The sequence below is a fragment of the Pholis gunnellus genome, assembly GCF_910591455.1.
Source record: "Pholis gunnellus genome assembly, chromosome: 2".
NCBI lineage: Eukaryota > Metazoa > Chordata > Actinopteri > Perciformes > Pholidae > Pholis > Pholis gunnellus.
Window position 1 is genome coordinate 6017754 of NC_136536.1, and position 111517 is coordinate 6129270.

Here is a 111517-nt window from a genome sequence, read left to right on the forward strand (position 1 = left end):
CCCGTTACCGATTGATTGTAAAGTATCAATCATCGTCGTACAGCTAAATTGTACGACTGCGCTCGCTGCCTATCCGAGCTCACCCACACAGAGAGGGAGAGATAATACCCGTATATTTGAAACTCTTTTGATGACACAGAACTGGGCCGGGCATGCTGAAACCCCGGCACGCTCGGCGGTGGCTCCGCGCCACTTTGTCTCCACTAATCCTCTATGATCAACTCATATGTGGAGAAAGGGACGGGTCTTTTCGGCGGCCTCTTTCAGACAGACACCGTGTAAGTAGGTAAGTACAGAACAGGACCGGGACAGGCGGGGGAAGTCCCATGAGATCACCGTCTAGCCTGATAGTGCAGCAGCTACGCCTACTGTACCTGCTCCCGACTCCAGGGAGTGTCTCCGGGGAGATTTGTGGAAGTTCAGCTTGCGTGTGTAAAAAAAAGAAAAAACGCCAAATATTACTAAGCCTTTCAAGATTCTGGCAATATTTTCAGATCTCATTCAAACCATCTCAGGCAGTCTAAGCTTTCCCACGAGTGACGTTAAGGGTCATTGTGACACTATGATGAGTATGACTACCGGTAAATCGCCCACATTCTTTGCTAATGACCTGAATCATTTCCTCTGGAAAGAACAAAACAAGACTTTGAATCTTTGATTGGAAAGAACTGTTAAAAAAAGACATTCTTTATCCCTGACTAAAGGAATAAAGGTCTGTAAAGAAAATCAAAAAACATCAAATGCTAAAGGTCCTGTTTCTCCCACAAAGGCCTGTTTTATAAACTTTTCATGGTTCAACAGCTGAACCAAACACATTTTAATCAGTGAAGCAATTTCCCTATTGTGGAGGCAAAATACCTAATTCTTCCCACATTTTGAGTAACTGAGCTTCAAAAAGGCAAATAAAAAAGGCAAATAAAATGGAAATTGAGTTAAAGTCATTGACTCAGGTTCTTTTTGTTGCAGTCAAATGTTGCAAACTTATTCCCTTTGGGACAAATTAAAAGCAAAAGCTGTTGTTACACTTTTCCCCTGAAGTAAGAGATTGATAATACAATTATTATGTCAAAGTTTAATTTGATTTAGTGGATGCAAAGCAAATCTACAACAAACGATCTGACCTCATGTGATACACAAACGAGGGTAATAAAAGATCTTTACAGTTTAACAATGAATCATTTTTTAAACATTTTAACTCATGAAGAAAAGATGAAGAGTATGCAAACAAAAGACATATGTTAGTTACAGCACTAAATGTGCCACGCTTCCACTACTTTTGGATCCATGTAATGTGTGATATGCGGAAGTGGAATTTGTTTTCTCTGTGTTAAGGGTTGTTGAGGCTGTTTGCAGCGAATTCATGAGCATGTGATGTGAAAAATACTTTGTGTCTGAATGCACATTATTGAAGTCTGCCCATCATATTAACCCCTCGACCACAGTGGGGAAGTCAGGTTATTCTGGTAGGTTGTCCTGGGACACACACACATGCATCTAGACTGCCCTCTAGTGGTTTCTGTAGAATAGGGGTTTTCAACACAGGACACTACCAAATACTATCTGTAGTCCTATATGAATGAGATTGTGTAACGTAACGCCTATTATTATTCTTTGTCTCGCTACAATACAATAGTCTCTGCATTTTCAATTAGGTATATTGTTGGCAGGGAGTCAGTTAATTAGCTAGCTGTCTGCTACAACTTAAGCACTATATATTTAAGCAGTCATCTGTTTTTTTAAATTTTGGCAATAATTGGCAGCCTTCAAATATTCCGAATTGTCCATAAGAAGTTCCTGTTTACAATGCACCCACGCATGTAGAGACAACCTTAACTAGATTGCTTTGATACTGAAGAAAACTCAACGTGATGATTCTCAGTTCTGGACTTTTTTTTTTTAATGGGACTTTTATTAGCGATTGTAAGGTGTAGGTCCATCATGTCTGTGTGTTCAGCTTTATTTGAGTTATGACAACCAGAAGGTACCTTGATCTGCCTCCACGGCCTGTGTGTCGCATCCACTGCCTACTGCTTCGACTGCCGCTCGTGTTGATCAGCCGGACAAACTGCAGCTGACTTCCTGCTGTTTTTAGCAAACACGTGTGTCGAAGTGAGTTCCGCTCTTCGGGTAACGTCTCCCTCCGCGGTTCGGGTTAGGGCTTAGGTTGTGTTTTAGTGTAGGAAGTAGCAGAGATAACCGGCTGAGGTTAGAGGAACATATCGACAGCAGCATGCGCCTGTCTCTGTCACCCCCCCCCCCCCTGAAGGCTCACCTCAGTAAACACCTGCTGTACAATGATTAACAGGTGTTGACACTGCAGGTTTAGAAACCCACTCAAACTGTAGGATCTACATTTTTGGGAAAACAAGCACAGTTCTACCCTACTTAATAAACCCATTCGTTTTGCAGCCTCCTTGCTATAATATTTAATTGTTTTAACATTTGATTATTAAAAGAATAAAAGTACATTTCTTTCCAGATCCCATCTCATGTCTTTGTAACTTCTTCACACTGAGAATGCAGGTATGCAGACTGACACAGTATGTCATTCATAGCAGCTGATCCATCATGCCGAGGTGGGTAACACTAGTGAAAGTGACAGGTACTGTCACTGAGTCCCTCTCAGTCAATCGTGCTGGCAGCGGGTCAACAGACAGACCAGGTGGAAAGGGAACATGGCTCACATGGCAACATGCCACAGAGCAGCACAAAGCAGCCTGTGTTGGTTTGACAGCACGTTGCTGCTTCCTCTTCTTTTGGCTTTATGGTGAAAGAGGATATTCACTAAATGTATAATACTGCAACACCTCAATGATAAGTTACTTACAACAACCGTCTGGTGTCTTCAACGTACAGTGAATAGTGTCTAATTCATCTTTACTGCAAAATATCTTTAAAATATTCAAAACAATATTCAAATCCTTTCTTTCACTTGGCTCCTGTGCGTTTCCGCTTACAGCACAGGAATTCACTTCCTTGGGAAAGCTGTATTAAGATATACATAGAAAGATACGAAAGTATTATTTGTATAGTTCATGCTAATTAATTAAAATGCATGCTGAGCAGAAACCCAGGGTGTGATCAAGACAACAAAAAGTGTGCGCTGATGCAGTCTTCCAGAGACGACACGCCTATATGTGTGGAGCAGATCTCACTGCACAATGAAAAGATAAGAGTAATCGTTATCAGTTTGGACACACTACACTGCTCCACCAGCAAGATACTGGTAATGTTTGGATGTGGCAGGCCTCCAAAATGATCTAGAAAGTCTGTGTTCTAGTCCAAAACACTTTTCCTGAAGGGTGCAACAATCTGTTGTTATTACCTATTCAGAGAAATGTCTTTCAAATTGAGCTTAATTTTCACAGCAGCAGGTATAAACTCAACGGTGAATTACAAGGAAAGAACAAATCTATTTGTCTCTTAAAAGCCTGCAGCAGTGGGAAACTGTTTTTTCAGACGGGCCGTCTGCTCGTAAATGTGCCACATAAATGCTGCATCCTGGAGGTGAGGAAACAGGTTGCACCAGTTCTCTCGCAACCGCATCAGATAAAAGGTGCTGAGGCTGAGCCCGAAAACCGGTGCCTCACTTTCGGATTTGACACGACACACGCGGGCCAACGCCTCACATGCCACCAGAGGAAAATATGACGTAGTCCAAGGGCACGTAAAAGATATTTATGTTTGATCAAATTATAATAGTGCGTGTGAAAAAAGTTGGAAGCTCCGCTCATGTACAACTGACAGACTCACAGTGGCAGCACATAGAGCTGCGCTGTAATAAACTCATCCGTTTTGACATGTGCGTCACTATGCAACCATGGGAACTGCATGTTTCAGATTCCTAACACCTATGGTCACTGACTTTGTGCTTTGAGTTACAGTAAGTTATGTTCTAGATATACAGGGAATGCTTTCTACAAATTAATTAATTTAACCAACACTCTTGGACTATGACCCTTTTGTTTTGACAAAGTGCACTGAGCTGTGCAGCTTCAATGCTGTTGAGGACACAAATCAACAAAGCTTAAAAGGGAAAGTGACATTTGAAAGTATCTAAAAAGGAGAACTGGTCTCACAGTGGTGTCACTGTAACAAAAAATCACTTGTGAAAGCAGACTGACATTCAAAAAGGTTTATACCTGTAGATCACACGAAACATATTACAATTACAAAACTCATTGCCTCTTAAAAGTAACATAGTATAATTAATTTAAAAACCACAGCCACAGTGAGAGAGCGTCAGTGAATATCAAAGAAGTTCTTGATTGACAGTTTTATGAGAAAGAAACCCACTGTACATTTGGCTGCACAATATGAGGAACAAGTAGATGCAAGTGTGGGTATAAAAGTCAATGCAGTTTCATGCCCAATGCAGTAAAAAACGAAAATGCAGAAATATGTGGTTAAGCTGCTTCCCTAAAGTGTTGTGTTGCCTTCATCAATCCTGTATCAATCTCTGTTGTGTTCCTTTAAATATAGATTCTAAAGGGAGTCCGTGGCACTTAAATGAGGTGTAAGATCGACGCCTCAGTCCCTGAGCAGCCCCAGTTTCTTCAGGGCCTCGCGGCGGCCTCCTCCGTCTTCTGCACGAGGGCAGATCAGTACACTGATTCCTTGCGATCGAGGCAGCTTCTGAGAGTCTCCGGAGTGCTGAATTACATTGTGGGCAGGCAGGGACCTCCGTATCTCAGGCTCTTTGCTGGTGGCTCGGCCCACTGGTGAACCCTCTCTCCCTGCACTTGCAAAATCTTTCTGACTCCCCAGAGAAGCCTGGCGCGCCCTATTTTTATGTGGCTGGCTGGCAGGGCCGGCCTCGGTGGAGTCTTGCCCAGCCAAATAGCTGCTTAGACCCAGACCAGAGCGCTCCAGGGTGGCCGATTTGACACCTACAACCCTGGGTGGGGTTAGCTGCTTGACCAGGGCAGGAGGGGTATGAGGGGGCGTGGACACTTGTGCATTAACTGTGGCCTCTGAAGCATCTTCGACAGACGGTTCGTTATCTGACAGTGGAGGTCTGACGGAGTCACTGAAAGCAGTGGGTGCTGGCAGAACCTCAGCAGGCTGGACCGCGGGAGCTGTGGAGGGAGCTGATGGTGACGCAGCAGCGGGGGACTGGAGAGGAACGCAGGCAGGAGGGGAACGGTTTACAGAGGTGTACGAGGGCGTGACGGGTGGTGTGTGTGGAGGTCTTGGGCTGATTGGAGAAAGAGGAGCTGCCCATGAATTTCTAGATTTGGGAGAAAAGCTGGGGCTCAGGGCGGAGCCTGAATCTGCCTCTGCAGGCAGCAGGCCAAGCTTTCTGAGGGCCTCAATGTGGACCCTCTGGGGGTTCAGCAAGAGCCGGTCACTGCTAGTGGGCACTGAATGTTCCGAGTTGTCATCAGAGACGGCCACTGCCGCCTTGTGTGACTTCAGAATAATGTTGGCAGGGAGCTTCTTGGGCTTAGGGGCCACAGCAGGTGGACTTCTGGGCTCAGCCGCTTCAGGAGGAGGACTCATTAGGAGACCAGGGCTGAGGGCTGGTAGACTCAGTTTTGGGGGCTGGTTTGGAGGATCCTGGGTCACTGAAGTTTTCTCTGAAAAGGCTCTCTGGCGTAGCTGCTCCAAGTCCACAGTTGCTCCTGGCTTGTCATGGGATATTGTTGCAGACGGAGGAAGGTCTTCTACGTTCTGTGTCTGTGGAGGAAGGCCTGGCTCATCCATGAAGTCTGAGGGAGGAGGGATCACATCCGCATCCATCTCAGAGGCCTCGTTGGACTGATCGGGGCAAAGACTGCCAATTGGGACAATCTGAAGATGGCCATCTTCATCCTTGGTTACACACAACTGAGAAGATGATGGGCTGATGTTGCCATCAGCAGCTGATTCAGTGACTGGAGGTTGGGGTGGAATCATGAGGTTCATTGATGTTTCTGGATCTTTCATGTTGGCTGCAGGAGCCGTAGAGGACTGTGGTTCTGAGGTCTGATTTAGAGCGTGATGCTCAGCTCGGTCTTCGATGGAGAACACTCCGGATCCAGACTTTAAACTGGGAACGCCTAAGAAAGAAAATCACAATTGCTGCGATTAGTATTGCCGTTACTTTAGTGAACAATGTGCAAGTATACATATATATACACGTAATCGACTCAGCAAAACTGAATATTTCATGACATGAACATACCATTTACTCCCGTGCCTGCCTGGAATGCAGGATCTGGTTCATCATTGGAAAATCCGCTGTCCTCTTGCACCTCCAGCGCTTCAATTGTCTCCTCAAAATACATGAGGCACGCCCTTTCTTCTGGAGATAAGTGCTCCATACTGTCTTGACTCTGCAGACAAAAATAAGAGACCGTGAAATGCATTTAAACTCTGCACAGTTTCTCAACTCGTCAACAATCTCGGTCCTCCATTTCACCCTTAACTAGTCACGACAGGGACAATGGGTCAAAGTGATTTAGTGTTCAAACAGCTGCAAAGGAATGACTTATTATACCAGTCCTGTTCTGTTCTTATCTATCTTTCATTCTTTATTGGCCTGTCAGAAGAATGTATTTCAGGTGACTGCAGGTGCATGTGAACAGCGGGAGATCCTCTCCCCTCTGGTCAACTTTAAAGGAACCCTTTAACGGCCTCTCTCTGAACGGTGAGTGTATTTCACCTCAAACTGGTTCACTTCCCCCCCCCATCTTCTCTCATGTTTACAGTAAACGCCCACGCAGACGTCATTACAGCCTGATGCGCATATCTCGGTTCTTTATTTCAACTTTCCAACAAAAGACAGAAGCACTGTTAAAAGTAGCGTTTGTTCAGATAGGCCAGAGGAGAAGTCAATGTGTTATACAACAGAAGGACAGAAGGCTGGGATGAGATCTGCTGCAGCACTCACGTAGCCAGAGTTCATGCTGATTACACTGTCGCAGCTCCCGGCACTGTCCAAATTGCTCGAGGATTCCATGGCAACGCCGCCTGGCCACGTGTCACTCTTCGGCATTGCACAAGGAAGAGGATGAGGGCAGGACCTGGGCCTCGTGGTCCTCTGCTGGTTGTGTTAAGTTCGCCAAGAATGTAGTCTGAGGAAGAAATCTGGAAAAGGTCAAGAAGAAAATGTGAGAATGGGATAAAAAATGACCAAATTAGAATCAGATTAAATTAGTGTGGCACTCCCTGGATTAGCATAACAAGGAAGATTGTCTTTGGCTCTGGCATATACAACACACACCATATACAACAACACACGACAATGATACATCCTTAAGTCCCAGAGTTTCTCAGTTTATTTCTGGTTGCAGTGTTTGTGAAGGACATCAGCTAACAGGAAGTAAACATGGACCCAAGCTGTTGCTATTGAAATACAGGTTTATTCAGACCGATCGTATGAGAAACATAAGTATGAAGCACATGAACCTGGAAATGAGCAAAATATGTCTCCTTCAAAGTCTTAAAGTGACCAAGTGGAAGTAATAACAATATTGCTGAGTGGCTTGTTGAGAGGAGTGTGCGGGTGGAGGGGGCTGACCAGTTCCAAGTGGGCCTGTTTAAACAATCTCCTCTTGAGAACGGTCACAGCTGATGGAATAAAGGATTTCTTGTAATTGTGCTTCCTGGCCATTGGGACATTCAATCTGCAGCCTGATGGCAGCAACCGACAAGCTGGGTTGAGAGGATGGATGGGGTCATTGTAGATCTGGATTGCCTTTTTGGGCTGTGGATTGAGAGGATAAATCCTGGAGTTGGAGTTGTTTGTCTCCATTGATCCCGCCGAGCTGATTGACGACCTGTGTCAGTGTGTTCTTCTGTTTTACTGAGAGGCTTCCATACCATACAAGACAACAAGCTGACACACGAGCCTTAATAGTCACAGCAACAACTATTAATGTCAAATCATTCCATTAATGTGATGAATAAATGCCATGAATTACAGCCGATAGCTAAATGATCCTCATAATGTAATAGCTCTCCTATTCAAGATGTCAAATGAGCTGTCACTGACATATTAAACATAACCAGCAAATTGAGTCATTATGTAAATTAACTGGGGAATTATAATTAGTCAGGTGCCTTATGGACATTTAAACTGCTTTTACTCGCTGTTGTCATTCATGTTTATACAGGCCAGTAAAACATAATGTCCTAATGTGCTTTCAGTGTAAGTGATGGTTGATAGAATCCACAGTCCTCGTTTTGTGCAAAAATGTATTCATATATGTGAAGTTGATATGAAGCTTTAACTGTCAGTGTTAGACAAACAGAGTAGATATCTTCCAAAGTTACAGCCTTTTTAGTATAAAATTCTCTCTTTGTGTTTTAAAACTGTGTTTCCCTGTTGAGCTGCAGTGAACACTAACAAAAGAAGGGAACGTTGTAACTAAAAAGGCTGTAACTTTGGAAGATATCCACTTAATCAGTCAGACAGTTGAAGAGTTATATCAGCTTCAGATAAATAAAACGGTGTATAACTGTTAAAAGAAGAAATAAAACATTCATGGGCTGATTACCGCAGAGTAATCAGCTAAAAGATCATTCTATTAGTTGCAGCACAAATATATTGTGCTTACAGAATTGTGACTTCAACAAATGTCCCTTCTCACTGATGTAAGTTTAATCACTTATTGCATTTACAACTGCCGCAAGATCTGCTTCCTAAATAATTGCAGCAGCAGATAGCAGGAAGAGGATCGCTCTTGCATCGCAGCGCTCAGGTTGCGACGTGGAAATAACTAGAAGTCATCATTAATTGGTATTCCTGTCACTATGAAGTGAGGAATGCTCATCTCTGTTTGTGAAGCGTGACCTACTCCACGTCATGCGTTGTGTGAAGATAGATGATATGTCGTGTCACGTTGCAGCATCTGTTTCCTGCCTATTATACCAGTGCATTTCATAAGGAGGCAAGCATGCCAGCCAAAAAACTAAAAGGTGTTTCATGATGACCCTGATGACGGCCACAAGCTGAAACGTGTTGGTCTTACAGTAAATGTCTCTTTAGACTGTTACCCTTCATGCATCTGGGGAGTAGGTGAAGCTGTGCTGAAGGACATATACAGCTGATTTAGCAACAAAAAGGCAGTAAATGAATTCATGAGAACATAAAGAGAAGACCACTCAAAGCTAAGTTCTTACCTCCTTGCTTTCCCTTTTAAGTGCCAAAAGCAAATACCACCAACAATGACCAGTGATTGAGTCATGAAGGGATAATATTTGATCAACTCGGGTTAAGACTTCGTAGTTGGATTTTGACTAAATAGGTCACACAAATGCAACATGCTGCATCCCGAGACAAAAGCTTTACAACCTGTTCTAGAGCTTATTTATCACGCCGCCACAGCTGCACAATCAGGTTCAGGTGTGTTCGTGGGAGCAGAGCGAAGCCGGCCTCATTGTTCTCTTATCTCAAGAGAACATTTGATTAAACATATAAAAGAGCAACGGAATTAAGGTTTCCCGTTATGAGTCAGAGTGACTGTGTGTCTGCTAATTAAAATCCAAAATGACACGAGGTCTCTCAGTCTGATATTGCATGAGGGCCGAGAGTTATCGCAGTAATTACTGGGGCGTGAGGCTCCTCTGAAGACGAGACACAGACACTCCTTCGCCATAAATAATAAAATATCTGCTCTGCCAGACTGTTCTTATTTCAATTATGTTGGACATGTTTCTAGGAACATTGAAACATTTCTTGTAATACACTGCGTTTTATGGCAGCAGCTTAAACAGGGTGAAAGATCAATCGGTGACTACAGCGTCCATCGAGGACAGTGAGATCATGTACTCTGTATTTTTTTAATGGTAATTTGGAGGCGTTAGTTAGCCGGGCTTTTCCATTGCCACAATTAAAGAAATGAACACATTTTAGAGGCTGAGTCAAGTATTATTACACTCAATATATTTATAAGTCTACTTATATGCCTAAGAGATTTTGTTTCTGGATCAAAACTTTCTGAATCCCCAGGATTTGGACCTCAGTATTTCTAAAATCCTTGTTATGACCTAGACTTTAGTATTTTATCTTTTTATCTTTTCACCTTTCACCACCTGAGCTCTTTTGCTTTTGAGATCTCGAGCAGTAGCTCTTAAACTTTTGGGGTCCTGGCCTTAAAACGAAGAGTACTTGCGAGTTATGAGCAGTTTTCCTTCTCAGAGGCCTGAAGCAGTACAACAAAAATCCTATATTTGCATTAAATACGACCAACTTCAATGTCGAAGTGATCTGCATCTGAAGGTACAGTGCAGTGAACATTTTAAACTATATCCAACAGAAATGAACTTGTTTCACAACTTCTTTTTCATAAGGAGTGGCTGTGTTTTAAAATAAGAAACAAGAAGGCGGGATGCTGCCCTGGAATTTTATCACTTGCTTTAAGAAAATAAGGGTTTGAAGATTCAAGTAAGTTACAAGACAAACGAAAAAAAAAAGACAAAGTGAGAAGAATATTTTGCAAGTGCTTTATACCTGTGGATTATATATCCCCATGTCTACAGCGCTGGCAAAGAGCAATGACATCTTTGTCTTGTTGACATGACATAGCAAAGACAGTTGGGGAAAAACCTGATCACCAACACCCACATTCCCTCATGTGTTCTGGCTACAAAGGCTGGTTGACAAAGCACCCACTGAAAACTTTAATAGCTGCTTATTACTGTCCCTCCCATCTAGTTCAGCAGAGTGAGCAACAAATGTCCAAGCTTGAGCAGCCAACACCTCGATTTCTCAGTAAACTCAACCAGGCAACATACCTGTAGGGCTGCAGTGGAAGAGCTCACTGCACCCACAGCTGAGTCAGGATTTAATAGTGACAGGAATGTCACTTTGCTTGCTTCCACGTCTTACAGACGACTCTTAAAAATAAAGCAGAGCGCTCTGATGTGCCCGGGTGTTCCACTTGAATTACAACTCAGCAGATAGAACACTTTAAAAAGGGGCAGGATCAGCTCCAAGTCAAGAAGAGAACAGCTGCACAGTTATCCAAAGAATTGATCAATTATAGTGTGATTGTTAAAAAAAAGAAAAGAAAAAAGGTGGTCCAAATATGTGAAGTATGCATTCAAGGGCAGCCATAGAGCTAGTTTAATGATTAACAGTAAACAAAAGTTGCAGGTTGCACAACAGAACAGAACTATTTCATTAATGTTTAGCTTGGCACCTTGTCCCACTAAAATCAGTATTATTGACATTCAAGTGCAAATATTTGTACTTTCCCTGACTCAACCTCTAAGCCACCAGATAGTCAGGGATTAAGTGATCAATGTGTAATCTTTGTGAAGAAATGTGGGCTTCTATAGAGCATGAAAAGTGAGTAATGCTGGTCATGTGTGGGATTATGTCTTTTTCTAAGTATTTCACCCACTACTACTACACCAAGCTGCTAACTGACAGAGGATGACACTCAGTCACTCTCCTAAAACATCTGCAGCTACAGAAAGTTACAAAATAAAAGCCTTTAATAATTTAATTTAAAGTACTTTGTTCCCTGCAAATGTGTCACACACACACACACACACACACACACACACATACACACACACAAGTCTAAACGAAGGTGATTGCACTGATAAACTGAAATACTTTTTCACCATAAATCCTTCGTATCCATGAATAAAGCAGAGAAAAACAATCACTTCAAACAGGAGGATTTCATGAAAACTCACCGGAGATGTCTTGCAGAGTGCGTATTAAAAATAAAAGAGCTGTTATTCAGAAGTCAGTCCATAGCGGCGGATCACCTCCCTCCCAATCCGACTGCAGCGCTGTGCCTGGAAGTGAAACTACACGAAGAGAAGTCACGGAACAGGTGGGAAATCATTGCGGCCAGGTGAGCCAGTCAGCTTCCGGACAGGTCGGCGTGTGTGGCCAATCAGTGAACGTCTGATCGAGACGTTTCCATGGAGCAGCCAATGGAACGAGAGCAGCCAAGTAAGCGCAACACAGATGAAATAAAACGACACAACTGTCAGAATATGACTTGTTAAATACTGAAAATATAGGGTATAGTGTGTGTAAACAAGAGAGGCTTTTACTTTTGTTTGCATTTTGAAAGTTGACTTATTTATTTACTTATCTTTTCAACAAGACGTGGTGCTTTTGAGCTGAATATTAACATCAGCATGCTGACATGCTCACAATGATAATGCTTGCATGTTGGGCAGGTATAAGACAAGTTAAGGGATTAACCAAATCATGACAATTCAGATCCTATCGGGAACATGAATCTGCGTATCAAATTTCACAGTAATCCATCCAATATTTATCGAGATATTTCAATAAAACTCCAAAACGTCAACCTTATAATGGCATGGTCAGGGGATCACCAAAGTCTGTAGTATACATCATCTGGAAACCATGACTGTCTGAACACTTTGACCTGATGGTTGTGAAAGAGAAAACGTGGTTAGAGTTCATCCTCTTGGGACCTTGAATATCTGTAGCAAATGTCATTGCAATCCATCCAAGAGTTGTTTAGATATTTCAGTCTGGACCAAAGTGGTGGACTGCTGTTTATCGTCCTCCAGAATGACACTCATTTAGTCTTTTTAGGTTTGTAATTGGGCTAATCAATTAATTGGGATTACCCAATTATTTGTTATTACAGATTAATATCTTATTTAGAACAAGAAGCCATGACTATTCTTTAAGGAATTGACTACATCTATAACTGTGTTATTACCAAACATAAAGGATGAGCACCAGCCAGAGGAATTTCAACAATTTGGTAATCCTGAACCTGTTTTTTTATAATGGCTCTAACTATAAAGCTCATTGTTAATATTTGTAAACTACATATTAATACATTAGTGCCCTAGAAAGTGACACCATACAATTGTGTCCTGTGTGTATCCTAAAAAGCCCAAATACCACATTGCTTGTTTTATGAGCTGTTCACATTGTTTACAGACTGCATGCGGTGAAGAGCTTGTGTCAGTTTGTTTGCTGAGTTTGTGAACAAAGCAGGCCTGTCTGCAAATGTCAGCCTCACAACGAGCATGCGACAAGCCGGTCTGTTTTCCAGGAACAGCTGCATACATCTGTGACATCTGTTGCACATCTATGGAAATGAGCAGACGTGCAAATTCATATTCATATCTGCCCCAGAAATCATCATCTGTTGTTCTGTTGATGACGCAGCATTAGAACGGTACTTCTTTATTTATTTACATACCAGCACTCACATCATTGTATCAAAGATATGATGCAGCTTTAGTGTGGGTGATCAATAAAGGTAATGTTAGATTATAAAGAAAGACTTTCCAGTATAAACACAGTATAACAGCTTCCTGTTTTCCAAAACAAAAGGTGTCAGACGGCATAAAGGCTCCATCACTGCAAAACTATCAGAAGATTGAACAAAATAACACACAACATATAACATATAACACACAACATATAACACAATCATTTATTTACCTGTTTTGTTATCTGTGTGCTTTTGCAAATCCAGCATTAGGATTTAGATTCAACCAAAAACAAAGCTGATGGATGAAGTTTGGTTCTCTAGAATGAGACAACACGAGGAAACTATAAAAATAAAAAGTAATAGATAATACAAATTATTTTGAGGCAACAATTAAATGAGTTATTATTGTTGACATATTGTTGGCATTTGAATTATAGCTGTAGTAATTGTCTTCTGTTGACAAGAAATCATGCACAACCTGGAGCTGGGTCAATCTGAAATAAATGTACCAGATAATTATTTTAATTAATCTGAGCTAATATAAATAAACTAGGACACAAAATACTTTCAAAATAAAGTTACAGACCCGTAAAGTTTTAAATAAAACAGTATCAAAGGATCTACATTCGGATAAAAGAAGTCAAGGACAAAACGTTGACATAAATGGACAGTATTGAGCTGTGATAACTGCAGCAGAACTGCAGGTTGTCAAAATATTGAAAGAAAAAATGCAATAACTCCCTTAACAACATTGAAGGAACAGTGTGCAGCATTTAGGGGGATCTATTGTCAGAAATGGAATATAACATTACTGAGGTAGTTTTCTGTGGTGTATAATCACATGGAAATAAGAATCGTTGTGTTTTCGTTATCTTGGAATGAGTGGTTTATATCTACATATGGAGCGGATCCTCTTCACAGAGCCGGCCGCTATGTTTTTCTACAGTGGTCCAGAACAGGCAAACCAAAACCTGGCTCTAGATACAACCGGTCGCGTTTCCGTGTCGGCCCCCCGTAGTTCTCCTACGTGCTTTAATAAACATGGGAGAAGTTTCAGTTGGTTGTTGTCTGACACCTCACCGCTAAGCTGACGCCAAACACACACTTCACCTCTAAACAAGATCAGCTAATGGACAAATAAAGAGTCGAGAATCAGCATTTCTATTTGCGCCATTTATTAGTTGTACAATTATGAAAAATAATCATAAAAAAAGACTGGAAGCCCAAGATTATTTACAATCTTTTTTTCTGAAGTGAGGTCCCTTGTCTGAGTCATCGTTTTCTCAGCCTTTTTTTTTTTTTTTTTTTTTTTAAATCACAGGGTATTTTATTCACGATATGTTTAACTTTATAAGACATAGTCCTTTTCTCTCTTTTGACAAACGTCAAAAATTACATACGTACATACATACATATACATATATATAGATATCTATAAAAGCAAAAATCATTCAAGTATGAAAATACAGACCGCTAGATTCATGTACAATATCATTCTCATCATTGCTCGTCATCAGATTAGTCCCTAAATATCTCTCCTGATCCTTAATGTGCAAAAGCAGAACGGGACCAGGCTGATGGCCCGAAGGTGCCGACACCAGCGAGCTGAAGACAGTGTACCATAGAGTTATCGTATACTGGCCTGACAACGTACCACATACACAACAGTTAAATCAAAACGACCCGACTATGTACCCATAAACACATTGGCTGACCAAAAAGTACCATTAACAGTCAACACACTGGGAGTGAGCTGGGAGAAACATGCTGTGCCCCCATTGTTCTGTTCTGCAGCTAAAATCAGACCCGCCTGCATGGCAGGTTTGGAGAACGATCTCGTCCATATTAACGGAACAAAAAGGAGCAGAGAAGGAGAGAGGGAGCTGCAGTGAGAGACACCTGATCCAGTTCCAGCATTAGGACACATTACTGTCCAATAAAACAATTAAAACATACAGAAAAAAAAACGTTCAAATCAAATAAAAACCACCCCCTGTTATATTATTTTAAAACAGTCTTTGTAGTGTCAGTTCCTCTGCCCTTTGAGTTTGGTTATAGAGTTCCCCCCCCCCTGCGCAAGATCACATTGTTTATCACAGTTATATGTTGTGAAAGACGAGCTGATGGTCGTCAAGAGACGCTACATTGTGTGGAAACAGGACAAATCATCCAGGAAGGACTGTGTACCTACAGTGTGAGGTCTCTGTCGGATAGTTTGTACCTTTGTATTATAACAACAACAACAAAATATGTTCCTCATGCCAGCTACTTCCCCTTTAGCTACAAGTTCCTCACTGTGACATCGTACCAGCTGTTAGGAGGCAACGGAAATGTATAAAGCACAACAAACACATCTGACCCTGGGACAGATGTCTCGTTCTGATGAACAGGAAGCTAAATGGAGTGTGTGCATATGTGTGTGTGCATATGTGTGTGTGTGTGTGCGTGTGTGTGTGTGTGTGTGTGTGTGTGGGGGGGTGAGATGATCTGATGGACTGCGCTGTGTTGACAGCGTTCCGTCGGTTTGTCTCCCGGACCGCCTGTTACTCTGGTGAGCTTGATCCAACTGGTGATGCGATTCTGCTGCACGGGAAGCGGGTCACTTTTCCAACTAAACAACCTACCCACCATGCAACAGGGCTCATTCCCGTCCATTCTTACTGGCTGGGAGTGGCCACAGTGTTCAGCTATATAGGGAAGGGACACAGACACACGCACACACAGCAGTGAGGTTAAAATAAAGTAAAAAAATAACACAGATCTAACGGACACAAACAGCATGATGGTGACGGATCACCCCCCCCCCTCCTTACAATGATTAACTCTTTTCACTTGCAGCCGTGAAATATTAACCTAGTGGTGATTGGCAAAACAAAAGGCAATACTGACAGGATGAACATAGAAGGCATTTGTTGTGAAGAGAAGAAAAAAAAGACAGAACAGAGGAAGATGCACTTATTCTCTGACACACTTGGGGATTTGTTAAAAGTGCTTAGTTATAGTGAGTTCACTCCAGAAGAAGCACCAGGTTTAAATCCTGGTGCTCTGATTGATAGACAGAGGAGGGCATGCCGGTCTTAAGACAGTTTGGGCTGTCTACTTTCTGCAGCAGCATGGACGGCTAACATGCGGGTCCATATCAGCCTTTATGCCTTATTCTGTTCCCCCCCCACTAGAAAATGCTTACATTATTAGACCTTATCACAGTGCTAGGACCTCCTTTGGCTTCGAGCTGACCGCTGACAGTGAGAAATATCCCCCAGTGAAACCTCAATAACACCACAAACTCCACTGAACAGAAACAGTCGGCTTAAGTCCAACTGACACACAGAACTACAGGACCAGTTTGTCAGTTTCCTCAGGAAACATGTCCATGTCCAGGTACAGGATGTGTGCAGTGGGTCACTCTTGGCTGTCAGGACGAGGAGTCAGGAGTTGAAAGATCAGAGTGAAAAGTCTCAGAGTGGCCGTCGCCTAATAGAGCAGGAAAAGCACCAAGAAAAGAAGAGCTGATCACCAAGAGTCAATAGCGGGACGTTGATAGGGGAGAAAGAGAGGAAGCATTGCACACAGAGTTCAGGAAGTATACGAGGTAAATAGAGAGGAGAATAACAGCAAAGGTGAGTGGCAAGCTGGAAGCGGAAGTGATACCAGCTAGAGGAGGGTTGATGAAGCGGAAGGGTTGCACTAATAATCAACAGTGCAGAGGTGGTGGTGGTGGGTTACTAAGAGGAAGGAGCAAAGCACTCGCACACTGTGTCGTTGTCAGACGAGGACTAGAGTGACGGCTGAAGGGAGACGGAGGAGGGCAGGGGTCCGGCCCACAGAGGGAGAGGCAGAGTCACAGTGAAAGGCACACAGAGGGAGGGAGAGGAAGAGAGGGGGGGGGGGGGAGACCAGGCCCAGAGGTCAGAGGTCTGAAGGAAGAGGGGTCCACTCAGAATATGGTGGTCTCGTACTTAGTGCTGATAGTGCGCTTGGATTCCTTGGGGTCCACGAGCCACGTGGCGCTGCCCCCGGACTGAGAATCCCCCTCCTGCTCCACAATGTCGCCCTGTGAACACAAACAGAGGGCATCAAACCCTCTGCTTCTTAACAGCTGTGGAAGGAATTAAAGACAGACACTACGGGCAAAAACGTTGTCTTTTCATGCACTGGTCAATTTTGAGATTTTGGACTATTTTGCCTTCATAACACGACGTCTATTAGACTAATGGGAAGACACATCTAAACTACACATCGAGGCGTCTGTAGATTTCTCCTGATTTCACCAAAACTTAACATTAGATAGTAGCTAATTTGCATATTTAAACATAATAATTGAAAATAATAATTGTCTTAATCCAACTTTATCCAATGTTGATATTTCTGTAAATTGCAAATTGGCACATATTTAATAAGGTACTGCCTCATTTGCATATTTAAGCAGGGTAATAAAAAAAATATGTCTGAATGTAAGTTATCAGCTGGGGGACTTTCACACTATTCATCTGTACGGTCTCCCCTCAACTCATTTAAAAGTCACTCTATAAACTTTTCTCTCAGTGTATTTTAAAGGGCTTACTTTACACTTTCATACAAGTATGTTTACTTGAACAAAACATCAGTAAAGTAGTGGTACTTGTACCCATTCAGGGCCTCTCTGTGAATGTAAGCCTGTGTTACTACCACAATGCCACAAGGGGGCGCCTGAGTCAAAAGTAATTTTCAAAGCATTCACCAGTCCACATGCAGCAAAGTATAGGAAAAGTGGAGCTCATGTATATTTCAACAAACAACAGTAGAACACACAATGACAGCCATATAAATATAAAGAAAAAAAATGGGTTCAAGACACAAATGGAGGATTGTGGGATTTTATAGGCAAATAAAAACAGGAAGGCAGAAAAAGGAGGAAAGAGCGAGAGGATGGAGATGCAAAGGCAGCACCTGGGCAGCAGGGCTGGCAGAGTGCAGCGGTAGGAAGGAGGGACGATGGGTGGTGCAGGTGTAACAGTAACAGCAACGACTGTCGAGAGGAGGAGAGTCCTGGGAGAGATGAACACCGCCAGGAGGAGAGAGGAGAGGAAGACACGGAGAGAGAGAGAGAGATACGAAGAGGAAGAGGGAAAATAGCACAAGTGGCACAAACAGGAGGAGGGGTTGAGAGAGAATAAAAGGGAGAGAAATTAACATAGATTTGAGAAGCGTGAGACAGCAGCAGTGAGATCTTATACTGGCCAGCTTACAGGTGTGGGCGTGTGTAACTGTGGGAGTGTGAGGCAAAAGTGCATGAGATTAAAATAAAAGGTTGAAAAAGTAAACATCAAAATACAACAAGGTGAGGGGAAACGCAGAAGAAGGGACAGTAAACACCACATTCTTAAAATGATTCTGTGGAGTTCATTAAGCAGCAGCGGGAGACGTGCGACTGGTCCCTGAGGTGTAGTTACCTCATTGATATTCAGCACGAGGCTCACTTCTTAATGGTTCAATGCTAATGGCCAGACAAACATCCGCACAGTGCAATCATAACGATGTGAAAAGCTGTAGATACAAATGTTCTGAGACTTGCATAATGTGTTTTGAGGGTTTCATTTGCTGGAATGATGTTTCTGGCACAATTTAACCTACTTTTAACAGTGCAGTGGAATAAAATCTAATCAAGTCAAAGCTCTAACAACATTTGAAGTAAACTATAAAGTTGTTCTTTATACTTTAATACCGCAGGTGTTGCTGGAGGTTTGACTGCTTCCTGCTTCAGTTTTAACGCTAGAAGACATTTCGTAATAGCAGCTGTCAATTTCTTTTAAAATGCTGGTTATTGAATTTTGCAGATATCTGGCCCTTTGTTGCAAGGTCAGCGGTTTTCAAAAATCCCTCACCTCTCCTCCCACAATTGCACCATGTGTGCTACACAGAGCATAAAATCAATGACAAATAAACAGGAAAGGTTCATTTCAGGGTCAGGGAACTACACTTGTACTTGCTCCTCTATTAAAACTCTTCCATACAATGTTCATGTTGGGGTCTTGCACTACAGCATGTTCGATGTACAACTCACCGACGACTTCCGCACGCTGCCTCGTGGTTTGGGCACGGGTCGGCTGGACTTGGTCTCAATGACGTCTGAACCGGGTACCAGTGGGAGGTTCTGGTGCTGTTTGGTCCTCTGGGCCTGCAGAGCCAGCTGATAGGCTACCTCAAACGCCTGGCCGAGCGTCAGGATAATCTCATAGGTCAGATTCTACACAGAGAGGGAGAGAGAGGAAGAGCGGGCACTGAGCATTGTTAGGCTGACTTTAGTCTGGAACGACCCTGGTGGCATTATGAGGCAGATTAGCAGGATAATCATCGGATCTCAAGGGAGGGGGGGGGGGGGGGGGGGCAGAGACGGTAATGGAGGGCTAGCTATCACGGCCAGAGCAGCACTGCGTCTACGAGGAGGCAATCAGCCCCAACTGAAGCGTGACACCTTGAGGAGATAGGGCAGTCTAGAGATAACGGTGTTGATGATGCAGGCTGTCAGACCTCCTCATTGCAAGTACGGGAGATGATGTCGGAGGAATTCAAATTTAGCGGGGAGGAAAGTTTTCAACGCTCACTAGAAATACTCCTTCTAGTATTTTCCCCTCGTTTATGTTAAGCTGACACAAAACGCTCGTCACATGACGGGACCGTGAGAGCATCCTTACCACGTCTACTGTGCTGAACACGTGGCAGTAGTGGTGGCTGGTCTGCAGGTCCTTGGTGATGTAGGCAAACGTGCACAAGTCCTCGGGGTCCTGGGCTGCACACGAAATGTTACGGATCTCGTGCTCTGCGATGATGTTCTGCACCGAGAAGAGAGGCAGCATAAGACTCAGTCTATACAGACTATAAATAACATCAACACGCGTCACACAGAATGCTACAAGTGATAAAGCATTATGAAAAAATATGATTGATAAAAATGACAAGAGGCAGTCAATAAAGAGGAGACATTGGGGCATAAATCATGCTTGAGTCATTGGAAGGGAGTGAAGCAAGACAGTAGTAGCTGGCTGAGCAAGGCAACCTTTCAATGTCTCTTTTTTTTTTATGAATGTCAAATAAATGTCAATATGCGCAGACTTGCTGCCTGTCAAACATGAACAAATCCGCCATAAACTTGCAGAAATGGCTTTTGCAATGACAGAAAAGAAGCAGCGTGAAGCTAACCTTATTGGCTGCATCGATGAACTTCACACCCTTGTAGGTGATGGAAAGGACGATAGTAGGGACTTTTCTCATTTGTTCCGTCGACTTCTGGAGGAAAAAAGGACACAGGCAGAAAGGACATTAAGGTGTATTACCATTCACTCATACTATATGTATTATGTCCTGTGTTTGTCCCCTGAGATCGGAGAGGAAACTTGCAGCATACCCGCATTTTGGCACAGGCGTCCTGCGTGGAATCGGTGCCCCGTAGTTCCTTAATGAGCATGGAACCGAGGTACTACAAAGGGGGAGAGAGAGAGAGAGAGAGAGAGTGTGTTGGTGTATATGATAAACGACAACTGCATCACATACAGTATGAGTGAGAAAGGCGTGGACGTACACTGGCTTCGTAGGCGCAGGATTCAAAGATGAGCTTCTCAGGTTGATGATGCCAGTTCTGGACCGGGGCGTACTGTGTGGCCAGACTCGGCGGCCGCAGGGTCAGACGGGGCTCTCGATGCCGTTCTTCATACCGTTCCTGGGGGGGGGTGGGGGGGAAAGTATTATTCTAAGACTAACAGAGGCCCACTGTAATCACCACATCGCATGAAGGTAGTGGAGGACGGAATGTACTGCTGCAGCGACCTAAACGTACATGTGATCTGTGTTGTTCACTGCGATATCTTTGGGTAACGTCGTAGTCGTTATCCGGCACTTTTTTCCTCCCTGGCTCTCCCACTGGCAGCAGAGGGTCCATCGAGCGTCCGGTGTAGGACTCCATGTGACTCAGCGGGGACGAGGTCTGGGATCCAGGCAGGTCTTGACACTGGAGAGACAAAGTCGGACACGGTTAGCTGTCCCACGATGAACGATGAAGTGGCCGTCCTTCATCTTTCACAAAAAAAAAAACATGCCTTCCAAAATGTGTGGACTAAAATCAAACCAAGCCTGAGAGGAAGGAAAACCACCAAACTGTCATTCATTCTTTAGACAGTTGTTGGTAAAAAACAGTCTGTAGGTCCTCACCCTGATCTGAGACAAACGAGGAGGCTTGACTGGAGGTTCCTCGTAGGGCCTCTCCGCTAAGGAAGCAATGATGCGTTTCCTGTGACCAAGTAGGGAGATCTTTAGCACCTGGAGGAAAGAGGAAATGATCTGGTGAACATGTGGAGCAGCACACGAGGAAGCAGAGGTGTTGGAAAGTTGGAAGCTTGCCAGGAAAGATCACACTGCTACTTAACATGTCATAACAGCTTACTCTTCAGACTGCACGCCTCTAAATCAGACCCTGAATGTCTTATTTTTGAATAACTCTTACTAAAGCATCTTTGGTTTGTTGGAGGAGCAGGTGTACAAACAAGTGACTGAGCTCAGTCTCTCAAAGGTGAGATATTGACTTTTTCAATTACTGGTTTGTTTCCTTGTTACCGTTAAACCTTGAACCAATCGGAAGCACTGGAAACTACCTCCCTGATATTCACCACCAACGTTCTGTGCATTTCCCTGCAGAGTTTTTCTTGAACACTTCGTAAAACTAATTTCACCCTCTGGTACTCCTCATGGTCCGTGCGTACGTCACAGCGACTCACGTTGACAATCTCCAGCTCCCACAGGTTTTTGACACAGTCCAGAGTGCGGTAGCCGCTGGTCAGGAAGTTGTGCAAGTACTCGTGCAGGCCCAGATTCTCCAGCCAAGAGGAGAGGGAGCTGCTGCCGTCACAGCCCATCGCTTTCACCTGTAGGAGAGGACTTAATCAAACACTGGTGCTTGGCTTCGGAACAAATGTACTGAGATATATATATATATATATATATACACACACATCATATTTGTGTGATATTTGTACCTCAAATAACAAATGTAGTTATTTCAATGAAACAATCTGAAAAGCTTAGAGGTGAAAGCCCTTTTTTGTGAAACTGTGACACATGGCCCCAACTAGATCATGTTTTTAGTAATGCAAAAGAGAATGATGAGAATGATTGCATGATCTATAAGCTCATCATATAGTCACCAGTCATTACATCTATTAGATAAATACAATGGAGCAACAAATAGAATATCTCCTCCTGAAATGTAGTGAAGTAAAAGTATGACCTAGCATAGAAATAAAAACACTTAAATAAAGTGTCTCGAAATGGTTCGTAAGTACAGTAGTTGGGTGAATGTTACCTTCCACCACTGCACTGCTGCCTTGGTATTAAGGGGAGACTAGCAACGCACGATGCTGAAATAAGTGTTGAAGAACTAATCAATGATTTGTCACCTTGGGTAGCGAGCGCGACGCATGCAGGATCTTCTTTCTGTGGCTTGGGTCCGTGATCCCAATCTCCCTCAAGTCCTGGTCCTCCATTACATTGTTCCCCTGTAGAAAAAAACAAAAACAAAGAGCACAAGATTGCGGTTAAATCATATAATGTTGCAGCATTATGTCAACAGTCATATACAGTAAATAAATCGATATATATATATATATATATATATACGCTATGTTCAAATCTAAAAACACAGACACCGACAACTGCCTTCAGGAGAAGAGCCAATGCTGCAGGGTAAGTATTGATCACAAGTAATGCTTCCACTGCAGGAAAAAAAGCTCAATTACTCTCCAGCGAGATCGTCAAATTCCTCCCTGGGACCCAACCTACTGACTGTAGAGGGGGGGGGGGGGGGGGGGGGCACGTCAATAACCCCTTAAATGAGATGTGACTGTGTGTGTGTGGGGGAGGGGACCGACAGGGTCGTGTGTGTTTGAATGATGGTCAAACCCATCTTTGGTTACACACCGCATCGCCTTCGGGACCGGGTGGCAGGTAACGGATAACGGAGAAAGGAGCGATAAGTCAATGTCAGAACTGCAGAATGGTCAGCGATTTGAGATGGAGGGGGGGGAATGCCTGAGCATCGGTAGTTGACTGTAACTGATGGCTGCAGGGAAGACCCCCCCCCCCCCCCCCCCCCAAAAAAAACACATCCTGACCAGTGAGAAGTCAGTCAGAGCTCCAAGTCCATCTTGTTGACTGTGTTACTTCAGAAGAAGGTTAGCAGCTAAATCTATGTGCGACATGTCTCCGACTCCTCAATATGAACCTCAAGTTAATCCTATGGTGCTCACACACACACACACACACACACACACACACACACACACACACACACACACACACACACACACACGCACACACACAGGATAGAAGCCATCTGTAGGTCAAACCTGACAGCCTGTTTTTCATGCAGACGCTGTAGATGCAAACAAGGGGGTGGAAAGGTGAGGAGAGGGGAGGAGGGAGCCTGTCAGTGAGGGTAAAAACTGCAACGTAATCGTTGTAATGCAGCTTGTAAAATCACAATGCTAATTGTTAATTTGCCATTGATGTACAGTACAGTGATGCAACTGTCTTTCTTTCCTACAGAGACGGACAGAAAGAAAAATAGAAAGGACAGCGAGACAAAGATAAAGAAATAGGAAGACAAAGAAAGAAAACAGACAGAGAGAAAGAAAGGAAGTTATGTCGGCCATGTACGGTGAGGCGCGGCCCTCGTTACAGTACGAGCTCATATTGAGCACAAGACATCGTGACGCATCTCTTTTGCTTTCTTAATACCTCGCACTAAACTGACAACTTAAAGCCCATTATCTCTGAGCAGCAACACGCCGATCGCTGCCTCTCCAGCTGCGGATTGAAACTATTCGGGGAGCTGGATGGATAATAGCACTTTCACGTTGCATGGATCATTGCATTACTGTCCCGCTGGAGATTAACTGATAAATGACTCTGTGGAGGAAATACAGCTCTAACAGACTGACTCTACAGTCTTTGCTCCCATTCCCTGGGCTGTGTTGTGCTCTCTCTCCTGTAAAGTAGAAGCGTTTTAATGTGTTCTTATGTTCCGCTTTAGGCTTTGTTGGACCCAAAGTGCTTTTAAGAAGCAGTTTATGATGTCCATCACTGAGGTAAGCACAGGAGGGAACACATTTTCAATGAAAATATTAAAGGTTGTCAAAATGTTGTGTGGAAAAGCCAATTATGTCATCAGAACAAAACATGAAAAAGGCCTTTCATGCCATTTGGTTGGCTGGCATTAATGCTGAATTGTTCATTCATTAATCAACTAGTGGATTCTCAAACAATCAATCAACTATTTAAATAATTGATTTACTGTTTAAGGCTTTTGTAAAGCAAAACAATGAAAACATTTGCCAACTGCCGTCATTTTCTCTGTTTTGTATATTTGTATACTAAATGTTTTGACTGTTGGTCACCTTGGGTTCAGGGAAATTATCCTGCTACATTTTCTAGACATAACAAATAATCGTTTCATCAAAACAACAATAATTGACAAATGAATCTTTGGCGGCAGCCCTAACAAACATTCAGTGTTGGAAGTTAAGCTGATTTGTAGGATCTCAATCCACATTAGGACTGAAAAGATTAGTCGATAAATCTAAACTACTTGATCGACAGCGACATCTGCAAATATGTTTCTATCAGCATCTTTTCAAGCAACAATATCCGACGTCATCCAGTGTCAGCTCCTACAATGTGAGAATGTGTTGTTTTTCTTTAAGTCTTGGTAGTAAACTGAATATCCTTTGGTTTTGGACTGTTGGCCGGTCAAGACAAAACGGATAAAAAAATACATTTTGCTCCCTGAACTAAGTCTCTGAATTTAAACCCTCATAAGGCGAAAGACACTTGAAAGGGATCTTCTCGCCTTTCCAAGGTCGCAGAGACTCACACAACATAAATATTACATTCCCCTCGGCTTTATCTCGATCAGCCATTCATCCCCACACAGAGACTCTGAGAACACAAACGGCGTGACTTGAGAGACGCGGTGCGGTGACAACTCCGTGGGGAGAATTCTGACTAATGTGGTTCCACTTTATCTCAGCAGGTGTAAGCTGACTTCAGCACAACTTGGGGGAAATAATAGATGTGGAGTAATGTAAGCTAGTTTTGTGTCTGTGCTGGTTTCGGGCCCATACATCTCTGCTTTCCCCCCCTTTCCTCTCATTAAAATGCTGCTCTCTCCTCGGCCCATCCGGAGAGCAGCCACTGCGGTCCCTCCGGTTTTGAAAGCACTCGGAATTCAGGCCAGGGCCTCGAGGGCACGGATCACTCATTCTGTCCGTCTAAAGGACGGCTAACCAACAGCACTAAAGTCACAGTTTGTCGTCCTTAACGCACGGGCCGTGGTTTAAAATTAGCCGCGTACTCCATCCAATTCCTGCACAAATGTTTTTCAAACGGGCAACAATTCATCACCGTCATTACCCCAAACAGCAAAATCAATGAATCCATCCCCAATCCCTGAGCCTCTAATGCATGAAGCCATTACAGAATTTCCAATTTGTCTGCAGGCTTTGGTGGCGTTGACTCTCTCTGACAAAAGCGTTTGGCTTTTATTCAATGGCAGAAAACGACAATGGAGGACAGAGAGAAGGGAGGAGACCCAGATGAATTGAGCTTACACAGAATGCAGCACAGAAATGCAAACAGATGTTTTGTCTTCTGATGTTTCTCTCAGCATTGTGCAACTTTTAGATAAAACCAAGGTCTTTCTTAAGAAGTTTTTGTCCCCGGTACGCGCCGAGTCACTTCCATTAACTTGAAGCGTAAAGTAAATTTGTTCTTCTCGAGGCGTCGCATTGAATGTTTGCTTCAAACAAAGTGAATTCCCTCCAGGAGTGCAGCGGTGACACAGCTGCCTCGAATTGCAAACTAACTTGGAGCTGTCTGCTGGCTGACCCTGTCACACAGCTGAAGACACCAGAAGCTCAGAAGGAGAGAAAAAAGGAGCCGATTCGTCTCAACGGGCATCGCTCGTCAGGAGCACCGAGGGTTGGAGAGCAGCACGGCCGCGCAGGGCTCGTCTCATCGCTGCATTCGCTCCATCGAGTCCATAAAAAGCATCTAATTGCTTTCAGAAGATGCTTTCGGTGCTCGAACACAATACAATCACCGCTGTTATTGATCCACTTCTGGAGCGATCCTGCAGGATAGACAGAGATCACAGGGAACCGACTGGCAGAGTAAACACTGTTCAATTAGTGATCTCACTGCACGGCGGACGAGACGTTTCTCAACCACTGCTTTTCAACAGCGTTCATACCCGTGGGAAGATTAAAAGAAGCCTACAGAGAGTCTGGCACAGTGTGCTGCTCACTTGAGCCTCATTTTTTTCCATTTTGAAGAATGAAAAATATATTTCTGCCTGCACATGAATTTGTCTACTGTAACAGCTCAACTACGGAGGAGATATCGTGGCAGTATCATACTCCTAAACTCGCTTTATTCAGCCATGACTTTGTAGAAATGGTGTACATCTGTAATATCTAATGTATCCGTATCAGTTTGTGTGTTTAGAGCTGATGCACCAGATCAGTTTGGTAATTACTAAAAATAGATTTGTTCCACATGAATGCAGACTGGTGTCAATAATGATGCCTCAAGGTGCTCGATGGTAAATAAATCAATATCTATACACAAACGAAGCAATAAGTTGTGTTAATTGTTTTTAAGTTATTGAAACTTAACCTCATTGTTATGAAATGTTATCAATATAGTACAAAATATGACGAAATAGAAAAAGAACTCGTCGAAATGATATTTATTAATAATGCGTTATAATCTTCTTCAATTACTTTACAAATAATTGGTTCATTTATATACTTTACACTATTTATTAATGCAAATCCTTATTTATTTATGTAAAATTGAACATTGTTGTGCTCCATGAATCTGTGCCTCACGGTAATACGAATAAAACGAGACCAAACTTCTGTCTGGTAACCTGATCCTGTTCTTTCCCCTCGAATGCACCAGAGCACATTTAACACAGGAAGAGTTTAGCAAAGACAAGGTGACTCATTTCCAAATGAGATCAATTTGTGATTCTTAAAAAAAGGTCAACATTCACTGAGAGAAGGACACGCTGAACGAAGCCTACGGCTTTTATTCTAAATCCTCGAGCGATTTCAGAAAGCCAGGTGGTCTGAAAGCTGTGTTTAAAGATAGCAAAATTGCCGTCTCTCCTCTTTGAAAAATAAAAAAAAAGGAGTGCTAAGAGCCGAGGGCGGTGTGAGCGTGAAAGACTAAAAGACAGTAGGAAGATTAAAGCTACAGACTAACTTCAGAGGCTTCAGCACAGAATTAAACATGCTGTTGATGACACCGGGTGAGGAGGAGAGAGGCTCTACTCTCAGGTTATGTAAAACATTTGAAATATTATTCATGCAAATATCAGTAAATACGGAAATTATACAGACACAGCTGAGTCCTACAGCTGGAGGATAAGTCCAAGAGCAAAAAAACATTCACATTCATTTTTGTATTTAAAGTTATATTAAAGTTTCTAGCTTAATAATGACAACCATTAAACTAGTAAAAGGGTTAGTGAGACAAAGTCTGCTCTCTGGAGACCAAGAAGTTCTAATTTACAATATTTAAAAGTCTAATTTCACCTAATATCAAAAAACAACCATCAACACTGACCGTCATTTGGCAGAACATAAACAGGAAAAGACCAAACACTGATCTAGATATACAGGAGGAGGCCAAAGCAATGGAAACACCAGTGACTCCGTCACTACTGGAATCACTGGCTCATATTAGGCTGCATGAGGTATAGCGCCCCACTGCACTCTAATGTATTCTATTCATTTCACTGTGGCTTGGGTTCAGCTTGTGTCTGCTGTTGTCGTGATTCACGAGTTAGCTGCCCCTGATTTAATAAATCCGTAGTCTGTGGAAATATGGGATTTGAGCACTGGCTTCACCTCAGGCAAACACTTTATCTTCCCAGGTAAACAGAAAACATCTGTCGGATCATGAAAGCACCTTTGAAGAACCAACATGCTGCTCGTCAACAGGTTTTCCTCCTCCTCATATTTGCGTAGGTTAACGGTGTGCGAGCGAATCGAGGAGTAACATACGGAGGGCTACGGTTAAAAATGCTTTGTTTGACATGAAAGCATTCAAATGTAACGGGTAACTCCTTAAAGTGAGTGTTAATTAGCGGTTACAAAACACTGAAATACACACATTTTGTAAAACTTAGTCAGTACAGAGTTGAATTCTGGGATTGCTGTGTAATCATCTCCCTGTAGGTGCAACACAAATAGAGCTTTGTGGCTCACGTATCATCGTATCTTTCCTATATTTATTAAGATTGTACATTTTGTATTGTACAAACTGAGATCATTTTCATAAAATGGTTGAACAAAAGTATTCCTGCGTGCAGGTTAAGTTTAGGTTAGTTTACTTTATCTCAAATTCCTGAAAAAGAAAGCAAGATGGAGTTTTTTGTGTATGGTTCCTGCATGACATGCAGCACTCTGCAGCACAGTGGTGGTGTCCTGTAAGCACATCTGGGCTGGAGATAGAATAAGTCGCATAAGACAATAACAAAAAAACGTTCATACAGTTGTACATGTGAATCCACACGTGAGTGCTGAGACTCGCCGTCTGCCTTCACGTGATCAGTGACATGAAGCGTGGTGTTTGGATGGGATAAGAAAACACATGTATGATGCATGAGAGGCCTGATGGAGGAGGAAAGAGGTTTCACCTTAACGCTCCAAGACGGCCGTCTCATTTCCAACATGCCCAGCGGCTCAGCCTACCAGCTGGGTCCCTCATTCTCTCCCCATCAGTCCTCATTATGGACACAGGCAACAGGGCAGACTCATAGCGCCCGTCGCACACTGTGGGCTCTATAAAACCTGTCAGCTTGGCAAACAGCATCCCATCGCTCACCGAGACGCTCCTCCATTCTGGCCGGTCATCGGCTTCCTTCTCAGGCAGCCGGCCCACTGACTGTAAGTGAGAGGCCACGGCAGCGGCCTCCTGAGATGGAGACAGACTGTCTGAGAGCCTCAGAGTGCAGCGCAAACCTGATTCAACGCGCGGCCCGGGCGTAATGGCATCGAAGTTCCCGTAAACAAAATAGTTGACAGCGCAGAGCAAACTGCTTATTATCTGGTTGGATGGGCGTGTAAATATGGCGAACGTCAATAAACGCCTGCGAGCTGAGAGGGAAAGTTCTGTCGTCAAATTATATTCTGAATATTGTGATGTAATGTGAGTGTATTGAATTATGTGCTGAATAAACAGTTCCTATATTACAATCGTGCAGCTGCTGGTAAAAAAAAAGAAAGTCAGACGGGAGGGGTCGTTACAGGATTTCAGCTAATTGAACTCCAGACGAAGCTAATGGGATCATCTCATCTCACAGCAACGGTAATGGAGGGTGGCGTCAATTGGATTAATGCACACAGACACGTGGAGTTAAGTAGGAGGAAGCGGTGAAAGACAAGAGGAAAAAAAAAAAAACCCGTAAAAGTGAGGAGGATCATGAAGGAAGTAAGTGAACGCAACAGTCAAGAGCATTGAGGTCAATTCGGGGAACAGAACACAAGAGAAGTGGGGAGCTCACCATGTAGTGCAGGTCGTCGAACCCATTCAGGAGGAGTTTGCTCTCGTACTGCGGCAGCCCCACGTGCTCCAGCCAGTCTCCCACGGGCTGGTCCAGCAGCCGGCCCGCGGCACCTGCTGACAGGGGAAAGCGCTTCAGGAGGGAGAAACCTTTCAGCCGGTAGCAGCGGCACTCCGAGGACGAGACGTGACATTGCCACATCATTCTCGGCCAGCAGAGCCGAGCGCACCAGCAGCAGGAAGGCGGGGGAGACAGTGTCCTCTGAGGACAGGGCGTCGGCTCCCGCAGGGCAGCGGGGGCCGAACCACAGTCGCCCAAGATGGCTTAAAGTGGCCCCTGATCTCAGGGGGGGCGAAGGAGATGATGAAGGGCTATGAGCTGGTGGACTACCAGCTAATAACACAGCTATGACAGTCAGTCAGGAACGTGATAAAAAAAACATTTAGAGTCAACCAGACGCTGCCTCATTTCACTGCTGCAAACGTAACGATAAAGTTCATCTTCAACTCGGAGAAAAGTCTTAAGTTTCTCTTTGTAATGAAGAGAAACTCAGAGGGAGGTAAACACCTGACTCAAGGGGGAAGGTGAAGTTTTTCAGCCGCATGGAAAGTTTCTTTTGGAAACTTGTCGTCAAGAAGCAGACAGTTAATTAACCAAACAGGCTCTCCCTCTGATTCACCGGCCCAACCTGCTCAGCATGTAATCCAGCACGCACGGTCCCGACAGGAACCGACCTGAGAACGTGCAAGTGTTCACGTGGAAAGCAGCGGAATCGACAGAACCCTGCGTTTGTCTGTCTGTCACGAGCTTGAGATTGATTGAGGAAAAAAGCTACACTGACGGCTGTCGGCAGCTCGAGCAGAGAGGAGCCTAAACTGATGACTGCCTCTTCTCATCTACGATTTCACTCACTTTCAAAGCAAAAAACACATTTTCCATGAATGAATACACACTTAAATTCCCTTAAGTCTTAACTTCTTAATCTCAACCACAGCTAAAAGTTAACATCATTTCCCTGCTGATAGAAAAGAGATGCGTCCTACCTCGTGCAGGACAACACATTAACAGAGCTGACAACTTACAATTAAATGTGCAAAATGCACATTTTAAAGCTTCTGTCAGTGCTCTCATCATCTATTCAACCTGGTGCAAAAGCAATCCTGTTTCAGAGGAGATTCCCACGTCATAAATCCCATTCTGGTCACACCAGAATCATGGAAATGTGTCAAAAAAAAGGGGGAAGAAAATCCAATCAAGGATCCAATCAGCTATACTTCAAATAGCACTTAAGTAACGGCTCATCCCCCCCTTCCCACCCCAAGAATGAACCAAGAGAGTGCTAAAACTGTCTCTCCTCAGTCTGGCACAGTCTTTTGAGATGCGGTCAAGTCCACTTCTGGTAAAAAAAAAAGACAACCTCTGTAGTCCTCTCTGGGCCGAGGAGCGGAGAGGACCACCTAATCCTACAGATGCCGAGGTGGCGTCCTATTGTCCTGGCTGTTCACAATTCTCCTGCCTGCAATTCCTCTCTCCTCCCTTACTCCCTCCCTCTCTCTCTCTCTCTCTCCCCTCATGGCATACGCTTCCCAACCCCTCCCTCCCTCCCTCCCTCCCTCTCTCTCTCTCTCTCTCTCTCTCTCTCAAACACTGCAGGTGGCTGCTCTGTGTTAGTGCAAGCTATCGCTACAGACCCCCCCCCCCCCACACACACACCCCTCATTACTTGCAGTGGCTCTTGCACATCAGTCCCTTTCTTATTCTCACACTCGTTAGGTTTCCTTCGCCCTCCTCCGCCATCTCTTTCTCTCTGATGTAGAAGTAAATCAGTAAAGAGCAGAAAAGTACAAGAGTCTGCAGGGCACCGAGACAATCAGCGAGAGACGTCGCTGCTCTCCAGTCAACACAGAGACGAGACAAACACTGGGCTGAATCCCAGTGTGTGTGTGTGTGTGTGTGTGTGTGTGTGGGGGGGGGGGGGGATGCATCAAACAACAGCTCGTCCCCTGATGGCCTCGTGACAGCAGCTTCAGCGAGACGGAGCTGTGGGACATGGCACCTCTCAGATTGAGGCTCGCATGTATGCAGAGGAGTGAATCCAGACCAGACGGATACCAGCGAGTGACGGGGCGCCAACTACTTCACACTGCAGTGGTCTCAGCTTTCCTCATCGCTACAAAGCAAAACGAGCACGTCCCCTGACATGCGTACTGGTTAATATTTAAACAGCTCACTCCAGTGCAGGGCATAACAAACAGGAGGGCTACAATGAGAGAGACACATACGTTTGTGTTGAAATATATTAAAATGTGGCCGAGGCAAAGTTTGAACTTGAGGTGAATGATGGAGACGGCGACGTGAAAGCTGAAAGGAAAAAGTCAATTGTTTGGGTTTACGGCCGCAGTCTCTGGGCAACCATCCGTCAAACCTGACGACAGGCTTTTGAAAAGCCTAAAGAGTAACAGGTACAGAATCCTGAACACGAAGGTATTTCTTTGCAGGATGAAAAGCTAGATCAAATGAAGTGTCTCTCAGGCACTTTTAGGGCTAAAAAGCAAACTGGTTTGTGTCACACGCATGAGAGCGACTACCGCCTCGAAATAATAACACGCAAAAGCAGATCCAGTTGGTTGTCCTCTCTATTCTCTGCACCGTTAGACGGGAAAAGCTTCTCCAACGTGTTTTCTTACCTTTCTCTGAGGCTGCTCATGTCGATTCACATCTGCTCTATCAAAACAGACCAACTGTCTCCCGCCATTATCCTATTCTACACAATTCTCTGACCGCTAACTGAATCGCAATTTGTTTTCGAATGCCTCCTTCATTGATCGTGTGTCCCAGGCACCTGATTTCCCTTGAGGGCACAGCTACGGATGAAATGTCTTGGGAGGATGATTTTAAAGGAAATCCAAGCGGGTATAGTACAACACATGCTAACTATTGTCAAAAAACTTCCCGTGACAATAAACCCATGAGCCTCACACACTTAGAGACAGGCAAAGAAATACATGCCCACTATTGTTCTCCTCAAACGTTCAGCTCTCATCTGTGATTCATTTTTGAATTTGAAGAAAAAACAAACTTCTAGGTGTTGAACTCTAATTCACATTTTACAGCATGACAAAAGGCAATGATGATCACACTCTACCTGGTGTCGCATACTGCTGATCTCTGGAGAAATCGATGCCGGCACCGATCAGCGTCATGATCTTCTCGATCTGAGGACAGGAGCAGAAGAGGGAGACACAGTAAGGAGCCGGAGGAGCCATCGTGAGTTTAGCCTCCACCTCTCACCAGCAAACACACAGAGAAAGACTCCCCAAGCATGAAACAACTCAACCACCAATTGTTCACCCTGCAAAACGGAGATGACAGAGTTACGGGAAACCTTAAGCGAGAGAGGAGTCAGTCACAGTGGTTTTATGGAGACACATAAATAAAGATTTCGAAGGGCATCTTAAGCAACTGCGCCATGGTTGATTGCCTTTATATCTCATTTACGGCCTCGGTCATGTGTATTGGCTCTAGACTGGAGGTATCCGCGTCTCATCAGCTGCCTGCGGCCAAAACTGATTTGCAGAAACAATCTGCTGTAAATGATCACAAAGCAAAAGTTTGGCGGGCAATCGAGCAAAGAGAGAAAAAGGTGTGCGAGGAGAAGAAACAGTATCAGGCGACTCATGCTTGTCATCAGTTCATTAAGCTCCGAAAAGAATATTTAATTAAACTATCTGTGTCATAATGTTTGCTCCAATCCAGTGATACAGAAGGAGTTAAAAACAAAGAGAGCTTGAGATGAAAGAGAAGCAAAGACGTTTTCTAGCAATAATTTCATGCATTTTGTATCGAATGGTGAGCGTTGCAAAAGTTGCAGCTCCATGAGTGAATGTAACAGTCTGAACATGGCTGGACTTGACCTGAGGACAGGTTGAGCGTTACCGAGGCGTTTTGTCCCGAGTGTAGCCACTGATACATGGACACACACACAGTCAGGAAATATCCTTCAAATGCATTCACGAGGGCACTGAGCTGCAATATTACACCTGTCACAGGCTCCCCCTTTCAACCGATCCACATTGGGAGTGCAGAGAATGAAAAAGGGTGGAGACCGACGGCGCTGCCCGTCACACCTGTCAGGTGTTTTTATAAAAACGGAGTGAATAGCTATCTTTATTATGACTTTTTTGGGAAATTGTCCTGGTAGCCGCTTTAAAAGCCCCGAGACAGATTTTATGTCCCCATTAGTATAATTACATAAAGCAATAACGTGCCATCGGGAGACTAAAGTCTACATTTGTCAGGTTCTCATCATCAATCTGGACGTGGATGTTTGGCAGTGAAATGACATCTAATTGGAGGAGAAAGGTCAAGAGACAGAAATCTAACTTTGAAGAATGATGCGTTATTTAAATGAGCTGCTGTCAGACTGGAGAGTAAATTAGAGCTTCTAGACTCAGAAGAAGAAATGAATAATCACTGCGATTATATCATTCCAAAAGGGTTCACAAAGCCTGGAAAAGGATCCCATCCACCTCTACAAAGAATGCCCCAGAAGAGGACAGAGACAAACCACCCCCCCCAGGAGATATCTACGTGAAGGATGGACATCTTACGCTGTCAACGGAATTAGATCTTCGTTGTTTTGTGGTGGGAGAAGTCGTCGGTTTCTGCTAAGAGAGAACTCAGGGTTTTGTTTTGCCTTTTCGTCCGTGCACACACATACCTTCACTGTGCCAGCTGTTTGAACCACCCCGTTTCATACCAAAATACCATCAAACCGAATGTAACAGGAGCATACTTTCAAATTCAATACTGTACATGTTTGGTGCATGAGCAATGAGCAATGATTAAATCCCTGAAGAATCAATGGGAGAATCCATCGATCCCGCTGCAGTACAATGCATCAATCTTTTACACCGCCTTCTGGGTTATTTTCATATTCAACATCAATCCTCAGCTCATCGGAGGAAAAACAACTGATTTCTAGCGAGGAGAGGAGGAAAGGAGATGTGTGAGAGGAAGGGCGACGGGGTGGATCGCATCATTTCAGTTAACCATCTGTCCGACGTTACGTCTCCGTACTGTTGATTAGAGTACAGCGTATTGACCAGATTGTTGATCAGTCACAGAAGCTTGACAAACGGCCTCCATCTATCAGCGCCACATGTTCCCTGCATCGGCCAATAAACGGGAAAGATGATGGTGAATTGGCAGCACCTCTCCTACCTGAACAAAGACTCAGATGAGTCAGCAAAAAATTAGCGGCTACCGTTTGTGTCAGCAGTGTCAGCGGTTTTTATCAAGAAGAAAACATTCTCCTCAAACTTTTGAGGAGTATTAGCATAAATATGAGCTTTTCCTATTGCAGATAATCGCATGTAAAGTAAGATGTTTTTGTATCATTTAGTTTTTCCATAGCCAGACTTGTATATTCTCTATGTCTTATAAGCAGGTGTAGGACAAACGGCTGAACTACAGGAGGGACTTGGCTTTAATATTTGAGGAATAATGTCTGGCCCGGTGTGTGTGGAGTCCTTGTTTGGGACTGTGTAGGAGCCGGAGGACTGTGTAGGAGCCGGAGGTTACCAGGTTACCAGCAAATTTGAGGAATTTACAGAGTTAGATGAGACTAAAATGTAAAACTATTCCTTTAAACCGGCAATAACTGGGTTTTCTTTTGGCCACTTGGAGGCATCAGAGACAAATTGTGGACTCAACATTGACATATCAGCACCTTTTAAATTGATAGGGCAAACAAGTGTACATTTACACATCCAGCAGTTACAGAGCAACACTATCATTCATTTTGAATGGTGTTTCTGGACACCTGATGAATGTTAGTCCAATATTTAATCTCCTTTTAGCTCCGGTTTTGGTCTCCACCATCAATAAGGAACTGTGATCTCGCTCTGGCATACAATTCAACTGTCAAGGTTGTTTCTTTAGCTCGCTGGGGACAACACATGTACTTTTAAACACTGAAGCAGAGGTTGTAATATTCTGTCCTCCCCATTGCCGTATCTGGGCCTCAGGGTATCTTTCCGAATGCATCGAGTGCATTTTAAAAACACACTCGCACTGCAGGTAAGGTCAGTGTGCCAAGATTTTTTTTTAATTCAAACTCAAGTATGGATGCAAGAACAAAAACACACACAGTTGCATTCGGTCTTGGTGTATCAGCATGTCCAGTATAATGAAAAAGGGAATACTATCTGCTCCAATGAGATTTAGAAGCAGCTACCGTGAAAGGCAGGTGTGATATACTGCTGGAGCTGGGTAAATATATCCTTATCGGGGGACAGGGCCCAGTGATTTCCTCAAGGTAAAACACATCCACAACAAGAAGACGCCTTTTGAATTTCATGGTCGAGGGTCGAAGAAGCTCGGTGCCTTGAGAATTAATAGAGGAGAGGGAGAGGAATGTGTTTTTGTGCCGCGACATCGAATCAATACAGAGACCTGAAATGGAGAGGGCGTCCTTTGTGCGAGTGGGGACTCGCTATGAGCGCGGAGATACAATGAGGAAGGGTCAGAAGTCAGCGGCGAGGCGGAGGTCAACAGCTGTAGAGCTGGCAGCGATGGGAGACGGTCAGGAGATTAAAAGACACACACAAACCCATTTATCACGCTTCTCACAGCAGGTCTGCTGCTCCGGGATGACTGAGCAGAATATCTGGGACGCCTGGCAGAGCTTGTTCAGGGTGAAACAAAAGGCTGCTGCAGAGAGAGAGAGAGTGTGTGCCCGGACCACCGGCCTCAAATTGGCGAGCTGGCACCAGAGCCAGGGTTGGATGAAAACTATGGACTAGTGAATGGCATCAAGCGGAACACGAGCACGCCACCGTCTAAAGCAGGTGCCAACACCTCAATGCCACAGCGGGACAAAGCGCTGTCAGCAGTCCCATCAACATCCTCCTCAAATAGCCCAATGTCAAGTGGGGTTTTTTTTTTTTAGGCGCAATGTCCGCTCCACACAACTTTAAAAACTTTGCAAACTCATCCCCAAAGGACGTGGAAATATATTAATGTACATCTTCCAATGAAGTAAAATCCTTTGTGGGAGTTAGAACAGACAGGACACCTATTTTCTCGCCAGAGCAGAGAAACACTCAGCAGTGGTGGCATGTCTCCGCCCCCTGTGGCTCTCCTGTGTTCTCCCCACGGTGGGGATTAGAGAATGGATTCCCCCTGCTGGCTGCACCGGGCCGTGACACACAGCCACGGTTTGGTTTGATCTCAGCAGGTTCAAAACACACGAGACGCCTCTGCTGCAAACACTTTTCTCCTCACAGAAATATAAAAGCGACTCCAAATCCACAATGAGTTCATGAACATGGCAACACAAGACGGGAACGGGGGGGGAATAACAAAGAGATGCCGCATGAATTGCTCCGTAGATTTTAAAATGCCACAGAGGATTAACTTTTTAAAGAACACACTCCAAAAGTAGCAGGACAACGTGAGGGAGGGGCTTGAGCCCCCCCCCCCCCCCCCCCCTCATTCTATTGTGTTGTATTTAGCAATCAGCGCATACCAATCGAACAGCCTCCACGGGACATATAGTATCCCAAAGAAATGCTAGAAAGCATCAGTTATTTCCCCTCATTCAATCCATTCGTGGCAGGTCGACGAGATTAATGAGCCTCCAGTGGAGCCGCTGCCTGTAAGGGAATCAATACTCACAAAAGCTGGTTTCATAGTGGCAACCGGATCTGCGGAGTACGAATCGAGAACGAAGTTAAGAGTGAGACGGGGCTGTGCATGGCGGCCCTCTCCTTCTGTCTCTGTCTAGAGCTCTGCGTCTCCCTTTCCCTCCTCCCATCTGTGGAGCTCGCTTTGCTGGCCCACACAATGTGCCCCCTGGATTGTCATCTTCAGTCTGATCCCGAGGACCAAGACCCAGCCCACATTAGCATGCGCTCTACACACCAGCACACACACACACACACACACACACACACACACACACTCACTCACTCACTCACAGAGCTCCGTAAATGGAGAGATGCATAGGCCAAGACCTCATGCAAGTCAAATCTCCTTGTCTTGAAACTAGAGGCAGTGTTTTGGAGGGTGGTGTTGCTCATGTGAAGAAGAAAAGGAGGGGGGTTGTGAGAACGGGAATATTTAGCAAACCGGATTAAAAGAGGAAAAAGATACGTGTGTGTGTGTGTGTGTTCCTCAGGGGGTGGGTTTGGTAATGTCCTGGGACCCCCTCGCCCCCAAATGCTGTCACACAGCTCAGTAGAGTATTCCAGAGCAGCCAGTCGTGACCAGCAAGACGGCTGCCGTCTCAGACAGAGAAACAGTAAAGAAAACACTGTAGATGGAGCAGTATGGGCCGAGGGGAGCAAGAGAGAGAACAGAGAAGCGAACACTCCCGACATCATTAAAGAGAGTGCAGGCTAGGTTACGCCCGATCAAACTTTAACTACGTTCCCCACACACTCCTCTCATATGCTATGCACTTTACATCGGCAGTGTGAATATTTCCATTTCAAGCAAGCGCAGGATTGTTTTTTTCCCGGAAAGGAAAGGGAGAAGAAAGGTTCCCGGCCGCTTGCCTTTAGCTTCCAGCAGAGAACTCCACGGCATCTCAATCGCTATTCAAGTGAGAAAGAGGCAGGCCTCCGAGTCCATTAACATTAACTAAAGCTCGGAAATTGGACAAAAGAAATTGCCCTTTCAAAAGCGCTACTATCAGACTGCCAACCAAGGCTTCAACTGAATCAAAAAGTATCTAATCTCATTTGAGAAAATATGCAATCAGTGCCATTAGAAACGGTGGCGTTGCTGCAGCAGCCTGATCCTTTATAACGTCCTTTTGGAGGCGGTGGGGGCTTACATTTTGCACATTGCATCTCGGGGGTTTGTACATTACAAATTCATCCTCGCTGCATTGCATGAATGTGAGATCTATTGGCCTAGCTGACAGGCTGCGTGGCACACAAACACAGCCGACACACGGTCTATATTTGACAAGGAGCCTGCACATACTGTACATGACATCCACCAGAGGCACGATTCACGGTTAGCAGGCTCCTTCTGTGCTGACAACCAGAGCAAAATCGTACTTTCTTTCAAGGTCAACTGCATTGTTAGTATTGTTATTATCCAAAACATTTTCTATTTTGTGGCCGGCAGAGTGGAGAGCAGATCAAATGCAGTCCCCGGTATGAATGAATAATTAAGGATGAATTGTGATGCTCATTGCCAGCAGCCTACTTTAGGATTTCAAATGAGCTTTCAGGCATTCAGATGAACTTAAAGCTGGCCAGTTCACTCAGTAACACACACTAGTTATGGAGCCGGCGGCTAATGAGGCCATTGCCTGAAGTGCATCTCCTTCTCACTGATAAGATCTCATCTTCAGTCAGAAGCCAATAACACAACCTGTTCTCCTGCCACATGGGAGGTTTTGTTATGTAAGAGGACAGCGATACCTTCTGTTTTGCTTCCTCCTCCTCCGCCTTTCTCTGTTTCAAACCAGATCAATTCTCAACTCGGTATAGAAGACGACACAAGAGCCACCGCTGGCTGAGGGCAACGATAACCACGTAATGTCACGCCCGCCTTAATCCCGTCATGTTGTCTGAGACCCACGTCCCGAGTGAGGAGGTGAGGTGTTCGTCTAACTGGATAATTACACTGCGCGGTGCCCCGTCTGTGACCACAACGTTTGAAAAGGGAATTACAAGATTCAAGCACACAAAATGTTCCCCTTTTATTGACCTTATTACTCAACCGGACCACAATGTTGTGCAGAGGGATGACGATATCTCTGGAGCAGTGTCAATACTTCCCTCTATGTCTCCTTTATAGTATTACAAGTGAACGTTTGACTTTTGAAATAAGCAATAAGTAATACATTACATTAAAATAACACCACACTTTGGAACATTTTGATTGGAAGTTGCTATTATTTGTGATGGACCAATAAATCAACCAGGCCAGTATTAGCTAATTGCAGATATATCATATCTGTGTATATATGTCAGCAAAGAAGTGCCAAACTAGGTTTGGGGGTCAGTGTCACCATTCCATAGTTTGTCCACCAGAGAGCACTGAGAAGATGGTTTCATTAATGTAAAACAACCCTCTGAGTATTTAACTTCCTCACAATTCTTTAAAAACTAAGGGTCTGTATCAAGAATGTTTGTTTACGTCCTGTGTTTATGTCAAATAAATGTATAATACTTAGTTGCAGCTGTACGTTCTATATACAAACATAACACAGAGTAGTCGATACTGAAGCCTGAACCATAAAGGCCGATATGATGGAATATAAATTAACATAAATTAACATTTTGCACTGGGCCAGACGTTTTACAGCTGAAAAATAAACATTGACTTCTTTTCCCTTCATGTATTTCCTGTGATATACAGATACCAATATAACTGCAATGAGCTAATATGAGCTGATACATCAGTCTGATTTATCCAATAAAAATGAGCACACAGGTTAAAAACCCCGTGGCCGTTGCTTTGCATCGCACAACTGAAATGGAGACAAGTTCTTTACTACTGAGCTCACTGGCTGCATACAGAGAAGGTCTGAAGGTCAGTTTTTGTGAGCAACTTTAGTTAAATATACCTTCAATTTCCCGTGAGTGTTTCCTTGGCAGGCTTTGACAAAACAATAAACTAATTATGTTGTCCCGCAATGCTGAAGTAGATCGAGGGGAAAACCTTCCTTGCGGTGCTCACACCTATAAAATCCCAAAGACAAGGTTGCTCCGACTGTGCACAAGGATTGACGCGTCGCCGCGCTGCCAAGGCGCTGTGCTCTGCCTTCAGGCTGGAAAAGTGTTTTGAACTTTGCCAAGCTTCGGTAAGAGGCCTTGTATACTGCCCCCCCCCCCCCCCTTCTCCGTCTGAGCCTTTGACGGGAGTAATTCCAGACAAAACAAACATTGGGTCTCCTTCTCCTCAACTGCAGCCTCATTGCTGTGGGGCTAGCAGGACGGTTATCACCCCTTGAGTACAGAACTGCAGCGACACAAACATCTGGCACAGTGTTACGGCTGCACGTACCGAGAATAGATCATGTAGTGGCACTATCACAGTAGCGAGGAGCAAATGAGCTCATTAGAGAAAAGATCCCACAATAATATCCAGTGAGGGGGTCATAAACATTATACGGCGATGCAACATTTTGCAACAATAATACATAATTCAGGTTGTGGCAAAAAAAAAGAAAGAAAAAGAGACTGAAAAGCTAGAACATCTCTGCACCCCCGCAGTCTAATGAAGTGGCATTTGTCAACAACCTAACAAAGCTTTGTATCTCATTCAAGTCCCCCATATACAGAATGACATCATCCACAAATCAAGCCTCAAAACTAGAGGGGTTTATTGGGGGGGCGATGAAAGAAGTGGACAACTCTGACCACCGGGATACAAACCACCGCCCGGAGCAGCCAAGGTATCGACCTCAGAGCCGCTCGCTGGTGCTGTTCTGATGGGCCCGTGTAAAAGAACACGAGGCAGCAATTCGATCTCACCGCGGAGAGAAAGCATTAGCGAAAGCATTAGCGGTGCTATCTGAGCCCCACGATTTGCTCAAGATGGCCTGGCGTCGCGAATGCATCGTGTAAGACATCCCTGGCGGATCGGGCTGCGCCGTGGTACAGCAGCGTAGACGAGTTGTCAGAGAGAGATCCAGAAACAGAGCGGGATACAAACAATGTGAGGGAGCATTACTGAGAGGATCGCTTGAACCGAGACTTAATTAAGAGGCTTGGAGGATATCATTAATCCTACTAACAATAAGAGGATTGTTGTAGGGAAAATGGTGAAAGAGCGTAGTCATGTTAACTGTACATACCTCTGCTCATTCATTGCTACATAGGCTCTAATCTCACAGGCCATACATATGTATATACTGTTAAAAAAAGTGCTGATGCAAGTGATGCTTTTTGTTGATGTCAGAGTCCAACAAGCTCAGAAAAGGGGGAATTTTTGAGAAAACCTTTTGAATAATCCCATACTGGTTCAGCAGTGTGTGTGTTGTGTTTGTTTGCACGATGGGCTGCCTCTCCAGAGAGCTCGAGTAGCTTTCTGAAGCCTTAGCAAGAGAAGGAGACACTGAGCTGAAGGGAGACCGATCCGCAGCTTGTAGGTTCTCTCTGAATCTCAACATCCAAATCTCGGTCTCTTGTCTCACTCTCTCAGCTCCTCGGCTGTATTATCCCCATCTTCTTGTCTCCTCTAATCTCCTCTCTCTGGGGCTCGACTCAGCTCTTTATCTTCATCCCAGACAACGCATTAAAGTGCTGAATGGAGGGGTGTATTTAGTTTAAGTATCCACCGATAATAACAAACAAGATGGGATTCAGCAAATAAAGATAGACAATTCTACGGCCAAGTCGAATACTCGATACGGAATAATGCAATCATTTTTTGGGTACACAAAATGATCTGTGCTTATCGAAAGGCCTTCACTACAACGCATGTACAAACACTTTTTATTATTGCGTTTGCTAAAGGTTCAAGTTCAAAACAAGGTTGAGCTGAAATTGCACAGCGTCCCCCAGAAGACAACAGGTGGCTTTGAGTAAACAGAAGCCTTTGTGGAAAGTTCACTTCAGTCAACAGGTCTGTTTACATTTGGTCCTCAGGTTTTCATTCCATCAGTTCTGTAGCTGTGGACAAATGTCATGTGGCGGCAGCACGAGCACAAGCTTACTTAAGCCTTAAGTGGGGCTTTGTAAAGGAAAAAAAAAAAGGACATATTGTGCATAAGAGGCAAAATGCTCACACAACTTGTGTATATTTGGTTTCATTCTTTAAATTTACTGTTGAAATAAGAGATTTGACATTTGTTCTTATTAAATCTATGAATTGGTGTGTTATTGTATGCAAGCGCTCCACATAATATTAACGGTTTGCTTCATATGGCTTCTCACGATAAGTTGTTACTTGTCACTAAATTCAGTTTCAGTATATTTCTACACGTGTTTTGCATGTTAGGTTCCTACCTGGTGTGAAGGATTTTTAGAAAAGTTTTGTCTAATAGTTTGTTTTTTGATGAAACATCTCGTAGGTAAATAATTGAAGAAACTGTTACATTTGAACGTATGAAAAACCTTTAACATGAGTCAATATCTACTGTACTTTGATTATTATGGGGCAGAGGAACCAAAAGGTGCAACACTTACCTCGTCCCATTCTGAGGTGAAAGAAGGCGATTTCTCGAGCCTCTTCTTGCCAGTGCTACAGTTAGAAACAGACTCGCTACGGTTCCCCAATCCTCCGTCCTCCTCATTAGGGGGCGACACCAGCAGGTCGGAGTCAGACTTGGAGAGGCTGCGTGCCAGCTTCAGGTCCCCGGGAGGGCGCATCCTTACGGCGGACACTGCCCCCGCCCCGAAGTCCCTGGGCTCCTTATTCACAGTTGCATAAATTGCTTTGGGATCACAGTCCGTCAGGATGGCGGCCATACTGGGGCGGCTAGGCGGCGTTGCGGCTGCTGCTACTACTTCCTCTTTTGCTTTGGCAGATTTTCTTGGTTCTGGCTGGCCCTGGTTGGATGGCGCAACACCTGGAAGCTTGAAGGGGTCCTCGCGGCTGTCGAAGACAGGGGAGGATCCGTGCAGGAGGCCAGTGAACTGCTCCGGGACACCTGCTTCCTGATCCTCGCCGAGCTGGGAGTTATCTAGAGAAAGAGAAAAATGAAGTCAGTGAAGAAAGAGAGCAGTTTGGGAGGGCTGGAAAGAGTACCTCTGACTGAGGGGCAGATCTTTAGAGCAGGGCTAATAAGAAACCGCCCACACAAGCCCAGAAACAGATCTGTAATTGTTTCCTACCAGGAGTGACGGAGAGAAAAAGAGGAGAGATGGAGCGAGGAGAAGGCGTATGTTGGCCGGAGTTATAACAGAATTCCTAACCCAGCTTGACGACGATCTGCTGGTGCCTCACTGACTGCATTTTGTCACAGGGAGCTGAAGCCAGTCATCTTCGTGACGAGCCTTACCTCACAGGCCCTCTTGCCTGCGAAGTCCATTTCCCCCCCCCGAAAATGACACAGCAATAAGAATTCCCCCCCAGGCTACTGACTAAACTCGCACGGGACACAACAAACACGCCAGATTGTGAAACAAAAAATGAACAAGAAGACTCTGGAATATCACGGAGAGGAGTGACACTTACGTCGGCTTCTTTCTCCAACGAAAACAGCTCCTCAACGAGACTGACTGGCAAGAGCAATTAAAAACAATTAGATTTTCCTCCTCCCTCTCCCTGAGGAATTACTGCCACCTAAGCCTCTTTTCCACAATCAAATCAGCCATAGGGATGACAGTGGCCTCCGTCATCTACAGTGGCTTTAGAAAAATCACTGGTCCGCGTGGTTCCGTGGTCATCTTCTTTTGCACTGTGGTGATGCGGGTTGTTGTCTGCCGTGTGACCAGCAGCCCTCTGTGTTTTCTGGATTCTAATTCTAGCCCTTAATGGTGGCTCAGGAATGGAAATTTGAATCGGCCCTATCCTCCAGCAGCCAGACTCGAGATAATTAGCCCTGTGACACATGGTGAAGGTGTGTGTGTGTGTGTGTGTGTGTGTGTGTGTGTGTGTGTGTGTGTATGTGTGTGGGTGGGTACTTGTGTGGCCTGTCCCTGCCAGGGTGACAGGGTCACGGTGTTCGGTGACAGCGAATCTGGGGTAATGACACCACAGGGAAAGAAGTGACCTGTTGCAACACTTTGTTTGTCCTTCACAGACGAGTTTCGGCGAACAGTTTGTGGCTCGCAGACCTGCCGTTCAAAGACTGAAAACGAGCTGGGAAAAAGAGCTGGGCTGTGAAGACGCCATATCTGCAGTACACGAGGGGAGGAGGCGCACCGCTCTACTGTTTGACACGCAAACTTCACAAAACTGCCCCATTACCGTTTCAGGGTCCATTTGCAGTGCCAGGGAATGTGCCAAACAACGCCCTGAACTTCCCTTTTCACACGTTTCTAAATACTTAAACATCTCAGGAAAGTGTGTGTGTGCGTGTGTGTGTGTGTGTGTTACAAGGAGTCAGTGAGTGTACTGCGTGCATATGTCAGGACCACAGCCAAACACCCACCCTCTCCTTGGCAGCTGGGGAGTGTGAACGCCCTATGAGCACATCAATGTGGCTCCAACAATCTCACATAGTGTTAACCATTGCAGAGACCCCCTCGCTCTCTGCTCATACGCTCGTATGGTGGAAAACATGCACAGACACAATCTGATGTTGTTGCAACTCCTATAGATGGGTGAGGTCACCGCAGAGGTGGGATGTTTCATTTGGCAACGACGGGACGTCCTCCATGTCTTACTAATGATGTCATGTTTGTTTTGCAGACACTGCAGTGCCGGTGCTGTTGATCCACCATCTACACTGGTCCAAAGTCAATGCTTTCTCCGCCTATGAAACCTCTGCTCTGTTGTTTTTTTGTAGATTCAAAAGAGATTTTTAACTCTGGGTCTCATTACTGCAGAAAGTCAATAAGGAGCTGAAGGCCATCTTTTTTTGATATTTGGACATTTACAGTAAAGCGAGAAATCAAATACCTCTATTGACAGTGCCGGTCAACAACAAACAAATCTGTCACATATCTATGACGTAAAAGTCTCCCAAGAAATATGTAAAAGGCACCAAGCACATGAGTGGAACTAAACTCACAAAAAAGCAAACGATGGTTCTAAAAGGGACAGTTCACCCCAGAACCAAAAAATACATTTCTTCTGAACATTTGGTTGAAAGGAACTTCAAGTTACCGGGTCATGATTTCTGGAAAGAGAGGTGTCGAGTTTGTGGAATGTATTTTTTTGCACTACATGCAAGAGGAAAAATAATGCTTTTGTGATTTTGGGGCGAACTGTCCCTTTAAGTTGATACGTTTGGTGAAATCTGTGGTTTAGTTGCCAAACAGGTGCTTTCCATCTTCAGCCGCTCTGCAGCCATCTGTGGCGTTGCAGTTCATAACAGCAATCGAAACGACGGTACACTTCTGAAGCAGCCATTCAAAGCTTTGGATGAACCATTAAGTGCTTCATTGGCATGAGAGGGAACCAAGTTAATGGTGGTAATCAATGAAATGGTCCATGGGAGCATTATCTAGTGTGCAGACTCCATTTTTCCCGTATTTATCATCTGGATGCGAGTGCGCTTGTGAATATTTTTTGAGAGGGAACTGAAACTGTAAAAGCTGCACATCCAGTATGAAGAAAAGAACGCATGACTGTAAAAAACTGAATGAGTAAAGATAGATTTGATTCTTCACCATCGCTGTTCATAACAGTCTCCTACGGAGAACCCACATTTGTTAACTGTGGAGAACGATCGGATGTCACCACTTTGGAGAAATATCCCTTGGACGCCGCCGTATAAAACCCGACACAGAGGTGGAAATCTGTTGGGAAACATTATATTCCTGCTGAGAACAGCAATGTGTTTGTGACGGATGATTAACACCCCGGTATCGCTGACCGTGCATATCTCCTCCACCTGCCACAAAGTGCTGAGGTCTAGTCCCCGACTGTCCGCACACGGGGGGGGGGGGGGGAGAACGGGACCGCTTCAATCACGATGAAAATCACGTCCACAGGAGCAGAACCGGCTCAACCAGCTGTCTGTGTTTATGTAAAACACTGAAGTGGGAACCAAGCCTTTAATTTGCTGTCATGCAAAATCACAAAGTGGTTTTCACATACAAACCAAACTTGTGGCTTTTGTGGCTTTAAAAATGGGAAAGGAGTATAAGCTGAGTCACTAAAAACAATATTCAAGGAAAAAGGAAATGAAGGACTCTCTGTGCTTTAAGAAGTGCTTCACATTTCCCAAAAACCAGCCTTTTAACAATAACTTTAAAAATATGTTATTCTTGAGTCATGGTAATGTAAAATCAGAAAGGGGCTGTGCATCAACAGAAAGATGTCCTCTTAGTTTTAAAACAACCGTCATCAGTTATTTTTAAGAAGCAATAAAATCAAGAAACCAAATGCTCAGGGAGAACTTCTTCACTTTCCATCTGTGCCTTTAAATCAAACAACTTCACGTTAAAAAGAATTAAACAAGTAACCTATAATTATGAAAAAAAACTGTCCGGTTCCTTTTAAAAAAAACTATTCAATAAAGATATCTGCATGTGTGAAAAAAAACCCTGAGGCCCATGCTCCCTTACCCCCACTCCATGCTTGACTGGATGACATGGCGCATATCCAGCTTTAAGCGGGATGGGGCTCTGAGATAGGACGGTCACAACCTGATCAAGGATTCTATTTCATATTGGCAGTGAAGTGAATCTTTGCCACTTGCCAGGGAATGTCAATCAGCCTCGCTCCCGACAAGTCAAATCCGCTCCAGAATGCCAATCGCGCATTCCCTGGCAGCGCTAATCCAAGCCTGCCCAGCTCACCCTGCAAAACTCAAATGCATTTCTCCCGTTTCATTGACATGCTTGGCTTTTTTCCTGAGTCTGATGTGTCCCGTCCATACTTTCCCGCCCTCGCAGCGTTTGCCAGCAGCAGTTGTTGTTCCTTATTTGGTTACTAAAGTCTGGAGGAGAGTCGTCAAACTCACCTCCTGCTGCCCGCGGGCTCCCCTGTCCCGGAGGGAGCAGGGTGTCTCTCGTCTTGCTTGGGGCTCTGAGGTTGTTCGGGGCAGAGGGTTTACGCTGAAGCGGGACAGAAAAGAAAAAAAAACAGTTTTACTTATGTCCGTCAATCAAATCTTACCTCCCAAACACAAACATCTGCATCTCATCCGCAGTTACCCCAATTCATAGCTAATTATTCAGCTAGTTTAACATGAAAGACGGTGCTATCTGATTGATGCCTGCATGGCGGTACTCGTGGCAGGTTCGCCCACATCGGCCATAATGTAGCTTGGCTCACCAGGCAGCAGATTAGAACAGAGAGGACGCCACGCGGCTCATATATAATGATTAGGCAGCCGAGGAGCACAGCGAGCTAATCCAATCGGAGCTTGAAATAAAAGATGTGAGCGGATATTGTGGGCAGCAGGTGGGGTTGTGGGTGTCAGGCGGCAATGATACTAAAAACAGCTAACTGGATGATAAATTGGAAAAGGCAATAAAATAAGATATGATAGGACAATAAATAGGGCGGGCGGGTTCACACTGACACCCAGTTAGGAGGGACAGTTTAAGACGACGTGGGCCTTCTGCTGACATATGACTCAATCTCTGACTGTGGAGAGACCTTCATCTTCATTATATAACCTGCTATGGTCACGCTCCAGATATGCAATTCAAGCTGCAGCTGGGATACTGCTCTCTGACCGTCAGAACTCCAGCCATATGGTTTTTGTTCAACTTGCGTTTTAACGGAGGTTTTACGAAAGGATTCGGTAACTGGCAGGCAATGAAGAAAGGTACCAAAGTATTGCTAAGATTGATGTAGGGGTATGAACTTAAAACATATGGTGGAGGATGAAAGGAGGAATGTTAAATTTACCTGAGGTAGGACATTGTTGGAAGACTGTATAGTGGTGTTCTCATCTGAGGAATGAAAAAAGAAAACACACAAGTTTGAACATAGTTTGGGCAGATGAAAGATTATCTTGGCCATTTCAGAGTATACTCAATACCTCTTTGAAGTTACAGACACTTCTGGACAGACATTATGCTAAGAGGAAGTGAAAGTGATGTATAATAAAATCATGTATTATGCATGGAGACGTATCGGGCTTCGAGTCAGACAGACTCAGATTAATCCCCCTGCCATTTAAACAAACGCCTTTTAAAACACATGAGAAACTAATCATTTGACATTTCCGTCTAACTAATGGGTGGAGCAAGTGAAACACCATCATTTATCCATATAGGGGGGGGCATGATGACATCAGCGATTAAACTCCAACCCTTTAGCTCAGTGACGTTCTCTCCCGGTGCTAGTGAGGCTGACTAAACTGGAGGGCCCGAGGGGATGGTTTTCAAACTCTAACAGCAAGGGATCAAAATGGCCTCCTAATTTAATCCCATTTAATCCAATTACACGCGGTGCCATTCATCAGCCACAGCCAAGGAGGGTGTGCTCAGGTTGGGTAGGTGCTCTTGATGATTAGGATAGGAAATGCATTTCAGGTTCGGCTGTGCTCAGACGGCATCAGTGGAAGAAGTATTTTGGAAAATGGCTCCTCGCCGACTCTTCTATAATCCCGACATGCGACACAATTACCTTTATTGGATTTGGACTCGTGGCTGGGCGGTGGGTGTTTGGTCTGTGCGGTCAGCAACAACTCATATGTGTGATCCTCCTCCTCCGCCGGCTCTCCTCTCTCGTCAATACTGCTGTTCGTATACAGGGCCTGCAGAAAAGGACAGAGGCGGGGAGAAGGAAGCATTCACCAACACTGGCTTATATTTTAAGACTCAAAATGATTTTTGCATAAATAAAACTTCCTCAATGTTATTTCAATAAAGCACCGTCTAAGGTCAGCCACAGTCAACCGCCAGACAGGTTCTCTGATTTTGTCTCCACTCCTCCTTCCACTTCACTTCTCCTTTTCACGCCCCCGCTGCCTGTGTCTCACGCCGCACTCAGCTGAATATGCATTAAGAAGCAGTTTGATTTGAGCAGCGGCCGTGAAGGGAACGGCCGTGAGAGGGCAGGCCGATAATCACTTCCCAGCAGCCCCTGTGACATTGCATTAATAAACCACGTCCAACCCCTCAGAGGAACTAACTACCGAAGGCAGCATTCCCGCCACGGCCATCCCGCGGTGATTGTCACATGTGCCGCGCTAAAGACGGCACGTATGAGAATCTGTGTTGTGACGCGGCGACACGTTTCCCTGGCGTTATGATCTCGGCTCCTCACCTCTGAGCTCACCTCTTCTTCGTGGCCGGGGCCCGGATGTGACGCATGGACCAGCCGATCTTTCTGTAAATGGAATACGAGATGTGATAAATATACACTTGCTGATTAGTTTACTGCAATAACAAAATTAAGAGATGCATTTCATAACCACTCTGTATAACAAGAAGTGAAACGCTGCAGGGTATCCACAGTCATGTGGATGGAAGACCACTATCACCCTCTAGTGGGAGTTCTGCATTTCCTCTCCCATAAAACCCTGCGACACGCTTATCATTTTTGCTTGCATGTGTTTGTGTGTGTTTGTGTGCGAGGGTGGGTTTCAATTAAACTACTGCAGACCTTGCCAGCTTCGCTATCCGGCCGTCCAGAGTCCCTGTCAGAGGACTTGCCGCTGGTGAGGCTGTCGAGAGAGTGACAAGAGGTGGCTTCGAACAGAGCCTCGTACGGGCTCTCCTCCTCGGGCCCCGGGGCCAGCCCCGAGATCAGCTCGCTCACCTTCTCCAGATCACCTGTAACACGGGTCGAAATGTACAAAAGGCACACAAAGACAAAGGAAGTTCTTAGCTGAACAGATTAGAGAACAAACCTCTATTTTATTTTCCTGCTCCGTTTCCTGTTGAAACAGCTCAAAAACCCCCAAACTTTTTCTAACATCTGGTAAGTCTTACCCTTTCTCCGTGGGCTGGGACTCTCCTGAGGCGGAGGGACCGGTGGAGGGGGAAGGTCAATGTCGGGGGGTTTTCCAGTCATGTGAACTGCGACAGACAAACAGGAGATTGTAACACAGCCGGTAAATGTGAAATGAAGAGGAAACTTCCCCACACACACTGTGTGTGTATTCACATTTGATCCTCACCTAGGATGAGAGCAACTGTCTCTCTGCTCTTCTGGGAAGGCATGTCCTTGACAGTGTCCAGCGCTGACAGGCCCTTCTGGTCGGTGATCTTCACACAGATACCTGACGAATGACGACAGGGAACAGACCAAGTGTTACAGCATGTGTGGTGTTTTTGCTATTTAAATTGACTTCGTAGAAGCTATGCTAATCAGGAGCAGCAAAGTGATTCAGACGCGGCCTGCGTGGCGGTGAAGTCTGACCTGCACTGAGAAGTCTCTGCACCACATCCGTCTTCCCATACAAGGCAGCTTCGTGGAGGGCACTGCCTTTCTCCGTCTGAGCAGCAAAAGAAAGCAGAAGCATGAAGAGCCGGCGGCAGAGAGAGAGAGAGAGAGTTGAGACAGAGTGCAAACACCAACGTGTGACACGAATCTAATTATCATGAAAATTGAATCTTGTGCTTATTTCCTTCAACTGTTGCCAGATGAATCAGACTGCAGAAGTGCATTTCCAGCGCCCACATTTCAGAGAGATTAACGGTGTATATGCCAACTACCGGGGTTCGTGCCCACCGTCCAGTCCACACCTCTACTGACAATTATGTGGTTGAGAAATCAAAGCAGATCATTTTCCAGCTCAGAGGGCCATGCTAATTGAAAGCTGCAGGACGGACGGCCTGAAGGACACTGGGTAGACTCTGCATCCTTGACTCAGAGGAAAGGAGGACAGAGTAAAAAAAGGGGAAAGTGTTTCCAGACAGATGGACGGCACAGTTTGGTTCAGAGTCAGAGCCACGGGGCCCACCAGGGGGAGCAAGGCCCGCTCTGCTTTGAGACCACAGCGGTTCCTTTACAAACGGAGAGCTTAAGAGTTTTACATTTAATCTCACAGCTTTAGTAGAAAGTAGTGAGAGGAAGTGCAGCAAGAACAGATTAAGTTACCCAACATGATTTCGGCCGTGGCAGCACATTAAGACACACTTGCAAACCGAAGCTTTTGATGTTGACACACCCACACACACCCACACACACACACACACATACATAGAGAGACACACACCTCGTAGTTGATGTCCATGCCGGCGTCCAGCAGCACCTCGACCACGGACAGGTGTCCGTTCCGAGAGGCCAGATGCAGCGGCGTGTGCTTCTTGGTGTTGCAGCTGAGCAGGTTGGGGTGGGCAGTGAGCAGCAGCTTGACCACCTCCAGGCGGCCGTACAGCGCAGCCAGGTCCAGCGGGGTCTCAAACTTGTTGTTCCTCATGGTGGGGTCCGTCAGCTCCTCCAGCAGCAGCCGCACCACCTGGGAGTGGCCATACTGGGCAGCACAGTGCAGCGGCGTCTCGTTGTCATTGTTCTGTTGGAGGCGGGGGGGTGAACGGGTGAGAAGCAGCACCGATATGCACAAGAAACAAAGTGACAAATAGAAGTAATAAAAGGAGATCGTGTTTGTTAATGAGGAAGAACAGGTGACTCAGCGGAGTCATGGTGAGGTTAAACCAATCGGTGCATGAGAGCCCGCCACATTAGCAGATCGAAAAAAGGTCACGAGAGAGGCAACGATGAAGCACATAGTGAAGAATGGGGGGGGGGAGAATATCTGGCAGAGTGGGGACGGGGTGGACCCGGGCGGAGGACTGGCAGACATGCGTGGACTAATGAGGACAGGTGCTGGGGCCGGTACAGAGGCAGTAGGGTGCTAGCAGAGGGGCTGTGGGGCCCTCACAGGTGGGGAATTAACACAGACACGGGGCACTTGGACGTCACCGGCATCGTATAGTTACAAAGAGGTAGAGGTAGCCCATTAGAGAACATCAAAAGGCAACAATCAGAATCAGAAAGTATGTTTGCACATACAAGGAATTTGGCTTGGTGATTGGTGCATGACAATAAACTAATACAATTAGAATATGATAAACAAACAATATAGGAGTATGTTAAAACAAGTCTGTTGTTAAAGTGTTAAGTGTCTATTTAAAGTGAGAAGTTGTGCAGGAAAGTGTAAATGTCTGTAATTGAGTGTGACTCAGAGGGGGTCCCGGGATCACGGGAGTTTTAGACAAGGGGAAGAGGTGAGTGTTCGATTTCCACATGCTTTGCATCGCGACTGTTGTTATTTTCGGGTAGCTGAGAGAGGGGCGACTGCATGAAGTGGCCTGACAGTAACACACACTCAATATTAAATGTGTATTACACACCGACTCGCTCACATCAGATCAATCCGGAGATGAACTGGTGGTCACGGCGGTCATTCACTCTGTGCAAAAGTGGAACTATTCTCTTCTCAGAAATCTTCATCGTAGAACAACGAGCTAAAAGACTGAGCGGGCGAACAGCAATCAAAAGCAGTAAATGCAACGTCAACTCAGTAAGTGGTGCTTATTGGCTCTAACGACTAAACAAGATCGATGTCTAATAGACCTGCGAACCTCCAGCACAGCTGGTGTTCTCCGTCATGAGCAGCCAGCAGGGGGCAAACCCATGCAGTCCTGGAGCTGAGCTGAGATGACTGCGTGGGAATACTCTATAAAAAAAAGAAATAATAACTAAACACACAGTGACAACATGGAGAGTCATAGTTCACCCATAAAAACCACTATCCTGTGTGGAGAAGGGAGATGACATGCGAGTGGCATCACACAGCGCAACAAGCACTGCTCTCAATCTGTCAAGATTTGCAAACATGTGATTGCTGGCAATCCGCTGATAAAACCCGCACAACCCCTCAGCTCTTTGGCCCGAGTCGCATATTGTGCATCGAAGGGTGCGGCAGACAATTCCAGCTTATTGAGGAAGCACATGCTCCGAGAGTCGGTCATTCCAGACACACGGAGACCCACCTACAAAGGGCAGACAGCTGGCTTTAAAGAAGGGCCCCCACATGGACATGCAAGATGCCAGTTTGGGTGACTCCCAGAGGAACATGCCAGCTGTGCCACTGAAGACAGGACATCATGTGTGTGTGTGTGGGGGGGGGGGGGGCAACAGGGCAGTTTTAGACAGGTGTCAGTAGCTCCTTAAATGAGACCCTCTTGAAGACCTGGTGCCAGATGGGATCAGCAGGTATCCCCTTGGTTTGTTTGAGGGAGAGAGAGTGAATACTGTACTACTCTGGGGAAAGCAGGTCACAGCTTGAGCAGAGAGAGAGAGAGGAGGCGGAGCTTAGAGGAAAACAAAACGACACCTGCCTATCAAAAGAAAGGGAACGCAGAGGCTGGCTGCAGAAAAAAACAAAAACAACACTTTTCTCTCTGGTGAACAAAACAAATGGGAGAAAAAAAAAGGGGTCAAAGCAGAGCTTCAATGAGAACTAAACCAAAGCGGCCTCAGCTTTCACTGCCTGGGTGGTTTCCTCCGTCGGATTTGTGTATTTGTTTCTCTTTGGCTCAAAGCAAACTCACATGTACACACTCATAAAACGAGCACGCCGTCTCACATCTGTGACGCACCGGAGAGCATTCGTCTCCGCTTTTTACAGAGATGACTTCAACAGGCAAACATACGCGCTGTGATTACCTCGGCATGATTCACCTCCTCAGAACGTGCAGGTCTGCTGCTTCAATAGTAATCAGAGTAGATCTGGATTTTGGATTTTTTTTGGATCAACTGTCCCTTTAAGCCTTTTCTCACAATGTGAAACAGGAGAGCGACAGTAGACACCTAGTGGGCTGAGACCTTGAACTCAGTGTGTGTGATCATGTTAAGTGTCTCCCACACCAGCGTGGTGGTCAGTGCTCTATAGCTATGTTGTGTCAGCCAGCATCTGATCGCATTAAACATGGCTGACCAGCCACTTGACTCACTGATAGGAAACAAGCAGCAATGAGACATCGAGCCTCGCCTCGCCTCCTCCGATGCAAGCTATGCTACATACACGTTACTCACACAGGGGCCTGAACCAGGAGAACTTATCTCTAATGTCTGTGAAGAACATACAGTATTTAGGGTGACTTTCCTGTTGAAACGGTCCTGTGCATTACACTGTATTTATGAGCAGCTACATGCAGATGAGTCGACACAAAGATGTCATTATAAGAGAGGCATGTCTGCATCAATAACCAGGAAAGACTTTCTGTGCAGCAACAAACAAACATTTGAGTGGATTTATTCATTGAAAACCGTAGAAAAGTCATGCTTTTAGATATAGAAGCCACAGATTCCTTAAAAAAAAGAGCTTAAAAATCAACTCTAGGAGTTGCATTGTTTGATATCCACATACAAACCATCCTGCCACTAAGCTGATTAAAAAAAGTAAACATGACATAAGGGGAACTAGGACTGGGTAGCCTGGTTTGAAATTAATTTTGGCAGGCCGAAAGCCCTGCAGCAGCAAAAAAAAAAAAAATCTAATTTTAAAACATTGTTATACTAAATTAATTTGTGGTTTTTAGGGCAACACTTTCATATGGTTATGTAAGAAGGACTTAGTGAGTTCCAGCATGAAGTCTCCCTCTTTAAAAGAACCAGATCAGCCTTATTTATCTCCACATGAGCAGTCAAACAATCGCGTACTAACAAGACAAGAGCTCTGAAGGCTATTACATAAAATGGCACCAATGACTTGCAGCCTCGCTGGGAAAGAGATTAGAATTCATACGGCACAGCCAAGACTTCCTGGACAGTTCATGTCTTCATGAAAATCCTGTCTTTGCTGTGCCGCTGCAGACCCCATCCCCGATTTATAGACCGCCGCGCATGTCGAAACAAGAAGCGATTAGGATCTGCACTGGTGCTGCTGCTGATTGATAAACCCTGTCCTAACCAGCAACATCTGGAGATTATACTCCATTGTGTTTTCATGCTGCCGAACATTCAGAGAGAGAGGGGGGGGGGGGGGGGGGGGGGGGGGGGGCACAGTGACGGGGAGAACAGAGGATGTTATGATTCTCACAACCTGGAGCCTGGAGATGGTAACACGCTTTGACTAGCGACCTCTGTCACGTGACACGCTGGCTGGCAGCCGAGCGAGGCAGCGGTTACGTCAGCCTGGCCCCTGGTAGTGGTAGTAGTAGTGGTGGGAGGTGGTGGTGGTGGACGAGGAGGAGGAGGAGGAGGAGGAGGAGGAGGAGGAGGAGGACAGGGCTGAGCAGCTGTTGCAGCTTGTGTGCCAAAGGGCTGCCCATGTGGACTGTCGGTATCTGGCATCCTGATCATAACCTACATCTGCACACTATATAGTTTCTTATTAAAGAAGTCACAGTCGTGTTACTGATTCTATGTATCGTTTTGTGTTTCGTCGTGCTGAATATAGTCAGTTAATCGACTAATCAATCAACTGATGGAAAATCAACCTACAAGTCGAATAACAATTTAATCGCAGCTTCCCAATGTTACGTTTAGCTGCTTTTCTCTTCTCAATATTACTTTCGATTGAATATATTTGGGATCAGGCCTGTTGGACGGACAAAACGAGCAATCTGAAGGACATCACATTGCCAATTTTATTTATATTTTATAGAGAAATTACAAATTAAATCATTAATCTTCTAATTGTTAGTTGCAGCTCTGTTTGCTCCATTCGTCAAGAACCCTGTAAATATAAGTGTTCTTTCCGTTCAATGCAAAGCAACAATAATATAATATATTATATATAATATGTAATAACAAGGCTGGCTCTAAAAGTGGATTTTTATTTGGACACCGACACACATTCCAGAGTTAACAGACCTTGCAGTCCTGTAATGAGATGAATGTCTAACTGGCTTCCTGCCATAGATTGTAATTCTCTGTACAGTGAACATATTTTCCCTTTTACAGGAAATATTACTTCTCCACTTCGTAGTCCACTTGATTAAACGGGGCTTTCCAAACATAACTAACCCTGAAGATCTTAGATAACATCTCTGCAACTGAGACTCTCCTCCTCCGGCAACAAATGGCTCCAACTGCCACGTAAGACACACCCTGAAATCTTGCAAACGTTGAACGCACCCCGATGGAGAATTCCTGGTCCTTCTGCTAAATGACAACACTTCCCCTGAAGGACTCCTCAAATGGGCTTCAGCCATTACTTGGCAGGACAGAGACAAGAACAAGTCCCGGAGGACGAGCAGAGAGCAGAAGGTAATGGGAGGAGGAGGAGGAGGAGGGGGGTCTATGATGGTGTGGACACTGAAGTGACAGACAGAGGGGATAAATGAGCGCGCTGGCAGAACTGCGGGCGATGCGCCCAGAGGAAGGAAGGGGAAAAACTCTGCACCGCTGATAATGAGGTGACCAAGTCCGGAGACATTTATTCTGCTGCTGCTGCCATCAGAAACTTTTCCAAAAGTTGATATTTTGGCTTTATTCTCACTAAGTCTCTTTCGGCATCTCGATCTCGTTCTGTTTGGATTTGTCCAGGGTGATTTACGGAGCATGGCGGAGTTCACGTTAACGGCAGAGCGGCCTGACATCTGAGCCTGGGTCAGGGGAAGTCATCTAAACATATATTGTATTAGACATGTGACCTATATAGGAAGATGAAGCGAGGGTGAGAGGTAGCGCTATACGGGTCTGGGCAGACTAGGGGCTATATCTGACTATGGAGTAATACACAGAATGTATGGTAATTAACTAAAAAGAGGTCAACGAAGACGTTCATTAACATGGGCTCTACTGAAGACAGAGTTTCTATACCACTTTATTTTAACAATTCAGTTTTATCATATTAAATATAAAAAATCATTGTAATACAAAACGTTAGTTTCATATGCTGAACGTGCATCTGCAGAGGTGTTAGTTTAGATACTGAGAATGGTGGTAATAGATAATCCTTATGCCAATATTCCTCAAATGAGATTATTCTTCCCAACGTATACAATTTGGCGTAAAAGGGAGACGACCAGATTATTTTTATTATCAATTAATCTACCGATTATTTTCTTGTTTCATTGTCTTTAAATGTTTTGTTCCAGTTCAACACCAAAATATATTCAATGTACAATTATATTAAAGAGAGAAATACAGAAAAATCCTAAAATTAAAACGACACATGATGTATTTGGTTAATCAGCTATTTTGATAATTGACTGGTTATTGATCTCTGGTTCATGCTATAAAAAAAGGATTTGCTGCTTTATATAGTCTTACATGATAGAAAATTGATAATTAGGGTATTTTAAAGTTGTTCGGAGACAATTAGCAATTTAATGAAATCACTTCGGGCTAAATTATGTATATATATATATATTTATATATATATAGTAAATAATCACCAGATTAATCCAAGATGAAAATGATTAGTTGCAGCCCTAAATCGAAAAAGGTTGCTTGTATATTTTCTGTTTTCTGACCAATTGGTTAACAAACTAATCATTTCAGCTCCAGTGTCGACAAAATAAATTTCAGTACATTTCTACTAACAGTTTGTACTGAACCTGTGTAACCACATCATTCAGATGGAGGATTAGTCCAGGTCAGGTCCCCCCCACTACAGTGTTTGAAGGCTCAAAGCAGCCAGGTAAGTAATCAGTAAGTGAGCGCAGAGCCATAATGAATACACATTGGTCTGGCTGGTTTCCTGGACCAGGATGACAGAGAACTGGACCAGTCTGACTCCCTCAGTGTCCCTGAAGGGAGCCCCGGACGCCGCTTTAAGCCTCACCACACACACACACACACACACCATGCTCACGTCTGGCTCTGCACAAACACCACTGGGTCACTCACCACCGCTGTGTACCATGACACTGTTACTATGACAACGTCCCACCTCTTCCTCTCCTCAGCAACGCGAGCTCCTGAGCACAAACTGGGAGGTGGGGAGAAGAGGAGGAGGGGCAAACACACCCATTTACACACTCACACGGACAAGCGTGGCATGGGAAATCTTTCTTTGACGCTGATGCAAAGAGACTGGTACACTAAAAACCTCCCATCCTCCTCCTCCTCCTCCTCCTCCTCCTCCTGAGTTGGCTCTCTGGTCCTGGAGTGTGATGAGAGCAGAGGCAGGATGCTCCCCTCCAACTCAAGTCCCATGATGCCATCAACCATGACCACAACCAGAGCCAGAGCATCCACACTGCATCCATCTTTCTGATTTATTCATAACAAGGCTTGAATTATTCAGGCCGGTTGACCAGGTAGTGTTCCCCGAACTGTCCCGGAAGTATTTGCATCGAGACGTCACCGACAATCTCAGCAGATCAAGAGACTCAATGGGAAAAAGGACAGTAAGACAAACACTGCAGGAACATTCACACTCCAATATATAGCAGCATTAAAGCCAGGTTTCCCATCCAAACGCTAAGAAGATTAGTCCAGAGGAAATGCGACAATGTTCAGAAATAGTGTGCGGCCTTATCTACAGGCCTGTGTGGGATTCAGCTGAAAACGCAATCATGGAGCGACGGACGTGTTCGCACTGCTCACTGCTCTAGCTGTGAGGGTGACACCGTCGGCGCTGCCATGTCAGCTGTACAGCCATCCTCCTCGTGTAGACACGCTGTAATTGGGACTTCTCTGGGAAGCTGAATGCAACGAGGAGGGAGCTCACAGTGAAATATAGCGACGCCTGATAGAAGACTGTATGTACTCCAGATAAGGAGGAAGAGAGTAAAAGTTGGGTCCAGTGGGACTTACTTTTTTTAAGAGGCTTAATGAGAGCCCGATTCTATTTTCTATTGACCTCTGAAACAATACAGTGGTGCTAAAATAAATAGTTGGTAAATATATCTCTCAATCAGACGAATATTAATTGATTTCAGTCATAAAAATAATTGTATTATTACTTAACAAGAGTCTGCAGCCATGCTAGCGGCTCTGTGGTGTAACTCTTAGGCTCATGGGTGCGTTTAGCTGAATGTGAACTATGCTAACATGCTAATGTTTGGCAAGTAATGTTTACTGTGTTCACCATCTCAGTTTGGCATGTGAGCATGCTAACATTTGCTAAATAACTAACTAACACAAAGTACAGTTGAGGCTGCTTTGGCAGGTATTTGGTCAGAAGCCAAAGTTATTTAAATGACTCCTGAGGAAGACAACGTGAGTACCAAATGTCATGACAATCCAACAAATAACTGTCGAGACATTTCACTTAACACTGCAAAATATCAACATCATGGTGGCGCTTGAGGAAAAGTCAAGGGATCATCAAGTCAGTAGGATTCATCCTCTAGGGACCATGTGCAAAAGTTACGTCAAATCGATGAAATCGTTTTTGAGATAGTTCAGTCTGGACCAAAGTGGCGGACCAACTAGACACGCTGCTAGCATGTCTAAAAATAAAAAAACGGGTTTTGTAGCTACAGGTTAGACTGGAATGAGGTAACTTGAAAATAACCACAAATGTCTCCACCACACCATTCATCTCAATCCACCAATATCTAGCTGCCAATATCACAGAGGACTTCCTGTAAGCTACTACATTTGTCAGCGTTCTATTGTCGATTTTCTGTTTAATACCATAATGGTCGTTGTAGCTGTAACTGATAGTGTGGTTTGCTCAGTATATATGCTGGTCATGTGGTGCCAACAACTGTACTGCTTCAGGCTGTATTTTATACTTTCATTACAATTTTGCACATTTTTTAAACATACCCGGTCCCATAAATCACCTCCAGTGGCTCTCAGAGGACAGACATTTACTGCCTGACCCCGACCAAAAGTACTGGTTCAACAGTATTGTAACATTCAGAAAATAATAGATAGACCTTATGTGGTGGAGGGCATGTTGTAAACATCTCAATAAATGTGCAGATCACGAGCGAACATGAGCAGGAAGCCAGAGGACAGGGATCTACCGATAGTCGGTGAAATTAAAAGCCTCCCCTTATCTCTGCAGCAGAGTGGCCCCGCAAGCAGCAGCAGCAACAAACCCAACCAAAGCACAGCAAGACAACACGGCAGCAAAGCAAAGGAGCACTTCAGAAGGAGAGGCTGTTTTTTTCGGCAGCGCTGTGTACACACCTTGGCATTAATATAGGGGTCAAAGGGCCCACAGCGCTTGAACTCTTTATGGTCTACAGAGCTCTGGGAGGGAGGAAGAGAAGATAGGCCAATGGATTCAGACAAGCAATGACAAAATGAATGGTGATCACAAATGAGTCAAACTAAACAAAGAGGAGAAACAAAAATCAGAGTTGGGTTAATGAACATTCAGATGTCATGAACAGGCCGGGAGAAATGACACAAAATGAGACAAATGTACTTTTTCATCTTTTGATTTTTGCTACAGTTTAGTGCGGCTTGTTTGCTAACATTTGTGGAGCTCATAATGGGTCATTTCTCCTCATCCCAAACAGGAAAGACCAGAGCCGGTCCAGGAAGCTGTCTGTGCAGTAAGCAACCAAACAAAATATGAAAACATAAGGGTTAAAACAGTTCAGAAGGGGGAGGGCACTTCACACACTAGCATGGCGTCAAAACACTTCAAATACCACAGCATCACAGTAGAAGTCACACTCATGATGCAGGTTAATGCACTCTGGTCACCATCTTTTTAACATTCATTTGGTTCAAATATAGTGCAGAGCATGCCATGCTGAACTAGAATCAGAAATATATCTCCATGTGGCATTTTGTTTCTAGAAATGACCTCCTTACCAAGTGAATGATTGACTTCCTATGGCTGCTGATTAAACCATTACAAATCTAACTGTTAAACTTCAATTGGTCAACAAGTGTGCTGAAAATCAAAACTTTCTTGACTTTAAAAGACAACCTAATACATCTTCTGCATACACAAACTCCCACGATCACATATCACAAACAGATTGGGGAACAAATCAATTTAGTAACATTTCACGACTCATGATATTATCAGCATGGTAAATGGGTTTAAAACCAAAAAGTGAAGCCAAGAGACCAAAACACACACACACACACACACACACACACACACACACACACACACACACACACACACACACACACACACACACACACACACACAGACACACACACACACACACACACACAGAAGAGCAAATGCAGTGGCAGACCTGCTCGTTGAGTCTGGGGTGTGAGGGTCCCTGGTGAATGAGCAGTTTGACGATGTGTTCGTCTCCCTTCCACGCAGCCAGGTGGAGCGGGTAGCAGCCCTTGTTGTCGGCGATGTTGGTCAAGGCCTCGTTTCGTAGCAGCGCCTCTACCACCTCGCTGCAGACCAAGGAAAGGGACAGGGGCCGAGAGTATGAACCACACTAATGAATACACACACGGCCTTAGCAAACATGCAGTTAATAGCTTTATCTCCCCAGTGGGACACTCGTCTGTGAGGGGCAGACCTCATTAAACGCATAACGACGGGAGCTGAAACGGGCGTTTCTCCCGATTCCCAGAGTTATCTATCACTGATCTACCTGTGTCCATTTAGGGCGGCGTGGTGGAGAGGGGAGTATCCAGTGCTGTCCACACAATTCACATTGGGGCCTCTCCAGATGCTGTTAAGAATAGAAAGGGTTGTTAGGCTTCCATAACACTACAACACACATACCAAACAAACACCAGCCTATCCCTCTGTAAAGTCTCGAACTGTGGGTGTGACTGACTCTGTTGTGATCGTTATCTCAGGGCCTCAGTCCTCTCGCAGCGGCAACTTCACATCACACCCCAGCCACCACCTACACACATGTGGGGGGGGTACATGCACTCCCTCTCTCTCTCTCTCGCTAAAAAAATCATGTGAGAGGACAGGAATGAGAAGGCACACGCCAGCAGCAGCAGCAGCATCAAACCAGGAAGTAAAACAGACACCATCGGCACTGAGCAGCAGCTACGAGTTAACTTCTGTCTTAATTTACAGTAACTACATGCAACGTCAGCCTGATTATTCTGGGCCAAGGCCTGGAAGAAGAATGGGGCTTTTGTTATGCAGTACAGGCAAGCTGCAACAAACAAAGCAGGGCCTGAAAGCACTGACGGGGTAAAGTGTAAGGTAGCCCAGCATTAGCCCAGCACTCTCATTCACTGGAGCTGAACTCAGCTGTCAGCTCAGATTGGTTTGTTCCTTTTAATTTGCAAAGAGCGCTGTGGTGAGGAGGAGGAGGAAAGAGAACGATGATAGAAGATGGGGGGGGGGGGGTTAAAGGGAGACTGAGGGAGTAATTTAAGAGGCTAAAGGATGTCTGGTGAGGCGGAGTGCCAGGACTGGGATGTGGGGCTCTCTGAACGACCTCAACACATCCTAAATAAATCATGCGACACAGAAATCCCAGCACGAGTGAACCAAATATCTGAGACCGGAGCCTTTCGCCGAGCAGACAGAGAACGGGAGCGAAACCAGTGGGCCTCACAGAGAATCAATCGTGAATGGGAGAGAACGCCAAAAGAGTTTTTACTATTTACTTACCTTTTGATATAGAAATCTGCCTCAAAACCAATGCAAACTACTGATTTGACATTAGGATGGCTTCATGAATTATGACTTTTGATGCGTGCAAGTCCTTTCCATGAATAAAGCCTTTGGCGAGAACTCTACGAGGACAACGAGCATTACGGGCGATTTGCACATTTTTTTTTTTGCTCACCCTCCTCATATCGGCTTCAGCGCTACTGTTTGACTTTGCTTCACACACACGGGGCTATTTTTTGTCGCAGTAATGGTTGTTTTGCCCCCCCCCCCCTAAAATATATCTCCCATAATAGCTTTCAGAGCAGCCTGCAATTACACAGTCAGAGCCGTCTCATTAAATAAGTGTCTTAGAGGGCTCTATAGCCCGCAGAACAATGAGCCTGATAGAGCACAGACACACAGGGATGCACCACTCCACTAGTCATTGTAAAAGCCATTTATTTCTTACAGCAGGCGCTCTGGGTCTCATCTCAGTCAGGCAGCCATGAGGAAGACATGGGGCATCAAAGAGCAGAGCTAGGAGGAAATACAGTGCCTCGCAAAATGTACCCCCCTTGAGATTAATATATTTTGTTGCGCTACACAAAATTGTAATGACAAAAACCTTTTTTGATGCATGCATATGTATACACCCCCTTTGCTAAGAAACTCCCCCCAACAGATCTGATTTGATCCAACCAAATATCATCAGGTAATTAGTTAAATTAATACCACCTGTGTACAATCTGTGTGTCACGTGATCCGTCACATGATCTCACGGAGCGCCATTAAAGCAATTTTTACAAGTTGGAAAGAACACGGCACTACAACAAACCTGCCAAGAGAGGACCGACCTCACGGACCAGGCAAGCAGGGCTTTAGTCAGAGAGGCAACAAAGAGACTGAAGATAACCCTGAATGAGCTGTGAAGCTCCACAGTAGAGGTCGGGGGGGAAAAGGAAAACAGGTTTGCAGTTCGCCAAAAACCAAAATGTATTTTCTTTTTCTGTAAGAATAAATGCTTGCACCACTTTTCAGTTTTTTCATTTCACTTCACCAATTTTGACCATTTAGTTTAGGTCCATTACATAATATCTGAATAAGAAAATCTTAATTCAACAAAATAGGAAATACTTTTGCAAGGCACTGTGTTAGAGTGGGGAAAGAGTGGCGGGAGGAAATGCTGTGGATTGATAAACTTCTGTTACGAGAGAGGGAGAACATGTGTGCGCTACGATTAAGTCAGCTCTTAAAAGGCGTCACGCACACACACACTTCCTCGCCATTCCTCCCAAACCAGTAACCAAATTTCTCGTTAAGAGTACAGCAACACTGCCTTGTGCATGGCCGCTGAACACATCAAAAGAGAAAACGGGAGACAGAAACAGACCTCTAGTTGCTGTCCCAGATAAAAGGGTTATGTAACGGCTTACAGCAAAAAGCCCATAAACAAACTAACATAAACATGAACAGAGCAGCGACCACGACTAAAGAATTTAACAAAATCGGGCAAAGGGCAGGAACGACTGCCAGAGTAATGCAAGAAGGCGTGCCGTGGCTGTGGGAACACAATAAACACGATCTTGTGATTCCATTGCATTGATTGTCGAGTCATGCGAGTGAACGTGAGGACATTTACTCTGTGCTTTAAAAACAACAATGCAAGATAAACACTCCGCTGTATCACGAGACATATTGAAAGATTTCCCTTTGACATTCAAAGTCATCAATTTAGTAGAAAATGTGGTATAGAAGCTAAAATGTATGACACCTTTGCAGATTGGTCGTCCTCAGCGGCCATGAGTTGGATGCGTCAGTGACAGAAGTTTCACTCAGAAACACAAACACTGTGTTACATCAACTGCACGACCAAAAGAAAACCCAACGATGCATCACAAACCACAGCCATGAGGTCACTTTCTGCTTTCCATATCCATGATATTACAGCTCTAATCTGGGACACGGGTGGTAATTAACGCCATCAGGATCATCTGCACGCAGAGGGAACAAAGATGTCCGCTCATTATGATTCCTCACTGTGATGGTGTTTAAAACTTGCTATACGCAGAGCTGCCTCGTTGTTGTTGCAGCTTTAAGTGCAGTCCAAGTGTTACGTCCTCGGAGCATTTTGGCAGCATGGCGCTCAAGGGCATGAGTCAGAGTGGTGCTCGACAGTCGACAATCCACTTCATCCTCTTACTACGGCTCACCACCAACTCAACTGAGGGACGGGGCTTAGCGGGCCCATAGCAGGGCAATGGGCAAAAAAAAAAAAAGGAAGAGTTGATTTGGTTTGGGAGGGGGCACATTCATGCGAACTGACTGAGGAATTCCTGTATGAAAGGCTGAGCTAATCCTTAATTTCCCTGAGGGAATATCAACGGGATGAAGCTGGAGTTTGAGAAAGATTCTGGGGGGGCTCTAATACTGTGTTGTGCAAAGCCCGGCCAGTACGAGAGGAGGGAGGATAATGACATTTTCCCTCCTTTATGTGTTCTCTGCATTAGTCTGCTGGTGTTAGTCACACATACTGATGGCATTTTAAAAAGACGGTCATTTCCAAAATATGTGGTCTTAAACATAAATCTCCACTGTGTTTTACTCCGACGTCCAGATGTCACGGAGAACAATAATTAAACGCACAAACAGAAGACACTGGAGTTTCGTTCTTTCGGCTTGTCGATGCTCATGTGAAGTGACTAAACTATCTGGTCACAGGAAGACACAAGATATTCTGGTCTATTTCTAGACCAGGACTAACCAGAACTACCAGATCTTTTTATTGCGTGCCATTTAACAACAGCAGGAATTCAAAGTAAACTTTTCCATTTCAGCGGCACGCTACAATATTTCCGGTTGAACCAAACGTTATGATCACATGATTATTCATGGTGCCTTAAGGAATAGTCGAGGCACAATTCAAACTTAGGTTTAAGCAAATAAGAACCCAGGTGATTGTGAACCCGGTGTCAAATAAACAGATTTGTCCTCCAGCCTATTAGCTGTGTGACAACACTGGGGATTAGTCTCGCCCAGGGCACCGAGCCCAGCAGTGACTGGCGCATGCCAGCCACCGTCAGGGAAGCTGGGCTTGATTATTATGCATATTGCTGGCGGGTGGTGAAACCAGATGCCCCGCAACCAAACAGCCAACTTTAGCATCTTCTCCTCAGCAGAGAGAGAATGAAGCACCTGCCAGAGGCATCCAGGCCTGCTGAGGAATAATAATACATGTATTTCTCTTAATGCTCTTAATGAGCTAAAATCTCTGGCAAGACAGCATGTTGTGATCAAAGACCTAAGACTGTGATAAAGTAGTGCACACTCATCATGAAGGTTGGGGGTAGTGGATATATACTGTTTTGTTCTGGGGGAGTTTAACAAGTTGGGCAGCACAGAGAAATATATTAGGCAACAAACTTCAAATCTTTGGCACGGCTATGACACGGCGTAAACAAGTCTGGGACTTAATTTCTTGATCATGTGGTTGATGCTTCTGACCATTGATTAACTTAAGCGATCCATCCAATAGTTGTCAAGAGATCTCACCCAAAATCACAAATATCAGCCCCCTGGTGGCCCGACATTAAATCTGTACAAACTTAACAGTCTATGAACTTTCTTGCCAATCCATCCAATAGTTGAGATATTTCAGTCTGGACCACGGTGGTGGACCGAACATTGCCACCAGTAGAGTGGCTAAAATATAAGTAAAAAACACACAAAAGTTACAGTTGAAATGTTTGAGGTAGGCCGTCCTCAAAATGTATCAAATAATGAAATTGCCATCTTAATCATTTCAGAATTCTTTTATAAAATACATTTGTGACAAACAACACACACTGTTCTGCTCATTTTTTGTAACAGGTGTAACTTTAGTATGAAAACATGGTGGAATTGGCAAGCTAACGTTAGCTAGCAAACTAGCCAGCCGCTAAATGAGATAAATTAAACAACGCTCCATCTACACACTCGTAAGAAAGAACATTTCTATCGCCAGATAGTCATTAACGCTGATTCACCAGGTGTTGTGCTGATAGCTTCATTCCCAGTACACAGAAAGGAGAGAAGAGGCTTGTGCTGTGATTGTAATGCTAACAATCGACTCTGTGGGAAGAGATGAGAAGGGGGGTCTGATAGAGGGCGTTAGCATTCTTTTATGTCATGATGTTGTTGTTGTTGTTATTGTTTTAGTGCTACAGTAAACAGCTCCGGTTGTAATGCAAAGGAAAGTAATGAAGACGGCAATATGGTAGCTCATTTGCCCATTCGAGTGTAGAGCACAGCTTGGGCGTCAAAACCACTGGTGGCAGGACGAAAAGGTGGGATGACTACAGAAGAAAAGAGACGGGGACAATCGGATGGGTCGAGAAAAAGAAGGAAAACACATTCAATCACATTCTGTTTTCCAACAAGCTGGCATTTCCCCACACCGACCTCACAGTTTCACACCGGCACCCCCGGTGCCTTTTGCTCGAAAGAGCGAGCTGATGTGTAGTTTCGACTCAAATCTTGCCGGGCGGACAGTCAGTTATTTTCAGTTATGCTGACAACCCAGTTCTGGAAATAGCACACAGCTTCTGTCTTGGCGTGGTTGAAGATTTTGTCAAATACTGCTCAGGCATTCTTTAACTTCTTAATGTTTGTGACCATAAGACTACTCTATGTCACACCCTTATTTATGATATAATGCATCTGTGTGTGTTTCACAGTTACAGTCGATGCAGTTGCCAATCTGCATGCTGAGGCTAATCCGGTCCAGAATACAATATTTTTACTTTTATACGGTTTACACACGTATCAAAGCGAAGGGGATTCTCAGATAAATTGTTTCCTGTGTGAACATATTGAGGGCAGTGCCGTTACTCTGGCTCCAAGTACAACATGTTTGAAGTCTGGAGGTGGAGGTGGAGTGTTGTGGGCTCAGCAGGTGGGCAAGAAGACTGCTGAGAGCAGCAGAGTGGGAGAGAAAGGAAGACGCCAGCCAGCAGGATGAAAACGTCTGGGTTGGGGGTTGCTACCATCCAGCTAACGCACATGTAGGACTGCACAGGTTGAGAAAGAGGGAGGGGGGGGGGGCTGACGTCTCTGCTCGTTGTGGTACCTCTTCCTACAAATGGGCTCAACCACCACACACAGAGATGCACCCTAACCTCAGCAGCATTATCTTTCCCATTTGTCCATTTGTTATTACAAGGCTTTCCGAATGTGAGGTGAAGTAGAGTTCACATAAACAAGCTCACATGAGACTCAGTAAATGTGTCTTTGTGTTGCCGACATAAGCAACTTTCTGTTTCTTTTAACACGGGAAGCACAGAAAGATGAAAATAAATAAAAAGAGAACTAGGAGACAAAAATGTGTCTAATGAAGCACTTTAAATAATGAAAATGGCCATTGGTATCAATGGGCCTCATTCACCGTGACCTTCCTAAGATTGACCTCAGAAAAGTCTACTTCTCATTCATGACGTGTTCTTAAACTGCTGAATTGTTCGTACCTGCATTGTTATAATGATGGATCCCATTGTCCTCTTAAATTGAAAGCACATGCCGGTTGATCCTAATTATCATAGGGAAACGCCCCGCCAATAGGCATAAAGGAGTATGAGACCGCAGGGCCGTGTGCACACAGAAACTGAAAGGCCCCCGAACAAAAGTCATAAAGAGTTAGTGAGTCTGTTCTTACAACATTAGTGAATGTCAGAATCAGGGGTAGGTTCTTCTTCAGAACGGTTGCTGTCCAAAGTTATTATCATTGTCGATTGGCATCCATACAACTCATCGGGAGAATTTCCTCTACAAACTAATTAAGAAACCCCTGACCCACTTAGATGAAATCTATTCTTATCTTACCAGGTTAAACACTGTAGTGTCTGCCCCCCCACACACCCACACATATGTGGAATTCATCACTGCTACCGAGTGCCTTTCTGCATGCCTTCTCCGACTACACAAACATGGGCCCGTAAACATAACGCGCAGAGCATCCCAAACTCAGATGCTCCTGGAATGCTAACATGGTGGTGTTAGATTTCCCAGCTACCACTGCTCCCTCCTGGGCTGAACCAGCTACAGTTTCTCTCAGTTCAGAGGTCAACAGACCTGCTGTTCGGCCTGCTTTTGCCCACCTACGAATGATGCGAGGGTACTCACCAGCACTGGAAAAGCGAATACAACTGCCTTGTTAACGCTGTCTGCCTGCACACAAAGCGGGCAGTGAGACAGTTTGCATGAGCTTTGACAGCTACAGTGAAACCCAGCTAGAGACTGAGGGTGTCAGATTCCCGCTGTGAGCCGGTCATCTGCAGACACACCATCCCGAGTCCTGCAGCGCACCTTCACACTCACAGTGAATTCTACATGCACAAAGATCCTAATAACAGAGGAGCTCCAGGGACATTTGTTTATTTTTTTTTTATTTTTTTAAAAGGACAGCCTATGCAGCGGCTATTTTCTCGGCTCACACCGCTCTGAAAGCATGGGTCTGCTTGGGAAATTGTGTATGTAATGGGATGGAACGATCTGGAGTTGTGCCCAAGCCTCTTAAAATGCTAAACAAGTCATTACACTGATAGAAATACTTTCCTCTCTAGCATTCAGAGAAAGGCGTCACGTGCTGCGGAGAAAACTAATTTCAAGAGGTCTTTGTGAATACCAAATTTAAATTAAAAATAAATAAATAAATAAAAAAGCCCCACTTGTATTAACCAACACTCTAAATAGGTGGTCCAATTCTATCCAAATGACAGCTCAATTTCCTTTGTGATACAAAAAAAAGCCCCAGCATGGTCTTTAGGGACTGATATGAATATGAAAAGGCATCATTCTACGCTCTGTCAGTGGGACAAAGGACACGGCTGTGATGCTGGGAGACGAGCCCTCATCTGGCTAAGCTCTCAGAGTGTGTGTCCAGAACTCCATGCATTCCTCTTTTAATTCCCCCTCAGTGGGCCGGCACTTTCTCTGCCAGGGACTTGTCTTACCTCGGGTCTGACCGCAGCAGCTGCCTGTGTTTGGACAACCTCGTCCAGGAAGTGCTAGTCAAGAGCTCTTCCTGTAGACCTCTGGGATCAAAACGGGGGTCTGGGGGCCATAGCAAAAACTATGAAAACACAGCGAATGCGCGCCCTACGATAAGGCCTCATATGGACCACTTCACAGTTGTAAACATTCCAAACGTGTCCTGTTTTATTTCCTGTGTGTCAATGACATGAGCCGACAGGAAGTACACATGGACCCAAGCCCATGCAATACTGTTTATACGGACTATAGATACCAAAATGGCTTAAATAATTCCAACAAACACTATCAGCTCATCAGGTTGACTTCCCGTGGCACTATGAAAGTTTACACCGTGACCCTCCGACTCGAGGAAGCCCCCGCCCAGCTCATCTTGGTGATAATGGAGCGCCGAGGAACAAATGTTCGGGGGCGGCGGCAGCGTTAAAACATGCCGGGGTCAGTGTCTATATCGTGGAAACCGCTGGGATGCAGCCTCCTGGGAAAGCAGACATTCCTCAGAGCAGAGCTGTACACTCGACTGGTTACAACAACAACGCAAGTCTTGACAAGCTCCCCATTCCAGAGCAAGAACACCGAAAATCTAGTGGAAACACAACACACCTTCAGAGAACGGCGATGAAGCTGATTGGGTTAGATTATTACAACGGCATATAGCCTGCTGTTTAATCTATACATTAAACAGGATGTTATTGACTAGATTATGCGCATACGGCCTAATATCTCGCTATAACAGCTCAAAACACAACAATTACACACCTATTTTGGCTACAGGCCAACTAAAATTACACATATTTCCTGACAGAAATGGAGGTTAAAGTGCTCGTACTAGAGCAGGAGTGTAAACAACACACATCCCTTTGTTGACATCACAACCAACACAGGCTACAGTTTTTCTAAAGACAGATCCCGCCGATCAAATCTCCTCTGACAGGATTACAGGCCTCACGCTTCCCAACAATGGATGATGATGATGATGAATAAATTCTGGTGAAAGAAAAGAAGAAGAAACACGCCCACCGAGCCAAAGCCCGTACCGCTGCAGTAATTCACTGTGATGTCCTTAAAACGTATTGACATTTTAATTAAGCAAACTAAATCAAACGCCATAAACAATAGCAACAATCCCCCAGAATGCCCTGGGGTCACGGATCTTGTAACTTGTTATATTCTAAGAGCTCAGGTGTCCACAGGCAACTCTCTTCTTTTTCACGTCTGTACACCAGTAGTTAATTAATTTCCTACAGAGTCTAGCCAATAATTTCCCAGAGAGCTATCGTTGCCAAACATTGATTGCGCAAGTCGGAATAAATGACACACAACAGACTCCTCGGTCCGCCCACAGACAGAGATGGAGTCCGCCTTTGACTGCATGACATCTCGGAATTGGATTTCCGATTAGAAGGGGTTTAATGTAATTACCTTGAGTACTTGTGCAGTCTGCGCTGAGTAACACAGCCATGCATCACCTCGGGCTTCGCCGTAACACTCGTCCCCTGAATGAAGGTGCCTGGGCTCCCAGAGGAGCAATATCACATTTTGATTGACAGATGTGCACCTGCATGTGTTCAGCATTAACAGTAAGGGTGCGGGGAAGCCACTTGTAGGCTTTCGACATGCTGCACTTAGCCTGGCAATATGTTTGAGCCTAAAACGTCTACAAGCTATATGTCACTTTGATCTACAGGCAGACGCATAGAAGCCTGTGTAGCTTTATAAAGTAAGCTCTTCTCAACTACAAAGCTTGTTATTATCTTTCTCTGAGAGTCCTAATATTGCATACAGCACAATGGCTGTCTCTGGGCAAAGTATGGATGCATTATGAAACTCCCATCATTTTCAGAAAAACATGTTTCGGCCCAGGGTAATTCATAAATCCTGTTGTGGTAAGCCCATAACTCAGATAACATCTGCAGCGCAAAATGAACCCCAGAACTTATCAGATCTGTTACATTTCATCCTATTATTCAATATGAGCCAGCAGCTCTCATCTGCACCAAGTTAAAGGCATGGTACACTAATAGACCAAGCTCCCTCTTCATAATACGGAGAGGAATTTAATGCAATCTTACATAATCCATCCCTGTTTTAGGGAAAGTTGTCCTGTTTTGACCAGCACTCCAAAATCAGTTGAGGCATCGGCATGTGTGCATGTGTGCATGTGTGCACAGGTGGGCCTTGTTCATGTGGGCAAGACAGGTATTGTACATTGACTGTAGTTTGCTTTCTTATCTCTAAATCGGAGGAGTGACGAGGACAAAAAAAAGCATTGGTGACGAGCAAACACCTTCGACTGAGCAGCTGAACATGTCTAACCTTCCATGGTTGATCGTATACAGATGTGGAGAACCACATCAAACGTCTGCCTCACCGAGACACTTCCTTCTGTGACCTCTGATAGATAGAAATAAACACCCACGCAGATGAAGTGAAGGAACAAGGGGTTTCAAATCTCAGGGCTGTTCAAACTATTTGCAGTAAAAAAAAAAAAATACAATGCTGCTTAAAGAAATAGTCTGAATCTGACAACTGGCTTTCTATTCCACCTCCACCAGTGAGTGTCTAGACTATCTGTAAGCAATTAATAATGCATCCGTGTTAGTTTTTACAGAGACAGGGGCTGTTTTGTTGCAGATCTCTCTTGTTTAGTTGCATCATTACCTACCAAGGCCGTTTTTTTTTTTTGTGTGTTGCACATTACAGTACAGCTTACACAGAGCTGGGAGCTAACAAAGAAGCATGCCACTGCTCCTGCGCTGGTTTAGGTTGTGTTTGTTTGGCAATGCAAAAGGGAAGCATCGTGGTTGGTTATTGTGTAGCCAACGGTATTTATTATTTACTTTATAGAGTACAACAGTAAATGATCAGAGTATACTTGACAGGGACAGCGCCGCTGGCTGTCTCCCGTTCGGTCGTATCCGCCTCCAGAGCCTACCTGAGCAGACTGGAGAGCGGATGAGAGGAGGCGCCGTGCCCGCCGCTGTTGCCGCTTCCACCGGTCCCCGAAGAACCGCTGCCGGTGCCGGCGGACTGTCGCTTCCCGGATAAAAGCTTCTCCACGGCGGCCAGGTTTCCCGTGCGCGCCGCTTCAAGAAGTTCCTGCTCCTTCCCCATCGCGGATCCCAGACAATATATATGTATATATATATATATATATATATATCAGAGGAGGCGCGGGGAAGAGAAGAAAAATTGGGGGGTAGGTGGGTGGTGGTTGGGGGGTGGAATTCCTCTGCGATCCCCCGTTTTTTCACCCGAACCTTTGGTTATTCCTCAGTACGGAGAGGAAACGAAAAGCTCCCTCCGCCGCTGGATCCGTGCGTCCCGATCCACGGTGCCGCCAGTGTCACAAGGAGGAAAAGTTTCGTTGCAGCAGCACGGTACCACCATCAAGCAAACTTCCTCTGACCAGTCCCCCCGAGCCTCGTCCGTCACTTCCTCGAAACTGCCCTTTCTTTCTGCATCTCCAATCCGAAACGCCTCAGCCACACACACACATACACGCACACACACATACATGCAACCCCCTAGCACGCCCCCCCCTAGCTGCTTCATAGATCGAGTGGATGGGCATAAGCAAGATGGCGCCCGGGCTGAAGTATGTGGATTATACCATCCAGTGTTTTAGATATCTGTCATATGTGGGTCTGAAGCACATTATAAAAACTAACCTTTTTAATAATGTATTGTTAAACAGTCACCAAGTGTGTCAACTATTAACTGCGCGAGACTATCGAGAATAACTAGGTAGTATTGTTGGTATTCATGACAGTTTTTTTTAAGAAAAAAAAAACGTGTCAAATTCCCTTAATGGGTGTGATCACGAAAAAGAACATTTCACAACCTCTGATCAGGTGATAGCAGACAATAAACAGCAGGGAAGATTGTCTAAACCTCTAAACTGTGATTTAACAGTTTGTTTGTTTTAATAGATAAATCATGGCACTGTATTAATTTTTTCCCTAACAGTCAAAGCAAAAATACACATTAAACATCGTGTTTAATGGTAGCTTGTTTAGTACCCTTGATGAATTTCTCTGCGTGTTTATGTCTGCCTGCATGTGTCTATAAAGTGTGTTCAAAACCGGAAACGGAAACCCGGATAATGCTATCAACAAGCCAGGAGAACCACTCTGGTGCTATCTCTGCTTTCAGACTAAGGAGTTGCTTGAATTACATATTAGTGCACAGTGCGGTATCTTTATTTGTTAGCTTACTTGCCGACTAGTGTAGAATATATAGCTAACGTTATTTTAGCTAAACCGTTAGCTTGATATTAGTGCTGCTTTGTTGACGCCTAGCTGCAGAGAGGGTAAGTGCATGTTGCATCCATGCTATTTTATATGTAAATATGATTATTAACACAAACCTTTATACTCTTTATTGATGCTTCTCAGCTAAAATGCTTCTCCGCCGACTGTAGATGGTCATGTAGCTGCAACGCGTTTGCTTCCATCTTAATTTGGGTAACGTTACGTTACAGAAAGCAAACGGATAGCTAACTCAGCTAGCGTTAGCCAATGAAGTACCTCCATTGATATTACAGAATCTGAAGCTGTCAGCCAGCGTTGGAGGGACCTGAGTAATTATGGCCGACCCTGCACGGATCAAACCTGAGGTTAAACCCGAGGAGCATCTTAAATCAGAGGACACCGGAGATGTACCTGCCACTGCAAAACCCACAGATGTAAACAAAGAGTCGTCCTCGAAAGATCAGGCCAAAGAGGAGGGGAACGCTGTGAGTTCTGAAGCTTGGGGCTCTAATTAAAGATGGAGCACCATAACGTTTTCTGTCTTGACAATATTAATGAGCTTATGCAGCTTCACAGAGATCATCTCATTGTTTTGTCTTCCACTGTGAAGGATATGGCAGCTGGGGAAGATGACGAAGAAGGAAGCGCTTCCAAAAGACTAAAGGTGGAACCAGAGAAGAAGAAGGAGAGGCGCCAAAAGGTTGACGAGGATGAAATACAAAAGATGCAGTAAGGCTGTCTCACAGAATATTCCAATCCACCAAAATACTCTCAAGTCTCATCCCAGTAAACAGCACGTAACCCCCCATGTTCCTCTTGTCTGACAGAGTTTTGGTGTCGTCCTTTTCTGAAGAGCAGCTAAATCGCTATGAGATGTACAGACGTTCTGCCTTCCCCAAGGCAGCTATTAAGAGGGTAAGTATTTCTAAACACAGAAAGTTATTTTTCTTTTAATCTCCAAAGCTACTTTATTGGCTCAATGTTTTATTTTCTTTACTTTTTCTAGCTGATCCAGTCCATAACAGGATCATCAGTGTCCCAGAATGTGGTGATTGCCATGTCGGGTATTTCCAAGGTTTTTGCTGGGGAGATTGTTGAGGAAGGTGAGTGTCAGATATACGAAAACAGAGTAAGCTCAGACCAGATGAAAGTACTTTTCTTTGTGCTTCTCCCTGCAGTTTAAATGTCACTTTTGTGTAGTTAAATACTTTCTTTGTCCTCCCAGCCTTGGACGTTTGTGAGAAGTGGGGAGAGACGCCACCGCTTCAGCCCAAGCATATGAGGGAAGCAGTGAGGAGGTTGAAGAGCCGAGCTCAGATCCCCAACACCAAGTATAAGCAGATTCTCTTTCACTGAGGCACCCCTGCTCTAGATTGCATGGGGCACGTGGCTGGGATTCCAGCAGTGGTGCCATAGCTTGTGGAAAACCTAAATCAAAATCAGTGACAGGAGTATTGAAGAATGGTCAATTCAGGCAAGATCAGGAGGCTCTCTTACATGACATCACAACTGTCTAAGTCCTCTCTGAGCTGCCTTTCACCTCTAATTGTTTGATGCAACATGCAGTGCATTATATTCATGTATAATGGTTGTAAATACAGTATGTTTTTTTTACTGTTTTGGTCTTGTGCCTCAATTATTGTAAAGAACTGGTGAACTTTGGAGATTTGTTTGGGTATTTGTCTGAATTTCCAATAGTTTGACCCAAACATGTTTGGATCTTATTTCTTATTGTATCTTTAGTGAGTAGTTGACTGCAATCATTGAGCCCATCGCAGAATTGATTTAGTTTATCTCACAATACTTAAATGTTTCACGTTTTATTTGGAAATATGTAGACTTTTTATTGAGGGCAAACTATCGATCACACTACTAAAATAATTGGAGTGCGACTCGAACGCATAACTTGCTGTATATTTTATGACAAACAACGTGGACGCCTTAGAAATGTATTTCTTACACGTAAACATCCATTTTCAATTAAAACATAAAGGCACAACTGAAATGTGTTCAATTAATCATTTATTCTTTCAAAATAATTCCCACATACTAGCTTTGGTTCACAGAACCAAGTTTATATTAGTCTCAACGAAGTGATAAAGACGATACAAAATAACTACACAACTGACAAAAATACGGATTTACATCAAAACGAGTGCAAAATCCAGTGAACTTATCACACAAGTGCGAGTAATTCACAAGGCATAAACTACGCAACATTGCCTCAGTACATGCACCTGCTTTCAGTGGCAACACTTTGCCGGGTTGAAGTGAGTCTCGCTTCACTCTCCGTCCATCTCTTCCTTTTTGCATGTCTATGAGCAGATGGAACTCAGAGCACCAGTTTGTCAGCAGTGATGCTACTTCACAGTGAGGCCTGATGGAGGAGAGGGCGGATATGAACTGGGTTTACAGCTACATGTTGCATCCAGCATGGGAAGTCGAACTTCGTCCCGCTGTATTTTTGTCTGCTAAGGCCATGCAAAATCAAAAACATCAAAAGCTGAGTCACATCTAGAAGTTATGCTGAGGTTAGAGGGCAGTATCTCTGCATTCTTACACTGATAGTTAGGATGTGTTGAGTACAGATGCAGTTGAGGCGGAAACATTAAAACCTGGTCATTAGTCATCTTGAACATTGAAGAATTCCACATCAAAGATGTGTAGTGTTACTGTTCTTAGTTAAACCAAAGCGGTCTTTCTATTGCTGAAATATTTGACATTCCTCTTTACGAATGAAAATCTGTCATTCATAGCTTGCAAGGCAGCCAAAGATAAGAAAGAAAAGATGTTTAAAATATCAAATGCTCTGGCACGTTCAGCCACCAGGGGTCTCCCAAGCACACAATGGGACAATAATGAAAGAAGAATGGGGGCGGCAGCAGCTTTGCGACCACTTAAATAGATAAAACGTACCTCCACAGGCAACATTCGAAACCACAGATTTAACAAGAGAACATTTGTACGTAAAATGTAGCTAACTGTGCTGTTTCCCAAAAGTATTCGTACAATGAATGTTATACTGTTCAGTCTTTTTGGAGGAACAAATCCATCATTGTTGGAATCCATGCATATTACAGATTTATGTATAAAAGAAAGTGACATTTTAACTGGCAAATGGTCTGATAGATCAAATCTGCAGCAGATTAGGATTAAATCCACTGAAAAATGTCAGTTTCTGTAGTGAATATAGTCATTTACACGACACACTGTGTGCATACATCAGTACCACCGCTTTAAAATGTCATTTTCTTTGATTGATATGGCTTCAGTACACAGTATAGTAACTTTAGTCTAACAACAACAAGAAACACGACAAATCTAAATAAATACACACACGTCAGTGCATGACCACTATACTATACTATACATGACAGATGTGCACAGAGGTAATAACACTAGCAGTCTGAGATGTGTCCAGGCAAACTACAGAACAAGTGTTTAAGGAGATCAAGTATCATAACTCTGGTAGGCGGTATGATCCCATACCTCCTTCAACCAGAGAGTTAGAGTTAAAGACTAACTCCATTTTCAATACTGGAGCTACTGTGCACACTTATCTCCCCCGGCGAGGGAGCGATCCAAAGACGGGTCCATCTCGAGTGGACGTTTGACCACAGGGCACATTGTTCCACAGTACAAATGAAGCACGATCAACGTTTCACCACTCAAAAGACGGAGAACACCGGGGAATGTTTCAACCCTCTTATTGAGAACAGGGAGAACTTGATAAGTAACCATTCCACCCTGGTGACAAAGCAGCCACGGTGGAAATGAGATGCACCCGTCTCTCAGTGAAAGCAGTGTAGTTCTGCTTCCTTTACAATAAAAAAAACAAAAAAGTGCATTGTTTTCCCTACACATTTTCAACAAGTAACAGCCGATAATATTGTTATAATACTTTCGAATGAAAAGGAACACACACACACACCTAACGGAAGTAATCTACCTTATTAAGTCTATTCAGCTTCATGACTTGTCTATCTGTAAATGTGCTACGTGTTCACTGAGCATGCTGGACATAAAGTTACGTTGTGTAGAGGGAGCGGCTGACGGACTAAGCAGCTGTCTGGCAGTGTCAGTGCATGTGAAGAGGAGGTTTTTGGCATGTGCTCAGTTCCGAAACACGAATAATGAACTGGAGAGAATTAAAGCTCGATGATATTAAACCTTGCATGCTGCATGACACACACTGAAGCCACACAATGAGTTAACTGTCCAGAAATGACCAGGATCATTTGTGTTACAGCAGTGAGGGATATCTAGACTGCCAGATAGAAAGTAGTACCATAAATGTATCTATAAGTTAATTCACTGAGTTCTACTTTTAATAATTGCTATAGGGGATCTTATGTAATCTTATTAACAGTGTGATATAGTGAGAGGCGATCCAAAGCCACAACTTGGATCCATCTTCTTTTTCGAACATGTCCAATGTCCAGACATGCTTTTATTGAGTCTTGCTGGTTCCTGACATTCAGCCCGATACCCCCCCATCACCGTTCCCCAGCAGGAGCAGTGGTGCAGCAGGGTCACGGGTGAAACACAGAGCGGCTCAGAGAGCAAACGTGGGGTCGTGCTTCCTGACTTCCAGAAGGAGGCGCTCTCTGTCACTGAGGGCCTGGGTGAGAGCAGCCTGGGCGTCAGAGAGCTGAGAGTCCAGGGTTTGTCTCTGTAACGAATTATTGGATTGGTTAGTTTCAGCTACAGCTAATGCACGCTTTGGCAAAGTGCTACACGCCAAGTAGGCGGGTATCAGATTCTGCCGCACAGCAACAGGTGCGATTACAATATCATTACGCAATCTTGTGTCGGGACGCGTCTCTGCGTTGACCAGTAACAGGACGCCAGTATTACGGCTGTATTCAAGACCGACAGAGCAGATCACTGCAGATGTAAACACGGGTAGAACCTGGACGAGGTTTCAATATCTTGACTTGACCCTGTGAAAGTATCAGAATACGGAGCTACACGCAGCCTGGTACAGTGTTGATATTCTTTTTGATAGCCACTAAATGTGTTTACAAGCATTATCTTGATTTCACACTTCTTATTAATGTTATACTTGATAGTCACACACATTACAATACTAAACAAAGAGGCACTTTAGTTCGTTGGCTCCCTAAGCTGTGATTGGGATACGGACAGCACCACAGCATGTGATATTTTTTTTGTGGGAAATTTGAGTGTGTAAATAGTCTGCGGGATAATGATCAGTAACTACATACTTGTCTTTTCAAATTGAGGCCTAGAATCTAGTAGATAATATCCTGTGTGATATATGGCTTTACATGTATATAACCATGTTTTTTGATCTGTAGAAACAAAAGAACCATAGATGTGTGTGTAGTAAAATCAAATCAACAGCGTACAACATTTCATGTCAATTTGTAAATATACAGTATATGGTACCAGGTACTGTTGGGTCTCCTCTACCTCGCGCTGCTGTTGAACAGAGCAGGAACGGTTTGGGTTGTTGGGGCCAGCCTCAGGACCACCTGCTGAGGCTTTAGGGGGGTCTGTACCTTCAGCTGCAATCAAAAAGGAAATGGTGATGATCACTTTCTGTTCAGCAGATGTTGTGAGCTGGAGTATTTGTGGTTTTACGGTTCATGATCCTGCCGATAGTTGGGTGGATCCACAATACGGACGAGTAGAAGTTATTTTCTTGCTCACCTCTGAGCCTCATGATGCCATCGTCACCGCGCTCGAGGAGCAGCTGATCTACAATGAACGAGGCTGGGACAGGTTGAGGGGCCGTGGGGTAGATTTTAGGGCTATCATCCTAAAAGAAACAAAAATAATCCAGACAATGAAACACATACCTCCGTTTACCGACATTACAGTCGGTCCAAAGCTTCAATTCAAATATTTCAGCAGGATAATCCGCTCAGTATTGCCACACGGCGTTACAAGGAGTCCAGTGTATATATATACTTAAAACAAATGAAATAGTAGGTTTTACAGAGTTGATTATCCTCAAAAGTTAGATAAAGATGCTTATTTCATATATTTCATACTGTATATAATCATATACAGACAGTATCAACAACCCACCTTCATAGTGATGGTGATGTTGCTCATGTGTAACTTCATTGGCTGACCATCAGCACTAAACTCGTCCTCCAGAAAAGGACCAATGTTGGTCACGGTGGAGGTCCACAACTGTGCCTGGCAGTCTTGCACTCTTATGTCCAAAAAGCCAGAAGACTCAGCCACAGCAGAGTGTCGCGCAGCAGATGGACCCATTTCTGCCCGCATGCACACGACTGGAGAGCCCCTGATACCCGGTCCATCCTGCTTCGGGACTGGTCCACCTGGAGCTGCAGAAACAAAAGAGGAAGTACATTTGTGAGCCACGTGGACACTTTACACGTTCCCAGCATGCTTTAAACACTGTCACTGGATCAGGTAAACAGAGAAAATATTTTTCAAGAGCTTGTTGATAGGAAGCAAACAGCATGGCAACAATAATCCAAGTTACCCTTTATGAGGCCAGCCAGCAGGTCCGATACCCTGATATTGCCCATCTGCACAGGACTCAGATTCTGAGCCTCTACAGCCACAACTTGATCTTCTCCCTTCACCTCCATGGTGCAAGCTGTTCCACTCAGGATCAACAGCAACACTGAGGACTGGAGCAACAACACATCACAATACAATCACGTGTAAATATGACTTTGTTCAGGAGAATAATGCAACTCCATGGGCAGATTCAATCTATCTATGAAATCTGCTGAATGAGCTTAGTGACCCACCATATCCTGAGACATGTCCTCAATACTTTGGGACAGAGAGCTGCTGAGGTCCGCTGATGAACCTCCCTCTGTACCAAGGGCTGGGCTGCCTCGGCTGCCTGCAGGAGTGTTGTTGGGACGCATGGACTCCATGCCCGACTCTGGAAACATGAGTAAAACTTATAGTAGGTGTCACCTGTGTGACTCAAGAGGAATTGCTTTTGAAATGTTGTCGTGTTTTAAGCACCCGAGTCCATGAGGACAACAAAATTGTCACTGATATCGCTATCCACGGAGAGATTTTCGTCAGGCAGGCTGCCATCCAAGATAGCGCTATCAAAGGAATGCTGGGAAGGCGACTGCTTCATGGATTGGTGGCGCAGGCTGGCAGCCAGAGAGGGGGAGGCTTCTTCTGAACGCTGGACCTGTTCCCTATAAACACACACACACACACACACACACAAACACACACAGAGTTGCTTGAGGGACAGCCAGTAAAAGCATGTGGTGCACAGCACAGGCTCCAGACACACAAACACTATACATTGCCAACAGCACAGCAGGAGAGCACTAGCACTTACTTTGCCTGCGTACTGAACAATTTGCTCATGCCCGAGCCACGACTCAGCATGCTAAAGGCGTCCTTTGTCATTGAAAACGCCCCTTTGGTCAGGTCCATTGAGGCACTGATGGCATCTTTGGTCGCATCCTTGGTGACGTTGATGGCGCTGGACAGCTCTCCCTCCAGGCTGAAGTTGGACATTTCGCGGGAGATTACGGTGGAGTGTCCAGGTGAGAGTGGAGGAGAGAGGACAGTGGTGTCCTGCTGTGTTGTCAAACCATCCCCCTCCAAGCCCTCCTCCACAGCCTCGCAGGCCTCCTCCACCACCAAATCCTGTTCATCCTGATCATTCGCAGAGACAGTATTGAGCGAGGAGATGCCGTTTTCTAACCCGCTGTCCTCCAGCACTGTAGAGTGATGAGTGGGGGAGATGTCGGAGTCTGTTACGCTGGGGCTGTCTGTCTCTGGGGTGTGGGGGACCTCTTCCTCAGGCTCTGTGCACACTGGTGGCAACAGGAGACCCAGTTCTGCAGAGTCCACCAGGAGGGCAAGACAAACTGTTGCAGGTTTTGTCTTCTTACCGTGAGCCTGCTTAACATCTCGTAGATCCCGGCCCAACTCCGCCCCCAACCGGGCCATGGCATCCTTCATCCTCAGCAGAGCTACATACTGGTAGTGGTTGAGCCACATCTTCACTGGGGTGATGGTGTGGGCCAAGAAGTGGATAGAGGCGAGCGAAGCCTCTTCCTGCTCTGAGGAAGGCTGGTGGTCTCCGACGGGACTGGAGGAGGAAGACGATGATCCGCTTTTAAAGGCAGAGGGCTGACACATCCACGCAGACATGGCGAAGGGCTCAACAAAAGGTTGGCTTCCGCCTTTGGGAAATCGCCGCGCTCCATCAAAACCCAGGGTCACACGGGACAGACTGAGAGACCAGACGTCCTGGGATCGCAGCTGCTTTCTGTCCAGAGGTTGGGGCTCGGTCTCTTGAGAGTGCTGGAGGAAGGTGGGTGGGATGGGGTGGAAGGCACTCTGGTCTCTGGGGTAAGGGCAGGGAGGTGTGTGCTGGAAGAAAGGGCAGCTGGCGAACTTGTTGTAGGTGCTGTTGAGGTCAGCTCTGGAGCCATGAGGGCAGAGGCGAGTGTTACTGAGAACCATCTGGGGTACAGTAACAGAGAGCGACTGTGGACGCTCCGGATGGTCCAATATGGAAGAATCCAAGGGGATTATTAACTATAGAAAGGAATATGAAAACCATGGATTTACAGATTTCCGATCAGACAAAGACGGGCTCCACAAATGTGTTTTAAATTAAAAAAATTAAACTAATATGTAAAAACGGTTCACCTTGAGCTGAGTGGCATCCATGCGGACATCTACATGCTCTTCAGCCCTGCTGCTGTCTTGTAAATGGTAGAAAGCTTTAACCTGGTCCAGGGTGTGCAGCAGACCTCTGGAAAACAGATTGATCCACAACACGCTGGCTGGGTCTACACAGAGCTGGAGGCTGTTCAGCTGGGCATACAGGTTGGACGTGGGTACTGGAAGAAGGAAAGAAAGGCGAGAGATACTGTCATGTAAATGTACCACGGCACATACAAAACCTAAACTTGAGAAAGAAAAAAACTAATATGGTTAAATATGTTTGCATTATACCTGAAAAACTTGGGTTGTCAGGAAAGTAGTATTCAGTGAACTGCAGATGAATTGCTGGTACGTTGTCTGGCAAACGCAGAGCTTTGCGGTTGCAGGATAACAAAGACCGGGTCTTCTTGTTTTGCCGGCCTCTCGTAGACACCTGAATGTGGAGTTGTGAATGTTAAATATGGGCTGTGACTTTGCATTTATCTGCTTCTTTAAAGCCACAACAATAAACAAAGAAAAGGAACTCAAGTAGTCAACAAAAGCACAAGTATGTTACACATGACTACACAAACTAAACCACCTGAGTTTGAACGTCGGTGACTTCCTGTCACGTACAGAATTTCCCTTTGGTGTCTCTTGTTCTATCAAATGGGGAACTACAAGTGTTTTGAACCTAAAATAGCCCTGAATGTTACGTTCTTTCATGATGAAAAGTGAAATTTCCACAGTGAAATTGCACAACCGGCGTGAGTGTGTAATTTGAGGTGGCAGGGGGTTTCTCAATCTCAGATGAAAGGCACTGGAGCGGCAAAGTGTTTTACTGACACACAAGGCAAACACAATTTTGAATATAACAGAAATCAATATAACAGATCAGATAGCTCGTCTGAAAGAGACTTTTGTTCCATGTGTAAGGCCGGTCAGGCACTGCTAAGTTAACACGTCTGGTTTGAGCTAAGTGAATTACTGAGCACACGACCGCACATGACAGGCTAGCTCGCCGTGGAGCTACAGTTCTGTAGTAGAGACGAAAATATACACGACAATCATGTGTGTCCAAGTGTGTTTAAGAAACGTCATCTCAATCAGGCCTCATCTTGATCAGGCCTGTTGTCAGTAATGAAAAAGGCTTAAAAGCACTTTGTTGTCACATCGGTTTATCAGCTAATCACTCTATATATGCTTTACACACACACACACACACACTATCCAAGGACTGTACTTCTCCTTCACATGGTAACAACTGTAAACAGTTATCTCATGATCCATAGCAGGGTGTCTGGTGCTAACGTCTGAGAATATCATTTTGTGTGTGATTTCTTAAGGAGATGATAAGGTAGTTGTTGAAATTGTACCTGTTGTATGATCTACTATAGATCAACAGTGATGTGGCCGGAGGTTGATTGCTTCCATTTAAAATGTTAGTTATAAACTCTCATTTCCTCAATATCAAAAGCGACTGCGACTGCTTTGTCACCGCGGAAATGTTCCAAATGCAAAGCGACTTCTAGCCTCCTCTGAAGAACAGATGTCCCTCAGTCCAATTATGGAAGTAATGCTTCTGGGTAGAGCAGGTAAATCAAATCAGTGGATCATTAAATCTTGCCTGGTGAATGTCCACGTCATCCATCCTGACCACCACACAGCTGGATCGCAGCCTCTTCAGTGACGACCCTGAAGGAGCTGAGACAGAGTTCCTGCTGGACGCCTGCTCGGTGTCAGAGGGGCTCGACTTGGGACTGGACTGTCCATCTGAAGCGTGTGAATGAGAGAGAAAACACTTTGTGACAAGCAGAATGCATTTAGCATCATACAAATGTTGCTGTGACTGAGCCATGTGTTGATCTGTGTGGGGTCATAGTTTCATTTTTGCTCCTGAGTGGTATTTTGTTGTGTAATGAAGCCAAACAAGAACATGTTTCACTTCATTACACAGTTTTTGATTGTATTCTGAGTATGAATCTGTGCAGTTTTATCTGTTTAGCTGTCGGAAAAGAAATAGATGTCCTATAACGAGACAAATCTTTCCATGTACACAGCACTCATACCTTGACCTGTCTTTGCAGAGGAGCCCTTGGTTGACTGGGGCCCCTCAGCGCGTGGCCCAGGGAACCCAGACGCCTCCGCTCTCCTCTGGTACTCCTGCAGCAGTTTCCCCGCCCACTGGGCCTGAGCCTCCATGGCTCCACTGTGGCGTTCCCAGTGTCGACATCCATCAGCTGTAATAAAGCAGCAGCAAAAGGGCAGTTATGATTCAGCAGCCATTCTAGGCTTGAAACTGATTTCCTCTGAAGAAACCCTGACTTCCTGCTGGATGTATATTCATAAATTTGTGCTCTTTATCACGGGTCCATCAGTGTGATAATCACCCACCACACATCACAAAGTGGATCAGACCGAGCCACTAGAGCTGTACCGAACATCTAATTTATTTTTACATTAAAAGCTTCTATTGAGGTTTTTGTCAGGTATTGGCCTCCCTTTGTGTACGCTGCGGCGCGGGGGAGGGTAAACTGTTTTTTGGCTGGATTGAAAACGCTGTTTTTGAAAGTATTTTTGTCAGATAACAACTTGTGAATTTTGGAAATGTATCACAGCGCTCACTGTGTGTGTGTGTGTGTGTGTGTGTGTGTGTGTGTGTGTGTGTGTGTGTGTGTGAGTGAGTGAGTGAGAGAGATCTGGAAAAAAAAAAAGTTGGGTGCTCAAAATAAACGCTATACGGTATTATTAACAATAATAATAATAATTTGAATGTCAACATTATGAATGAAGCTTCAAACTGTTCGATACAGCCCATACGAGCCAAACAACAACTATTCCAGCAGGGGACAGGTCGTGTTAAAGAGAATTGCAGTGGGAGCGAGATAAACATTAAATCAAGGTACTTGTTTGGGTGTTGAGTTCTTTACAATAAAAACATATATTTCGGTCGTAACACCCGACAAACCAATTAAACGGGTCCACGTTCCGAGGTTGGGGATCTATTCTATATATAAATTATTTTATACAAAAATTTCAAACTGTGTTTAATTCACCATAAACAGCTCCAGAGGCAACTCTGCTGCTCTACATTCCGCACTTTAAGAATTACACAATGAAAGACTCTCCCTGGCCATTAGTCTGCCTGAGTAGTAAATCCTCCTAACAGCCGGTCCCGAATGAATGCTGTGGTTAAAGTGGGAGCTGGACAGAGCCTCTGGGTGAACTATGCTGGAATTATATTCAGAGAAAGGACTAGTCGTCACACTCACCGGGTCTGTGGACGGGATAGTAGTCGAAACCCAGCTTCCTGAACGTCAGCTGCATGGCACCTTGCAAGCCCGGTGGGGGAGCCTCATCTGTGCAAAAACACATGCTAGCTGATAAAAACCATCATGACAGTAATTATCTTTCAAATGCTTAGCAATTCAATGTATTTTAGGGATTAGTCTGAACACAATTGTGGCTTTACTCTGAAGTAAAACAGCACACATACACTTGAGTTACAGGACAAAGGCTACATGTTGATCGTTTTTGGCAGATTTCGTGATATTTCCAACTAACCCTCGTCCAGTGAAGAACTGTCGTTGCATATGTGTAAGTCCAACCGGGATATGAAGGTGTGGTAAGAAGACTCCTTGACATCATAGAGATCAAAGAATTGACTCATGTTGCTGGGGGTGCCAGTGGGGGCGGGTGGGGTCTCTGTCCAAAGGTTATGGAAGCCAGGCGATGGAGGAGCAGTCTGAAACACAGAAGGGGTCAAACATCGAAATTACCAAGATGATGTGACAACATGAAGAACTATTTGTCGTGGAAACAAAAATAAACTTATATCCAGAAATAGTCTTTCGCCAACTCATTTTGTGTTAGATGCATGATTGAATATTAGTAGAGATTGTAAACTTTTTGTGTAATTTGTCTTGTATTTTGGGTTCTTGGCTGCCTCATACTTTGTCAAATTAACACAATGATAAATACGACGTATAGCTGAGTTTGTGCCGAAAAGAAAATGTACCATGCATGTGGGGTAAGAGCGTTTAAACAGTGCTGAAGAAAGACAACAAGGAATGCTTAAAAAGCGGCAGAAATGAAACAAAATGTAGCTGGACTGCAGAGGGTTGAAGAAGGATAAATAAAGCCTTTGAGGTATACTAGTCAGAATATAATGATCGTGGCCAAAACGGTATAGAAAATGAAAAAAATGTAAGTATGAGTCAAATTCATCTTCAACTTTGTTAATTGTGCGTTTTGTCTCTTTTTTGGCAAATTAATCACAATCACAATACAAGTGTAGGGAGGTGGAGAAAGAGTCTTTAACCATCGCTGTACAGAAGCGCTGTATTATTTACACGATATTATCATATGTGTATTACAACCTCAGATGAGTATATGTTTTAAGGTTGACCACTGCCCTACACTTTCCTTTCAACCTATGAATTACAGAGTTACACTTCAACACATAACACTATTATTGTTCTTCACACTGATTTCATTCATGAGCAGAAAGGAGGCGGGACCTGAAGGGACTCGGCAGTCCTGCTCTTCCTCTGCTGGGCAGACTTCTCCATGGCCTCGCTGAGGGATTTGGCGTAATGGATGATGGCTTTGAGCTGAGAGTCCGTCAGCACCCACAACAGGTCGTCCAGGATGAAAAGCAGCTTGGATGCCAGCACGTTACAGTCCTTTATCTAGACAGAACAACGAGGAATTAAACTTGATTCGTGACAAATAATTAACAATTTAGATGATTTTCAAACCAATTCCCTGACAGAATGGTCTATGAATGGCAGGAATGCAGTCTTACTCTGCGTTTTAGAGCGATGCGAATGCGTCCCTGGTTGGTGATGAGACGTAACGGGGTGCTACCGAGGTCCTGGTCGTCACTCTCAATGGCGTCCGCCTCGATTCGTAGACTCTGCCAGTTTATTTCCTTGAACGTCAACACCTGATTGAAACAAGAAACATATCAAAATACAAAAAAACAATTCAGCTATTAATAAACACACAAACGCCGTGAGACAAAAAACACACCATGTTCCGACACCTTCATGGAATCAGTATCGGTGTGGAACAACTAATGTTTATTATTAGACAGGGGCGGGGGTCTAAAGTGTACCTCTCCTCTCTTTGGGTCGGTGACGCGGGTGTAGCGGAGGTCACTGTGCTGCCATTTGGGGTTGAGGCTGTTGCCTTGTAGCTGCCAGAGCTCGAAGGAGGCGTGGAAGGCACGAGCCTGCACCTTGATGGTGATGGAGTTGATCCTAACGGACATACCCTCCACCACTTTCTCTGCAAAGCCGTACTCGCTGTGGACACACGATGCAAGCGTGGGCAAAGGCAATGTTCACCGTGTAAATGACTCGGCATGTAGCATTGATCAGATGTGTCGTCTTAACACTAGATTGATGCAGGCTTACCTCTGGCCGGGTGTTATGGCGATAGGAGAGGGGCCGTTAGGTGGACGTGGCTCCTCACACGTCCTCATTTCTACCTCGACCTTATCCAAGAACTGCACAGAAGAAGAAACTGTAATGCTCAGCATGCAATGGAGCAAGGATAGATAGAGAAGCAACCTAACATTTACAGATGATAACAAGACAGAAAGCATAATCTATGGAGCAGCAGTGTAAAAAAACTGTACAATTACTATGCAGGGAGCTGCTAGATTCAGGTCAATAAACATGGATTAAAACATGAAGGGAGAAGCTTAGTGCTGCAGACATGGGTAAGAATTTTGGACAAAAATAACATCATTCTTACCAGACAGATGGGGCTTGTTTTCAACTTCGTCCATTGTATCTAAAAACGACAGGAGAGCGAGGTCCACAGAGTCAGTCACAAACACTTGCACCAGCATTCTGTTTACCATTCACTGTGTGCACAGTAAACATCAAGCTCCTGCAGCGAGACGCAAGGGCGACAACAATAACTGCCACACTGTAATATTTGGAGTCATTTCTGCCCAATATATCAAATATCAACTTCAGCTATCAAAAGAAAGAAAAAATAACTACATAGAGTACATCAAAATACCCTCATTGAAGTGTTATGAATGATTATAAAAAGACTACCAGTTCCAACAATAGATTACATAAAGGCCCGCCTATGAATATGAGTTTACACATGTGGATATGTGGATGGCCTCTGAAGAAAGGAAGGCTTTCATTGTAATGATTTGAATAGGTTTACAGGGACATGGCTGCACCACTGTTTTAACGATACTGTCATAGAAAGGCCTTTGCTGTGTTTGACAACATTTCGGGCTATTGAATCACAAAGGCTGCTCTAAATACAGCATTTACATTCTAAAAGGCCTTTAGCAGGAATTTCCATTTGAACTGACTTTAGCTTCAGAGAGCCGAGAGCCGAGAGCTGTGAACGCCTTGGTTGCAGGAGGAGAAGTGTGTTATTTGCATAGCAATGGAAACTGATGTTGTGCCTGGAGATGACGGACAATAACTTATTACAACAAGATGATTAGTTTACAAAAACCTTAATAAATCGATGAATTGTTTAAGTAATCTTTCATGTAAAAATAGCAGATAATGCTGTTTTCAGCCTCTGAAATGTGGAGAATTCCTGCTTTTCCTGTTTTCTTTTTGTTGCAGCAATAATACAGTTTCAAATGTAGGTCGAGGCCAAAAGAATAAGAGTCTACAGCCATGCAGGCAGATTTGCTAAGCTGTACTTTTGAGCTAAGTGCTATGTTGGATGTTGATGTATAGCGTCTGTAATTTTCAACATGTTCAACATTATAGTTCTGCATGCTAACATGCACACAAAGTACAGCTGAGGCTGATGGGAATGTCGTTTGATTTAGTATTTGGTCAAAAAGTTAAGTATTGGAGTCACGTGTTGACTAGCTGGTGAGCCAAGAGGAAAGGTCACCAGTCAGTAGGGTTCATCCTCTGGAAACCATGAATGTCTGTACAAAAAAAACTTCATGTCAATCCACCCAATACATGTTGAGCTTTTTCAAGTGGTGGATTGAACAACCCTCACACCGACCGACCCACGACATCGTCATCCTTACAGCCTTGTTACTAACACGGCTACAACGCGGAGATCACGATCCACCTTCAATGGTGTCGTTCAGGTACTGTGGTGAACGGGAGAAAAGGGGAGTGAAACTTCTAAAAAATATAATTTGACTTTATAAAATAAATGATTAAGAGCCTAGTATAGCCCAACCATTCAAAATATGTTGGCCTTCATAATGGAGCGTTTTTAAGAGAGCTTAGCCTGGGGCATGTCTAAAAATAAACAGAAGAAGTGAATTCCAGTAACAGTTGGAAAGGAGAAGTTTTTTCCCAGCAGTCACTCTGTTGACTGCTGGTAACACCACAACACCTCGTTGATAAGAGAAGGCTTCGCATGTTAAAAAAGAAGCAATGGAAACATGGAAAAACTCTCAAATATATCTGGTGACGCTGTGAAAGATATCGTGTCTAAGAATATACATAAAACAATATCACACAATACTGTCCTACAATGTTAGGAAAATGTTCACTTCCAACTTTAAAGCTGCATTTGAACAACGCTCGAGGAGGTTCAAGAGGTGAAAATATTTACGTAATGTGCAGAATACATGTATTGTAGCAATTATATGAATATTATTACTGAATTACGATCTTAAACATGTAGTATTATTAGTATTATATGGGAACACAAACCAACCATCCTAACAGCTCAGTGCACACCAGCCAGTTTATCTCAGGATCACTCCCGCCTCTGGCCTTTTGTGTCCCTGTGAATTACGGCTCTATCTCGCTCCATCACTAATAACCAGAGCTGGTCTGAAGCATCACAACGCTCTCAGTAGTCCTTCTAACAGTGCTTATCTGTGTGGTACTACTCATTTCCTCTATGGACTCTGAATTTCAAACGCTCTCTCGCATTAATAAACAGAAAAGCTTTCTCTTGTAGTTCATTTGCAGACTTAACAATCACCAAAATGACATGAATTATGTCGTTTTTCTGCAACCGCTTTGTGTTTAAATCGTCTTCTTAGGAAAAGGGAGACAGCCTCACCGGTCAGACCGGCTCCACAATCAGGTCTGAGCGGTCAATGACAACATACCCTGATGGAGGCTTTGTTGCAGTAGACCCGAGTGACAGCCAGCCAGGTAGGCAGGTCGAGCATGTTCTGCAGCACCTCTTCATCGAGCTCCAGGTTGGACAGCTGCCCCTCCCCCTTCAGCGTGCTGAGGTTGATCTTGTCTGGGGACAGATTCTTGGTGAACCTAAAAGGAAAGGAGACCAGGTAGAGAGTGAACACTTACAGCCTGACTCCGGAGGAGGCAAGTAGAAATTAAACTAAAGGAAAACATCACCTGGGAGCTTGGAAACATCTTTTAGTGATGACATCTGTCTGTGTCAAAATGATCATTATAAGATCACATCTTTTATTTATCACGCAGATTACCATCTAATTGACGTTAACATACTATAACATCAATATAAAAGTAATGAAACGGACAGCTTCACTATTAAACTGAATCTTATTGACTGTTTCAATACAGATGTTTCACAGGTGGCTTCAACCACAGGTGCTTTCCCCGTCTGCATTCGTTTTGTGTCTCCGTCACAATGACTCAAGGAACACAAAGTTCTGCTGCTGCATCTCTCTGGCCTGTTTTTGGCGGTTTGTCATAAGCTTCGAAGAGACGATTACTGCGTCCCAGTTCGCATGTCTTTCCTTATTGCTGTTAGTGCAGCAGCCGCCCTTACAAAGTACGTACTGCTGCATGTAGCATGCATGAGGAATGGGACACACCACTTCGTCATATCATTGCATTTTGAACTTGAAAATCCGCTGTGCAGAGGATTGTGGGACCGAATAGCCAGAAAAGCTTGCATACTGCAAAATGCCACTGGACGCATTGGGACATCCTGGTATTTTTGGCATACTGCATTTGAAATACTATGGATTCTGGCACACAAAGCATCCTGAGAGTAAAAATAGTACAGAATCCCCGCTTTTTATATTTTTTTCCAATACAATATGTATGAAAAGACCCAAAATGAGCACTGTAAGCTGACTACTTGAAGACTATGAGCAAATTGTCTAAACTGCATTTGTACGGGAATGATTCTGTCCTTTTTTTTGAAGCCTTTTTGATCCACCACCAGCGGATTCCACTGTAGTGCAACTGAATGAGTCATCTTGACAAACTGAAGCGGCCTCTTTACGAGAGCCACACAACAGCTGTACTCCTCATCTAGGTTAACATCTCCGAGGGTGCTAACGTAGCGAGCTCCAACAGCCAGGAGAAGGCTACACACACACACAGGGTGAGTTCAGCAGCAATCGCAGCAAATCAATTTGTTGAGTATTTACATTTTACATTCACCACATGATACCAATACTGATCTGGCAAATCCATGACATTTCAGACACCAGCCACGTGACACTGCAGCTCTTCTCTTGCTAAACCTTTTGTATGTCTCACAGTTTGGTTAATAATGCTAAACAGATGAGACGACTTGTGAATGTGGTCAGAATTGTCAAAATATTTGACATTGTTTCACCATCCTGTAGCCAGTAATCCAGTCAAAGACCCTTTCTCTGACACTGAGCAACAAAACAAGGGCTCAACACTTTGACTGTGAACAAAACCCGGAACGTTGCTTTCGTTTCACGTCAGCCCCCCCCCCCCCCCCCCCCTCCCCTCTCCTCAAGGCCTTTAATGAGTCATGCTTGAGGGTTAAATCTAGTTCACATGTCCGAAAATATCCCAACAGCTATTGTACAACATCATGCATTTCATTACATTTGCCTTTTGGATTGGCAGAACATAAAAGGAGTGATTTGCTGGTATTTTCATAATTAAGAGCTACATTAGGGCAAAGACCACTGAATAGTGGTTCTATTATTGAAAGAAAAATAGCAATATAGGTTAATTACTCAGATTAGCCCGGGCTCAAAGAGCACAGAAACCACAGGGCTTTCCGAAGCCAAGAAAGAAGTCATTGTACAAACTCTGCCAAAAGCACAACTGTTTGGTTTTACAATTAAAAAATACCAAGATCTTACTCAGGCGATTAGGCCGAAAACAAAAGAATCACCACTGAAGTTATCGATTTAAATCCAGCAATCCCTCAGTGGTTGAAGGAGTCCGCTGTGTGTAAACACAGCAAGACATACAGTGGACATGAACTTCATTCTAGCCATCAACATGAATGCATCGCAGGTACGTGTGGGTTCAAACTGAGGATATGATCTTGTCATCACCTTGCCGGGCTTAAAATAACAATACTGAAATATGAAAACCTGCAACACTGAGTCGGATCCTTAAGAGATAATTGCTTGGACTCTAAAGACAATTTCCCACCAGCTATGGTCAGCAACATTCATGTGCTTGCATGTCTTCGTGTCCACTGTGTCCTGTCTGGTGCAAAAAAAATGGTTTTAATTATTTAGTGTTGGAGACAACTGATGGGGGCGGGGGTCAGTCAAATAGAAAGCCCATAATTTAGCACGTTCCTATTTTCCGTGATGATAAACTTTAGCCTTTAAGACATCCGGACATTCAAAAACACACAGCGGAGAGAAGAGTCCTGAGCAGCAGCCTCACGTATGGAGGAAGTAAGAGCAGAGAGCATGCTGCAGCTCTGGAGAGGATGCTGAAGCTGATGGGGACACAACATGTGTGTACACACAGCAGGGGGCCAGATTGAATGAATGTTGCTGAGGAAAAAATCAGACAGTGATGAGACTAAAACTACAGCAGCATTAAAACTACAGCAGGGTTGGGGCTAAAGAAAGAAAGAGAGCCTTTTTTAGTACCCTGATGCATTTTTGTGTAAAGATGTCAAAGCTAAAAATAACTCCTCCATAACTTTTCATATCTAGAATCTTTGGCATTGTTTTTTAGCTGTACTCAACATAACAAATATCTGAGAAAGTAAATAAGATAAGATAAGATAAGGATAGATAGATAGATAGATAGATAGATAGATAGATAGATAGATAGATAGATAGATAGATAGATAGATAGATAGATAGATAGATAGATGTGGTTTGAGTGGGAGAAAAGAAGAAAAGATGCAACTTCGGATAACGTTACAGCCTTTTTACCTTTCCATTTTTTGAATATATTATTTACTGTAGGGCCCTGGACCACTAAGTGACATAAAATGACAAAGTAAGCAGTTTGGTATACAGTGCAGTAATGAAAGCTGTGAGGCTCATTGAATGTAACATATCAGCTTTCTACAGCAACCATTGAAGGCAGTCTGTACGCTTAAAGCAGTGTTAAGAACACGTGCAAACAGCTGGGGGAGTAGTTTAGTTAAGGTTTATTAGTTAGTGTCTGTTAGGATTGAACTGGCTTGCTGCGTTAACTGTCCATGCACGTGAAGTCTCCTAACGTTATTCTCGTGTTGCGGTTACAACATGTAGCGTTCAGCTGGTTGGTAACCAAAGTGGAAATCAATGTAGCAACAAAACAGACACTAGCGTTAGCGACCTACCGTTTGCTGTGTGTTGTAACGTTAACGGTAAATCCATCACCCATCCGGGGCTAAGTGTGGCTAACACAAAGCCACAAAAAGAAATGACACTTACCTTGACAAATGTTTCAAAATTTGCTTTTTAATAATTCCGGCCATTTCGGTTTAGCGTCCAGTGTCGTGCAGAAAACTGCAGTTTTCCCCCACTGAAATAAACATGTAGCGGTACTAGCTTCCAGGCACCTCTCTGCTGTACACAGCCCGGGCTGTGTGCATCTTTTTAGCCGCTGCAGGCACAGCCTAGCTGCTGCTTTGCTAAACACCGGACGGCGAACTGGCTACAACGGACTACAGCAACGACAACGAGGCAATAGCGTCATCTGCTGGATGTGGAGGGGAGAGCAGGAGGGCGGCAGTGCGGCGGAGGTTTAAATTAACCAATTACGACTAAATATCTACAAATACAATGAGACTTCACAAATGACACGCTGTGCAAGTTGTGATGTTACTCGCTTTATTTAATCACGTATTCTAGGTGCACGGTAAATAAATACATGCTAAGTTTTAAGTTTCAAGATATATTTGTGACATACTTAATATATCTGTACATTGACATAAATAACAATAGATTATCAAAAATAAACACACAAAAATCACACAACAAAAGATAAAGTACAAATGTGGTGCAGTATGTTACATTAAATATGGTGCAAATATTAAGTACAGTTAATTTTCTTTTAATATCTAAAGACAATGTGTTATCTAGTTTCAAAATTAAATAAATTAAATAAGACCTAACTTATACAAGAAACCATGACCACAATTAAACACATATTAAGTCAGACAAACAGCAATCAAGTTACAAAAAACAATTAACAACAAATAACTGCGATAACTTACAAGCAGCAGTTACCTGTTAACAATATTTTTTATGTAATATTGTCTTTCAGTAAAACAGCTTCACCATGAGTTCTGTTTTATATTTGAACTGCTTTAGTGGTTCAAAGTATGATACTGTGATGTATGGTATGATGCTGTAAATATGTTATGAAGCATGATACTGTAATTGTGTTTTATTATGCAATACTGTAAATTGCTATATAATAAATACTAGCATACATATTTTTTTCTACTAATTATCACTGCAAATTCAAATAGGTTTACTGTAATTAACAGAACAATATTTTACTATAAACATTTCATGAAATATTTATTTGTCTGACTACAGTGAATAAAACGCGTATTTTGTCAACAAATGTGTGCAAAATAAATCCATTTATATCTTAACAATATCACAAAACTAATTTAAGACAGTGGCTTAAAGAAATAATACAGAAATGTGTACAACACAAGCATGCACCAACATGAGCACATCATGGTGCAAATCATGATGATAGCCCACTTTGGTTTAAAAATCACCATATAAATAATACTGTTCTACAAATAACTCATGTGTTGTCAATCAATCTCGTTAGTGTGCTTGAATAAATCACCATTTAGACTAAGTTGCACTATCCAAATCTGTGGGACCATCAAAGCAGACATCTTGTGTCCTTTAGCGGAGCTGGGTCTGTGATGTGCACCAATGGCGTTCGGGTTCAAGAGGCTTTAGTACTGCATAGAATATAAAAAAAATAAACTTACAATTAATTGAATTATCACAACCTGTTATTTTTTGATGATACTAACTATCTGGTATATCTTAGCATTAGAATCTTATTTTTTCATGAAATAGACAAACAACAACCTGCAGTCGGGTGGGATTCCAGTGTAAGGGTACTGGTTGGTTTCTGGATCTTTGAGCACAATATGATGCCATCTTTAGTGTGCAGTGTGCACCATGCTTGATGTGAACTTGGAAGCATCAGGGGCCATCAACTTTCAGCCCCTGGGCCCCCAAACTGGTTAATCTGGCCATGTCCAGTATACAGCATATGGAACAAGTAGAACTAATAACACTGCTCAATTTCCTGTGTTGAAATACAATTATTGCAAAAGAAACAAACAACTTTAAATAGGATGGGGCCAATGGAAGATATTTTACAATATTTTATATAACATTTTGCAAATTTAACACACGTAATATATATGATGGTATTATTAATTTAGTATTACATTATTACATACTATCATTAGTACACTCTATCATTACTGTTATAACACACCTAGTATAAAAGCAGTGTTTTCTTTTCTCCTGCAGGCCTGTTGCTCATAGGCACAAAACACAATCATGTGACATGCGCACTCGGCCCTGTTGTTGAGTTTGTTATGACAAGTCGAGGCCTCGGACTAAATTAGGAGCGAAGCCCCCCGTCTCTGTCCGGGCGAATCCGTGATGGAAGGCATGGACCTGGACCTGGACCAGGAGCTCGTGCAGAAATTCAGCTGCATGGGTACAACAGACAAAGACATCTTAATTTCGGAATTTCAGAGGCTCCTCGGGTTCCAGCTAAACCCCGCTGGATGCGCCTTCTTTCTGGACATGACCAACTGGTGAGCGCGAGGATGCGTCTTGGCCTGCTGTGTGGTTATTGTTAGGAGGGTTGGCGCTGTACGGTTCTACTAGCTAGCTTTTCTAACCGGCAGTTATTCTTGTACAAAATATATATGTCGTCGGTAAAACAAGGGAAGGGAATCATAAGGAGCGCAATTTTATTACGCTTCATTGTGACAGAGCCATAGCGTTTACGTTAGGTATGTTTACGTGGGTACAATGACAGCTAACGACGTTGTAGTAACGTAACTACCGTTAGCGTTAGCTGAGTCACCGTGTGTCCCGACTTTTGATCGCGTGCGATGGGACACAGTGGAAAGCAGCTTATAACGAGCGATGTGATATAAATACTTATACGATAAATAAACTGTAGTTAACACACATCGAGCTCACATCGATGCTGGTGTCTGGTTCTTTTTAATGAAAACACATGAAAGTATTTTTTTATATGAACGTTAGTCGCCACTTTTGTGCAAGGTACTAGGTACTATCAGGTTAGTTGTGGTACATAACTGGTAATTAAAAGTTTAAAACTATTTCCTGACAGTATGTTAACTGCTTATTGTGTCGTCACTTTCACATCGACACGGCTATCGACAGCCGTTAACGTAACGTCTCACTCTATAGACGACAATCACAGTGGTTTATTACGTAACATTTAACGTCTGCTAAGTGTAGCTCAAAGCTCATCATACGTTAGTGGCGCATGTCTGGTTAATTTTAGCTAACTGTGCCTGGACAACGTGCAATATGTATTTTTCACGTAACGTTACTGTGAATTCTTCTCAAAATACAGTTACAGTGCTATACGGTGACATATTCAACGGTAGAAATTGAAACCGTGTGTGAAAAACTACAGAGAAAGGTCAAATTAAAGTCTTAATGTTTCAGCGCATGTGCAGTTTTAAGTTAATGCAGGTCTATGGACGATAACAGAGAGCTATGGGCAGCAGTGGAGGGTGTCGTAGTAACACGTGATGTCGTGCTATTCTGCAACGGCATTTCTAAAAATAAAAAACTGCTGGTTTATGCATGACACGGGAAGCACCCATTCTTTGTCTCTGTGGAATTGCAGACAATATACGCATTTTGACAAAATGCCACAGAGCGATTATGAAGTAAATATTGTAGCACAAACATATCATCGTCTCTTGTAGATTTAGTTTAGTCAGGGACTGAGATTTATTCCTTGTACCCTTGGTAAGAGTCTCTCTTTCTTTTTCTCGAATAACTACAGCTTCCATGGTTATTCGACAGTATACCAATAACTACTGGATATGTTAAGGGCAGAAGCAATTGATGTTGTTTGTCAAAATATTTTAGAATCAGGGTTTTTGCTAAGTAGGTTTTCACATACACAGAATTTGTCTGGGTGCAGAACAATAAACAGAGCAAATAGGATTTCGAAAAGTCAATAATAAGATATAAGAAAAATACTGTAAAGATATACACAATTTATTTGTTTTTCAAATTAAAGAAGAAGAATTGTTGAAGGAATGTGCAAAATATTGACCAGAGAATGTGGCCATATGTGGCCTGAGGTTCATTCATATCAGTGCAAACTGCAGTTGAATAACGGGGTTTCCCCTGCAAAAATCACACGTCATACTCCAATATATATATATATATATACTGTATATATATATATATATATATCTGTACTGAACACCTGGATTTCTGCCTTTGTCCCAGGAATTTACAAGCAGCCATCGGAGCCTACTACGACTTTGAGAGTCCCAACATCAGTGCACCGGGCATGTCCTTTGTGAGTGACGTGACGATCGGCGAGGGCGAATCAGTCCCACCGGACACACCTTTCACAAAGACCTGGAGAGTACAGAACACGGGTAAGTCTGCGTGAATAATAAGACCGATCACAGCGCCGACAGCAGACCCTGAGCGTTAGAACTATTTACACCCGCAATGTCGAGTTCAGCACAGTTTTCTGTGTGTGTGTGTCTTCCAGGTGCAGAGTCATGGCCTCCGGGGGTTTGTCTAAAGTACGTTGGCGGGGATCAGTTCGGTCACGTAAACATGGTGATGGTGCGGTCTCTAGACCCTCAGGAAATGGCCGATGTTAGTGTGCAGATGCAGAGCCCTGCCTCTCCTGGCATGTACCAGGGCCAGTGGAGAATGTGCACAGCCACCGGGCTTTACTATGGAGGTGAGGACAGACAACTTCACACACGACAAAACTTGATTCATTTTCCTGCAAAAATTCCAGCTTCTCAAATGTGAGGATTGGCTGCTTTCTGAACATGAACCACAGCTCACTGTGATTTTTTTAAGACTGGTTCGTGTATTCTTTTTGTGGGTAGCTAAGCGTTAGGTATTGTAGGACAGTGGTAGTGGCATTGTGTGTTACAACACGCCGTTCATTTCTTTCGACAGATGTCATTTGGGTGATCCTGAGCGTGGAGGTCGGGGGCCTCCTTGGCGTCACGCAGCAGCTGTCCTCTTTTCAAGCGGAGTTCAACACCCAGCCTCACCGCAGCCTGGAAGGAGACTACAACCCGTTCGCCTCGCCGGAGAAGAGCAAGTGCCCCAACAGCAACAACAACAGCCTCCATGATACCAGCGGTCACATGGTCACAGAGGAACATTGGCAGGGAAGCCCCGACCAGCTGCAGCAAGATCAGAATGGACTTTCACACAACTCTGTGGATATAGTAGCAAATAGTCTACAAAGCAATCTATCAGTAGTCTCTTATAACCAGGTAAGACATATCAAAGGGCAGGATTCTCCATATTAGTCCATGGTGGAGGGTGTTATCTTCAAATTTCCATCAGAACTTGAAAGTCTGAAAGCCTTCTTTAATTAACAAATCTATAAATACAAAGTTGTTTGAAGGGATATTTCTCAAATGCATTGTAGATGCATTTCAAATTGTGTGAGTAGGAGCTGCAGTATTAGATGAATTAGGTCGCTCATATTTCATCCTAACCATATTAACCTGAAGCTGCAGAGACGGTAATTCCTTCCATTTTAAACTGATCTTTTAATGAACTCTTTACAGTCACACTAGCGGATTTGTGAGGCTATGATTTGGCACAGTGGAGATTTGAGATAGATGCTAAAATGCTGATGTTGAGCAGGTTATTATTTACCAGGTTTATTATGTCAATTTAGCCTTTTAGCTTGCTAACATTTTACTACTAAACACAAAGCACAGCTCAGGTTGATGGCAATGTCATTCATTTATCAGGCATTTGGTCATCAACCAAACCTGCTATCACGGCTAAAAACACCTAATAATGTACAGAAATAAAGACCAGCATTAGTTGTGCCGTGGATGAGTGTACAAGGCAACAGGATTGAGGATGTAAATGCAGACACCGAGGCAGAACAGGGCAAAAGAAAGGGGGCTTTAGTAAACCAGAGTTCAAAAGAACAAGCTTACAGTTAGTCACGAGAGTCCAAACAAGCAAACAAATCCAGAGGGTTGAGGCAGGCAACTGGTCACATATACTGATGAGACCGTTAGAGGCAGGTGTGTCTGGGGGCATCTGGTGGACAGGTGGAGGAAGGCAGGTCTAAAAAGTTCCCTCAGAAATGCACAGGACTCTGGGAAGTGGGAAGTGTCCGGAGGCAGGCCGAGCAAAATAAAAAAACAAGTGAGGCAGCCGTTTGAGCGGTAATTTAGCAGGTGAAATTGTACACTGTGACTTTAAGACTAATTTTGTTGTTGTTCGTGTCTCTTGATTACAGGGTATACAGGAGCCCTATCCTTTCGGGCACTCTTAAAGCATGGGACTTGTCACAGTGAAGCAGCACTAAACCTCTGGAGTCTGTCACACCGATGAGAGAGAGAGAGAGCGTAGCCGGTCGAGAGTGTGGCGATTCAAAAACACTTTATGCAAAAGCCCAGCTACACTCTGAGGAACCAGAGGCCAGCGCTCCCCGACGTGCAGCTCAACCAACATCCCACAAACCCACCGTATGCACGTGTGAATGCTAACTTAAAAATGAGTGCTTTGAGTCTTTTCGAGTGGTGACTTTTCTTCTTTTTTCAGATTTTCAGTTTTTTGTTTTTAGTTGTCAGAGTGCAGAATGAAACAATGATGACATGGGTGTGTATTTGTGAAATTGTGTGTGCATTGTGCAACCCGAAAGAGAGACTATGGAGGAAAAGCCATTTATTTTGCCAACTGATTCTCCAGTGTTCTGCTCTGACTCTGGGCATATTGATCGGGTTTCTGCACCTGTTCCCTGTAACTGAATCTAATACTATCGGCGTCTCTGAAACAAACCATTCGATATCATTATTTACTTTTTATATTCATTTTTTAACAGAATGGGGACAGACACATCCTTCAGAATTATGTATCTTTAGCTCATTCGACATGACTCGTGCATTATGGGCAATCATTTCTATGCTGTCGTAGAACCAGCAATTCTAAAGGCAGACATTACTCGTAACACAGGAGATTAAATCAGCACTGATAAGCAGATGATAACAGAACTATTTTATTTCTCAGAATGGCTCCTATGATTTCTTTAGGTTAAGTCTTCAAAATTGTACAGAAACATTTTCCTCTGAAGCTTTAGAATCTGAAGCCAACATGCTGAAGGTTGTTTTGTTTCCACACATGAAATAGAGTCATTGCTTTGCATATACACAAATCTTTGACATATTAGCAGAGTATTCATTGTTAGTAATAAAGCAGTATTAGAGATTTCCCCACTTATTGTCTCAAGCTAAGAGTTAGTGTTGTCTTACATGCTTGCATTAGAATAAAAGAAATCACAGGATTAATGCACACCATGACATAAGACATTGAACTCAAGCCATATGAACAGCGGTAAAAACAACGTCGCATTATTAAAACGTAAATGTCCCTTTTCATTTTAAAGCTGTCTTGGAGTTGCTTTTATCATATTAAGTTGAATGTATTTGATGAATGTAGAAGAGGATAATGTTTATTCATTTACCCAAAGATTTGACTTTGTATATTTGCATTGAACTGGCAGTTTTATTTATGTAATTATTGTTCTGAATATTCCTGTCTATTGTTGAAATTATGCTTGGAATGTTCCACATTAGAGTCTCCGAATTCTCTCACTGATCGTCGACGAGCTTTTTAAAAACACATTTGATCCTGTTTGATCCTTTCAGAACTTAACTGCACCAGTAAAAAAAATACAATGAAATGACAGACTTGTGTTGTTGCTGCATATTTACTCGCACTAACAGGCTGATCTATGCACTGAGCGATGCGACCTCCACGGGGAGGCCCGCACAGTTAAGTCCTGAAGGGTTTTTATCGACTCTGTGATTTTATCTCATCGTCTACAGCCAGCGTGTAAGACCCCCCCCCCCCCCCCCCCCCCCCCCTCCCCCCCGACAGGTAAACACCCTTTTTATTGAGGCGCTACCCATAAGCCCCGGGGCTACTGAGCTCTGACAACATTACAATAACGCAACATGTCACCTGGATCTCTGTGCATTACCTGTTAACGACAAATATTTCTCACAGCCATCAAAGGCATTTGCTGTCGATGCCAATTCATCACTTTGTCCTCGTTGTAATGTCTCCCTGAGGTTTCCACTGGCCAGATTGCAGAATGAATCAGTTGGCATTAGAACTCATGCAACAGCACATTAATGAGGACGAAGAAGCGCAACCAGATGAAAGCTTTTCTTTCTGTATGTTTGATGAATGTTTGTATGATTAAATTATCACTGAAAACTGAAAGTATTGGCATTTGTCTCGTTTTGTTTTCACACACGACAGCTTCTATATTTTCCTCGTGTGTTTTCTTCATTCCACACAGTCAATTATGGTTCGATTTATATACTTTTTAACCTCCACTACCTACAACATGTGTGCTCTGCTCGGTTTTCTTTTTGACTTTTAAATCTAACAAATTTCCGTTAGCATAGGTTTAAAATAAAAGCAACAGGGTCACATTAAGATGAGTGCATTGGTTTCTGGTGTCAGTGACAAGGGATGAGTTTTTATCAAGGGCTTATTATTTGAGAAAACTGTGGTTCAAACGGTAAACCTGAAAGAGAACGATCATGGCCAGTAGATGTGTCGGATTACCTGTTAGCCTGGAGGTTTACTGGTCAAAAGCAGTTTGCAGCTCGCCATCTTTTAGGGTCTCTTGTGTCTTTCAAGCAGCCAAACCAAACCGCCTGAGGGAGCAGCACTCACTTGACATTTGCTTGCTGAATGTTGAATGTAAACAGCAAGGCACAAGAGATATATTGTTGAGTATTGACGTGTCGCAGCAGCTTGAATGTTTCTCTGTAAAAGATCCAACCGACTAAAAAGCTTCAGTAACTTGAGGTAGTTCGTGTTTTTCACGCGGTAGAACTTTATGGAATAACTTATTTTTACTTCATCAACTCAAGCTAGAAGACTTACTATACAGGTTGTGAGCAGGTTGCTGAAGCTGCCGTTCTAAAGGTGATTTACGTGGGTGGATACACATGCAGCACTTTAGAATATTTCAACACGACCGCACAAACTCTACTGTTTAGCTTAAGCAAACATTTACACACTCTCGCTTTCTCTTTCCGTCTCTTGCACTCCCTCTGTGTACCAGTTATTTAACTTTTCCCTGATAATACCTTTCAAAACTATGACCATTAGTTATCTCAGGGGTGTTATGCTGTCTGGATCCCATGTGTCCTCGCATAGCCGGCCTTTCTGGCGTCACATGAGTTCAAGCTGAGATCAAGCCCATAAAAACACACTACAGTGAGATAGTTCAGTTGATCCTGACACATTATGACAGAACTTAGCCTTTATATGTCACTTCCTGTCTATTCATCGCTGTCCTAGCGTCTCCAAAAAGCCCAGTGTTGACTGATTAGAAAACGTCACCATATAGAATTCACTTTCCTCAAGCTTGCCTTCAGTGGAAAGCTACCGTAGGCAAACAGTGCTGATCCTCTTAACAATGGATCAACTTGACTTGAGTTTAACACTTCATAAAGGGTTGAGTTTCAAAGCTCCTCTGGTCTAAATCCATCCCAAAATAGTCACAAATTATTTCTCCACCTCTCACACAGAACGGTGAACTTTGACATCTACATTAGTGGAGCAGATTTAGATAAGATACATTTATCTTCAACAGCTTTATGTTTACAAAGTGTGGATATTATCTTTAAAAAACTGCCATTTTTTAATTGCTTCATGTGTTTTTACTTAGCTTGTCCCCCGGCAGTTAAAACTCACCATCTTTGTTTGCTGAAGGAACTCTCCGTGAATACTGCCCTAAGTCATTATTAAGTATAGGCACTTGGAGCAACCTCCCTCACTGCAACACACCCTTTCTTTCAGGATTGATATGTCACGAAGGCACTGTGTCCGTAATCAGTCAAACTCATACTGCTTGGACCACGAGTCAAACAAGGTGTCTCGATAGCCGGAGTGGACAGACCTGATCCAGCTGTGAGCGAGGGGTACGAGAAAAAGATTGCACGCAGCACATCCTCACCTGAGGGCAAAATAGACACAGTCTCCACAGGACTCCAGTCCACACCTAAACTAAGAGCCAGGCAGAGCCGAGAAGAGGCCTCAGCATTGGAAACTCTACTGAACCCAACACTGACGAGGTAAGACAACAGTTAACAGTAAAACTCAACATACTTCTACTACTATAACTACAATACTACTACTATTACTACCACGTGATAATACCTGTCTCTAACGCTGCTACCACCACATTACCAGTAGTGGAAGAAGTATTCAGGCCATTTACCCGAGGAAACATCAAAATGTGAGGAACGGTCATGTAATCGTGAAGAAATCCAGCACCTGTCATTGAGTTTTATAGTAATTTTATTGTGTGATTGTTTAGGAATAGTTTGTGTCTTGTGCTGTTCTTTTGAATTCATTGTATTGCTGAGTTTTGTGTATTCTAAAAGGCTCATCTAAGCACAGGCGTTAAAAATGAGTTTAGGCCATAAATGCTGTAGTATGTGGCTTTGGTTCATGCTATATTCTTGTCCCTATGCTGGCTCACTGTCACTCACTTTCACAGCTTACTGGGACACTTGAACAGAACATCGTTCATGTCATTTGTGACGCCTGTGCTTTTCACACTATGACAAGTCAAATGTCTGCTGTGAAGAAAAGATTGATTTAAAAAATATCCAAGTGTCCTGCATTTAAAGTTTTACTACAGTTAAAATAAATAAATGATCCTCACACATTGATGATTTGTTTAAATATTGGCTCACATCATCAGATGTTGGTTATAATTATTTATTATTTTCATATCTATTATTCACTTTCCACCACTTCCTATTACTGGAATTACTTCTACTATTACTACCCCAACTATTATGTGCACTGCAGTTTGAGCTGCTACTGATATAGCTGTAATGTATGAAAATATTTCTGTTCCCACTAACTCCTCTACAGTTATTAAGACTATACGAGCTGACTATTCTGCCACCAATGCTAGTGTTATTGCCAAGTTTTCTCCACAGTAAATTCCAGATAATGCACCTATTTATAATTGGATAAATGGCAATAATCCCATTTCGTAAAAGAAAGAATATATTCTGACGAGCTGATTTGATGAATCAATATTTAGCATGAAGATAAAATCAAAACTGTGTGTATAAATATAACTTACATTGTTCTCACTCGCTCTCTTCTTTTACTGCCACCCTTCAACCTGCAATGTTACACACACACACATGCATGCACACAGGCTCATAAAAGACATAGCGACATTTTCCTAAACAGTCACAGAAAAGCTAAAGGCGTGTTGTTAAACACCTTTTGTCCTAAGAACAGTGAAATGCAGGGCAGCGATGAATGACCACAGCTTTTCATATCGACAAAATGCCTCTCATATCAGTTTGGCTGCTATCTTACGAGGTGTAAAACACAAACATGAGTCTACAAATAATAAACTTGTTTCCATGAGAGTACCGCTTTCATTTGAACACACACACACACACACACACACACAGACACACACACACACACACACAGACACACACACACACACACACACACACACACACACACACACACACACACACACACACACACACACACACACACACACTTGTCTGAGGGAGAATGGATAATCTAGAAGAGCAAGTTTTTGCTAAACCTATAAACTGGTAATGCCTGCAGACGAGGACATAATAGTAGAGACATGTGTCCAGATATCTAGACCTTTCTCCTTGTTCACACAGACTCAGAAGTGTTTAATGTGTGGTAATCCTGCAGTGGTATTGGTAATGTTGGCAACAGGCAGTAAAAAATATGTCATTACTGTCATCTTTGCCTCCTCTATTGTCCTGCAAACACACTTAAATCAGTTATTTATAGCTTTGTATTGTTGACAAAACTCCCAAACAGAAGTCCAGCTTTTGAGAAACGCCTAATCACACCACCTCGCTCCATGTGCCATTGTTTTGGACTGAGGAGCAGTCACCTGATCAATCGACCTGTCAGTACTTCAGCACAGTCAATGTTTAGCAAAAGGTAGCCTGTGGATAATATTCAGCAGAATGTGCTCAGTGTGAACAGAGTCTTTGGATCATTTTTGCCACATCGATGTCACTCACTTTTGTTGTGCATTTTTGATTTTTTTTTTTTAAATGTCACATATATTGTGGCTGACAGTAGGCAACGCTGATAAAAAGCATTTTCTATTAAATATTAGACATATCACTTGAGATGGAAACAGGTGTATGATTTCGTCAAACCAAACACTGGCAGCACCACTCCCAGCCCGGTGAGCTGTTCTCTTACTCATACCACGATGAATACGCTCCTGCTACTTATCCTTTATCCACATGTTCAATGTGTCCCACCCTTTATGCTCTATTCTATCAAGCTTTTATTTTGTGATTAACGTTACGATCCATCTTGGTGACCTGATTTTTCTAAAAGGCACTGGGTGTTGCACTGTGATAGTAGCAAAATGTAATCTCATGCTTTTTGGGAATTATACTGTAAAACTGACAAACACGTTCCTTTTAACTTATAGTTGGAATTTGAAAGAAGGCTTTGATCTTCCTTTCGTTATTTGCATTTAAAGGTGGAGTAGATTGCTTTCTGATATTGTTGAATGATGTTGAAAAAGGTAAGGCTGAACTCGTTTCACCTGGTTTATTCCAAACATATAGTTCATGAGAGAGTCTGAAATGAATTCTTACAGGTGCTGTTATAAAAAGCAGAATTTTTGAGTAACAATTAAACACATTAAAGGACAATGTGACTTCAGTGAATCAAGCCACCACAATGACGCAGGTTTGCAAAGCTGGAATGACAGATTCCTTATTTCTAAGTAAGTCCCAGAGAAGTAAATACCATGGAGGGAATGTCATGTTTACTTTAGGATTGCTTCTGTTTGGATATTGAACATTTGGATATGTAAGCATCAATGCAGCGGCTTTGTCAGTGTCACTGTTGAAAATGTCAGGTAGGGTGTAAATCGGCGATGACACAGATGACATTTTATGACAACAGTGCTTTCTTCTTCCAGTGTTAAACAAACATGAGCATGGGGAGTCCAGGCTGTGAACACACAGGATGCACTGAACACTCACCTCTCTACATCAGCCAACCCCACACCGACGCCAGGATGGCCTGGCCGGATGAGGCGGAGGACATCAAACCGCCACGCAGCTTGTTGGGGTTGCCTGAGCTCAGCTGGCCGGGGGTCTACCTCCCCCGCTATGACAGATTAGCTATAGAGGAGAACTCCTGGATGCTGAGGATGACAGAGACCCCGGCTCCCGTTGCCCCTCCCTCCAGGACACCAGAGCCCAGCCCAGCCAAGCCCAGCCAGCCCCAGGAGCCCCCCTCTGAGATGGAGGGTCAGGTGGGGGAGCGCTGTCTGGAGCAGGTCCAGACCATGGTGGTGGGAGAAGTGCTGAAGGATGTCGACACGGCTTGCAAACTGCTCAACATTGCCCCAGGTAGGAGAGGATGCAACTCTTTAATGTCACATTATTATTAATATACATTTGAATAGACAAACCTGCTGTAGAAAGTGTTGGCAGAAGTTGCAAGTCTATTAAAATGAACCCTTCAGACGCCATCATTTGTTTGTTTGCTCTCACATCAACATCCAGAGCTGGTGAGCACATGAGTCCCGGCCCACCTTGTGCAAACTTTTCTGTTGGTTAGACGATCATCTTCACTTCTTACTTCTTGAACTTTTTGTGCTAAATATGTGACAAACTCTGAAACAATGGAGCCTTCGGTTTCCATAGTGCAACTAAAAGCATCTTTTTGTCACCTGCCTCGTTAAACCTTTTACATTTTTATACCCCCAAATTTGTGATACAGGTTTTATGTTTAAAATATGTATTTTTAAAACCTAAAATGATATTAGTTAAGTAAAGCAACATATCTGTTTCTCCTACGAATGTCCAGCATTACGGAGTGATCAGTGCGCCGCCGCTAGCCCCCGCAGTGCAGAATCTGATTATGCAACAAAACTACTTGTCGTGGCTTGGTTTAAAATAAAAGTTTCTTATATAAAATAAGTATATTTGTTACAACTTACGTAGGCGACGTTACTTAAGTACGGAAGTTACATCACAAAACTAAAGTAAAATAAGTCAATACTTATTTGGTTTCACCTGAGACATGGACAGCGGTCTCCTGGGTGAAAGTCCTGTGTTTGTTTGACCCATCGAGCACTTTATTGCTCTTTATATTACGTGATCTGACTTCGTCAGAGGCAGCCCTGCATCTCCAATTACCTGGGTTATATTTAAATGCATTACAGTGCATTACTTTTTGTAGGTATGTATGAACAGTAATTGAAAACTTGCCTGAGATAAGTCACTAAAGCCACAGAGGAGGAATCTTACAAACTCTCTGGATACCAGAATAAAACAAAAACACGTGTCTGTTAGTGACCTACTGAATTGTTTTCATTGGTGAAAATAATGTCATAATCTAAGGTCTGAACATTTGGGGCGCTGTGTAAAAATACATGCCACGTCTCTCTGTGTTTTTTCCTCTTTAGACCCGCTGGACTGGAGCTGTGTGCACGTTCAGAAGTGGCTCCTCTGGACCGAGCACCTGTACAGGCTGCCGCAGGTCAGCACCATGTTTCAGGAGGTGAGCGGGAGAGATCTGTGCTCCATGACAGAAGCAGACTTCAGGCAACACTCCTCGCAGTTTGGAGACATCCTGTATGCTCATCTGGACATCTGGAGATCTGGTAAGAACAACGGGTAATTAACCGACATCAACTCTGCTGTTGTGCAAATTAGGAACTGCTGATTGTGAAGCAAATGCAGTGTGACCAAGAGCAAATTTAAGACTTTGCTTTAAGTATTCTGCCCGGTGTAAACTACTAAATCTTTTTTTTTCCTTTAGCTGCAGCAATGAAGGAACGTTGCCCACCAGAGGACACCAAATCTAGTAAGTTCTTGGTTAGAACTACATTTCAATTACACTAACTAAAACAATGGTTTCACTGAATAAATATATTGAGGTTAAACAAGTTGAAGTAACATCTGATCTCTGAATAACTCATATGTCAGCAGCTGATGATTCCTGGTCAGATGTGATGCGTAACTACCCTAACCAGCCCATCCATCTGTGGCAGTTCCTCCTAGAGCTGCTCCTCAAGCCTCATAACTACAGTCGCTGCATCCGCTGGATTAACAAAGAGAAAGGTAAGGTGATACAGCAATATATGGGGTTAATTTCTGCTGTAAGGTTGGCCATTTTAACACAACGGTCTATGGGGATTGACTCACTTTTGGAACCAGCCTCAAGTGGCCATTTGAGGAACTGCGGTTTTCTGCACTTCAGCGTTCCTAAAACCACAACTTGTTGTTTTAATGCTTGGGAGTCGACGGATTAAACAAACAAGAAATATTGTGTAAATTAGGGAGTTTTAGAGGTGCTGGTAGGCAGATTTTCCTACCTTTGGAAAGAGCCTGTTAGCTGTTTCCACTGTGTTTCCACTCTTTGATGCTAAGCTAAGCTAACAGTCTCCTGGCTGGAGCTTCATTTGTGGCATACAGACATAAGAGTGGTATCGATCGGCTCATCTAAGTCTTGGCAAGAAAGTAAATAAGCGTACTTCCCAAAATATTGACTCTCTTGTTCACTTAAATAAAACAAACCAAGTACATTTGTATTTCTTCTGTTCAAAGGCATTTTCAAAATAGAAGACTCGGCTCTCGTAGCCAAGCTATGGGGCATCAGGAAGAACCGCCCAGCTATGAACTATGACAAACTGAGCCGCTCTATACGCCAGTACTACAAGAAAGGCATCATTCGAAAGCCTGATGTGTCACGCAGACTGGTCTATCAGTTCGTCAACCCCGTATGATGAAGAGGATCGGCTGATCTGAAGACAACTAGCTGAGGAGGAAGATATGCTGGACATACAGTCGGAGTGACATGAACTCTGAAGCCTGTTCGTTCATTATGTTTCATTTCAATTGTAAAGACTGCCTACTGAACTATGCACTCCTGCCTATCATCACTCTGCTTGATTTTATTTGATCTTTATCACTCTTGTTTGAAATGTATTTTTTTGGTGTGATGTTTGATTTCTCAAAAAGGATCTTTCTTCTTACTATGGAAAACATTTGAAAGAAATATTAATTTACTTTTATTGTCAAAAATTAGATGAGGGGATTGATGTGGCTCTCATTTCCACAGAGTACTTGTGCAACTGGAGCCAGCAGTCGGCTAGCGTAGCTTGGCATAAAGACTGGAAACAGCTAGCCAGCTTTGTCCAAAGGTTTAAAAAAACTAAATCTATATATGAGCACCTCTAAAGCCTCTTTAAAGAGCTTCAGGGGTGTTGATAGGTGAGTTTTGATCTCTTTGGACAAAGCGAGGCTGCAGTCTTTGTGCTAAGCTAATCTAAGCTAACCAGCTGCTAGCTCCAGCTACATATCTAACATTGTGGGGTATCAACTAACTCTTGGCAAGAAAGCGAACTAGCATAATTCCCCAAAATTGTCACTATTCCTTTAAATTAAATTTTTTAAACGTGGGCACTTATTGATATTCCCATTCAAGTGTCAGTAGTCAAAAGTTGCAGAGCAATGCAAAGGTAAGTGAATATCTTTAAACCAGCCTTGATGGATAATCCTTTTTACATTTATATCTTTGGGATTGTGTTCAGGATCCAGAATAAAGAAATATATTACCAAATGCTGTCTTTTTTTCAAAGTAGAACAAATGAATAGTATAAATCACATGCCAAGTCCATACAAAAAACACACGGACACTAACTTTTTTTTTTTTCCTTCAACAAACTTGTTTCCCCTTTCAAACCAATATCGTAATATTGACACCATCACAACAAATTTGAGTCGGGTTTTTCATCACTATCATCATTATTATCTGTGATCATAATCATCTTTATGCATATTTAAATGAACTTCTTGTTACATCAAGATGAACAGGCACTACACCAGTTAGGAGATAAAAGTACATCACTAACTATGAACATACATCTTCTAGACCGCTAATATAGGGTTTCCACAACATGAGCTGCTGTCCCCTGTGTGCATAAGGAAGAGATCAACATAAAAAAGCATTTACATGTACACCTTTTTACTGCCTCAACATGGTTAGGTCTCATTTTTCAACTCAACACAGTTGTACAGTTACAATAGAATATAATCTTTAAATTACATCATCATATACAAATCTGACAGCGTGGGATAACGTCACGCTTTTATGATACACTGACAATTCCATTGCAATGAAATCCATACGATATGGTACCTATTAGTTAATATGTTTTCCATTGCTGTTATTTTAATGAATCACATTTACATGTATAACACTACATTTTGTCTTAATAGTCAATCACTTGCATTTTTTTTTTTTTTTACTTGTTTTTCTGTTACATTTACACAACTCATACACACTGGATGATGTTTTCCCCCAAAATATTAACCTGGTAATGTGGATTATGTGTTTGAACTTGTGTGTTTAATGCATGTGTATATATATATATATATATATTTGTAAGTATATATCTGTGTGTGTGTGTGTGTGTCTGTGTGTGCA

General features: G+C 43.8%; 6 protein-coding genes across 14 annotated transcripts; 3 read left to right on the plus strand and 3 right to left on the minus strand.

Moving 5' to 3' along the window:
* Nucleotides 1-4120: 4120 nt before the first annotated feature.
* On the minus strand, nucleotides 4121-11746 carry LOC306709503 (specifically androgen-regulated gene protein). The gene is made up of 4 exons (XM_079177680.1): nucleotides 11635-11746; nucleotides 6875-7071; nucleotides 6167-6317; nucleotides 4121-6041 (listed from the first exon to the last, which is right to left on the minus strand). Exons 2-4 carry the CDS (start codon nucleotides 6977-6979, stop codon nucleotides 4531-4533), a joined length of 1767 nt encoding a protein of 588 aa, XP_079033806.1. The 5' UTR covers nucleotides 6980-7071; nucleotides 11635-11746; the 3' UTR covers nucleotides 4121-4530.
* Nucleotides 11747-14315: 2569 nt separating this feature from the next.
* Nucleotides 14316-73141, minus strand: LOC306705100 (ankyrin repeat and SAM domain-containing protein 1A; the record flags this gene model as incomplete). 9 transcript variants are annotated; one of them, XM_079171778.1, is made up of 28 exons in its annotated part: nucleotides 72615-73141; nucleotides 61689-61769; nucleotides 61329-61485; nucleotides 60295-60357; nucleotides 51464-51760; nucleotides 50665-50740; nucleotides 50423-50524; nucleotides 50235-50321; nucleotides 49906-50075; nucleotides 49567-49629; nucleotides 48925-49054; nucleotides 48202-48245; nucleotides 47306-47399; nucleotides 42915-43411; nucleotides 34368-34424; nucleotides 32903-32972; nucleotides 29758-29873; nucleotides 22583-22681; nucleotides 21905-22051; nucleotides 21342-21449; nucleotides 20971-21141; nucleotides 20716-20853; nucleotides 20542-20613; nucleotides 20337-20423; nucleotides 19832-19969; nucleotides 19201-19383; nucleotides 17117-17211; nucleotides 14316-15844 (listed from the first exon to the last, which is right to left on the minus strand). In XM_079171778.1, the coding sequence occupies exons 1-28, from the start codon at nucleotides 72791-72793 to the stop codon at nucleotides 15841-15843; spliced, it is 3525 nt and encodes a 1174-aa protein (XP_079027904.1). In that variant the 5' UTR covers nucleotides 72794-73141. The 9 variants fall into 9 exon arrangements, with proteins under 9 accessions (XP_079027904.1, XP_079027903.1, XP_079027902.1 ...); XM_079171777.1 differs by having other exon boundaries at nucleotides 14316-17211; nucleotides 49579-49629; XM_079171776.1 differs by having other exon boundaries at nucleotides 14316-17211; nucleotides 34368-34421.
* A 611-nt stretch (nucleotides 73142-73752) lies between these two features.
* taf11 (TAF11 RNA polymerase II, TATA box binding protein (TBP)-associated factor) lies at nucleotides 73753-75550 on the plus strand. The gene is made up of 6 exons (XM_079180347.1): nucleotides 73753-73991; nucleotides 74226-74417; nucleotides 74543-74661; nucleotides 74760-74847; nucleotides 74939-75035; nucleotides 75158-75550. The coding sequence occupies exons 2-6, from the start codon at nucleotides 74268-74270 to the stop codon at nucleotides 75286-75288; spliced, it is 585 nt and encodes a 194-aa protein (XP_079036473.1). The 5' UTR covers nucleotides 73753-73991; nucleotides 74226-74267; the 3' UTR covers nucleotides 75289-75550.
* A 2928-nt stretch (nucleotides 75551-78478) lies between these two features.
* bltp3a (bridge-like lipid transfer protein family member 3A) lies at nucleotides 78479-94256 on the minus strand. Its single transcript, XM_079167204.1, has 21 exons — nucleotides 94148-94256; nucleotides 90659-90821; nucleotides 88339-88377; nucleotides 87996-88087; nucleotides 87695-87884; nucleotides 87383-87523; nucleotides 87096-87266; nucleotides 86140-86320; nucleotides 85848-85934; nucleotides 84645-84815; nucleotides 84203-84348; nucleotides 82888-83029; nucleotides 82579-82772; nucleotides 81251-82464; nucleotides 80917-81101; nucleotides 80691-80830; nucleotides 80417-80567; nucleotides 79990-80255; nucleotides 79609-79717; nucleotides 79345-79463; nucleotides 78479-78604 (listed from the first exon to the last, which is right to left on the minus strand). Exons 1-21 carry the CDS (start codon nucleotides 94189-94191, stop codon nucleotides 78488-78490), a joined length of 4062 nt encoding a protein of 1353 aa, XP_079023330.1. The 5' UTR covers nucleotides 94192-94256; the 3' UTR covers nucleotides 78479-78487.
* A 2043-nt stretch (nucleotides 94257-96299) lies between these two features.
* On the plus strand, nucleotides 96300-102217 carry LOC306710143 (protein ILRUN-like). Its single transcript, XM_079178537.1, has 5 exons — nucleotides 96300-96525; nucleotides 98219-98373; nucleotides 98493-98690; nucleotides 98918-99243; nucleotides 100236-102217. The coding sequence occupies exons 1-5, from the start codon at nucleotides 96368-96370 to the stop codon at nucleotides 100269-100271; spliced, it is 873 nt and encodes a 290-aa protein (XP_079034663.1). The 5' UTR covers nucleotides 96300-96367; the 3' UTR covers nucleotides 100272-102217.
* A 1781-nt stretch (nucleotides 102218-103998) lies between these two features.
* LOC306705767 (SAM pointed domain-containing Ets transcription factor-like) lies at nucleotides 103999-110158 on the plus strand. Its single transcript, XM_079172610.1, has 6 exons — nucleotides 103999-104094; nucleotides 106995-107430; nucleotides 108492-108689; nucleotides 108848-108892; nucleotides 109015-109149; nucleotides 109636-110158. Exons 2-6 carry the CDS (start codon nucleotides 107007-107009, stop codon nucleotides 109812-109814), a joined length of 981 nt encoding a protein of 326 aa, XP_079028736.1. The 5' UTR covers nucleotides 103999-104094; nucleotides 106995-107006; the 3' UTR covers nucleotides 109815-110158.
* Nucleotides 110159-111517: the final 1359 nt, after the last annotated feature.

Coding starts and splice junctions, on each gene's coding strand:
- LOC306709503 (XM_079177680.1), bottom strand. CDS start 6,979: ATGCCGAAGAGTGACACGTGGCCAGGCGGCGTTGCCATGGAATCCTCG. Junction 6,318..6,874: donor TCAGCATGAACTCTGGCTAC/GTGAGTGCTGCA, acceptor TTTTGTCTGCAG/AGTCAAGACAGTATGGAGCA. Junction 6,042..6,166: donor GGCAGGCACGGGAGTAAATG/GTATGTTCATGT, acceptor TTTCTTTCTTAG/GCGTTCCCAGTTTAAAGTCT.
- taf11 (XM_079180347.1), top strand. CDS start 74,268: ATGGCCGACCCTGCACGGATCAAACCTGAGGTTAAACCCGAGGAGCAT. Junction 74,662..74,759: donor GATGAAATACAAAAGATGCA/GTAAGGCTGTCT, acceptor CTTGTCTGACAG/AGTTTTGGTGTCGTCCTTTT. Junction 74,848..74,938: donor CCAAGGCAGCTATTAAGAGG/GTAAGTATTTCT, acceptor TACTTTTTCTAG/CTGATCCAGTCCATAACAGG.
- bltp3a (XM_079167204.1), bottom strand. CDS start 94,191: ATGGCCGGAATTATTAAAAAGCAAATTTTGAAACATTTGTCAAG. Junction 87,524..87,694: donor CCGACCCAAAGAGAGGAGAG/GTACACTTTAGA, acceptor TGTTTCAATCAG/GTGTTGACGTTCAAGGAAAT. Junction 81,102..81,250: donor TTGTTCAGTACGCAGGCAAA/GTAAGTGCTAGT, acceptor GTGTGTTTATAG/GGAACAGGTCCAGCGTTCAG.
- LOC306710143 (XM_079178537.1), top strand. CDS start 96,368: ATGGAAGGCATGGACCTGGACCTGGACCAGGAGCTCGTGCAGAAATTC. Junction 98,691..98,917: donor CACCGGGCTTTACTATGGAG/GTGAGGACAGAC, acceptor TTCTTTCGACAG/ATGTCATTTGGGTGATCCTG. Junction 99,244..100,235: donor CAGTAGTCTCTTATAACCAG/GTAAGACATATC, acceptor TCTTGATTACAG/GGTATACAGGAGCCCTATCC.
- LOC306705767 (XM_079172610.1), top strand. CDS start 107,007: ATGAGCATGGGGAGTCCAGGCTGTGAACACACAGGATGCACTGAACAC. Junction 107,431..108,491: donor ACTGCTCAACATTGCCCCAG/GTAGGAGAGGAT, acceptor TTTCCTCTTTAG/ACCCGCTGGACTGGAGCTGT. Junction 109,150..109,635: donor CTGGATTAACAAAGAGAAAG/GTAAGGTGATAC, acceptor TTCTGTTCAAAG/GCATTTTCAAAATAGAAGAC.